Source organism: Amblyomma americanum, chromosome 1, assembly GCF_052857255.1.
Source record: "Amblyomma americanum isolate KBUSLIRL-KWMA chromosome 1, ASM5285725v1, whole genome shotgun sequence".
NCBI lineage: Eukaryota > Metazoa > Arthropoda > Arachnida > Ixodida > Ixodidae > Amblyomma > Amblyomma americanum.
The window spans coordinates 450,725,498-450,869,676 of record NC_135497.1 but is presented as its reverse complement, the minus strand read 5'-3'; the positions used below and the strand labels follow the sequence as shown (position 1 = coordinate 450,869,676).

At 47.4% G+C, this 144,179-nt stretch overlaps 2 non-coding genes and 1 pseudogene across 2 annotated transcripts; 1 reads left to right on the top strand and 2 right to left on the bottom strand.

Moving 5' to 3' along the window:
• Nucleotides 1–53,061: 53,061 nt before the first annotated feature.
• On the bottom strand, nt 53,062–53,134 carry TRNAR-CCU (transfer RNA arginine (anticodon CCU)). Its single transcript has one exon. It is a non-coding gene; the product is annotated as a tRNA-Arg (tRNA).
• Nucleotides 53,135–72,928: 19,794 nt separating this feature from the next.
• Nucleotides 72,929–136,619, top strand: LOC144125743 (uncharacterized; annotated as a pseudogene).
• On the bottom strand, nt 87,219–87,292 carry TRNAS-UGA (transfer RNA serine (anticodon UGA)). The gene has a single exon. It is a non-coding gene; the product is annotated as a tRNA-Ser (tRNA).
• Nucleotides 136,620–144,179: the final 7,560 nt, after the last annotated feature.

Below are 144,179 nucleotides of genomic sequence, written 5' to 3'. Positions count from 1 at the left end.
TATTGACACCCGTCAAACAGTGGGATCATTGGAGAAGGTATATTCGCGGGTTGCCGTCAGGCTGGTCGAGGAGGCGGTCGTCCTTCCTTGGTCGGAGCACATTTTGTACGCGTTTGTGCCTTCAGATGTAGAGAGCGGCGCCGTGGGAGTGCTTGAGCCGGTCGACTCTCTCAGCAATGGCCTGAAGGCAGCCGCGTGCCTCGTGACAGTTAATGACACCCACAGAGTGCCCCTACGGGTGGTTAACTGTAGCCAGCAGCCACTGAGCCTTCCCAAGAACAAAACATTGGCTTTCTTCACCTCTGCGATAGAGAAACGTGAGCCCACCGATACTGTACTCGCAACTGTAGAGCATGCTAGTCCTTCGGCTGCTCCAAAGGTGTCGTTCGATCTTTCTCACGTAAAATCCAGGGAGAGGGAGGCTCTGGCTGGTTTGCTGAACGACTACTCTGAGGTATTCGCCGCGTCCAACCTGGATTTGGGCTGCTGTGGCGTTATAAAGCACAGGATAGAAACCGGCACTTCATCGCCCGTTTACCAGCGTGCGTACAGGGTTCCTTACTCCCAACGTGAGGAGATGGAGCGGCAGGTGCAGGACCTGATTGATCGCGGCATTGTCGAACACTCAAAGTCACCCTGGGGAGCACCAGCACTATTGGTGGAAAAGCCAGATGGCTCGTATCGATTGGTAGTGGACTACCGCAAACTAAATGCCGTAACTCGCATCAATCCATACCCCATCCCCAATATACAGGAGACGCTTTCTCAGCTGGGCTCTGCCAGGTACTTCACGGTAGTGGACATGGCGGCGGGATTCTGGCAGATAGCAATGGATCCGGCAGATGCCGAGAAAACGGCATTCAACACGCCCTCAGGGCACTATGAATGGAAAAGAATGCCGATGGGTCTGGCCAACAGCCCTGCTGTCTGGCAGAGAACCGCTGATGTTATCCTGGCAGGTCTTCTGGGGAGGCTGTGCTTCGTGTATATGGATGACATTATCATATACAGTGACAGTTTTGAGAACCATTTGCGCGATATTGAGCAGGTTTTGGTGCGACTAAGAGGAGCGGGTCTCAAGCTGAAGCCCTCTAAGTGCCAATTCCTCAAAAACGAGGTGAAATACCTCGGGCACGTTGTTTCAGCTGACGGCGTGCGACCGGACCCTGAGAAACTAAGGTGTGTCTCGGATTTTCCATCCCCGACTAGCGTCCGCCAGGTCCGGCAGTTTCTCGGCCTGATCGGTTACTACCGAAGGCACATAGAGGAGTTCGCCAAGCTCGCTAAGCCGCTCACCGCCTTAACAGCCAAAAATGTCGCCTTTCGCTGGGACGAAAACGCGGAGAATGCTTTTGGGGCCCTGAAAAGAAAGCTAATGAGTGCACCGCTGTTGCGCCACCCGGATTTTAATTTGCCTTTCGTTATGGCCACAGATGCGTCAAAGTTCGCAGTTGGTGCCGTGCTATCTCAGGTTATCGAGGGCAAAGAACATCCCGTTGCTTTTGCTAGCCGACAGCTGAGCCCCACAGAGCAAAAGTACGGAGCTACGGAAAGGGAGTGCCTCGCCGTTGTCTGGGCAGTAAAGCACTTCAGATGCTACCTTTACGGCCGCAAATTCAAGCTAGTCACAGACTGCCATCCTCTGAAATGGGTGATGAGTGTCAGGGACCCTAGCTCGCGACTCGCTAGATGGAATCTACACCTGCAGGAATACTGCTTTGAAGTTGAGCACAAGTCAGGAAAGACGCATCTGAATGCTGATGCACTCAGCCGCACAGCTGCCGTGGCAGCTATAGATGAGTTTGTCCCCGTAGTCGACCCCGCCGAATTACGCACAGAGCAGTGCAAAGATCCTGACCTGAAGCGAATAATCGAAAGCTTAGAGGGCGCACCGTCTCACCCCGAACAGCTAGGTTATTTCATTGGCAAAGACGGCACCCTGTGTCGGCGCACGAGGCCAACCAGGAAAGGGAGACCAGAGAAAACCGCTTGGGAGAGAGTCGTCATACCTCGGTCGTGGACAGAAAGGGTTCTTCGCGCGTTTCACGATGCGCCATGCGCCGGTCATTTTGGCGTAGCGAAGACACGCAGGCGTGTGGAGCGTTTGTACTTTTGGAGTGGCATGCGACAGGATGTTAGAGACTACTGTGCGAAGTGTCATTCCTGTCTCGAAAGAAAAACACCCAAGGGACGAAGACCAGCTCCAATTCAGCCGTTCCCTGAGGTTTCGGCTCCCTTCGAGCGGACAGGTATGGACATAATGGGCCCATTGCCCACGACCACTTCCGGAAACAAGTACATTTTAGTATTTGTCGACCACCTTTCAAAATACGCGGAAGCGGTAGCACTCCCAGATCAGAAGGCAGACACGGTTGCAAGAGCATTTGTCGAACAGATCGTGCTCCGACATGGACCCCCGAGGCAACTCTTGACAGATCGGGGAACGAACTTCGTGTCGCAGCTAATGAGGAGAGTTTGCGAGCTGCTTAAGATCGCTAAGAAGCAGACAACACCGTACCATCCGGCTTGCAACGGCGCGGTGGAGCGACTGAACCAAACCGTGGCCGGGTTCCTGTCGCATTTTGTTTCGCGCGACCAGCGGGACTGGGACTTGTGGCTCCCGTATGCAATGTTTGCCTACAATTCCGCAGCACACGAGAGCACGGGCGAATCGCCATTCTTTCTTCTCTACGGCCGAGACCCGGACCAGCCTAGTGAAGTGCCAGAGGGCCCCCGTCGTGTCCCATACGCTTCACTGGACGACTATAAGGTTGAGCTAGAATCGCGCTTGCAAGTGGCGAGGGACATCGCAAAGGAGGCCTTAAAGAAAGCGGCGAAGCGCAGGAAGGAGGTGCACGATCGCAGTGCTAGAGACGCGCCGTTTAATGTGGGGGACAGCGTGTACATTGAAAACTGCCAAAGGCAGATTGGGCTAGCTCGTAAGTTCCAGACGAAGTGGAGAGGACCGTGCGAGGTTGTCGAGAAGCTTTCTCCGGTAAACTTCAGAGTCCGAGACGTGAACCGGCGCTTGATAAGGATACACGCAAATCGCCTCAAGTCGGCACCGGTTCAGTATTCACGAAATGAGGAAAGGGAAAGCGCGGATTTTGATGGGGACAGAAGTGAAGCGGAGCGCGCAGATAGTTCGCAAGAAACGCCCTCTCCTGCATTTGTTCGGCAGGCGCCAGAGGTGACGGCCGGAATGCCAGCGGATTTACTTCATGCATTGCTAGAAGAAGAAGCGCGCGAGGTTGCCGCGCAGATAACGCCAGGAGAGGCTCCTGCCACGAGCCCTCGCGAGTCCCAAAGCAGACAAAGGGTCACAGACTTACTTAGTATGACTCATGAAGGCCGATATCCGCTGCGAAATCGGAAAGCTAAGTCGGACTAATGGCGTAAACAGAGCGGAGTTGTGAACTGGTTAGAATTGTGTAATGCCGCAGCTCATAACATTGCTATGTGCTTATGTGTTAAGATATCGGAGTTGGTAGTTAAACCTTTCTGTCATTAAGTAACGCCTTCACAGGAGAGCATGCGGAGCGCGTGCAGAACCTGCCCTACTTCCTTTCGTTATCTATATTTGTGCCGTGATCGTGCTAGAAGTGGGAGCTCCTTTGTAACTGTGGTAAATTTATTTCGTCCAGTTTGGACTAGAAAGGAGAGGCTTGGGTGCTGAGTTTCATGTTTATCTGTAAAAGAAGATCAGTGCTGCCCCTGGAGACGCCAGTTATGACAGCGGAGGCATATGGTGTTGTGCAGTCGTGTTGAGTGCAGCGAAAAGTGTTTTGTCGGACGCACTGTGCGAGGCGATTCAGAAAGACAAGGGGAGCTGCGTGGACTCAAATGTTCGGAGAACATTCTTCTGGAGGGTGAGCGAGTGTGACATTCCTTGTGTGTGCTACGAGGTTCCGCGTTCGACGGCGCGGCGTAGACGGAGACCCAGATGACAGCGGCATCATCAATTACCCAGCCATGCTCTTTGAGAGTGACGACCAGAACCAAGGGGTTTAAGCCCAACCGGACCCAACCGGACCCGCCGCCGCCGCCGCGGGGAAACGGGCTTTATCCTCCCCAGTTGGCGTGGCGGTTCCAGGGGCGGCCCTCCCGAGCACATTCCAGGACAAGGGAACTGTCAGCGGGCCAGAGCGCGCCTTACCTTGAGGAGCGAGTGTCAGTTGATGGATGGAGAATGGAGGCCGGTGACCCGCGGGAACTGTCAGCGGGCCAGAGCGCGCCTTACCACAGCCGACGCTATGCGCTACCTGGAAGACAACCTTCTTTCCCTCGGACTCAACACGTGAGGGGGGCGAGACCATAAGTGCGGTGGTATGCTTGTGCGCCCAAGTGAAAGCCCTAGCCCCCCTCCTTCCCCTCCGGCGTGGGCGTCCTCACCCGAGGGAGTGTGGAGAAGAGGATATAAAAATCGACAAGCAGTACGGAAGCAGGACGCTCAGGACCACATCGTTCGCCAAGAGGGCCTTCAGCGCCGAAGCCCGACGGCGTGCAGCTTCTGCCAGCAACCGCTCGAGCCCAACTCCGGAGCCACTCCATCGCCCCCATGAAGTCGTCGGCACGTAAGCTCGGACGCCCCAGCCTCTGAATCTTAATCATGTATAATGATTGAATATATCTGTTTGTTTAAACTGAGCCATACGGTGTCTCTTTGCCTCTCCGTCCCGTGTGGACCTGCGCATTATGGGGGTCATCACAAGGGTATACAGGTAGTCTAAAAAAGCGCACAGTGAGGAAATTGAAAGTGTCAGCAACCCCGCCGCGGTGGCTCAGTGGTTAGGGCGCTCGACTACTGATCCGGAGTTCCCAGGTTCGAACCCGACCGCGGCGGCTGCGTTTTTATGGAGGAAAAACGCTAAGGCGCCCGTGTGCTGTGCGATGTCAGTGCACGTTAAAGATCCCCAGGTGGTCAAAATTATGCCGGAGCCCTCCACTACGGCACCTCTTCTTCCTTTCTTCTTTCACTCCCTCCTTTATCCCTTCCGTTACGGCGCGGTTCAGGTATCCAAAGATATATGAGACAGATACTGCGCCATTTCCTTTCCCCAAAAAACCAATTATTATTATTAGCAACTTCCTTATGGAATCCCCATAAAGGCCCCTCACCAGTGTATCTGTCGGTGCAAATAGGAAAGGCAAAATAGCACTGAGACGCCTAATGAACGCAGCAACTAAAAAACGGTGGTGTGACTATTTGAAAGCGAAAAAAAAAGCGAAACAAGCTGATGCACGAATAAATGAGGAAGACCGATTCCACCAGACTCTAGAGAAAGAAATAGGTTTGCGCGAGGCATGGGTTCCTATTGGGAACGCCATGCGAATGCACCAAATATTCTGCGCATCAACTGCACTTATTCCTTGCATAGTAGAGAACCTGCAACACATAGGCAATTTTTTTAAATAAAATGTTACAGACTTCAGCACCAGCAAACACTGACCGTTTCCTACCCGTCCAAGCCTGGGACTGTCACCTCATGGAGATTATCTGTGATTCCCAGTAGGCGCCACTGTTGCGAAATTGGAGAAGAGGAACCACTAGGTAGTGAAGAGGCCCGCAGACCCAGCTTATGCCACCATAATGACTTGGCGTTGTACCCTAATGGCCCAACCAAAACCTCTTGCAGTTATCTAGATTAAAAGATGCATCTGATACCTCGCAAAACTGTTCAGTCAAATGCAATGCCTCAAGCACTCTTTTGTCAGAACAAAAGAAGGCGATATCATCTGGGTAGGCTAAAATCTTAATTTTGACACTGCGCCAGGCACTCGGAAACCACGGATAGACGTGCAGGTATTAATACTGAGGCAAATGGTTTCAAGATATAGGGCAAACAACAAAGGCGATAACGAACAGCCTAGGCGAACAGATAATTTCAATGGAATAGGCTTGGTTAGCTCTTGGTTAACAATTAGCCTGGCATAGGACTCTTTATAGCATCACCTTATGCCCCTAAGCAAAACTCCAATTTTTGCATGCTCTAAGACCTAAAACAAGAAATCGTGACGCAAATGTCTTGGCAAGGTCAATCTGAATTAAAGCTACGTGTTCGATCTCATCTGATACTGTCTCCACTTCTGAACGTGCAATATGAGTATTGGTTTAGACGCTGCGGCCTCTGATACAGCAGGCCCGATGGGTGCCTATTAAGTGAGCGACAACTAGCTGCAGACGATTACAAAGAACCTTTTTCAAAAGTTTGTAATCTACATTACAGAGGGAAATTGGAAGATATCACTCAACTGTTTTCAACCGATTTGAATCTGTGCTTTTTGGAGTTAATGTATTATGCCCAGAATAGAAAGTGGGTAGCAAGAAACCAACACCGTAAGAAGCCTAAAAACCTCCATCAAGACAGGCGCTAGGCAAGATGAAAATGTTTTACAGACCTGGCTAGTAATGCCATCCGGCCCAGACGATTTCTGAGCCGTCAGGTCATAAAGGGCAAATTTATTTTCGTCTCAAGTGATAGGCCCCTCTACTACAATGCGCTGCTCTTCGTTAAGTCGGGTCAAGGCTTCAGATAAGTGACTGTAGTCTAATGTCACATTTGTGCCCGCACAACCAGCAAACAGCTTCCGAAAATAGTCAAAGAAAGCCTCAACAATACTAGGATCATCGCTGTATATGCAACCATTATTCTGAATTTCCGATTTTTCTTTATCGAGAGCAGTCTGAATTTCCGATTTTTCTTTATCGAGAGCAGTCTGCCTTTCATCACTCAGGGCCCGACGAGATGGTTGCTCAACCAGAAATCTAATTGTCCTAGGTTTTATCAAGGCCTATTTGTATCTTTCGGTTTCCAACTGCTGAAGCTCTGCTTTCACAGCAGTGATATTTTCTACGTAGGCACCTAGCTAATCCTCTCTAACTCATGAAGCGCTACGAAAGTACGGCAGAGCTCTCGAAGGTGATGTCGCTTCAAAAACGCGATTCTTCCTGAGGCTTAAATGGCAATGTTTTTGGCTCTTGTTTAGATAAGTTCCATTTTTACAAAACTGCGAGATCACCGCGTGACCACGTGTCCTTCAAGCAAGCACACAGAGCACGTTTGAAGATTTAATCTGAGAGCAGGCAGCTATTCAGCTTCCACAGGTCCCATCGAGGATGTAGTATGCGCCGACTCTACCTCCGTATCTGAAGAGACACCATGCAGTGATCACTGAAGAATATGGGCCGCACCCAGTAACCAAAAACGCTGGATAACATATCAGCTGAAAAGTAAATACTGTCAAGCCGAGCACGAGACGAGCACTGAAAATGAGTGATAATGAATGTTATGTAGCTGATCTTGCCCAGCATTCACCAGACGGTATTCGCATGTCAAATCAGTAAGTAAACCGCAGTAGGGTCATATCGCTTACTTAACACTGCTCGGTCTTCATCCCTACAAACACAACTGAAATCACCCAAAAGCATAATTTTACGATCCGTGGACAAATGGTCCACTAGTGACTGGAAAAACAGCCTTCTGTCACGCAGCTTTCAGGGGCATAAGCACAAACAATTCGCCACTATACACCCGAAATTGCGCGGTCACAGCAGATAAGTCGCCCGTCATCATTTGTTCTATACGACACGGCAGTAATCCTGAGTGTGTTGGCCAGGAATAGCATGCACCCACCTGATAAGCCTCTCGAGTGAATAACGATAACATTGCATTCTGACAAAAAGGCTGGACAGCAGCTTCAGTCTCCTCATCAGAAGACAGCTTGGTTTCCAGGATGGCTGCCACATTCACACCCCATTTGTTAAAAAGATGCCGCAACTGATGTTGCCTTCAACGATTACGCAAACCCGTATTGTTAAGAGTAGCGACCTGAAATGTTGTGATGTCCACCATTTTCGGTGCTTGTCTTATTGAAGGCCATCCCCTGTACTAGGGTGGCCGGCCTGCAAAATAGGCGGCCTGTAGGGCACACATCGCCCTTCGTTTTGAGGTCACCCTTCCCAATGCCACCCCACATTGTGCCTTCTGCACATCGCCATCGTTACACACCTCATCATCTGCAGGACGCCTCAAATGTTCGCTGTTGTCCATCGCCTCTTCTGAGAGAGCCAAGTCTTCGGCCCATGAAGCCGAGTGGACCCCGTCGCTCGCAACCACGCTGTTCGCCGACGGGGCACCGAACACACTAGAAGCTGACACATCAGGCGACATACTGCTGCACTCCGGCGACGAAGGGGCATCGCCGGCGCAGGAGGCATGTCGCACATTCATTTTCTGTAGCGCCTCTACTGACCCTACAGAAGAGGTGTTAAGCTCTCGTGATCGTTAGGGGACAGGTGGTTCCTGAGCAGCAAGCAGAGGACTCAAAGTAGCAGACCCTGGCAGACCCGGGTACGGTAGCTTTGGGTCTGGAGACGGGGAATCCTGTTTGTCCGTATTTCTAGTCGCACTCCTGCCGTTATGCGGTGCAGAAGCCTTTGGTCCATCTTCTCTTGGGAGCTCATGACTCAGTTCACCTGACGCTTCCACAACATCCGATACATCCATAATGTGCTCTCATACCACTTCATCCTCATGTGCCCAGTTGCTTTGGCGTAACCTGTCAGCATAACTGATAACAAAGTTGTCTACTGTGTGCCCGAAGCGTCGGCACTGGGTGCATCGAGGCGTACGGCATTGACGCCGTACATGTCTCACACGGTTACAACGAAGACACAGCGGAGGCCTGCCTGTGATCACAACTCTTGCTTGTACACCGTGAACGATGAGCGTGTCAGGAATTGTACTGGCTGAGAATCCGTCCCTAAGCGTGAGCGAGATTTCGCGGTTCGCTGTTTCCATGTTCTCCATTCCGGGGCACCGCCACTTCTCACACTCGCTGGTTTGTACAGTTCAAAAAGGCTCCAAAGCTTCCAGAATCCTCCGATGCTTCATTAAGTGCGGGAGCCATAGATGCTTAAGCTTCATGTTTTTTGTGTCCGGGTCAAACACGAAACATTTCAGACCTTTGACATTAAACTCTGCTTTGTCGATAAGCTTCTGTTTTGAGGAACTGCTCTCGAAGGTATCCAACCAAACGTGGCTCATTTGGTACTGACCAATAGAGATAATCTCGCGGAGGTCCATGATGTACGCGAGCGTATCTCGGAAGTCAGGAGCAGGGTGTGGGCGACCCTTGAGTTCAGCATGCAGAAAGACGGTGTTGAGCACAGCATTATCGGTAGGTAGTCGTGGCAGGACTACTTTGCACGAGTCCGTGGCAACTATAGTTGTCGGGAGACCGCGGTCAAAAGCAGATGCGCTGATTCTAGCTAGATGCATTTCACCACGCAGCCGCTCAGAACGGCTTCTTCTTCTCCACGAGGGCTTGTGGTATGTAGCATTCTAAAGAGCTTTCCATAATCAAACTAGTCTTTTGGTGTGCCTGACTGCATCGACTAAAATGGAAGAAAAGCCACTGTGGCTTGTGGTAGATTCCATTCTAAAGCCCTTTCTATAAACAGACCAGTCTTTTGCCGTGCGTTAGCTCATTGACTAAACTATATGCAAGGCCACTGTGGCTCGACCCCCCCCCCCCCGCGGTGGCTCAGTGGTTAGGACGGTCGGCTATTGATCCGGAGTTCCCGGGTTCGAACCCGACCGCGGAGAGAGCGTTTCGATGGAGGCGAAACGCTAAGACGCCTGTGTGCTGTGCGATCTGAGTGCACGTTAAAGATCCCCAGGTGGTCGAAATTATTCCGGAGACCACTACGGAGCCGTCAACTACGGCACCTCTTTCCTCCTTTCTTCTTTCACTCCCTCTTTTATCCCTTCCCTTGCTACGAAGCTGTCAACTACGGCACCTCTTTCCTCCTTACTTCTTTCACTCCCTCTTTTATCCCTTCTTTTACGGCGCGGTTCCAGTGTCTGCCCATATGTGAGACAGATACAGCGCCATTTCCTGACCACAAAAAGCAATTTTCATTTTCATTTCTTCGTGGCTTATGGTAGATTCGATTCTAAGTCTTTCGCTACTGAGGAAATATGAACGCATGGTGTGTACTGAAAGGAATTTAATTTTCACAAGATATAACAAAACCAGCGCATATTGCAACACATGAAATGGTAGCTTATTAGTTACACTTCCGAATGAATTGATTAGCAGAGTGGTGTGTGCAAAAATACTTGAACATTTATTAGTCAAATATGGCAAAAACACGGAAAAGTGTACAGAGAAAAACAAAATTACCGGCTGCACTATGCGCGATTTTGAACACAGGAAAATTGGAATATACAAAGCGCTTCAAATTTTTATAGCTGTCATACCTCCAAGTTTCGGCTCTGAGCAAAAATGATTGCACTTTCCACAGCTGGTCAAGTCAGCGGTTATCACTGAGGTGCCACTCTGAAAAGCAATCACGTGAAGATGTGAATCAGAGGTAGACTTGACAGCTGCTGGACATAAAGCTTTATCTTTGTCTATGTTTCGTTCCATCGCCAGGATTCTGGACAATGCGCCTCGAAAAACCGGTCGCGCAATCTCGCGACAGCCGGCAGCGCGACTGTGCGTAACTCAATGGCGATGAAAAATAAAAATTAATGCCTAGTCGCGCATAAAAGTTAGAGATTAGCTTTCTCGCCTATATGTTAAATGCTTCTTAAAGTTTCTTTAACAGAGTTTCATCAATGTAGATTACATATTGCGTTTATCATGCGCAATGAGCTACGATAGCATAGAGCCTATGGCGAGGTCCCGAAAAATACCCCACTTGACTTAACTTCATCGCTCACCAAAGCCCTAATTTAAATTACATCGACAAGCTTTCGGAGCTTCAGGTAGCGTAATGTGCTACATTAAAGGAACGGTAAAGTATTTTACATTTCAGTGGAGCAAACGATTTTCTGCGCTGTTTTTTTTTTTGACTATGAATCCCCCGCACTGCAAGAAACGCGTGGCGCCCTCTCTCGGTGTGTTGGCGTCACCACTTCGAGCACTTCTTCGTGCGTTCCCAGACACCCTTAGAGCGTGTGGGGGTAGCGGTCTCGGTCACAAAGGAGATGCCCTCGACTCAGCGTGGCAAGCTCAGCCTGAAACCAGCTACCAAGTGACAAGGGGTTGGTCGTTTGGTGCGCAGCTTTCGCCGGTCGCAAGCCAGAGAATGGGTGGGAGCCAAAGGTTCACAAAACAAAACAGGTTATACAGCTAAGACACGATACAGAGATTTCACAATCACTCGTACGAGCACACACAAACTGATTTACAAATACAATGCAACTCGTGCAAAGTAACAATGGAGAGACTACAATTTAACAAAATTCCTGCATCTAAAGAGCACTAACACACAGAGAGAGACAAATAATAAAAATAAAATTTGTTCACCGGGCACTGCGTCAGTCCGACGACTTGAGGACCACGATAGGGTCGATCCGCAAACTGGCGCACGTTGCCTCGCTGGTCCATCCGTGGCTGGTCGAGTGGTGTTCTCCCGGGAGTCGAGCGGGCGCGCTTCTCGGAAGCTTAAACGGCGGCTTGGGCTAACAGTCGGCGGTTGCAGCCCCTCATTTATAGGCGCGGACCGCGTCTGTTTGTTCTTCGCGCCAAGGCATGTGCGCACATGCACGCAGCTTCAACCGCGCAAACTCCTTCTCCTTCTTGCGCCGGGCGTGCGACCCCATTGGTCGAGCGCGGAAACCACCTTCTAGAAAAACCTAGGTTATTTGCGGCACGCTGAGTCATCGGTGCCGGAGCGAAGAGGGGGGGGGGGGGGCATCCTTCGTCGCGAAAGGTTACCCCCTTTCTGTCGACCACACCCAAAAACTGCTCCAACATTCGAGAAGAATCGACGCCACGCGCGGCCATGCCCCCCGTGGCGCCGCGCCGGCAAGCTGAGTGGAAAGTTACAACCCACGTTGTTTTTTTGTTTTATTTTACCGCTCGCGGGCTCGATTGCTTAGGCGCAGCGCCGGTTTTTTTCGAACATGCGCCGAATTTTGTGACAGTTGGCGAGGCGCACGTCAATGCTACAGTGGCCCTGCCACTGTGCCCCTGTTTTGGTAGGTTCCTCTGTGAGATTGAGCCGTGCCGTACGAGTGCGCACTTTTATCAAAAGTTACCCCATAGTTGTGAGGCTACGACCATAGGCTGCTACATAAAGTGCTTCAAGAAAGCGCGTGCCTACTATGAAGTGCATAGAGGAAATTATAAGGAGAGTCTTTTGCTTGACAGGTATATTTATTTAAACGCATACAGTGACCCCACGACACGGGCATAGGTCATAGTGGAATTGCGTGCGCATTAACAGTGCAAAGCAACTTCCAAGTACTTTAGTTCATGCAGTGAAATGCGTAATTCCCGGGCGCTCACAGAGTTCACTCACCCATACTTGTATAGGTTCTTGCACTGTGCATTGAAAATTTTAAAATCGTGTATTAATGACTACATTTTAACACTCCAGTTATTAGCCTCAATAGCAGACAGCTCTTTTAAAGTTTTTTCGATGTTGTGAAAGTGCAGCACGTACTCGTTGAAGTGACTGAGTGCTGCACTATAACAGGCAGCAAACCTGATGCTGCGTTTTATGGCAGTATGTGATTTGTCCAATGTAAAAATTAGTGTGGGGTAGTTCACATTTTTTTCTAGGTTGGTATAGTGCCTCTCACAATTCGATCTTTCATCGTCGATAAGGGCTTTATCATTGCTGTAACCGATGCTAGTTTCGGCAATTATGTCAACGGTGTACGTAAACTGTGAACTGCTAACAAACACTTCATAGAATGGCATGCTGGGAACTATTATGAAGAGTGGGCCATCAGTATTGCATGCTATTAACTACGCCGTTACCCAGAGCAGCAATCAGGAATCAAACCCCCGTTAAATATTATGATTTAAATTTGCTGAGAAATGAACAGAAGTTATTGTCCGATAACACGACGTTTCAAACCTTAGTGGTTATCTCCAGCGCGGCGGCTGGGCGCTCCATCCAGCCCACTTGTGCAATGTGCCGCTCGCACGAGCGATTAGCGACACGACGCTACGTGCGCGTGGCCCTGAATATGCAGTGAATTTGCCGTGTTGCGAATATGTGCAACATTATTTATAAGCACTGTCGCTAGAGTGGCGCGAACATATTTTTTTTTGCATATGGCGTGCAAACCTACCGTCGTTTTTGATTATTTTTTTCTGTCACTCTTCTGTGTACTTCTCGCTATCCTCTCTATTTGCCTTTATTTTCGCCGGTTGCAGTTCCGGTGTTTGAGAGATTAGATAGCAATCGCCGGGCCGGCAACATTTTTAGTTTCCTTTTTGTATTTTCGTCAGTTGTTGCCTCTGAAGCGATTAGTAAACTACTATTTCTTCAAGGTGTGGCTCAGGGAAGTTGCAGGGGCTTTATCAGCAAATAAAATGCGGGAGTAAGAACAGGAAGCTGTTTCCAGGGAACGATTAAGACTATCCGGCGACTTTTAAATGTGCCATAACTTGTTTCTACAGCCTACGACACCAAGCACTCGAAGAAAGGTATATATTGCATTATGGCCACACCTTAGGCATTATCTTTAGGATGATTGTCTTTGAAGGGGCAGGGGAGGCGTCCGATAATGGTAGCCGGCTTGTGTCTAGAGTGCATTCCTTCCTTTCAGAGAATACTGGCCATGGTTTCGCTGACACCTCCTACGTACGAGCTGCATACGCGATTTTGCCACCGGCGTATCCTTTGCATATAAGCATATACATTTGTTTTGTTGCATCCTTTTCGGTTTTGGATGATACATCGAGTGAAGAATCTTGGGTATCCATTTCTTAGAAATGTTTTCTTTTGATGATGATGAGTTTTAATAGTGCAATGGCAACCTCGCACCAAGCGCAATAGGATGAAGTGTTTTCTTCAACACAAGGTTAGGTGAAAGACCATTTTCCGAGCGCTTCAGCTCAAGGAAACCAAGCGCCAGGCTTCGAGAGAACTTGTGCCCATTGGAAACCAGTGGATAAACGGCGGCACTGGGGAAGGAATCACTCACCGTCCTCGAGCCGCATGCTTAAAGCTATATGCCATTGCTGTTGTCGCTTGTTTTTAAAATAAATACTCAAGAATTGGGAATCGTCTTAACCAAAACTTTCTTGAATTTCCCTCTACCCTTCGGGCAAAATTTTTGCCAGTGTTCCTTCCACAAAGACTACGAGAACAAGACACACGGCTCGCAGCATCAAACATTGAAGAAGTGGGAGAGGCGGTAACGCGAAGGGTCAAGGATGTGAGCAGGGGCTTAGGCAGGGCGAAATTCTTTTTCAAGAGGTACACGGGCACACGGTTGCAAATGTAAGGGGGAGGAAGAAAAGGACAATGGGGAGGGGTCTCCTGCTGTGCCTTTGTCTGCCTTTCTTTTTTTTCCTCCTTATATTCTTCCTCGAATCGTGGAGCGCAATCTGTGGTTGCTTATTGAATGTGCTGAGTTTCTGCCTCCTACGGTGTGAAGCATGACGTAGTCGGCGCCTCTGTGAAAACGGCCCGGAACGGTCATGGATGCACTTTAGTCTCCAGGCTGTCATAAAAAAAACACAACCGCTAATGTGCTAGTCCTGGCAAAGGGTCTCTCCAGAGGCTGACAAAAATCTGCCAGAAAGGACATCAGAGTTTCTGCTGAAGATCAGTTACATTCTTTAATCCCTTCCACTAACATAAGGAATTCTACCAGCATTGTTAAAAGCACAGTGCATCACACAGGTAAACAGTGGCACAAAAACAAATGTCGGATGATTTAGCGCGGCTTCGCCAAATGCAATTAGGAGCGCTAGCACTTCAGGTTTCAGTGCTGTTTAGGTGTTCGGTTCCTTTGCGCACGGATGCAGTTGATGAAGACGATAATATCCAAAACACAGCGCAAGAGACTGGTATTTTAGGACGCAGAATGTTCGGCTGCGGCGATGTTGCAGTTGTCTAATACAGTAACCAGCAAACTGATGTGTTCTCGCCGCCCCGGGTTCGAAACTCACACGCGGCCGTGAAACATTTCCGATTATTTTATTTCAGGTCAAGTAAATTACAGACATACAAACAGACCACTTCGAAATCCAAAATTGAACCCTCAATGCCACAATAAAAAATGCGACCCCGTTAGCCCGCTGTTGTTCTACTAGCGTGTGGAGGCAGCGATTCGTATCAATGCTCCGCTCGATGGAACAGCATCATCGAGTGGCCGTGGTTCTCATCTGCTCACTCACGGAAAAAGACGGCACACTGAAAGACTTTTCCTTAGAGCCTTTACTTCGATCCTTGTCATGCAACGTGAGTGCGCTGTGTTGTCATGGCCTGTCTACAGTACAAAATAAAGCCGACCATTGTGAATGGGCGAGACCCTTCTGCGGCCACGTAATTGGCGACAACTTCAAAAAGCACGTGTTTTCGCTTTGTGTGGCAAGAAATGAGTCGAATGAAGCAAACTGTCCATTTCACCAGAGATCATTTGGCGACGAAAGGGTTCGAGTACGGTGCATCGAGTATCCAACGCCACTATATCAAAGACAAAGGAACACCGCTAAGAAGAGCACAAAAATGAGGAGACTCGGTTAAAAAAACTTAACATTTTGACACATTTGCCTGTCTGGTTTGGTTGGGTTTGAAGACTTATAATAAACTGCACATCTCAGTCTCATCTGCACAACAAGCACAGGACTTGACAGAAAAAAGAACAACTCACGATATTCAAAGAACTCATCATGAAAGGCTACCCAAAAAACTTTATTCAAAAAGCCATTAGACGTCAAAAACACGACATTCGCCAAGAAATCAACGCACAAAGACCAACGCCACCACCAAAATACGTCACTCTACCTGATATGGGAGGTGTCAGTGAAACCATCGCCCGATTCCCAAAAAAGGGTGTCTCCAGGTTGCGCACAAGCCCACAGACACTGTTGCGCATTGCCAAGCTGTTCATAAAGACCGGCCGCGGAGAGAAGGAGCCCAAGGCATTGTCTACTAAATTCCTTGCACCGACTGCGACGCAAACCACATCGGCGAAACCAAAAACCCCAAAGAAAGAATTTGGCTACATAAAAACGACGTCCGCAACTACGCAAGAGATTGCAATCCTGTAGCCGAACATTCCGAGGACTCAGACCACAGATTCAACTTCGAAGAAACCAGCATCCTAGTAGCCGAAACAAATTACCACAAAAGGCTCCTTCTGGAATCCTAGCACATCCAAACCACCCCGTAAAATATCAACCGCACAAAAGGAAACCTGCTCCCAGTGTATGCCCAGGGACTTCAACGAGAAAAAGTCGTCATTGACAGCCGCCCCACAGTGCGACAACGTGACTAACAGCCTTATCCCCCTCACATCCTCCCCCTCTCCCACGCCTTTCGCATCACAGCTTTCGTTCCTTTGACCCCTTTCTCCCCTCCATACTTAGAGACGCTAGCTACTGCCCTCAGTCACCCCTAATGAAGGAGCCGAGTCGGCTTTGAAACGTTCGGTTAAAATTAAAGATTTTTGTTTGGAGATGTGCAGTTTATTATGAGACTCGCTTACCACTGCAGAACGGCAGATATCTTATTCCTTATTGCAATTTATTTTCAGATTTTCAGACTTTTAGTCGTGATGTCACTGTGCCCGTATACCTCTAAGTGGGGAAACGTGAGCGCGTGCACTGAGAATGCGGACAACACATTTTCAAAGACACATGATCTCATCTGCCTCGCGTCCCTGCAGCCTAAGGCACCCAAACACAAAGATTTATCGACAGGGTACTCCCGACGTGCAGCATTCATTTTCTCAGAAGCGAATGGACAACTTGTTGAATCGCCGACTTACAGGAAGGTTGTTTCCAACCAGCAACCCACGTTTGCAAACCGCGTTTTCGCTTCCTGCTCTGCTGACTGAAGGGGTTAGCATGAGGAGAGATGGTTTTCGGTTGGCAAACTGTAGATGACGCTCGATATTCAGCAAGTCTGCTCCAAGGGCCGTTTTTTTTGGTGCATGCGCCCAAGCTCGCCGCTCTTAACATACGACAGAACCGGTCTACGCATGCCCACTGCAGGAGACGCCGCCGAACCTCAGCGAGGCGCCGATATCTGTCCGTGTTAGACATCGGCGCCAGCTAACAATTGGCGCTCGCGCACGTGTTGGAAGCGGGGCCCGGTTTACGACAATAGGAGAACAGCTCTCGGTGACTTTTCTTCATGGCTTGAAGCTCTTCCAGGTTCACAGAACTTTTCTTCGCGGTTTAAGTTGTCCTTTCAGCGCTCCCTAACCTATTTTCTTCACGGCTCGAAATTCTTTCTGCCAGCAGAAAGAAGCACCAGAGTACAATGAAGTTTTTTCCTTCTCCTCCATCTGTTCGAGAGAGGAGCCAGCCAGTACCAAGAACATGAACTGCCAAACATGCCTCTGACGCCGTTCTGGTCTGCTCAGGGCCCTGTCACACTAGCCCGACACGCCGCCGACCCGACAAAGACACCAAAGATCAGCCAACCCGGTGAGCGGACCTTGTCTGTGGCAGGCCAAGCTGTCACACTAGGCCGACAACGACACCAACGCGTCCGACGACCAGATGTCTTCGTAGTGTGACATGCTTTGACGCCCGCGAAGCCGACAAAAAAAGTCTGCCGACCATGTCGTCGCGACATCGCTCGCCGAGCAAAAACATTCACCAGACACGAACACGATTCCGCTATAGTGCGGTTTGTTAACGTTCATAACAAGCTCTGGGGTAGATGAATGTCCAAAAAGGTATCATTACTGAGGATCGTTGGCCAATGCCAAGGTGCTACGTTTACTTCATGTTCGCACCAAGCTCTGGGATAGATGAATGTCCAAAAAGGTATCATTACTGAGGATCGTTGGCCAATGCCAAGGTGCTACGTTTACTTCATGTTCGCACCAAGCTCTGGGATAGATGAATGTCCAAAAAGGTATCATTACTGAGGATCGTTGGCCAATGCCAAGGTGCTACGTTTACTTCACGTTCGAACCAAAAAAGACAAAACAGCCATGCTATCAGAAAGGCCGCCTGCTAAATTCGAGCAACGACAGCATGCCTGCGCAACAGCCACGCTTTCGGCAACGACGCCGACTGCGGGAGCGCCAGGGCGACGAACTGCGCTGCTTCCCGGCTGCCGTACTCGCCGCTAAGCCTAGTTGGTTTCGCATCGATGCCGCAGCTCAGGGCACTTTGGAACTAGCCAGCGCCGTAATAAAGGAACTTCTCTAGTCACCCCTTTACTGCCAACCTGTCCCATAATAAAATAAAGTTATGCTCGATTTCCGCGGAGGCTTCAGCAGTGGATCTAGCAGACGTCAGGCGAGCCGCAGGAGGCAGCAGCCGCAGCAGCAGGCGGCTATAGGATAAAATTTGCTTGTATCTAATCCGAGCCAGCTCGCCGGCAGGCCAGCCTGGATTCCGTCCGCCTCCGTAATAAAAATCAGCTTGATTGTTTTTGACGTAAGCAATAAACGCTGAGACAGAAAAATGCGACAAATGTATAATTTCTGAGGATCAATGATCAACACCGAGTTGCTGGTAAAAGCAACAACTTTGATACGAGCAAAATTTCTCGCCAGAATCGCCTCGCAAGCTGCCGCTGGCCCGCCGTTGCGGTCCGGCTCGCCTGTCGCCCGCAGCGGTCCGATAGCTCCTCCGCCGAAGGTGTCGCGGAAGTTCACTACAATTTTAGTTTATGGTGCGATTATACTGTTAGCAGCAAAGAGATAGTAAGAGATATTATAGCGCAGGCTACTTGCGAAACGGCATCAGCTGCGCCAGGCAGCAGCCCAGATCGTCGCCTTGCGGGACCGCGGGCGGTGCAGTTGCCGAAAGCTCGCTAGTAGCGCAAGCATGCTTTGTCGCTGCTCGTGTATAGCAGGTGGTATTTCTGAAAATATGGCTATTTTGTCTTTTCTGGTGCGAACTTCAACACCAAGCCAAGCAGTAATCAGACCGCTGCGGGTGGCAAAGCGTACGTTTTGAGCTCTAATGCTTAAGCCGAACGGCGAAGTGATGCTTGCTGCTCCGTGTGTCCCTCCTTGCAGTGGGGCTGCGTTTCGTAAGCAGCGACCGGTGCAGCGCGCTGGCCGAGTTCTCGGGCATGGGTCGCCTACTTTACTTCTGTCGCGAGTGTCACACTGGGGAGTGCTTGTCAGCACCTCTGAAGGCAGCGAATTGCTCTGTTCTCCATAGCGTCGTGGGTATAGCAGTAGCTTCGCATTCCAGAGATTCCTACTTCGAATCCGCGTGGGCGGGAATTTATTTTTCTTGTTATTAGTTTGGCCTTAAATAACCTCTTCCGTCCTGTTTACCCGCGAGCGACTGAATTTATTTTTCGAGCCATGCCTTTCTGACCCAGCAAGAAGTGCCGCTCACGACTGGGCTGCACTCAACCTAGGTTCATAATCACGATTGTTAATCAGTTTGTTTTACTATGATGGAATTTATTTAAAAGAGTTGAAAATGAAGCGTCCCGGCCCATGAATTTCGCATAGCAGGAAATGACAAAAGAAGGGTGAGAACGAAAAAGGGCGAAGTCGGCGGGAGGTCTCGCACGTTGTCTCGCTAGTGTGACATGACAGTTGGCGGACCATCGGCCAACTGCCGTCTCGTGGGAGACCTGGCCCCGACGCCGACAGTCGGCCGACTGTTTTAGTGGGCGCAGTTAGACATAGAGGCAGACATCACGACGACATGGTTTTGGCAGACCAAATCGGCCGACTGTTGGCCTACTGTGACAGACCCATAATACTCGACCCACGTGGTCTCGGCCGGCCTTCACAGGGTGTATTGGCGCCTGAGAGGCTAGACAAGGACAGAATTCGCTTTAATAAAAATGGCTGTTGGGCAAACTAAGAGATGAGGGTTACAAAAGAAAAGCGGGAGACTTGTGTTCTCCTTGAGCAAGAACCTTAGGATGCGCGAGTACCAAATTTTTGCTTGCGAACTGAATATTTTCGAACCATTTTGAATATAGGCAAACAAAAATAAATGTTGCTGGTAACGACCGAAATGCGCTAACAGACGGGACAGAAAAGAACACATACACATGCGCCGGGGTCTGTGTTCTCTTCTGTACCGTTGGCGCTGTCCAGTCATTTGCATAAACATTCACCATCCAGCCCGACTTAGCCATCTTCATTGAACAAAATATCGACAGTCATAAAAAAGTTTCCCACAACAGAACCACGAAAGGAAATATGTATCAGACCATAACTTTACTTCACTCGTTATTGTGGTGGGCGAATACACTCGCTTGGTTTTACGGGGTTTAACGTCCCAAAGCGACTCAGGCTATGCTTGACGTCGTAGTGGAGAGCTCCGAATATTTTGGAGTATTTGGGATTCTTTCACGTGCACTGACATTGCACAGTACACAGGCCTCAAGAATTTCGTGTTTATCGAAATGCGACCAACGCATCCGGGATAGAAGCCTCGTTTTTCGGGCCAGCTGCCGAGCGCTACAACTACTCAGCTACCGCGGCGGCTCCGGGATGGTTTGAGTCATGGCAGCAATAAACTTTAATTTGTATAGCAGTGCTATGAAAACAACTCGTTGGATAAAATTACTCGGTTCAGTTTAAAATTTAAACAATCCCGTTCAAATAATGCCTACATCACAAAGCTCACGGAATGCTGAGCTACTGTTATGGACTGAATGTTGAGAAAGCCTTGTAAAGTGCTGAAATAAGTTCTTACTGGCGGAGCGACGTCAAATGGTGGTACCTGAATAGCACGACAAAACTCAAAAAACACGCCTCTGAAAATAAAGAGAACAAAATTGCGGTTGCAACGCGGACAGAACCATTCCCTCGACGCTCTCCACGACCCCTATCTATAATCGACCACCTCCGCGCCTGCGACAAAAGTGAAAAAGCAAACAGCGCAACTACGATGCCCAATTTCTTTATGGCTCACCTTCGAACTCCAATATCTATCACTTCCGGCATTCACTTTCTCGGGATTATTATCTATCCACTGACAGCGGCTCAATGTGCTGCCAGTTGTCATAGCCTCAGAAGGACGAAACTACATGTTTCCAAAACATCAGATTTAAAGAGAAAATTTATTTCAAAACGTACTTGTTGCATAGCTAGAGCTACTTCTGGGAATCCTAGCATTGAATGAGTGTCGAAAAATTCAGTCAGGCGTGACTGCGCGCAGGTATGAAACATACCCGTGTGGCGGCACGTCGCATGCGACTTTACACGTCAGGTGACAGGTGAGGTCCACCGAGACTACACATTTTGTACAGCGTCAAATCTAAGTGAGATTTTCGAGACACACCACATTAACGGTGTTGTGCATATCGCCAGCCACTTCACCGACCCAAGTAGATTCTTTTATAAAAACGAAAGCAAACGCCATTTGTCCAGGTTAAGTAGCAAGCGGTCACGTATGCCTTGCAATCAGGAAGTGAAATGTATAAGCTATGGTTTAGGTAAAGTTAAATTACTCTTTCTGTCTGAGGCAGGTGTGAATTCTAGTAGCTCGTTAGCTTTGAGAATGTTAATGTGGAACTCAGGCATAGAAGCTGTCGTGCTCGATAGAGAAAAGGATCAAATAAAGTTGGCTCAGCATTGCAGATAACGTCGGATTAACGAAATTCATCGAACAAATACACAGAACATAAAGAAAGCCGCCAAACGATTTCGTTAATATTGACATGAAGATCTTTTCAAATGTCAACAAAACATAGCAAATGGTTCGAAACTATTTTATGCTAAGCAATAATTCGAAACGCCTGGCGATGTCCAGGCTACAGATGATAAGAAAAATCTGCAGAGACTCTTTACATCCCCATCATTGCGAAAGCAAGGATTTGTGCTACGCAGAAGACGACAATTAGCGGGCAGTGCCACTAGAAGGATCGGATAGAAGTTGGCGAAGACGACGCTCTGCAATGTACAGAGCAAGAGTGCTGTGGAGTTTAACACGAGGCGTGTTCGGCTGTGGCGATAGCCTCAGTTGTAGCATCACAGGCTACAAGTTAGGACGTTTATGACAGAACAGACTTTCTATCGCACTGGTTTCAGCTCTTGAGGCCGTGTCTATCTTTGCCGCCCTTTTAGTTGTGTTGCCTTTTATGAAACTAGTGCTGTGCAGCCACTAGCTGAGTGCTTAGTAAATAATCTGTATATAGCCCCTTTCTCTACATGCATAACCTCGTGCAGTATGTGCCATGATGAAAGAAAAGCGGTGATCGTTATCCACGTAGTCTTGCGCAGCTGCCTTTGTTCGCGTCTCCGCGGGCTCTACTCCCATTCTTGGATATTTTTTATTTCCTTTTATTCCCATTTTTACTATGTTTGGGACAGAGTGGACAAATATCGGAAAGAGACGGTCTTTCTAGGCTCTGAACCTCCAGATTAGTGCTTTTGCACTTGTACATGCCGACGGAATAATTTTATACAGCCCAAAGGACAACTCAAACTAAGCATGCAATTGCAACAAAGTACCTTAATTCCCTGCTCCTTATGGGCGATAGTGTTATATATGCTGCATTCCTCGTTGATAGAATCTAGTTGTGACGAGGCTGAAAACGGGGAACCTGTGGTTGACCGAGAGCGAAGTTAACTAGTTTCTTTTCTAGTTGATCGATTCACGAATAACTTGTCACGTATGACGTAATCGAAACAAACTGATGATGTAGCCACGACATTTCTTTTTATTTTAAAGTTATCTAATTTAGCTACTAATGAGCGTAGTTCATTACGACGCGGTTGCGTCTGAGCCCTGCCAACCTGAATGTTTTCGGCGGAAAAAGGGAAGACAAATTATTACAGGTTTCAGTGTATTTCAGTTTCTTGCTGGATTGCTATGACTCAGAGAGTTCAAGAAAACTGTTACCAAGATGTAACATTATGTTGTATGTAATGTAATGTTGTATTATCACCTCTTAAGTGCACTTGGCTGTGACTGTTAGGGGCCTTCTCATCTGTGCATAATTTTGACCGAGAGCTTGTGCTCATGTTGATTCGTATCTGCTGAGCTGCTGTTTTTTGTAAATCGTCCCTGACTCCTACGTGTTTTATGGAAAAGCCTCTAATCTTTACGGCAGTCTTGCAATAAAGGAAGTTGGCGCTGCTTGTGTGTTGTCTATAGTCTTCACTGAAGCATGTCTCTCTACGGTGACGAAGCTATAGCACGCGAAGATAAAAATCTAGCATGTGTTCTAGAAATCTTCGAGGACAAGTGGTAATTCAGGAAGAGTTCTGTTGGGGTTCAACCCACAGATTTAAAAGCTTGACCTAAGTCTTACTTGGTTGTCTGGGCTAACTTAGTGAACTCACAAAAAAATTATTCGGTTGTCCTAAACGTCTTCCTGGAAATCAGCGTCGAAGGCGCAGCTAGGATGTCTGCTTCGGTACAAGGGAGGAAATTTTCTAATCTTTTTTTCCATTCTAAGAAAATAAGAATGGTTGGCTGGGGTGCACGAACATGTGCATAGAACTATACTGAGAGAAGTGTTAACAACTTATAAAACCATGCTAACATGGCCGAGAGGTGAGACCCCATCGCTTTGTTTTCCTGCGCTGACTGCGTCCCCGAGCTGACTTCTCGTGGAGGCAGGAAGCGTTTGGGACGCGTGAACAACGTACCCTCGAGATTGCTGGAATTCTTGCTCTGTGAAATCCGCATAGCAAAAGAAGAAAGGCTCCAGTGCATAACGAGGTACTTTTAAATGGGAGAACAGAGGTGGTGGAGGAATGTTTCCTAACCGGCTCCGTGGAGAAAGCACTTTTGCACATTCGGTTGCAAACCCTTGACGTCGCGTTGTTTAGACCGGTGGAAGGTCTTCCTGAAAGCACATATGCACTCGAAACCGCACTGAGCAATGTTCGAACAAGGATACAGACTTGTTATCTTGTTAGGTTAAGATTTATGCAAGAAAATGCGGCGTTTTAAAAAAAAAATTAAAGGAAAAGATTGGACACGTCACGTGTGTGTATACAGGTTGACTCATTCTCATGTGCAGGTGTGTAACAGAGTGGCTTCCTGGCTAACAAAATTGGAATTGTGTCGCCGTGCATGGAAGCGTGACTTTCTTGAAGACAACCGATTCATCAAGCATAAAATGTCTCTTTTTTATGAGGGCATGACCGAATGTCGGATCGAAATGGTCATGTTTCCTCGAGGTGTCAGCGTCGGAGAAAAACCGCGTCCCTGGTGCTGTTTGCGGCTGGGCGGGCAACCCAATTTATGCCGGCCTCGGTCAATCGAACACGATAATTCTTTTAGATAACTATGCTCGCATCTATACAGTTAGTGCAGCGGCGCCGAAATCAACTTTGCCACGTTACCAGAAGAACCACTGTCGCTGCTTTGGCAGGCCTTCTCGCTTAGCAGTGCTTGCCCCTCGTTGATGACATTTAGCTTTAGCATTGAGCGATACCGCACATTCATTTTTTGCTTTATATATCTCCAGCTGAGCGCCGACGCGTCGCGGCGCTCTCAGCCTCGCAAATTTTGTCGAAAAAAGCGTCCCAGTCTTAGAGAGTCCTGATATTTCATTAAGTTTTTTTAACAATGACCGTAATGAGCTTCCGAATACAATTTTAGCGCAGAAAATCATCGAGCTCCCACATTCAGCAGACTGAAGCGAAACCTTCAGATATTCCTTTGACAGTACTAAAAAAAAGTAAACGTTGCAACCAAGAGCGCAGAGAGGGATTGTGACCGACGCTGCCAAGAATGGGCATTCTTTGTTTCCGTACGCTTCATGCCACTGAGCCAGAGCCGTGGCATCCCGCGTTATGATAAGTGCTTGTTTGTAGCAGTTACCTATATCGTCGTCATCGTCATCTTACATCGCTTCGTTCCCTAGTTCGCAGGGGTCGTGCATTGAACGCGTACGAGTGATTATCGATAAATTAAGACTCGTTTTTGTCACCTACAGCAGTTTTTATGCAGCCGTAAAAAAAGGCGAGAAGCAGACCATTTCTTGTGTGCCGTGCATACTTGCAGTAGATTTAAGAGCGTTAGCTCCTACTCATCGCGTTTCTCGATTTCTTGGGAATTTCTTGGGAAGTCCGAGGAATTCAAGATGGCAGCCTCCTTAGTAAATCGAATTTGCAACCCATTTTGTGATTGACTTGCAACATCATGAATATATCGAATTGGTGATTGATTGCTTTTGTCAATTATAAATGCAAGATGTCAGATTTGTATTTCCTTTGGTGTCCCCTCACTTTAATCTCATTCATATCAATTCTAGTAAACCACACAGCTGAAGCGCCAACTCCAAGCGCTCTTCCTTGGGGTACACACTCAGCGTCGGCGCTCTTGGCGTACGCCAAAACCGGTCTGCGCATGCGCACTGCAGAAGACGCCAGCGAGCCTCGGCGAGGCGCCGATATCTGTCCGTGCTAGATATCAGCGTCAGCGCACGGGCGCTCGCGTACGCTTCGGAAGAGAAGCGTTTGCGGGTCGGTAGGCTGGAAACGCCGATTGGTCGATGGGATGCGTGTCTGCGTGACGTTTTTTTCGCTTCGCCCTCGTTCTCAACCGGATGTGGGGTCGCCGCTCCTCTCTCGGCCTGTCTTTTTATGATTTATGATTGCTTTCCAGATTACACGCGCGACTGATCCTTATAAGCTCTGCTGTGTTTCAATAAATGTTCAGTTGTCAGTACCGCCCTGTGTTGTCGCCTGCCTCTGTCCCGTCCTGTTTTGCGGTTTTGCTCTTCATGATGTCATACTAACTGGCCTACACCAAAGTCCTTCTAAGTTAAATGTCGCTAGAGGGCCTAGAGAATCGCTAGGGCCGGTCGGCCGTCCGCCGCGCGTGCGTGGTCCGCGAGCATTCCCTTCGTGAGCCTAGGCGGCGCCGCGCGCGTTTCGGGAGCGGTCCAGGTATGGCTTTTTTGCGTGGTGCGCTTGTCGGCGACAGCCAGCTGAAATTTCGGTACAGTTCTTGCTTTCACGACATTGCCACTACCCACGAAAGGCGCTGGTTCGCGAGAAATCGCCAGCGACATAAAGGTACGCATTTTATCTCAAATTTCGCTTTATGAAGTGCTGTACCACTTACCTACATGCCTTGCGCATTCCAGGACCTCGTTTTGCTGCTGCAGGAGCACGTGGCTAGTGTCATGCTGGTGTGCAAAGTTTTGCAACGCCATTACGAGGATCCACATAAGGTGCGGTTTCAGGACCGCTGGCGCCGCCAGCTGAACCACCGTCTGAGAGCCACGATGAAGCGCTTGTCGGGCGTGCACGTTCTCAACCCCGAGGTAAGGGTTGAACAACGTTTTCGCAAGTTTTCTCGTGCAGAACTCAACAAATTGCGGCGCTTGTAACGCAACTTTTTTGCAGCATCGTTTATTGGGTACTTCTGGCAAGCCGATGCTGTCCTTATTTGCCGCGGACCGATACCACGTGGCGAGAGGCCGGGCATCGACCCCAGTGCGCCTTTGTTCCTTTGCAGGGGCAAGTCCAGGGTAAAAGTGGCCACGATAATTCTGCCACTACAATCTGCCCTTTAGGATCGCTGTCAGCTGCAACGGTAAGTCCAGAAGTTCCGACTCGCGCATTGTGGAAATCGCGCCTGGCCTAAGTATCCAGCACTCACCCATTGCAGTGCAGCTTTGTTTACTTCCTTAGAGACTTCTCGCGCTTTGTCTAAATCGACGGCAGCCGTGAAAATTTACATATTAGACCTCGCTACAGCATTATACCAGCGCAGCGCGCCTTTGTTTCTTTGCGTTGGCAAGCGTTAGAAGCGCGCGCCGTCTCGCGCTTTGTCCAAGTCGGCTCTAAAACTCGCGCTAGGCCTCGTTGCCGCGTTGACAAAGTGCATGGCTTTGTTCCTTTCAATCGCAAGCCTCTGCCACTACAATCGGCGGCCTTAATTTTTATGATCGCTGTCAGCTTCAACATTAAGTCCAAAAAAAGTTATGACGATCGCGCGGTGTGGAAATTGGCGGTAGACACAAAGAACTCGTGCTTGTAGCTACAGTTTTACCCAGCTCCAGTGCGCCTTTGTTTATTTCCGTAGCGACTACTCACGCTTTGAGGAAATCGACGCCAGCCACAAAAATTTACATATTAGACCTCGCTACAGCATTAGCCCGGCGCAGCCCGCCTTCGTTTCTTTGTGTTCTAACTTGTTTGCAGCACACCTTTGTTTGCTCGTTACTTTTGTTCTTTTCAGTCGTTTCCTGAATCCGTCCAAAGAGCCGGGCTAGGTGAATGATAGTTCGCCGTCAGTGGAGCCACATGGCGATCGCACTGCATACAGCACGAATTTGGTCCCCGTGTTTTTCAAATAAAAACATCAGATGTCGAAGGTCATGGTCGTGTCCGAGGATTGCTTCGACAGCTGGGGCCAAACCATGGGGACCGCACACGCTGTGTCGTCGCTGCCAAGTGAAGAGGCACAAAATGGCTGTCGACCTAAATAAAGGCCCTTCTCGGGGCCGCCTCAGTGTTTCCTGGCAGATTACATGCTTTCCACCCTGCGCACGTGTCCTCCTCATTTCCAATTAAATAGGTCCTTCAAACCCTGCAGAAGGCTAGAATTAGGAACATCTAATATTAAGATGGTGCATGGTACTTGAGAAACAATAGCGGCTACTATGGCAAAGGTGAAGCAGGGCTGGAGTTACGCGCAAATAAAGAAAGGTTGGTGGTACCCAGATAAGCTGAAATGGTTTTGGACAGGACTCTTAGTTATTCGATATAGAAGACTCAAATAATGCATATTCAGCGTTTATCAAGGTTTTTGTAGAAATACACTCTAAGCACTTTACCTTCAAGAACATTAAGCAGTCTAAACGAACAAGAAAACCATGGATCACGCCAGAGCTCAAAAGAATGATAAAGCGCCAAAATAAGTTGTACCATGCCTTTTTAAATAATCGCTCTCTAGAATCTCTAATCTTTAAAAAAAACAAGAAATAAACTAAATACTGAGCTTAGGCATGCTAAGATTGTGTATCATCAAAAACTGTTCTCTGATGTTAGAAAGAAAAATTCAGATGCTGTTTGGAAAGTTGTAAATAACTTGTTACGTCGCAATACGAAAAATGCGCCAACTCAACGAATAATCTGTAAGGGCTCTGAATTATTCGGTCAGGCTCTTGCTGGCCATTTAAACAGCAATTTTTTAACTACCATTTACCTATGATGCATCTACATGAAGTTCCTTCATCTTGTAGCCCTTTCGAAAGCCTTTTCCTTGAGCCCAGCAATCAGACCGAAGTATGCACAACCTTTATGAATTTGAATAATAGCAAAGCCTTAGATATTGACAATATTCAGATAAAACCAGTCAAATGTGTACTATCTTTTATTGCACCTGTGCTTGCATACATCTTCAATTTGGTAATTGAAACGGGAGTTTACCCGGAAGAAATGAAGAAAGCAAGAGTGACAGTTGTGTTTGAAGGGGGAGATAAAGATGTAGTGTCGAATTATAGACCAATATCTGTGATTCCAGTCTTTTCAAAGGGCTTGGAAAAAGTAATCTTTTCCCGTCTAGTGAACTTTTTTAATGCGAAACAAATCCTGTCTGAGGCTCAATTTGGCTTCCGAAGGGGAAAGTCGACGGAAACAGCTTTTGTTATCACTTAAGGAATGTATTCTGCAAAACATTGAAGCAGGTATTCTCACTGTCGGAATCTTCATTGATTTTAGTAAGGCTTTCGATTCCCTAAACCATCAAATTTTAACTCATAAACTTTCTCAAAACGAAGGTCGTGGAACACCTTTAGACCTCATGAAATCATACCTGCAAAATCTAAAACAATCTGTCTATATCCACACCCATCAGTGTTCTTTTCTATCAGTACGAAATGGTGTGCCTCAAGGCAGCATTTTGGGCCCCATGCTTTTTAACATCTATATAAATGACATTGTGCATATTTATGACAAACCGAAATTATATACGCCGAAGATAGCAGTATACTTATCTCTGGTAACGACATAAACAAGTTAATTGAAGAGTGCAACGTAACCCTTACAAAACTAGAGAACTGGTCCTATTCTAATTGACTCCAAATAAACTCTACAAAGACGAAGGTAATAATTTTACGTGCAAGGAACAAGCCAGTCGAACTGCAACGCGCTCCTAAATACGCAGGTCAAGAAATTCAAATTGTTGACAGCCACAAAATCCTTCGAGTTACTTTCTCGTCGCATCTCAGCTGGGATCGGCATGCGGAAAATATTTGTAAACAGCTCTCTTCTGTAGCAGGTGTTCTATCACGATGTCTACGGCTCCTTCCCACTCACGTGAAAAATCAAATTTATCATGCGCTTTTCGTTTCCGTTTTGAATTATTGTAACTCTGTTTGGGCAACCACCACAAAAACAAATGTGATAAAAATACAGGTTCTGCAGAAGAAAATGATCCGCTACATTGCAAACCTTCCTTATCTCTTTCAGACGCAAACTGCTTTTAGAAAGTATAACATAATTCGTTTTGAACATATGTACGTTTTTCGCATTTTGAAGTTATTTTACCATTCTTCTTCTGCTTATAGATTTTTCTTAATACGTACTGCACATTTAAGGACAACTTTGACTCGACTCTACACCCGAAACACCAATCTCTGGTGCATTTTATATTTTCTAAATAATTATAAACTGCAAACGCTTGAACACAATTTAAGGACCACTGTTAATCAGTACAAAGTTTTGGCTAGTGTTAAACCAAGCGAGTTAAAAGTGAATTTTGTTGTTATATAGCCAGGTTGCATTTTATGTGCTTCTGTTGTCTGCCGGTGCCATGTATGCCTATTAAGTGTTTTTTTTCTCTATTTTTCTCGTGTCCTTTCTTTGTTTTCATGCGTCTGTCAACTATTGTAAACTATTGTTAGTGAACATACATGCTCATTGTTTTCATTGCATTGAATCTATATGTCACTTGCTTCGTTGTTTTGTGTGTTTGTTATAATCTATATATATTTGTAAACATTTTTTTTTCTTGCTTGAAGTGCGTTTGTCGTGTACTGCCATTTGAGAGGTGCTTGGGTTCAGTCAAGCTGCTTTTTAGTAGCTTATAGCCCTTGCATCTTTCTAGGATGTAACTTGTGTTCTTGAAAAAATAAAGTGAACTGAAATGAAATGAAATTGCATTTGGAAGAGAAAGACAATGTTTCATTTTGCAGTGTAAGCTTGCATCTCTAGAATGAAAATAGAACGTTGCCTCGCACCGCTTGGGCTTGTCGTTTGACCCCTCGTTGACCCCACAGAAAAAAGGACGCTTCTAGGAAACTATTTCCGGAATCTTTCCCCCGCTTCAGGTGGAGAGGGGGTTGATGTCCTCCCCTTTGTCAGGTTCGCCGCGAGACGCGACGCACCATGGACAAGACGACGAAAGGAAGCGGGCAAAGCTGCCTTTCCGAAATTTACCATGACCTACAGGTGCCTATAGTTGTGTTTGGATTCCAGGGAAGTAGCAGCCGACCTCTTAATCCTCCTCGTCCATTCCCACGGCGCTCCGCGTGCCATGTCGCCATGTGCGGTGAAAAGAGCAGTGTTCAGAGTTTAAATGAAACAAGTATGAAGCTATACAGTGAAGCCAATTACAGACAGCTAGAGGAATTTAAAGAGCATGCAGTGTGATGTTAGTTATCTCAGTCAAAATAATGCAGTAAACTATTATTTCGTTTTTTTTACCCAACAGATATGAAATGTCTGAAGATGAATCTGTGCCAAACACATTGGTGCATCAGTTGTGATGCCTGAAAAAAGTTTTACCAACATATAAATGCCCTTGTCGTGATAATGAGGAATACCGAAGAATTAAGCAAAATAAAAACATTTTTTTGTTCGGGCTCACATACCTGCTACAAATTTATGCGTAGCGATTTAAATGACTCTGTAGGAAGCTTTTCTGGTAAAAAGTACAGTATCGCAGAAAGGAGTCTTTAGGAAATGCACTGTGTAGAAATAGCCATACCAATCCTATGTCATCGTTCAATAAATGTAACAAATACCGTGCAAAGAAGCTTGCTGCATAGTGTAGTTGCAAGTTACTGCTTGCAGACCGTTCTGCAGTCACTGAACTGTGATTGTGTATGTGCTGCATGACAGTGCGTGGATTGCAGAGCAGTTAGCCAACACAGAGATGCTTGTTCCTATCGTTTACCACACATATAAACATCATCAATGAAACAGGATGCTATGTGTAACTTTTTGACACGTTCCTTTTTCACAGCCTCCAAAAATGTTTCCGCATAAATGAGCTAGCTTGGTTTTCAGCAATAAAACCACAGGACTGCTGTAACTTGCCACATTTTCAAATTGTGTGAAAATTATTGCATGTGAGGGGTCACAATCATATCTTGTTTCTTGAAGGTCTCGTTGATTTGTTGGCAATGCTTTGACAGCCATGACCAGCTTTCCGCATTCATGTGCGCAGGGTATGCCCATTACGTGCATGCCTTTCTACCTGTTAATGGCTTGCAATGCAAACAGACAAAAAAAACGGCCGTGGCTTAGCTTGGTTAAGCCTGGTGATTGCGAAGCAATAGTGTATTATTTTCGGATCAGCTGGTATTATGGCTGGTGGTAGTCTTGGGTTATGCTAGTGTTACGGCTTACAGTGAATCATCTAAGAGGAAGTCATCCGTCTATGCCGACAAACATTTCCCTCACCAGCGTGCCCATTACAAAATCTTCTAGTATCGATTGGCCGACGGTGCGGTAACACTCCATTTTCTCCGCGTCGTAAGATATGCCCACTCGGTGCTTGCAGTAGCGTTCTTTAAAGTACGGTAGCGTTACGCCGTAATAAATGTTGGGGTTATTGTCCCCGTCCAAAATGCGATACAGTTTGTTGTACGTCTCCTCGTCGTCTTCACGATGCATTAGCGGTAGCTTGTATGTTTCGGCCACGTTGTAGATGGCCAAGTTGTCTGCATAACACCCCCATCGTTCGTCGGTCATCTTAGGTTTGCCCCACTTGTGCATGTGCGTGTCCGGCGTGTCGCTGGTTTCCCCGGCTAAAGTCTCTTCTTTCCAGTCCGGGTAAGCCTTAAGCAATGTGGGAAACATGAGAGCACTCACCGGCGTAAGTTTGTCCCTATGCCACAACCGGTCACACACTGTACACGCATAGCCGAACGGGTTGTTAGTAAAGCGTCTGTTGAATTCACGCGTTGCCGTCTCAAACTCCTTTACTCTTCTCGCATGTTCTTCACGTCGTTCTACTGCAATGTGTCCTTCGGGTTGAGTCGGGCCAGCCTTGGTGAGAGATTTCTCCTGTCTTTTCTTCGAACGCTCTTGTCTCTGCTGGGGTGTTTCTTCCGCACGCTGTTTTCTTCGGTTTTCGTTTTCCTTCTCTCGAAACGCACGTTCCTTCTCAAGCCGCTGCTGCCGCTGTTCCGGGGTTTCTTGGACACGCCTCTGCCGTTTAGTCGCGTTCTGAACTAGTAGAAGGAGACTCACTGTCGGGCAAACTCATAATTTCTTCCTTTGCTTCTGCTGTTCTGCTGTTTCCACAGAGGAGGTTGCACGTTCTCGCCGAGCTGCATACTGGGCACGCCGCTTAGAAAGTCGTTCTCATTCTTCTTCCGTCTCCGTAGCTCGCCTGATGCTTCCTCTTTGCATTCTGCCGAGCTGCCTTGTTCGTAGGCACCATCATAACATCTGGCTGTACGACTGCCTTGGCGAGAGGAGCGGAGCTGTTTTATACAGCTGGTGTGACGTGACTCTGACCGTAGCGCCCCTGGTGAGAGGAGCGGGAGTTAAGCCGCCGTTGGTGGCTACCGCCTCGCCTCGTGACGGCGTGAGATGGGGCCCCGTTTTTACACAGTTGGTGTGACGTCACACCGACCGTAGCGCCCCTGGTGAGAGGAGCGGGAGTTAGGTCGCCGTTGGTGGCTACCGCCTCGCCTCGCGACGGCGTGAGATGGGGCCCCGTTTTTACACAGCTGGTGTGACGTCACTCTAGGTCACGTGGTGTGACGTCACGCAGCGAGGTCACGCTAAAGGTCAATGGTGCCTACCACCGCCTCGCCACGGAACGGGCTGAAGTGCGACCTAAAGTAGTATTGCTTCGCAATAAAAGCACAGAACACAAGTACAGATAGTGTTTGTAGTCTACACTCTTCTTCACCTCAGTAAATATGGCACATACCCACGCGGGGGGATCGCCCAAGGTACAGTGGAGATTGCCAATGAAGTATGTGCACGGGGGAAAAAAGACGTGAGGCGGCGGCGTAGAAGAATGAATCAAGATAAAAATAGAGAAATTAAGTAAAATTTAAGAAATATGAATTACCAGGAATAGAACCAAGCATTTTGGACATGAGAAAGAATTTTGTATACAGCTAACAAGGTAACCAATCAGCTGCACTTATGTAATCATGAAGCTAGCCACAAACAATGCTTAATGGGAATTCCTTGGCGCTCGCACCGAACTAGAGAAGAACTGGAAGAGACAGAGGGAGTCCTAACCTCGAAAGAGGGACCTCCAAATACTGCTTTCCTTGAACTGCGAACCGCCGGCAAGAGAGGAGAAAATGACCTAATGTTTCAACTTGCCCACATAAGACACAAGGGTTTGTCGCAGCGAACCCGCATTTGCGTAAGTACAAATTTAAGTGAATGATTCTGCATCGCAGAAGCGTCGACACCTCACAACGCCTTGATTTACACCACCGGACATTCCATGGGTACTGTAAGGGTTGAAAATCCACGGTATTGAGTAACGGATCACTCACGCTGGCTGAAATATTTGGAAAAGCTGGAAACGTGGAGTTTCCAACAGAATGAGGTGAGGGAGGGGATAGACTACAGGATGGCTGAGATCTAACCTTTTCAATAAATCGGGTACTTCGTTAAAATAGACACCAGAATGTCTGCAGGTAACCGGACAAAGCGGATCTCACGCACTGAGCACGGAACAAAAAACCTAAGCCACCGATTCAATAAAGATTTTCCGGAATTTTGGAGAGAGACTAGAACTGAAAGGTAGTCTGCAAGAATAAGAACCCGTGCTACTTGCCTGGGAAGTTTGAGAAAAACCAAACCAATAGCCAAAAACTCTACGAAGAATATAGGAGTATAACCAGGGATACGAACGGAACGGAATAACTCCAAGCCAGATCTTGCGAATATATCCCAATCGCCGTCTTCTCACAGCTGCCGGAGGCATCAGTGGAGAGAACAGTATGGTGAGGAAATTTCTGTAGGTGTTCAGAAAGACCGTTTAGGATATTTGCGGGCATATGTTTCGCATGGGACGTGTAAATATGGTCGTAATAGAAGACGGGGTCAGCCTGCGTATCAGCAACACGTGGCAAGGAGATCAGATTAACCTGGAGCGGAGCTTGCGTGAGCCTAACTTGCGGAAGCTGATAGCGTGGCCAGTGCCTCCCATGCCTACTGTCTTTTTCTCCCATGTATCATAACGGCATTCCGGCTCAACCCTTTCTCCATGCTTACACAGACATTTCTCATAATTAGCCTGAAAGCCGGCCGTAGTATGAAATTAGTTTAGGGAAAATTACCTCTTTAGTCGTTTTATCTGCTCAGCTTAGAAGTATGTGAAAGATACTTTGGCTATCAGTGATTTGCCCTTTCTTTCTCATAGCGTTTTTGCGAACTGAAGTGGTGAAATATATATTAACTTCTTCATTACATTTTGTGCCATCATAGCCGCAATAACAAAAATTGGGCACATAGGAAAGATCTGCAAGCATTATGTATTTGTCTTTAAACTCTGACATCATTATGGATGGAATCAATAAAAAGTAGAAGAAAAAGTATAGTGCAGCCCATATATGATTGAAAGTGAAAGACGAATGTTGTCGATATTGTTAGCCTATCAAAAAATGGACCATACCCACACTGGGCGATCGGCCAACAATCCGGTGGCTATTCATCTGTACTCAATTATTAAAAAGGAAAACCACGGGGGAACGCAACACTGGCGGATGTGCTGAATTTTAGGAACAAAACCGTGCAACAAGTAACAACAATATTCCTAAATCAGATTTTACATTGCATAATGAACCATGCTTGTGCCAAAGCAATGAGACATAAGTGAATCATTTAATTCCTTTCGTGACAGAAATGAGTTATGAGGTTTGTTGAAGAATTAAAAAAAGCGATTTTTGATGGCAGCCAGCATGGGTCATTTCAAGTTATAGCTCAAGGTTACAATCACATCTGATATAGATGACGAGAATGCTACGAAAGCAAGATAATTTGTTACTTTTTTATGAGAAATGCACAGGCATTTTCAAGGCTTGCTTCACAATTTGATTTCTGACTTACACAAAGGCATGCCTATAAATTATTCGTGTGTTACACCAGAACCAACACTACTTAAGTTGGTAAGTCATGTTCATTACCTGGGTGGCATTAGTAGCATATATATACTAATGCTGCTAAACTTATAGAACAAACAGCGGTTTTATGAAGACGTTAAGTAATACGTGATACTGTTGTGTCTATTACGTAATGAACTGTGCAGCAGTTTCAGTTTCTCTTCTCTTATTTTCAAATTCAGTTCTCTTACTTCCAGTTTCTCTTCTTCAGAGTTTCAGTTTCAGTCACATGCATGTTGCTTGACACCACGTATACGTGACGCAGGAAAAGTAGAGGGGGGGTGGGGTCGGAGGAAACTTGGCGTCAGCATGACATCGCTCGCTCCGGTGTGTCGTCCGATCTTGCATCTACAATACAAAAACGTGCCGACGAGGTAAACCTAGCATTACTATGAGTTTCAGGGGATTTTACGCCCCCTCGTACATTCCTGGAAACCCCGGGCCAGACACTGTTTTCTGCCTATTTAGAGGCGTCTGGCGCCTGAGTTTCCTGCATCCCGGCGCGCGGCGTCGGAGGTCAGTGTCGTTCCGGAACGCCTCCCGCCACGACCGCAATTTTAAAACGAAGGAGACATCAATTAAGTGAAGTTACGAAAGGCGAAGATGCGTCGAAGGCGCCTCCGCCCCACCTTCCGTCGCGGAGACAAAAAGAGGGCTCTTTCCTAGAAACTGTAAGAGAGAGGAGAGTAACAGAAAGAAATGGGGAACGAAGGCGCGAAATCGCCCAAGTGTGCGTTATTGCAATGGGTTACTGCCCTATTTGAAGCATCACGCTGTATTATCTGCAAAGCAGGAAAAAAGAAATGAAAAAATATATGAAAATACATAAAAAGTTGAGGGGGGAATAGGCAATATGCTTTGCTGTCACAACTGTTTTCTCTGGGCATGAGCAAGAAAGAATGACAGGGGGAGGAGAAGGGCGGCTTGTGGAAGCATGCACGCAAATTGGCATGACCTCAGGCGATGCAGTCGGGGTGCTGTGAGTTCCAGTAGGGCTAGGACTCTGACCTCTGAAGTGTGGTGAGAGTACCAGGGATCTCATTCATACCGGCTTGCACTGTATTAAACTTATATATAAAGTATGATTCTCTTTGCTCACGCTCACGGGTATTTTGGAAGCCGCTCTGTAGCAGCGTAACTTTTATTTTGTGAAATTCGTGACATTCCTGGGAAAGGTGTTTCGACAGCGGAAAGAGAGGAAGAGATCTGTTTTGCGCGCGGTGGTTGTTGAATCTAATTCGGAAGGAATTCTCGGTTTGGCCAATGTATTGCGTCTGACAATCGCCACACTCGAGCATGCATACTATGTTACTACTGTCACAGTTCAAGTTTTCGCGGATGGAGTGTTTGAAGTTAGAGTGTGTGCTTTGAGCTAGTGCGGTTTTCCGCATGTGCTGGAAAACTTGGCAGCGATTCTTCCTGCAAGGTAGACAAACCAAAGGCTTTCTCTTATTGAGAGTAGAGTAAACTACGTATTTCTGTATGTTTTTGGTAGTCTGTAGGTAACCCGTGGAACTGTTGGAAAAATTTTTGACAGTCGATCGTTTTGTTCGATTATGTTGAAATGTTTTGTTTAGATTTTGCTGACATTAGGAATGTTGTTTGCGAAGGTTAAGACGAAATTAGAGCGGTGTTCATTTGCGGATGCTGATGGGGGATCCCCAAACATTTCATTACGATCTTTTGCTTTCGCTTTCCTAAATGCTTCATCAATAATAGAGGCCGGATAGCATTGGTCCCTCAGAACCTCCCGCATACGGCTAGAATTTTCTTCGAAGTCTTCTGGTTGTGAGCAGATCCGTTTGAATATGATAGCTTGGAAATATGGAATTGAAGTTTTGCAGTGGCGTGGGGGGCAGCTCTTGTAATGAAGGTACTGTTGCCTATCCGTGGGCTTTCTATAGACACTGGTGATTAAGGCACCTTTCTCCATTCGAACTGAGACGTCCAAGAAATTAATTTTTCTGGTGGAGTAAGTGTGTGTGAAACAGAGGTTTGAATGTATGTTGTTAAATGCTTAAATAAACTGGATGCGTTGGTCCTCGGTTTTCGTCATACCATGAATATGTTCTCTAGGAAGCGTTTGTAAAAAGCCGGTTTTGTTGGGTATGAGCGGACAAACTCCGATTCAATGCTATGCATATATATGTCGGCATAGTTTGGCGCCATTTTCGTTCCCATAGCGGTTCCACTCGTTTGTAGGTAAAAGGAGTAGTTGAATTCAAAAAAGTGGAGCTTGAGGACAACATCAGTACGTGCAGCGATGGTACTTTGGCTGGGAGCATCAGCGTTTTTGTTTTCCATAGGAGGCGACTAGAGCTCGGATGCCATCATCATGCGGTATGTTGGTGTACAGAGACACTACATCAAGGGTAACTAAATATGCTATATGCAATGTTGAGAGACGCTTCATTTAGACAGATTTATTTTGAGTCGACGTTTCCAAAAGAGCCTATCCTTTCTCAAAACTGTAGTTACAGCGATCTTCCTCCCGTTCTTGAGGAGTTGTAATTGGCACACATGTCCAATAGAAAAGAGGTGCCACATGAAAAGAGCAACAGGCAATTGGGTGCTGGAAAGAAGATGGGCACAAAAGAAAAAATACTATAAAAGGGAGAAAGAGTAATAAATAGAAAAAGAAAAACGCGCTGTCGCACCCTGTCCACCGAGAAGCCGCTGGTAGCGGGCAGAAAAAAAAGAGAAAGAAAGAAAGGAAAACGAGAAGCGAGAGGGGAGAATAGGCGCCCCTCAAGGCAAAGCGGCGGCGAGTACAGAAATACTCGCGTGCCGCTGGCCAAAACGAGTAAACAAATAAACAGAATAAAACGCAACCTGGGCACGACACTTCCCTGGAGCCTCTTCGGCAGGAATAGTCAATGCGCAATCAGCGGTGCAGTTAGCTTAAGTAGAGACACGTGCACTGTGCATGCACACACAAACACAAAAAGAAAAATCAAAAAGGGGACAAAACATCCGAGTTTGGAAAAGTGTCTTGGGGGGTGGGGGGCAAACGTGAATGGCGGGAACATTTAGGCAAGGGTTCTTCACTTGCATCCCGCTCGGCAAAGTAGTCGAACTGGGTGGGGTTCTTCTTTTTCTGTGGTTGTAGGGAAGGATGAAAGTGGGAAGACACGGGCTTGTCTACTGGAGGAAGGTGGGGTGGAGGTAAAGATGCGCTTTTTTTATCCCGCGCACGCTGTCAAACAACGTGGGGAATTCCGAGAAACATCTAGGGGAAACGTGTCTGTCCCCAACCGGACATGACGTCATTAAACGTCACGTGACCACGACGTTACAGGTGTGACGTAACTTTTTTGACCAATCAGCGTTTCCAGCCTACCGACCCGCAAACGCTTGTTTCGGAAGAGGGGTCAGCTTTATAACAATGGGAGGATCACGGGGAGCTCGGTGACTCTTTTCTTCATGGCTTTAAGCTCTTCCAGGTTCCCCAAATTTTCTTCGCGGTTTAAGTTGTCCTTTAATCGCGCCACAACCCCTTCTCTTCACGGCTTGAAATTCTCTCCCTGGGCTCGAAAGGGGAAGCGAGCCAGCGCCAGGAACATGGAGATGCATGCCCCTTTTCGACGCGCGTTCCCGCGTACACCAAGAGCGCCTATGCTGGACGCGTACGCCCAGGAAGGGCGCTTGGAGTTTCCACTTAACGCTCGTTACTTTAACGTCTTCCAGACAGCGACGGGCCGGCATCTTTTTCGCCAGATGACAGCTCAATGTCAGACAAAGACGTCGCGGGTACGCAGCGTTAGCCGCGACCGGTCTTTTTTCCTTTACTTGCAACCCAGCCAAAGAAATGAGTAGGGGAGCCGCACAGTCTGTCTCCCTTGAACACGCTGGGTGAGAAAAGAAAAAAGAAGCAGAAATTCAAAGCCGCCCCCCTCCCTCCTCGAGACGCTGGCCGTGAGGGGAGGACACACGAAGTGGACAGTGCGCGAAGCTTATCGGCGTCTCTCTCCCAAACCAGGGAGGGAGAATGTAAGAGATGGAGGAGGCACTCAACTTCATGCGGCGCGTGGTGGCGGCTTTGTGAACTAGCGGAGCATGAACCAGAATCCTGGCCATGTCTGATAGCACAGCTTGCAGTTCCTTCTTCTTTCATTTTTTTTTCTGTCGCTGACGAATGAATTCTATGGGAGAATTGGGGCGGTGGACTTCTCTTTCATCCATACTCTAAGATTTCTTCAATTAGCTGCTTCCTGAAAGCCAGATGGCCAAATTTTTGCGTTTTGGGCAAACTCTGGAACATCAGGATAGATGAACTTGCATTGATGTGGTCCAAAAGCTAGGACAATTTCATGTCTTCCCAATATATGCAGCCGCCACTGAATCCTCCGTGTCCGCTACGTGCAGAAAAAGAAGCAAAACGAAAAACTGATTTCGGCAAATTTGGTCGCCCGCCGATATATGAGACAGATGCGGCGCCATTTCCTTTCCCGAAAAAAAACAACAAATATTTGGTCGCTAACTGAAGGCCAGAATAGATAATTCCTGTATTCCAATAGAGATATCGATGCGGCAGGACCACAATTCGCGTGTGTAATATGATTCCAATGAACTTCTGCATCTCCAACGGATTCACCTCTTCCCATGGGCCGTCACGCCGAGCGTCTGTTTTCCGGTCCAAAATCTTCATCCAAACCTATATGTGTTTTAGTACAGGGTCTTCATCTCCTCCGCCGCGAAGAACATCACGAAGTCGAGCGAATCTCCGAACCCTGCTCCGCAGCGATGTGCCGACATGGACAGCTGGCCGTATTTTCAGTTGACAAAACGCGACGCTGCCTTGAGCACTTGGAAAACTGTCTTGGTCATAAATCGCGAAGGCCCTGAAGCAAAAAAAAAAAAATAAACCCTTCTCATCAGTTACCAACCACATGCACTGCCGAAAACACAGAGCGAACGAAAACAAAACATGCGTGAGAATACACGCTGACTTTCAAGGCCCCTGAGTTGAAGTCTCACTGTCGGAACAGAAATCCGACGTTGGTATATCGTTGTCTGACTTATCGTCACGGATTTCGTCGCGAAGACCGCAACCGAGACCAGCCAAAGAGCTCGGTATCGGATTTCGTTTTCGAGGAGTGGGCGGTGACGCATGTCCATTGTTTACGGGCTGATGCTGCTGCGGCTGTTCAGTCTCATAGGGTGCCTCAATGCCAGCGCCGTGGTTGCATTGGCGCTGGCATTGAGGCCCCCTACAGTATCATTTTCACGGTGCCCCCTCACGTTCTGAACAGAAAACAAAAGCTGCTTTTATGAACTTGGTTTCATGGAAACATCCTAGATGGCGCAGCGTGTCCGCAAGCGCCGAAATGAGTTTTCGGCAGCTTTTTGAAAACGTTGTTCATTTATGCCCGGTCGCCTACATCGTGGTAGCGAAAGAGCTAAACCGTTTTCTATCAACACACCAGTCTTTTGGTGTGCGTTAGCACATTGACTAGGAGCAAGAAAGGAAGCAGCGACGCACTCCGCGGGAACCCTTGGCGGGAGTCGAACCCGCAATACTCGCGGTGAGGAGACCGATGCCTTCTCCATTAGGCCACAGGGCTTTCTGCAGTATAACTTGTTTCTATAATAAAGCAAGTCTTTTGGCGTGCTTAAGCGCATCGAGTAATGGTGTCTTCAGCAGAGCCGCACTATCTCCGTGCTGGTGCTCAGGAAGTAACGTCAAATACTACAAGAGCGGCACGTCCACGTGCACCCTAGCTGAACGTGCGAAACAATCGTAGAGTTCCGTTGCTATTTCTGCCATCTGTTCAGAGTGGCCACCAAGCCACTCACAGATCTAAGAGGCCATTCTTACGAGCCGCCGACACCAGCGACTGCAGTCAGCAATTTGTATAGTTAGAAACAACCAGTTCAGAAAGAGCACGCTGTCCGGGCATTCATAGAAACGGTGGAAAATGCGGGAACCACGAGCATGCTCGTTATATAATGCGATTGTGCTTGTGGAGGTTTGTCAGGCACAAGACCACTGAGTTATGCTTTCGGTTTTTATGCATGCGCTTTGGAGCAGCTAGAGTAAAATTAGTTGGTTTTTCGGGAAAGGAAATGGCGCTGTCTAGCATCTCGGCCTACACCTTAACCGAAGGAAGGGATAAAGTAGGGACTGAGAGAAGGAAGGAAGAGGTGCCGTAGTGGAGGGCTCTGGAAGAAATTATACCACCTGTTGATCTTTAATGTGCACAGACGTCGCACACGCTAAACGTTCGGCATCGGCAACGCTAAACGTTCCAAGAACATGCACTCTTAAAATGGTGAGAAACAGTATTCCTGGATACAGTGAAAAGCACTGCAAGGGAACAATAAGTGACACCAAGCTCGCATCTTCGTATCTTCGTATCTTCATAAAAATAGCAGAAGTCTGTCTGTCATAGGAACATGACACGAGCGCTCTGCAGAATGTGGCATTATGCTCAGCAGGAGGGCAAATACAACAGGGGACACTCCTCACAGATCTTTCATGGTAGCTGCACAGGCTAGGATGCTACCGTACCCAGTGCAGCAAGCTGTCCTGGAGTCCCCACCAGACAGGCGGCAAACCACAAGGGGCTTGCACTGCACTTCTGCGTCACAAACATCTTTGTGGTTCACTTAAGTGCAGGCCCCATTTCATCCTGAGGAGGTTAAAAACACTGAAAATGTGCCTGAAAAGCTTGCGCTGTCGTCGGTTTGGCAAGCCTGCATAGAAAAACAAAACAGGTGTTGGTCATTACTACTCAAAAGCTTAGTCAGTTGCTCTGCAACCACATGAATACACATGAAGTAACATTGAAAACATCCAATCCATAATAACCAGAGGAAACAGACAGCTGTTGAAACGTACTTTACACCACCAAGGTGCAGGCAGTGTGCACTTACATAAGCAGACAAAGGGAGATCCATTTTTATAGAAGAAGTGAAATTCAGCATGCAGTTTATTAAGGTAACAATGACATTTGAGCGAGTTCGTACAGCATCTTGGAAAAATGCAAAAAAAAGGACGGAGAGAGAATAGACACCATAAACAGTGTACTCGGGACTCGGTATACTTTATTTACAAAATACAGAATAAATACACACACCAACAAAAGGGAAGAAATCAGTAGGACACGTCTAGATGTGACAACTCACTTTCATGCAGAACAACTGATGCATCATTAACAGATCACTTGTACTGCATGAAAGGGAGTTTTCTTATCTAGACGCAGCTTCTTGATTACTTCTCCTTTGTTCTTTTGGTAATATGTGTTGAATTTATGTTTTGTGAATTGTCACGGATCTCTCCGGAGAACACTCGGACCGAAGGAAAAGACTAGGCGACGGGTGTACCCACACAAACGCACATTTAATACACCCTACGTGACTAACACACTAGAGCACAAAACTAACAAAACCAACACAACACACAAAGGCTATAAATACAGACAGCCCGGGCACACTGCTACCAGCGTCTACTACTAGCGTTCTACTACTAGCGGTCGGCGTTCGTGCTCACGGTTGGTTCGGTGCGGCTGCAGCGTTGTATGGATCCAGTAGGCGGTGTCGAGGAGCGTTCGCCGTGCTTGGGCTGGCGTCGCTGGTGGCATCGCTCGCTGTGTCGTACAAGCTCCCGGTCCAAGCGCCCATGGAGGTGATGCCGGTGTTGTTGGCGTTGGGTTACCACCCGGATGGGTGGCAACAGCGCTGGAGACACCCCTGGCTGTAGCAGGTGGTAGCGTCCTCTGTTGACTCCCCGGAACGGGCTCATGCACAGCAGGAGGTCCATGATGCGATGTCGTAGAATGCGAGCTCACCGGAGCAGTAGCCGGCATCGCTCTCTTCCAGCCGATGTGTCCCTGACCCGCCGGAGCCTCCGCTTCTCTGCTGTTCCCCCCAGTGCCTCGCTCTCACTCGCCCTTTTATAGCCTCGGTGTTAGTCCACGTAAGCCTTGTCGTCACCTTCTTCTCTTCCCCACCAATCATCTCTCTCCACCTCACCGAATGCCTCTCCACCAATCATCTCTTTCCACCTCAACGAATGCTTCTTGTTCCTCTTCTTTCTTCTTCGATTAATTCGCGTCGTCTTCTCCACACCTTTTTCCTTTAAAATTTAATTTAGGCTCCTTAATATATGTGACAAGGACCCCCTCACTCAAGAGTTTTTCTATGACAAACTGCTCACGTCACCCTCATCTCCAAGCCATCCAGCCAACGGACTATCTTCCGTGGCGAATCTGAACCAAGCACACACCACACCGCAGATGTCCAGCACACACCAACCGCACACCAATAACACAGCTCACCAAATTGCGTTTCCAAAACACTAACACACACTGCCGCTGTCCGCACAGAGTCCTTAATAAAGATGTTCGTGTCCACAACACACTCCCTTGCATAATTAAATAACACCAACAACAGCAACAAAAACAAGATAAATCCCAAAGATACATTAACGCAACAACAACAAGATACATGCCAGAGATACCTAGAGCTGTTCAGTTGGCTCCACTCATGAAGTCCTGTCCAACGTTATGCTCTTTCTTCATTGAAATTGGGGTTTATTAGTACCTTATCCCACCCCCACAGTGTCAATAGCCCCTCTTTGAAACGGTAGGTCGATGGCTGGCATCTTGTCCAGAGGTACGGGACCAACTCTTTCCTTCGGAACTGTGCGCTGGCAAACGTCACATGAGCGAACAAAGCGCTTAACGTCACTCTGAACACCCGGCCAAAAGAACTCCTCGGTGATCCTAGACACCGTTTTCTGAACACCCTTGTGTCCGGCCATAATGGCGTCATGTCCTAAGCGTAGCACGGTCTCTCGCATATCTCTTGGTAACACCAGCTGTTGGACACGCCTTCCTGAACTAAATATGCATTCCCTGTGCAAAAGACCATTTACCAATTGATACTCGAATGACGTCCGACTCTTCTTTCTTTTCACCTTTTCCCCGACTCTTTGGAAGCAGGTCTTCAGGTTCGGGTCTTCTTTTTGCCTAATTGCAATTTCGCCAGGTGTTACGCTCAGGCACATCGTAACAGGAGTGGAGAGCGGACGCTGCGTTGCTCGGGTTGTCGCTTGAGCTCTTGTCTCCACTGCAGACGAGGAGCTGACTGCACCCGTCTGAGCTGTCGCGGGCCTTTTCTCCTTTGGATGTTCTTCAACGTCGAGCATCCTCCACTCGGGATCGGGGTCTTCGACACCTCTTGCACCCGTTGTGTTCCCCAAGATGAGATCGTAGATGGGTTGGTCTACGCATTTTGCCACTACCTGCCCAGTATAATATGGCGTGGACACTAGAATCCTGGCTTCAGGAAGGTACCTTACTGTGCTGTCTACCAGAGTGACGGCCGACGCTTCTCCTGTAAAATCCTCGTCCTTCTCCAGGCTTCTACGAACCAAGACTCTGTTAGCTCCGCTGTCTCAAAGCACCATTATAGGACGGTCCCCTATTTGCCCAACCACCACCGGCATTGCAGCTTTCGACTTGGGTGTTCCACTCACTGCCTCATTTTCCAGCGGCGTTTGCTCTCCTTTCACCTGTGGAATTTCGGATGGCGTGAGAAGTTCTACCCTAGAGTCGACAACGCATGCAGCTCGGTCCTGCGTTCTGTATCAGCACTCATCCAGAGTAGGACCCCTCCTCTGACAACCTTGACACACAACCTGTTTTTTGGGCAGCACTACTAGTCCGACAGTCAGCTGCACGGTGTCCCACTTTGCCGCAGAGAAAACACCTTACTGGCGCCTTAGACGCACCGACATAAGCTCTTGGTTTTGCCGCATCTGTCTCTAGGACCGTTTGGGTTTCCTCCTTTGCCTTACTTAAATTTCTTAGCCCTTGAGCCTCGAGGAATTGGTCTGCAGTGTCGGCGAACTCTTTCAACGAACACAACTATCTTTCAGGAATAGCGCGAGCTTTGAGCTGCAACACGCTAAAAATTGCTCTGTGACCAGGTTGTCACGCAAACCTTCTAAACTCTTTTCTGTGACATATCAAGCCACCTATCAAGATAGGTGGATAGCCTGCAGGAAAACTGCTTAGCGGTTTCCGAATCCTCAGGTTTCTCGGTGCGAAATCTGTCGCGAAATCCCTCAGCCGTAAGCCTGAATTTTTGGAGGAGTGCCTTTTTGACTTTCTCGTAGTCCATGGAATCAGCCGCTGACATCCTTCCAAACAAATTCAGCGTCTCTCCGAGTAAACACATGCTCAATGCCGTGGCCCATTCACTGCGCTCCCAGCCTTGCCCCAAAGCTATCCGCTCTAATCGTTGCAGATATATGCATCCAAATCATCTCTCTTGTCATCAAATGGAGCCATAAACTTCCTTGGGCAAACTGTGGCCGGTCTAGGAGATTCTGTACCCGCTAAGGAACGCTGATCATTGTCCGTGATCTCCTCATATCGTCCCGCGACATGCGCCTGTTTCCACAAAATAAATTCCTTCTCCCGTTCTATCCTTCTTTTCTCCTGTTCTGCCTCGTGAGCTCTTCTCTCTGCCTCGCGAGCTCTTTTCTCTTCTCGATCTTCTGCTTCACGAGCGTCTGCGCGTGCTTGCGCCCTTTCATCTCTCTGACTATCTGCCTCCTCTTTCTTCCTTTTTCCCTCCTCGTCATAGAGACGCATCGCCACTTCCTTGTTTAACCCTAGCTTGAGCGCCAGTTCTAACGTTTTTGCCAAATCTATACTTTCTGCCGTCGAGAGTTCGGAAAAATCCTAGACAAAGCAAAAAAGAAAAAAGGAAATGAATCCTGGAACCGGCTCGCCACTTATCTTTGTCACGGATCTCTCCGGAGAACACTCGGACCGAAAGAATAGACTAGGCGACGGGTGTACCCACACAAATGCAGATTTAATACACCCTACGTGACACACACACTAGAGCACAAAACTAACAAAACTAACGCAGCACACAAAGGCTATAAATACACACGACCCGGGCACACTGCTACCAGCGTCTACTACTAGCGTTCTACTATTAGCGGTCGGCGTTCGTGCTCACGGATGGTTCGGTGCGGCTGCAGCATTGTATAAATCCAGTAGGCGGCGTCGAGGCGGCGTTCGCCGTGCTTGGTGTGGCGTCGCTGGCGGCGTCACTGGCTGTGTCGTACAAGCTCCCGGTCCAAGCGCCCGTGGAGGCGATGCCGGTGTTGTTGGCATTGGGGCACCACCCGGATGGGTGGCAACAGCGCTGGAGACAACCCTGGCCGTAGCAGGTGGTAGCGTCCTCTGTTGACTCCCCGGAACGGGCTCATACAAAGCAGGAAGTCCACGATGCGATGTCGTAGAACGGGAGCTCACCGGAGCAGTAGCCGGCGTCGCTCTCTTCCAGCCGATGTGTCCCTGACCCGCCGGAGCCTCCGCGTCTCTGCTGTTCCCCCCAGTGCCTCGCTCTCACTCGCCCTTTTATAGCCTCGGTGTTAGTCCACGTAAGCCTTGTCGTTCAGTAAAACACTCTCCGGGGCATGTTGGTTCATAGAGGGCATGTGGAGCAAAACTTCTGGAAACAAGTGTAATCTGCAAAAGTAAAGACACGATCGCACGCGAATTGATAGAAGCGCACAGAATATGTAAGAGTGAGAGTGCATGTGTTAGCACCCCGTCGATCGTGATGTATAAAAAAGAATGTCAGTTTTTAGATATGGCATAGTATCTGCGGATTCTCCTGTTCTTGTTATGCCATTCGAGTTTTCTACGCACGTGCTTTCAACTGTGATCCCCCCTATCTGTCTTTACCCCCCCCCCCCCCCCCCCCCTGTGGTTGATATATACGCGGTGGTTTATGAAGACAGTAAAGTGTTGCAAGTTAGCGCCTGTCCTGTCGGTTTCCTTCTTTGTGTCGTGTTATTGCGCTTTTATTCTTGTTAGCTATGAACCAACATGCCCCGGAGAGTGTTTTACTGAAGTACCTTTCTTCTACTGTGGGCCCTTTTATATGTAATCCTTCAAGTCTTCCAGATGCCTCCGTGGTAATCAGCCACATTGCTAGTACGACGTGCCGTGCAAGGGTTCTCGGATACTGCAACAAGAATGGACTTGTACCGCATGAAATCGCCGCATTATTTGGGTTCACCAGGCCTTCCCTTGGACATGTGAAAAGAATGTGCCGGATTCTACGTTCAGAGTTGTGGCGACAAGTTCGCCTGTACAGGGATAGGCTTCAATGCATCTGCATGGCCCGGGATCAACTGAGCATCGCCGTCGTAAAGCTACGCTCTATGAGAAAGCTCGCAGATCAGACCACAGAGTTTTTGTGGCGAAGGACGCTTCTTGCGTTACCAAAGAGAAGCAAGAAAACGCAAGGTGCCGGCACGGCGCTTCAAGTTCTAGGAGGAGCCTGCCTGCCGGAAGACATCGCTGGGATACTCAAGAAAGGTCCAAAGTACAGCCTAGAGCCCAAGATCTCGCAGCATGAGCTCCTCTCCGTGAATCGAAGTTTGGCCAACAAAGCCGATGAAGAGGACAAAGAAAGATGCCTCTTGGATGGGGTTGATAGCCTCATCAGGACCGTTCCCAACGCCGGACGCCGTCCTCGATCGCCAACGAAGCGTGTTGTGAATTTTTTCCGGAACAATGACCTTCGGCTCATGCAGGCCGACAAAGATGGAGGGTTCGTCGCCATGCCGGCGGGCATGTTCGGTGAAAAAGCGAATGAGGCCATTCGCCGAAATTTCAAGGCGACAAAACTGAAACCAGGGAAGGTAAAAAGTCAAGCCTTTTCTTTGTGTCAGGAGCTGGGTTTGATTAAGCTCGCAAACGGTGTTCGTGACTGCAAGAGTAATAATTTGGATGTATTTTTTACCGCCAAAACCCATAAAGAACTTGTCCCTTTTAGGTGCATAGTCAGTGAAAGAGGCACCTGGCAGAACCTGGTTAGCCGCTATCTTTTGAAACAGCTCAAAACCTTGGTAGTAGATGATCCGTTCTTTGTGAGGAACAGCCTTGATATTAGTGAATTTTTGAGTAACAACGAGTTCGTCGGATATATCTTTTCAGTTGACGTTGTTGATCTTTTTTACTCCGTTCCACAACCAGAATTGCTGGCGGCTGTTTCGCTCTGCATTGCGGAAAATGGCCCAATTGCCTTCCAAAATTCCGCAGGCATTTCAGTAGATAACTTCCTGACACTTTTAGAATTTTATTTGGGATCCACGACTGTCTCGTTCCAGGATCGGGTCTATTTGCAGAAGAAGGGAATATGTATTGGTTCGTGTGTGGCACCCGTACTGTGCAACATTTTTCTTGCGGGTATTGACAAAGCCTTGGCAGGTGCTTTTGTTGACGGCAGTGTTTTGAAGAGTTTTAGGTACGTTGACGACTTTTTAATTGTATTAAGGAAACAATCATCTTTGTCCTACCAGCGGGTCGTGGAAGAAGTTTTAGCTGATTTTAAAAATCACGCTGGAAGCTTAGATTTTACCTATGAGCTTCCGAAGGGAAATAGCTTGCAGTTTTTAGATACCGACATCACCATTACTGACGAAAGCGCATGCTGGAAGTATTGCCCCCGTGCCCGCAAGGAACTGTTGCCGTACGGATCTACGCATTCGAAAACGGTAAAGCGCGCCGTCGCCATGAGGTGCCTGGAATCCTCCCTAAAGAAGTCGTGTTGCCACAAAGCGCAGGAAAGCTTTTACGCCCAGATTCAGAAGCTAAAAAAGGCGGGCTTTCCACCTTCGGTTTTGAGCTCAGTCAGCGAAGCTTTACTAAAAAAGGTGAAGAAAGTACGAAAAGAAAAAAGAGACGAAAGTGGAACCTCAGAAAAGAAACTTAGACCAGTTGTGATCCCTTATTCGCATAAAGTTGCACATAATCTTAAGCATGTTGCTTCCAAGTACAAGATGCCAGTGTTTTTTTCTGCTCGCAGGAAACTCGCCGCATTGTGCCGAATGACTAACCCGGATAAGGACAAGAATAAAGTTTGCCAAACGAAACATGCTAATCCTTTTGTAGATTGTGCGGTTGGAGTTGTGTATAGCATCCCACTGACGTGTGGTAAAACTTACATCGGCCAAACGGGGCGATGTATTAATGACCGTTTGAGAGAACACAGTCTGTCATTAAAGAATGGGACCGGGTCAAATATACCGATTCACTGTAAGGATTGCTGGAAAGAAGAAGGAAGAAAGAGGGCATGTGGAGCAAAACTTCTGGAAACAAGTGTAATCTGCAAAAGTAAAGTCACGATCGCACGCGAATTGATAGAAGCGCACAGAATATGTAAGAGTGGGAGTGCATGTGTTAGCACCCCGTCGATCGTGATGTATAAAAAAGAATGTCAGTTTTTAGATATGGCATAGTATCTGCGGAATCTCCTGTTCTTGTTATGCCATTCGAGTTTTCTACGCACGTGCTTTCAACTGTGATTCCCCCTGTCTGTCTTTACCCCCCCCCCCCCCCCCCCCTGTGGTTGATATATACGCGGTGGTTTATGAAGACAGTAAAGTGTTGCAAGTTAGCGCCTGTCCTGTCGGTTTCCTCCTTCTTTGTGTCGTGTTATTGCGCTTTTATTCTTGTTAGTAAGCCTTGTCGTCGTCTTCTCTTCCCCACCAATCATCTCTCTCCACCTCACCGAATGCTTCTCCACCAATCATCTCTCTCCACCTCAACGAATGCTTCTTCTTCCTCTTTATTCTTCGGTTAATTCGCTTCTTCTTCACACCCTTTTACTTTAAAATTTAATTTAGGCTCCTTAATATATGTGACATGAATAAAGGATCAGTTGCGAGCACAGAGCTTGTGGTGTCTGTTCTTTGTACGTCCTTCGTCTTTGACGCTGTTTTATCTAAGATGCATTTTATTAATGCCGCCTAATGAAGGCATTTATTTTTCTCGCACTGCCATTATAAACTAATACCCTGAGTTCCAGCAAGTACGCATGGCAGAAGTACTGCAATTTGATTTGGAGAAGCTTTAAATGCTGCATAAACACGCAAGTGGCGACCGCTACACATAAAAATAAAGACTGACAGGACCATTGTTCAGTGCATATCTCAGATCGCTCACATTCTCTTCTTTCGTCGTTTTTACTGCATCAGCAGCCATGCAAAGCACGTCCAGATTAGATGGCTGTTGAAAGAGGAGGCCTGGATTGGAGGTGTCTGCATCGTCGCTGCTTGATGCCTTGTCTTGGTCACCAAATGTTTGAGATGTGGCTGAGGTGCGGCTAAGGCTGATGATGCTTTAGCCCTCCTCTGGTGCAACCTGAGAGCATATGTGACACTTACAAGATTAAAATATTTCACCTATCGCTCCTTCTTATGAACTTTACAAAATGCAAATTACCAGCTGCATTGAAATGCTGCACACTAGTGGAACATAGAACTTCACACAGTAGTATGATCAGTACATTTTTATGGGACGATTACGCTGCAAAAAACACGTCCGGTAACATTCGTATATTTAAAGCCTGTTCGTCGCATCGACGTGGCTGACCCTGCATGTATCCGAGAATATGGTTGGATAATTTCCCGGCTGCGCTGAGGTTGCGCTCTTTTCCTCATTGACGAAATGCCTAGAGCAAATCCTCGTCTCATTGTTCGGCACCCACTTATAACCGTCGGCTTGACTGAAAAAAAAGACAAGCACGCTCGCACCGCCACGTTCAGACTGCCACGCTACGGGGTTAAACGGCACACTCTGCCGTGCGTTTGTCTAATTTTTCGTTCCATGTGAAGGTGCATGCACGATGACTTTTTCGCGTACAACCAACACGTAAACAACGCTAACACCCCGGTGCGCCATGGGAGCGCTCGAAAAAGTGCGAAACGGCAGTAGCAAGTACGATCTCAGAAGTGCAGTGTTAGAAATGTAGTGCTCGCATACATTAAAACGAACTGAATGCGGCGAGATGCCCGAGATTCAAATGGTTTGCAAGTCACCACATGCACACCTACGCACGCACAAGGTTCAAACATCAATTCTCACAAGCGTCAGAGGCTAAAGCGCGACACAACGTTTGCGATTAGAAAGTAAGGCTGTTGGTGGGAAGCTACTAAATGTACGCAGGTAGATTTAACGTACCACACTTTAAACGAACGTTAAGATTAACGCTAAATATGGCAAATGACTTACTTGATTCTCCGCACTGCCATGATCCACTTCTCTCGACGGTCTCTTTCGTACGGCCTACCTGGGATACTGTACAAATTAATGCCAAGCTGCCCTTCGCGGCAATGGTAATCCTTACCGCAGTAGTACCGACGGTTGCTTTTTCTTTTCACAATTTTTGTGCCGAGGCCACCACCACTACTACTGCTGCTTGCCATCGTAATTGCGACTGGAGGCGTGCAGCGAAGCGCGGCGCTTCCTCTCCGCCTACCAGGAGTTTCGTCCGAGCTGCAATAGATGGCGCAGGGCTCGTGAGCAAACGTCACTGTGTGGAGCCTATAGCCGAGCAAAGCCATTGCCAATTTTTTTTCATTCATTTTGTGTATTTTTCACTGTGCTCTGATGACTTCTGTTGAATGTGACATCACACCGTGTTTTTGACACAATTTTTTTACACTTTTGACAATAAAATAATTAACAAATTAATCTACTGTCATCAAACTTAGATTCTAGGTTTATTTTTTCCTCCTCTATGTGATGAAACCATTCGTTTTCTCCTACTTGTTTTATTTCGCGAGTTATTTTACTTTGCTGCGAAGACTTCCGGTGGATGTGACGTCCCACTTTTTCCGTCGCTGTATCGACGTCCGCGCTATTTTGAAGCAATTTTATCATTTTTGGCTATAAAAGATAGACCTAATTACTCGACATATATTAGGATTGGTTTATAGAGTCATTTTTTCTCCTCTATTTGAGGCAACCATTCTTTTTCTCCTATTATTATTTCCCACTAAACGAAGCGTCAAGGAAGGACGCACAGACACGATCCTGGCCGCGAGCATGAGCCATTAAAGGATTTTGCTCTAATAGAAACAAGGCCTACCTGGCTACTGGTAAATTTAATTCTAAAACACCTACTAGAAAGAGACCAGTCTTTTGGAGTGCGACAGCGCGTTGACGAAAATAGAAGGAAGGCAACAGTGGCTTGCAGTAGATTTCATTCTAAAGCGATTTCTATAACTAGACCAGGCTTTTGGCGTGCGTTAGTGCATTGACTAAATAGAAGCAAGGCCACTTGCATTGACCTGCCATGATGGCTCAGTGGTTAGGGCGCCGGGCTACTGATCCGGAGTTCCCGGGCTCAAACCCTACCGCGGCGGCTGAGTTTCGATGGAGGTGAAACGCTAAAACGCCCTTAATTGTGATGTGCGATGTCAGTGCGAGTTAAAGATCACCACGTGGCAGAAATTATTCCGGAGCCCTCCATTTCGGCACCTCTTGCTTCTTTGAATCCCTCCTTCATTCCTTATTTTATGCTCGGTTCAGGTGTCCGCCGATGTGTGAGACAGATACCGCGCCATTTACTTTCCAAATAAAAAACAATATTCATTTCACTGTGGCTTTTGCTAGATTTCACTTATAAATAATTGATTTTTGGTGAAAGGAAATGGCGCAGTATCTGTCTCATATATCGTTGGACACCTGAACCGCGCCGTAAGAAAAGGGATTAAGGAGGGAGTGAAAGAAGAAAGGAAGAAGGAGGTCCCGTAGTGGAGGGCTCCGGAATAATTTCGACCACCTGGGGATCTTTAACGTGCACTGACATCGCACAGCACACGGGCGCCTTAGCCTTTTTCCTCCATAAAAACGCAGCCGCTGCGGTCGGGTTCGAACCCGGGAACTCCGGATCATTAGTCGAGCGCCCTAACCACTGAGCCACCGCGGCGCTTAAACCGCTTTCTATAAACAGAGCATTCTTTTGGCGTGCCTTAGCACATTATAGTTCAGGGGCAAAAAATGAAGCAGCGACGTACGCAAGCTGCCAACCCTCGGCGGGATTCGAACCCGCAATCCCCGGTTTAGGAGACCGATGCCTTATCCGTTAGGCCACGAGGGCTTGTGGCCTTTAGCGTTCTGAAGTCCTTCCTATAATCACACTAGTCTTTTAGTGTGCATTACTGCATCGAATAAAATAGAAGCAAGACCACTGTGGCTTGAGGTAGATTCCATTCTAAAGCCCTTTCTATAGGCAGACGAGTCTTTTGGCGTGCGTTAGCGCATTGACTATACTAGACGGAATGCAAATGGGGCTTGACCCGCCGCGGTTCCTCAGTGGTTAGGACGCTCGGCTACTGATCCTGTGTTCTCGGGCTTGAACCCAACCGTGGTAGCAGCGTTTCGATGGAGGCGAAACGCTATCACGCTGGTGCTGTGCGATCTGAGTGCATGTTAAAGATCCCCAGGTGGTCGAAATTATTTCCAGAGACCTTCACTACGGCACTTCGTTTCTTCTTTCACTCCCCCCTCACTCCCGGTTCTGGTGTCCGCCATTATGTGAGGCAGATACTGCGCCATTTCCTTCCAACAAATGCAATTTATTTTCATTTCACCGTGGCTTGTGCTAGATCCCATTCTAAGTCTTTCGCTACCGAGGAAAAATGGACGATTTGTAGTGTACTGAATAATTTCTTTTCACAAAAAGTAAAAAAACCAGCGCATTTTGCAATGCATGAAATTGTAGCTTATTCGCTATGCTGAATGAAACGAACAGCTGAGTCGTTTGTGCAAAAATACTTGCACATTTATTAGTCAGATGTGACAAAAATACGGAAAAGTATATCGAAAAAAAAATAAATTACCGGCTGCACTGAGCGCGATCTTGATTACAGGAAAACAGGAATATACAAAGCGGTTCACATGTTTATAGCTGCCATTCCTCCAAGTTTCGGCTCCGAGGAAAAATTATTGCACTTTCTACATCTGGTCAAGTCAGCCGTCTTCACTGTGGTGCCACTGTGAAAAGCAATCACGTGAAGATGTGAATCAGAGGTAGACTTGACAGGTGTTGGACGTAACGTTTGATCTTTGTCTTTGTTTTGTTCTCTGATAGCAGCGCTTGGAGTTCCTTAACTTTTCTTTTTTTTCTGTCACTGACGAATGGATTCTATGGGAGGATTGGGGGCACGGACTTCTTCTTCATCCATATACTAAGGTTTGTTCAATGAGCTCATTCCTGAAAGCCAGCTGACCGATTTTGGCGTTTTGGGCAAGCTTTGAAGCATCAGGATCGATGAACTTCCATTCATGTGGTTCAAAAGCAAGGACACTTTCATGTCTTGCCAATTGATGCCGCCGCCCCTGAATCCTCTGTGTCCGCTACGTTCAGAAAAACAAGGAAAGTGAAAAATTGATTTCGGCAAATTTTCTTTGCTAACTGAAGGCCAGAATAGATGATTCCTGTATTCCAATAGAGATATAGATGCGGCAGGTCGACAATCGCTGTGTGTAGTATGATTCCAATGATCTTCAGCATCTCCAACGGATTCACCTCTCCCGATGAGCCGTCACGCCCAGCGTCTGTTTGCTTGTCCAAAATCTTCATCCAAACTTATTAGTGTTTTAGTAAAGAGTCTTCATCATCTCCACCGTGAAGAACTACAGAAGTAGTCGCGGGGTCTAGCGAATCTCCAAACCCCGCTCCGCAGCGACGCGCGGACATGGACACCTGTCTGTCGTCTCGGTTGAAGAAATGCGACGAAACCTTGATAATTCGCAAACTTTCTTGGGCATATGTTTTGGAGGCCCTGAAGCAAAAAATAAACCCCTCTCATCAGTTACAAACCGCATGCACTGCTGAAAACACAGAGCAAACGAAAACAAAACTTACGTGCGAATACACGCTGACGATCAAGGCCCCTGAGACGAAGTCACGTTGTCGGAACAGAAATCCGACGTTTGTATGTCGTTGTCTGACTTATCACCCCTGCTTTCATCGCAAAAGCCGGAACCGACACCAGCCAGAGAGCTCAGTGTAGGATTTGCATTTCGAGGAGCAGGCGGCGACGCGGATGCAAAGTTCACGGGCTGACGCTGCTGCCGCTGTTCACTCTCATTTTTCACGGCGCCCCCTCACGCTCTAAACTGAAAACAAAAGCTGCAATTATGAATATGGTTTTATAAAAATACGTAGATGGCGCAGCGTGTCTGCAGGCTTTGAAATCAATCTTCGGTGGCTTTTTGAAAACGCAGGTAATTTATGCCCGGTCGCCTACGGGGTTGTAAGCGAAAGAGCTGAAACGCTTTCTATCAGCACACCAGTCTTCGGCGAGGAAAAAGAAAGGAGCGCCGCACACCGCGGCAACCCTCGGCGGGACTCAAACCCGCAATCCCCGGTTTAGGAGACAGGTGCCTTATCCATTAGGCCACGAGGGCTTTTTTTTTCTTTATTGCATGGAAGAACTTCTGTAGAAAGGAGGAAACTTCAATCAGACTAGTTCGCGTCTCAAGTTACCGGGCTGATTAATATGAGCCCCCCATAGCCCTAACTCACCACTGCATTCCCATCAAAACATCAAAATTCAGGGAGGCACACACAAGCATCTAGGCACGGCAGCCAGCTTGGAGGTTCGTCGCGAGCAGCATATACACTCCTCACCAACGCACACTGTTCCCGAAACACAGATTTGGACGATCTTGGTGGCTCGGCATGTCTGTCCATCATACGGCTTTTCCAAAGACTGAATAGTCCCATCAACACAAACACGTCATAAGGCACAACAGAGTTTTTGTCAACAGGCAGAAATCTAATAGTGTATGGTGTAATTTCAATGTCCTTCTTAAGAGTTCGTTGTAGTATGTCCCAAAAGAACATGGCATCACGGCACAGGATGAAGCAATGATCAATTGTCTCAGGCACGTTACACAGACGACAATTCACATTCCAGGGTACAAACATCCCCTTGTCATTAAGAAATGTCTTGACAGGCAGCGTCGCTGTGTGTAGTTTGAAAAAGAACGTTTTAGCGGCTGCCTGAATGCACATCCGCCTAACACGCTTTAGAACACTGATGTCCAAAGACCCCAGATAAGGCTGCCGATACAATGGTGTAGGGAACAAAGACTCAGTGAGAGCCTGGGTCATCTGCTTTCTCGAGAGGCTATACAGGTAATCTAAAGAGAAGCGCACAGTGAGAAAATTGAAAGTGTCAGCAACCTCCTTAAGAAATCCCCATAAAGTCCCCTCACGAGCCTGCACAGTCGGTGCGAATAAGTAAGGCAAATGAAAACTAAGCCGCCTAATGAGCACAGCTACCAGAAACGGGTCGATTGCCGATTTGAAAAAAGAAAAAACGGGAAACGAGTTGATGCACGAACAGGTGAACAAGGCCCACTCCACCACCCTCTAAGGGAAGGAGCAAGTTGTCACGCCTCATCGGCTCCCATTGAGAGCGCCAAACGAATGCTGCAAACATTCTATGTATTGCTTGCACCTTCCTCCTCGCACAATGCAGGACTTGAAGGACATACGCGAGCTTTGCAAACAAAAAATGTTACAGACCTGTGCCTTCGCAAACACTGAGAGTTCCCTACCCATCCAAGCCTGTGTTTGCCGCCGTAGAGTTACAGTTTGTGAATCCCAGTAGGCTGTACTGTTGCGAACTTGGTGCAGCGGAACGCCTAGGTACTCAAGAGGGCTACAGTTCCAGCATATACCACCGAAGTGGCTTGGCCTAGTTCCCCAATGACCCAACCAAAAGCCTTTGGATTTCTCTAAATTAAGAGCCGCGCCTGATACATCGCAGAACTGTTTAGTCAAGTTTAGAGCCTCGAGTACACTCTTTTTGTCAGAACAAAAGAGGGCGACATCATCAGCGTAAGCTAAAAGTTTAACTTCACATTGAGCCAGAGAGAAACCGCGGATAGCTGCGCTGTTAATTATACTGAGACAGAGGGGTTACAGATATAGGGCAAACAACAATGGAGACAGTGGACATCCTTGACGAACAGATGCTTCTAGTGATGCTTCTAGGCCACGAGGGCTTGTGGTGGTTTGCATTTTAACGCGCTTTCTATAATTAATTTCTTTTGGCATGCGTTAGCGCATCGACTAAGGGTGTCTTCGGCTGAGCGGCACTGCCTCCGTGCCGCTGCTCAGTAAGTGACGTCAAGTAATACATGAGTGGCACGTCCACGTGCACTCTAGACGAGCGTGCGAAACATTCGCAGAGTGCCGTTCCTATTTCTGCCGTCGATTCACCGTGGCCTTCTAGACACTCGGAAATCTACGAGGCCATTCATACAAAGAGCGACACCAACGACTGCAGTCAGCAATTTGTATAGTTAGCAACAACCTCTTCAGAAACAGCGCGCTGGCCTGGAGCTCATAGAAACGGTGGGAAATTAGGGAACCACGAGCACGCTCTTTATATACTGCGATTGTGTTTGCGCAGGTTTATCAGACACAACTCCATGGCGTTATGCTTGCGGTTTTGATGCATACGCTTTAGAGCAGCTAGAGTAAAAATAGTTGGTTTTTGGGTAAAGGAACTGGCGCTGTCTCGCATCTCGACCTACACCTGAACCGAGGGAATGAATAAAAGAGGGACTGGGAAAAGAAAGGAAGAAAGAGGTGCCGTAGTGGAGGGCTCCGGAAGAATTCTACCACGTGTGGATTTTTAACGTGCACTCACATCGCACACCACACGGGCGCCTTTGCGTTTCGCTTCCATCGAAACGCGGCCGCTGCGGTCGGATTCGAACTCTGGTACCCCCAGTAGCTAGAGTAACATCCGAAAATATCTGCCTACGATTCTAAATGTAATCTCAGCTCCCACATTGTCGCTTTATTGATATATATTTTAACCTGTGCTCATATTGACAAAAAGTACGACGTCATAAAGTGCAGGCATGCCGGATGATCCGCATCTGCCGTTCGCTGCACTAAATATAGACAATTTATTTTCTCGTGAGGAAAAGGAGGATGGCTTGCCTGCCGGTGGCTGCGTGATTGCAGCGCGAATAAATGCATTGTTTCCGTTACAATATTCAACATTTCTTTAAAATATTCCCTCTTGTAATGTTTCGTCGGTTTTTTCTCTTAGTCGATGCTTCCTATCGGCCACTGTGTAGTGAAATTATCTAAGCCAACAGCGTGGTCGGCCCGCAACGTCTGCTAGCTCGCGCTGCACGACGGGATTGCACCGCGCTCCATCGTCGGTCTCCACGTCGGCTCGCACTCGTGCCGCGATCTTCCCAGCCGAACGTACGGCACTGCACGAGTCGCATCCAGCCAAATGTGGGGCACCGCACGAGTGCATGGAAAACTCCACGAGTGCCATCGGCTGAATGCACAATAAACAGAAGCAAGGCCACTGTGGCTTGCCGCCCAGTATGAGCGGCTCTCACTCACACACGCTGGCCGAGCGGTACTGCAGCAAGTTGGGATCTCCCCGCCGAGATCGGCCCCAAGTTACGCTGAACTTACATCGGAATATCGCCTAAATCTCCGCATTCCTCCCATTCCCAAACGGATGCACCCGGAACACCACGCCGAGAGACGGGCCGACCGGGCTCGTCAGTTCGAGAAACGCTTCAGCGGACGTCCGGACGTCACGTATACGGACGCCTCTTACCATCCATCGAGGCCAGCGATGGTGGCGGTAGCTCTCGCCCCTCACCGCAGCTGGTACACAGGCTGCAGCATTCGCAATGCAGAAACAGTCACCGCAGCTGAGGAGGTTGCCATTGCGCTCGCGCTAGCCGACCCTAATACCAAAGTCGTCATCAGTGACTCTCAACAGGCTATTCGCAATTACGATGCTGGCCGTATCTCTTGCCAGGCGTTACACATTCTACGTTCTACAGCACCCTCTTCCACATCTCGCTTACTTCTTTGGGCTCCAGCCCACGAGTCGCTCAGCGGAAACGCCCAGGCACACACTCTCGCTCGAGATCTCAGCTGCCGAGCCGAGAGTATGATCAGTCACCCTGCTTCCGCGGACACTAATATCCCACGCGCTTCACTATCTCTACTCACCACTTACACGGACATACTCCAGCACTACAGACTCCAAAGGTGCACATATCCTCCCGCACACCGCGATCTAACAAGGCGCGAGGCCGTCCAATGGCGCAAACTACAAACTGGCAGCTTCCCACACCCCCTCTTATACAGCAGGATCTTTCCGGAACAGATAGCCCCCATGTGTAAACACTGCTCAACTCCGGCCACACTCATACACATGGTGTGGACTTGTCCACATTACAACAGAGACAACGCAAACACCCCAGAGACGTGGGAGTCTCTCCTGTGTACTTCCAAGCCAGCAGACCAACGCTGGCTTATCCAGCGCGCGGTGGAGGCCGCGGCATCCCAAAGGATCCCCGCCGACCTCCTCTAAGTCAGCGCAACCGGTCCTTTGACTGGTCGCCTGTTTTTGGGCGCAATAAAAGAGTTTACCTACCTACCACTGTGGCTTGTGATAAATTTCGTTGTAAAGCGCTTTCTATCAACAGACCTGTCTTTTGACATGCGTTATCGTATTGATTAAAAATTTTGGAGGGCGCTTTTACGATCTAATCAGCGTGAGGCGAAAGCCTTTACGCGCGAAATTGGCTGCTTTGCGTGAGGCGAAAGCCATTACGCGCGAAATTGGCTGCTACTGTTGCTGCCTCTTGACTTATCATTAAAGACGAGGCATTTGTTTATGATTCTTTGATTTTTTATTCGGCACAACCACTTGACGCTGGAAGTTTGAAGTTGAAATAATAAATCCGGCGTTTTTTAAAGCGAAAGCTTTACTAGCCGCAAGATGAGCCGTTTCGCGTGATTCCTGGAGTGCAGTGCTGCGGACGCGCGAGGAGCAGTGAGGACACACGGCGCATTTCTCTCTCTCACTCCCTTGACGCAACTGCTCATGCGCCTCTAGTAACACCGAGTCATAGGTGTCTCGCCGCTGCGCACCGCATCTCACACTTTCCAAACACATCCAACACGTGGAATGGAGCAACACGGACGAGACACTAGGCAGTGACCACTGCATCATTAACACACTTATTCACACGCGGCCCCTCAAAAAGCTCCTCGCACAAGCTCGACTCCCAGACTGGCAGGGTTTCAGAAAGGCCCTGCCCTCAGCCAACCTGATTAAAGATGAATACGATCAGTGGGCCCAAACACTTATGACAACACTCAAGCAACACGAAACACAGATACAGACCACGGAAGACTGCCCGGCAGTGGACAACCATCTATTACATATCTGGGAAGCCCACCGCAGCCTAACCAAGCGTTGGAAATGACAGAAACATAACAGAATACTAAAGAAGCGAATCCTAGATCTCACTCACAAAGCAGCTCAGTATGCCTCGCAGCTTGCTGACGTGAACTGGATAGATCGCTGTAATACGGCTGCCAGACAGATGTCCGCAAAGAACACTTGGAGGCTTTTCCGCAGCCTTATAGACCCCGCGCAGACCCGAGGCGAAACACAGCGCCTATTACAACGAGCACTCCATAATTTCAAGGGCAGCAAAACACAACTTGCAGAGACACTTAGGGACAAGTCTCTCTGCTGCAAACAGGACCCTCGCGGTCAGGAGTATCTTTATGCAGGCAAAGATAATCCTGAGTTGGACCAACCGTTCCGATTATTTGATATCAAGGCAGCCCTGACCAAAATGAGGAGAGGCACTGCGCCTGGACGGGGCAAGGTCACAGTTAAACTGCTGGCCAATCTCCCTGACCAGGCGTATGAGGCCCTTCTGAAATACATCAACACTATATGGAAGGGCGAGAACCCGCTCCCCCTTGATTGGAAAACAGCCCTAGTAACCTTCATCCCCAAGGTGGGAAAGGAAATCAACACAGACAACTTGAGGCCTATCTCGCTCACCTCGTGTGTGGGCAAGCTGATGGAAACCATGGTGCGGGATAGGCTCTCCGAATACTTGGAGCAACGAAACACATTTCCAGACACTATGTTCGGCTTTCGCCCACATAAGTCGGCACAGGACGTACTCCTCCAGCTCAACAGACACATAATACAACCAGTCGAACACCCACACAATGACAAGGTCGTCCTGGCCTTGGACTTGAAAGGAGCCTTCGACATCATCAAACACAGCGTCATACTGAGACACCTCAATGAAACCGACTGTGGCGGCAACACTTTCAACTATATCAAAGACTTCCTGACCAGTCGAGCCGCACTAATCAGAATCCAAGAGGAAGAATTTGGTCTGTATCAGATGGGTACGCGGGGGACACCACAAGGCGCGGTGCTATCCCTCCTACCCTTTAATTTGGCGATGCTCTATCTCCCGGACCCGTTGAATGGTATTGAAGGCATACGGCATGTGCTGTATGCCGATTATATCACGATCTGGACCACAGAGGGAAACTTAGGGCGCATGGAGGAATGCGTGGAAACAGCCGTGCACGTAGTGGATTGCTATGCAGGGCACTGTGGTCTCCAATGCACACCCAACAAGTCTGAATTTGTGCACCTAAGGGCATCCCCTAAGGACACTACCCAAATACATCTCTCCTTAACAAGTGGCCTCATACACGAGGTCAAAGAGATTCGAATACTCGGGCTCTTCATCCATAACCAAAGAAGAGTACACAACATTGCACAAACTCCGCAAAGTTGGAGACCAAGTAGGCCGTATGGTTCATCGCGTCTCCAACAAGACAGGGGGTTTGCGAAGCAGGAATGCCGTGCGGCTGGCCCATGCTTTCGTAATCAGCCGAATCCTCTATTCGGTCCCTTATCTACCCTTGCGGACACGACGAAGACAAAGTGGAGGTAATACTCCGCAAAATGATGAAGAGCGCACTTGACCTTCCTGTGTCCTCCTCCAATGCGAGACTTCTTGCATTGGGAGTGGTGAACACTTGTCAGGAACTCAAGGAAGCCCATCTCAAAAATCAATACGCGAGGCTAGCCCAAACGAAATCGGGTCGGCACTTGCTAGCCCGCCTTCACATCCAACATGATTTTCACATTCAGGAGCGGGTCCGAGTGCCCGAACTCTGGAGACGCGCAGTCGGAGTTCGACCCCTCCCCACTAAGATGGACAAGGAGGATCATAGTGGTCGTCGTCAGGCTAGGGCAGAAGCTTTAGCGCACCACTATGGCAACAAACATGGTGTCTTTTACGTAGATGTTGTTGTTGTTGTTGTTGTTGACCTCACACAATGGCACATACCCACAAGGGGGATTGGCCATAACCAGGCGGTGACTATTGAAATGACCAGTTGCATGTGGCAAGCATGGGATGACCTACCAAAATTTGGAGCGCACAGTTTGCGTAGCCGAGGTGGTTGCAGGAGGTTAGGGGTGTTGCCAGCTGAAGAGGTTCCCATCGCCCTAGCTGCTTCTGATTCAAAATCCAAACACATAATAACAGACTCGCGTTCGGCATGTCGCAATTATGAGGCTGGCTGGATAACTCCACTAGCTGAACGAATACTAAGGAACTGCAGCCGGGATATCGATCCTAGACCCCGCTGCCTGGTTTGGACTCCGGGCCATCAGGGCCTAGTAGGAAACGAAGCTGCAAACGCGGCGGCCCGAGCACTCATTCATCGGGAGTTCCCATTGGCTCCTGAGCACCTGGAACCTGAAGGTAGCTACTTACTCTCTTTCAAAGCTATCACATCCTATTATAAGGATAGGCATCGCCTCTACCCGGCCCCTGCAAAGGGACTGGGGAAAGCAAACGAACGCGTTCTACTCCGATTATTCACAAACACAATGCTGTGCCCGGCAGTACTAAAACACTTCGATCCCGCGTTCACTGGCAAGTGCAAACACTGTGGGGAGGTGGCTGACACCTACCACATGGTTTGGTTTTGCCAGCGCAACTCAGCTCTCTCCCCCCAATCCAACCCTACCAGAAAGGAATGGGAGGCGGCCCTGCATGGCTGTTCGGACCTTCAGTCCCAAAAGGCTTTGGTCAAGAGGGCTAAGTTGGCGGCTTCGACCAATGGGGTCCCGGAATAAGGACTCCACCCATTGCGGGGCTCTTTAAAGAGCCTCACTTCTTTCTTAATTAAAGGCTTTTCACCACCACCACCGCCGCGCCTTTCCTCAAAATGCAACTTTAAATTTTCAGTTTTCACTTTCATCTTTCCACCCGCCGCGGTGGTTCGGTGGTTAGTGCTATCGGCTACTGATCCGGAGTTCCCGAGTTCGAACCAGAGTGCGGCGGCTGCGTTTTATGGAGGCAAAACGCTAAGGTGCCTGTGTGCTGTGCGAAGTCAGTGTACGTAAAGATCGCCAGGTGGTCGAAATTAGTCCGGAGCCCTTCACTGCGGCACCTCTATTCCTTTCTTTTTTCACTCCTTCATTTAGAGAAGACGAAGTTGTTCTGTATCAGAATGCTGCCTTCACGTCTGTGCAGTTTTTTATGTAATTTGTGCAATAATCAGGGAGGCGCCGCTTCTTTTTTGCCACGGCGATGGAAGTGAAGGAAGCGCCTGTACCGCCAGAGTGCCTCGAGCAGCCATGGCACTGTTGTGTACTTGGTGCCAAGTAAAGACTCCTCGTCCTCAGCCGACGACGGTTTCATACCGGTTGTTGGCAAGAAGGTCAAGCGCAGACCGCGTAGACAAGCCGAATCGTCCTCATCGAGCACGTCAACGGTGTCCTCATCAAGAACGCCAACGGTCATCACGGCGCGATGTTCCTCAGCGCATACAGCCTTGTTTGTGCCGTTGAACTCAACGGACAACTTGAACCTACTGAACAGGCAAGCCATCTCTACTTATCTGGAGAGCCTTGTACCGGGAGGCATAAAAGATGTCAGAATCAACCCGTTCCAAAACGTCATCGCCATTGATGTGGTGGAGCGAAGTTCACTAGAGAATTTAACCGCAATCACAAAACTCGGCAACATCAGTGTACGCGCCCTTATTCTCCAGGACAGCGGCACTACGGCTGGCGTAATCTACAACGTCGATATCGCCATCTGTGATGCAGATTTACCCATGTTGATCAAGCCGGAAACCGACGGCATTTCCATCATTCAAGTTCGACGGTTAGGCAGATCTCCATGCATCAAGCTGACCTTCAAGGGTGACTGCATACCATCGTATGTAAAGGTTGGGCACTTTCGTCATCCAGTTCGACCTTTTGTGCCTAAGCCACTTCAATGCAGGAAGTGCATGAAGATCGGCCACGTGAGCGGCGTCTGCATCAACTTCATCGTGTGCCCACGATGCTCCGAGTCACACAGCGGTGATGTTTGCCGCGCGACTACCTTGAAGTGCGCCAACTGCCACGGCCCTCATGACTATTCCTCGAAAGACTGCCCCCGTCTAAAGACCGAGCGGGCGGTACTGAAGCAAATGGTGCGTGACCATTCTACGCACAAACAAGCCGCCGCGAAGGTGCGACGACGTCGTTCGCGCCGCCGAAGGTCGTCAAAGAAAGCAGTCACATTTGACAATAATGCCGCAAACCCAACTGCAGCTTGTCTGCCTCCACCAAAAACCGTACCAAATCAATGGAGCCCGGCGCTTGGTGAGGCTGGACCTGCTGCCTCAGATGCAACTTGGCCACCACTGCCAAAGCCTTCTACGCCTACTGCGTCAGGGATGTTGGCGCACTCAGGGCAGTGTGCAGCGCCTACGACTGATCCAGCCAACAGGCACGATCAAGGCCATGGACCAGATATGCAAGTGATTGCAATGCTCAGGACACTAATGAATGCCATGCGTGCTCTGCTTTCCAGCCTACACACGCCAGCAGCACAAAGCGCACTTCAAGTGCTGGACGCGCTACATCCAGTTCTTGCGGCTCTACAGTAGACGGCATCATGGCTCCTTCGGACCTGTCTTTTTAAAAGAAAGTCAAGCAAGCCTTCATTTTCCAATGGAATGCTCGTGGGCTCCAGTCCCGGATTTCCGATTTACGGCACTACGTCTACGAGAATCACTTCCCCATTCTTGTGATTTGTGAAGCGAAGACCCCGGCAATTTTGCGAAAATTCGGTTACGAGGCATTTTCATCACCCACGTGCAACAGATCCAGCAAACTCATCGTCTACATTCGACGTGAACTTACATATGTGCAACATTCAGTTCCTCCGAACGAAGACAATCAGTACGTTTGCCTGACAGTGAAGAGCCGTGACCTGACGTTTACGCTACTGGCGGTGTACTTGGCGCCATCAAGTCGTTTCGACGCCAGAAAGTTGAGTGGTTTGATGGCAGCTACACCTGCTCCGTGGGTTATTATGGGTGACTTCAATGCTCATCACACCATGTTGGGAGGCGTTAGGATGGACGTTAGGGGAAGACAGCTTTTGTCCTTCGCCTCTGACCATGACCTCCAGTGCCTGGATGACGGAAGCCCGACCTATATACGAGGGGTGACTTATAGGAGCTGCTTGGACTTGACTTTCGTTTCAAAGTGCCTTAACAACAGCGTCCGCTGGTTTTCGGATGTAGAAACCCATGGCAGCGACCATATCCCAACCTATCTGATAATTACCGGCCATTCCACATTTTCCCCAGCAATGTGTAGGCAGCGCATTGACTGGACAGTATTTAAATTACTTATGGAGTCTGCTTGCACAAAGGGCTTCCCTACCGGTCATGAAAAAAAAATTAAGGAGGCCATAGAACACGCCACCTGCCCCTTTAACCTTGTCGCCAACTACACCGATTTTGATTTTGAATTGCCGCGACAGCGATCACAACGACGCAGGGCAGAGCGCAGATACCGACGCACAAAGTCGCGCCTTGACCTAAGAGATGCTAGGCGCATACAGAAGAAGATTCAACGCAGAATTCAGGCACTGCAAACACAACGGTGGGGGATATGTTGCCAAACACTTTATCCACGGAAGCCTTTGTCACGCGTTTGGAGTGTCATTCGGGGTCTTCGCACGTTCCCCCAACAGCGCTACCCGTTCAAATCCGTAGCGCTCCACGAAAGGCGCATTGCGGTTGAGGTAGCTGAAGAATTCTGCGCAAGAATAACAGGCCCTCCGAATCCAGGCCCAACGCTGCACTGCAACAAAGTTCCACCCTCTCGGTATTCTCGGATGGATGCACTATTCTCCATGGAAGAACTTGATGCTGCGCTGGCTTCTTGTAGAAGGTCAATATCACCAGGGCCCGATGGTGCGACGTACTCCGCACATGCCAACCTTGGCCAAGAAGCTCGACGGGCTATTTTGGAGACTTATAACAACTCATGGACTGCTGGCATAGTTCCTCATGATTGGAAGACCAGTCGTCTGGTTCCACTTCTTAAGCCGGGGAAATCACCGCTCGACCTTTCATCATACCGTCCAATTGCACTCGCCAGCTGCGTCGGCAAAGTCATGGAAAGAATGCTGCTCACACGCGTGGAATGGTACTTGGAGCGGTATCAGATTTATCCAACCTTCATGTCTGGGTTCCGACGGGCCCGCTCTTCTATCGACAACGTGTTTGACCTTGTAACGTCGGTGCACCACAGCAAAAGTTTGAAAAGATTGACCATGGCATTGTTTTTGGATATCAAGGGCGCGTACGACAACGTAATGCACAAGGCAATTTGGGACGCAATGGAAGCTGCTGAGATCGGAGGCCGCACGTTAAGCTGGATACGCAGCTATTTATCAGAGAGGTCGTTTTTTGTCCTGACTGCGGACGGACCAACGTCCTTACACCGAAATTCGCGCGGAGTCCCTCAGGGTGGAGTGCTGAGCCCAGTTCTCTTCAACCTTGCTCTTATCGGCCTGGTCGACGTATTGCCACAATCTGCTCAGATCTCGGTATATGCAGACATCTGTATTTGGGCATCAGGGTGTGACCCGTCCTCAAGTTCTTGCAAGACTTCAAAAAGCGGCATCGATATTAACATCTTATCTTCGCTTGCAGGGCCTGAACATTTCGGCCGAAACGTGTTCACTTGTGGCGTTCACACGCAAAATAATGTCACGTTACACCATTCGTATCAATGGCGAAGCCATTCCCTATGAGAGAAGCCACAGATTCCTTGGTGTTGTCATCGACAGGAACCTCTCGTGGAGTCCACATATCTACGACATGAGAAAGAGACTAATTTCTATTGTCCACGTGCTCTCCTTCCTCGGGGGAATGTCCTGGGGCGCATCAGTGCGCTCGATGCTACAACTGTACCGTTCCCTATTTCTGGGCTACATGCTGTACAGTCTTCCGATATTCAGTTCCATTAGAAAAACAAATATCAAGACTCTTCAAAGTGTGCAAGTGCAAGATCTCCGTATCTGTCTTGGACTGCCTAAATGTGCATCAACCGCAGCAACTGTTCTTGTAGCCCGGGAACATCCTGTTACTACATACATTGCTGTTGACACCATGAGAACACATATTCGGCACCTCACACGGGTTCCCTGTCCTCACCTCGCAACACTCCCAATAATTAGGCCGCATACTGCATTCGCCAAAGTCATTGAAGCCCATCGCGCATATCTTCCATCGCAGTTCACCCTTACGGAGTCTTCATGAACCTCGGGTTCACCTCTATATTCCTGGCATTACAAAGAAAGCTGGTGTATCAATGCCCGCTCTCAAACTGACATTGAATCACCTGCATGCTTACCACAGTCACTGCATATATATTTACACAGATGTATCAGTTCACTCGACCAGTTCTGCGGGATCGGTGGTCGTACCGGCGAGATCCATCTTCATGAAAGTGAAGACGACCCATCCAACATCTTCAACTGGTGCGGAACTCGCAGCCTTACGGGCTGCGGTAGAGTTCATCAGTCAAGAACCTCCACATGACTGGACGGTTTTCACCGACTCTAAAGCAGCCCTTCAAGCCCTGCAATCTGCGCTACACCGCGGGTTGTAGGAGCAACTTGTTGCCGAGATCCGTCTACTGTACCACGGCACCGTTTCCAAAGGTCATGACATCATTTTTCAATGGCTGCCAGGACACTGTGGTATTAACGGTAATCACCAGGCCGATGCCGCTGCGCGTTCTGCTCACAACGACGGACTTCCAGTGAGGATCCCAATATCGAGACCTGACGCTGCGTGTGGGCTTCGCCATTTGGCGCTGGAGCTCACACTTTCAGCGTGGAACACGGGAGAGTTTTGCAACCTCCGCCTCAAGGCACTGGACCCTGAACTGCGCCTTCGTCTTCCACGTAACTTAGAACGTCGCGACGCAACACTGTTATGCCTTTTATGGATCGGTGTTGCATTTACCAATTACTATGCTTTCCGGATGGGGATGGCTGACAGCCCTGCCTGTGAGAGCTGTGGTTGCGAGGAGACCATCGCTCATCTTCTCTGTGAGTGCCCTGCATTTGCGAGTGCAAGACATACACTGTGTTGTGCCCTGGACCGCCTCGATCCTCGCCGATTAACAGAGCAAAATATCCTCGGTCCGTGGCCACAGCAGTCGACTGCCCTCAAGGCATACAAGGCACTCTTTGCCTACTTGAGAGCGACTGGATTGAGTGACAAATTGAGACAGCGTTCTGCGTGTGTGTGTTATGCCTTTTTCCCTTCTCTCTTCCTCCTTTTAGTCCCCAAATCCCTCTTCCCCAGTGCAGGGTAGCCAACCGGAACCCCTTTCTGTTTAACATCCCTGTCTTTCCCTCCTCCTCTTTATCTATCTATCCCTCCTTTATCCCTTCCTTGACGGCGCGGTTTAGGTGTTCAACGGTATATTGGACAGATACTGCGCCATTCCCTTTTACCAAAACCAGTTATAATTATAAATTCTTTCCCTCCCTCCTTTATCCCTTCATTTAAGGCGCGTTTCGGGTGTCCACCAAGATATGCGATACAGTTACCATACTTTCTGCGCTCGCTGCGCCATCTGGCATGATATCGCACCACGGGGCTTGCCGCTGCCGCCATTTGGTATGATGTCACACCACGTTCCTCGTCGTTGCGCTCCCCTCCGCTCGCTTCGCCAGCTGCGTCGCATGCTTGATAACATGTCGGAGGATTTAAAAGGAGAGCTCGCATGCGCCGAAACCACAGTTGTGTCGTCATTAATGCGACAACATAGCTAGACAACCAGACTAACATGGACTTGAAATCAAGATTAACCAAGGCTAATCATGTTATGCCTGTGCTTTCGCTACGTATATCCTGGCAAAGCCAAGCTATGCCACTGCCAATTTTTTTCGTCCATTTTATGTATTTTTCACTGTGCTGTGATCACTTCTTTTGGATGTAATGTCACTCGTTTCTTCGCGCAATATTTTGACATTTTTGACTATAAAATAATTAAATCATTAAAGTCATCAAACTTGGCTTCTAGGTTCATTTTATCCTTCCCTATATAATGAAACCATTCTTTTCCTCCTATTTTTTCACTTTGCGAGATTTTTTCACTTTGCTGTGACGACTTTCGGTGGTTGTGACGTCACACCGTCTTCGTCGCTATATCGGCGTCCGCGTTATTTCGACGCAATTTGGCATTTTTGGCTATATAATAAACAAATTACTATACACTGATTGAACTTGGTTTCTAGGGTCATTTTTTCCTGCTGTATTTTAAGCGACCGTTCTTGTCATATCTTTATCAGTTCCTACTAAATGAAGCATCACGGACGGACGCACAGACACTATCATTGAGGGAGCATGAAAAATTAAAGGCTTTTGCCTTAATAGAAGAAAGACCTGTGTGGCTTGTGATAAATTTCATTCTAAAGTGCCTTCTATAAAGAGAAAAGTCTTATGGAGTGCGATAGCGCATTGACGAAAATAGAAGCAAGGCCACTGTGGCTTTCAATAGATTCCAGTCTAAAGCGATTTGCATAATGAGACCAGCCTTTTGACATGCGTTGATGCATTGACTACAATAGAATAAACGCCAATATGGCTTGTAGAAGATTGCATTCTAAAGCGTTTTCTATGACCAGACCAAGGTGTTGGCTTGCTTTAATGCATTGACTATATTAGAAGCAAGGCCATTTTGTATTGACTTGCCGCGCTGGCTAAGTGGTTACGGCGGTCGGCTGCTGGCCCGTAAGACGCGGGTTCGATCCCGGCCGCGGCGGTCGAATTTCGATGCAGGCGAAATGCAGGCCCGTGTACTGTGCGATGTCAGTGCACGTTAAAGAACCCCAGTTGGTCGAGATTTCCGGAACCCTTCACTACGGCCTATCATAGCCTGAGTCGCTTTGGGAAGTTAAGCCCCCATAAACTATAAACCATCCTTTATTCCTTATTTTACGGCGCGGTTCAGGTGTCCGCCGATCTGTGAGACAGATACTGCGTCATTTCCTTTAGAAAATAATAATAATTGGTTTGGGCGTAAAGGAAATGGCGCAGTATCTGGCTCGTATATCGGCGGACACCTGAGCCGCGCTTAAGAGAATGAATAAAGAAGGAAGTGAAAGAAGTAAGAAAGAGGTGTGTAGTGGAAGGCTATGGAATAATTTCGACCACCTGGGGATCTTTAACGTGCACTGACATCGCCCAGCACAAAAACGCCTTAGCCTTCTGCCTCCATAAAAGCGCAGCCGCAGCGGTCGGGTTCGAACGAAAAAAATAATTTTCATTTCACTGTGGCCTGTGCTAGATATCATTTTAAAGCGCTTTCTATAAACACAGCAGCCGTTTGGCATGCTTTAGCACATTAGCTAAAACTGGAGCAATACATGAAGCAGCGATGAACACCAATGCCAACCCTCGGCGGGGTTCGAAACCGTTCCCCTGTTATGGAGACCGAAACCTAATCCGCTAGGCCACGAGGGATTTTGGTATGTAGCATTCTAAATTCCTTCCTATAATCAAACTAGTCTTTAGGTGTGCGTTACTGTATCGACTAAAATAGAAGCAAGGCCTCTGTGGCTTGAGCAAGATTTCATTCTAAAAGCCCTTTCTAAAAACAGACGAGTCTTTTGGCGTGCGTTAGCGCATTGACTATACTAGACGCAAGGCAACTGTGGCTTGACCCGCCGCGGTGGCTAAGTGGTTAGGACGCTCGACTACTAATCCTGTGTTCCCGGATTCAAACCCAACCGTGGGGGCAGAGCTTCGATGGAGATGAAACGCTATCGGCTGGTGCTGTGCGATCTGAGTGCACGTTAAAGATCCCCAGGTGGTCGAAATTACTTCCGGAGACTTCCACTACGGCACTTCGTTTCTTTCACTGCCTCTCGCACTCTTTGTTCAGCCCATATGTGAGAAAGATACTGCGCCATTGCCTTCCCACAAAAAGCAATTTATTTTCATTTCACCGTGGCTTGTGGTAGATTCTATTCTGTCTTTCGCTGCCGAAGAATTATGGACGATTTGGATTGTACTGAAAGAAATTTATTTTTCAAAAAAGTAACAAAAGCAGCGCATATTACAACAGAGATAATTGTAGATTATTATTTGCACTTCTCAATGAAACGAGCGGTAGAGTCGTGTGTACAAAAATACTTGCACATTTATTAGTCAGCTGCTGCAAAAACACGGAAAAGTATACACAAAAAAAACAAATTTACCGGCTGCACTAAGCGCGATCTTGATTAGAGGAAAACGGGAATATACAAAGCGGTTAACATGTCTATAGCTGTCATTCTTCTATATTTCGGCTCTGACTTAAAATGATTGCACTTTCTACAGCTGGTCAAGTCAGCAGTCTTCACTGTGGTGCCACTGTGAAAAGCAATCACTTGAAGATATGAATCAGAGGTAAAATTGTCAGGTGCTAGACATAACGTTTGATCTTTTTCTGCGTTTCGTTCTCTGATATCAGAGCTTGCAGTTCCTTCTATTCTCATTTTTTTTCTGTCGCTTACGAATGGATTCTATGGGGGATTGGGGGCGTGGACTTCTTCTTCATCCATATGCTAAGATTTGTCAATAAGCTCCTTCATGAAAGCCAGCTGACCAATTTTGGCGCTTTGGGCCAGCTCTAGAACATCAAGATCGTTGAACTTGCATTGATGTGGTTCCAAAGCCAGGACACTTTCATGTCTTGCCAATAGATCCCGCCGCCACTGACTCCTTCGTGTCCGCTACCTGCAGAAAAACCAGCAATGCGGAAAACTGATTTCGGCAAATTTTGTTTGCTAACTGAAGGCCAGAATGGATGATTCCTGTATTCAAATAGAGATATAGATGCGGCAGGTCGACAATCGCTGTGTGTAGTATGATTTCAGTGAACTTCAGCATCTCCAACGGATTCCCCTCTTCCGATGAGCCGTCACGCCGAGCGTCTGTTTGCTTGTCCAGAAGCTTCATGCAAACTTATCAGTGTTTTAGTACAGAGTCTTCATCATCTCTGCCGTGAAGAAAAACAAGAAGTGGTCGCGGGGTCTAGAGAATCTCCTAACCTCGCTCAGCAGCGATGAGCCGACATGGACACCTGTCTGTCGTCTCGGTTGAAAAAATGCGACGCGACCTGGAGTATTTGGCAAGCTGTCTTGGCTATATGTTTTGAAGGCCCTGAAGCAAAAAAATAAACCCCTCTCATCAGTTACAATCCGCATGCACTGCAGAAAACACAGACCCAACGAAAACAAAACTTACGTGCGAATACACGCTGGCGTTCAAGGCCCCTGAGACGAAGTCTCGCTGTCGGAACAGAAATCCGACGTTTGTATGTTGTTCTCTGACTTATCACTCCCGCATTCATCGAAAAAACCGGAACCGACACCAGCCAGAGAGCTCGGTGTCGGATATAGAGGAGACCGCTAGGGCGCTGGCAAGTGAGAACGCGCTTCGCATCGGCTCTTAACAGGCACGGCGATTTCGTCCAGATTTCAACCCACGCAGTGCCCATCTCTTCACTGCACCGTCCGTAAATGTGAGCGCTACCATCTATTCAAATTTGGTGGCGGTCGGTCACCCCTAAGTGGGCCCACGGGCCGAAAAACGGCCCTTTGCTGATCAGCTGGCGCAATAGGCCTCGGGCTACTGTGCGCTAATCCTAAGCCGCTCGACCTCCCCTACAACGACAGCATGGAGGTCCACTTGATCGGAGAGACAATCAACCCGAAGGACTACGATAGCAGGGACTGGAACTATATTGTGAGCTTACCCGCCCGTCAGAAAGGAGCACCGAAAATCCAGGACCAGGAGAACGCCACCACCAGCTCACGACCTGATGATTCTGTACACCAAGCAACCCAGCTGCGCGCGATGCGTCTCGCGGCGCAAAGGTCGCAACGCCAGCCGCGGTTGCCTGGGGATGCCTACAAGATAGTGTTTCGGTCAAACGGAGGACTTGACTAAAACGACCTTCAACCGCGCCAGATTCGCCTGGCCCTGATAACTGCAGCCAAGGGCCTCCAAGTCCCGGAAGTCACCAACTTGCATATCCAACCCATAAACAAGACCTGCATGGTGAGTATCCCGCATCAAGCCGACGCGCTACTCCTGGTCGCCAAAAAACAAATCTCAATTCGAACCCAAGCCTACACCGTCACTGCCTACATCGCCGCCCCCCCCCCCCGGACGGTGCAGTAAGAAGAGTAATCACTAACGCCTACTGGGTAGAAACCCCAACACAGATTCTTGAAGACCTCATCACGGGCAACCCTGGCGTCCCCATCATTGATGCACGCCGCATGGGACAGACCCGTTCGATCCTCATCACCGTCCTGCGGGTCCGGTGCCCCGAACCATCTCCTACGGAGGCGGACTCCACAACTGCACTTTATATAGAGGACACCTGGATGCTTGCATAAACTATAGAAAACCAGGGCATCGCGCGGATGTGTGTACCCTTCAGCGCACGCACAACTGTTCAGGATGCGGTATCCCGCACCCCCGAGAGGACACTCCGGCATCCACCCCAGCCTTCATACTCTTTGGAGGCGCCCACATAACCGGTACTAAAGGTTGCAAAGCAAGGGGACGGCGCTCACCGCAACCGCACATTTCCCGCACACCGGAGCGAGACGCGGACCGCGCCAGCGTTCGTCGCTCTAGCAAGTCTCGCTCATCGTCTCGTCGCTGCCAGGACCAACAACCTCCACAACTTTCCTGGGCAGACAAAGTAGCAGGCAACAGGCTCAAAGCTACTAGCAAGCCCTCAACCCCCCCTCCCCCCCGCCCACACAGGTGGACCTCCGTGACCGGGAGCTACAGGCCCTGCGAGAGGAGGTGAGTCGTCTTACCTCCCTCACCAAGACCCCCACCTCTACCCCTCTACCACTTCCGCCAATAGTCTCTCCCACGCAACCCACGCTGCTACCTCAAACACCCACTGAAAGCATGGAACAATCGGACTCCCAAACCCCCCCCCCTCACCCCCACCCAAGAAAAAACGCACAACAGAGCAACCACCCGTCACCCAAACTGACCTTCAATTCCTAGAGGCTCGCACGGACGCTAAACTCACCGGAATGAGCGCGCGTCTAGAGGCAAAATTTAATCACCTCGTCGACCACCTGTCCCAATGCTTCGAGCAATAAATTGAAGCGGCATTTACGCGCGTGGTGCATACCCTTTAGATGAGCCTCGCACGGTACGACACCCGCCTCCAAACAATAGAGCAGACCCTTCTCTCGCTGCACCTACCCAATCCCCCATCAATCCCACCCACCTACCCCACAGAACCCCCTACCCAAGCTTGAGTATGGCGGGGCGATCACCTAATTCCTTATCAATTCTGCAATGGAACTGCCGCCATTTCCGGGGCAAGCGCGCACCCCTCCAACTCCTCCTCCTCACACTTCCCACGCCCCACATCCTCCTCCTTCAGGACAAACATGCCTCTGCAACACTTCCCAGCTACACATCCGCTCACTCGGACGCAACGAATACACCCACGGCTTCCACACTCATACATCACTCCTTTACACACCAAACGCATCAGATCACCTCCGAGACGCCTTGAGTGATTACAGAAATCATACCAGATGCGCACTCCGCACTATTTGTTTTTATTGCAAGTATATATCACACACTGTCTCATCCGATGGCTTCATTGGAAACGCTACTGCGCGATTTCCATCGCATTGCAGGCAATCATCCATTGATTATCGGAGGGGACTTCAACAGTCAGTATACTGACTGGCGCTACCACACAACCACGGGACGAGGAAGGCGACTCTGGTCCTTGGTACAACAGCTCCGCCTAACAATACACAACTTTAGCACTCCCACGAGAATTGGCAACAGTGTCAGCGCAGACACCAGCCCGGACTTGACACTGAGCCGCAACCTTGCGGGTATTACGTGGAACACAACACATCACACATTAGGGAGCGATCATTACATCATCTCCGTTACAGTACCGTACAAACAAAGAACGACCCTTCATCTAACACACAAACTCACCAACTGGGATGCGGTCCGCGCCGCACGGGCGGCCCTTCCTGATGCCCCCATTACAGACATCGACCAGTGGGTGGCATCACTCATGAACGATGTCTCCGCACAAACTCGAAAGCTTGACACAACACCAGATACGCCCACCCTCGACACTCACCTGGCCCACCTATGGGAGGCCCACCATAGAATCCTAGAGCGCTGGAAAGGGAAAAGCTCAATCAGACCCTTAAAAAGCGGCTAGCTGCAGTGCAAACACAAATTACTGAGCACTCTGATGATCTCTGCCGATCCAACTGGGGACAGATTTGCGACAGTATGGCAGACAATCTGTCCTCCAAACGCAGTTGGCAACTCCTCCGTCCCTTAATTGACCCCACGCAATCCAAAACAGCCACATAACACCACGTCACACGCTTTATACACAGGACCGACCTTTTTTCCAGTCGCACTCATCGACATACTTAGGAACACACATACAACTCCCGGTACCTCAAACCCCCTGCCCCCTATGCCGGCACCCCGAATGCCAATCTCGACGCGCAGATTACGGAAGCAGAAGTCATAGCGGCCATCCTGACTCTCCGCTCTAACTCCACTCCAGGAGTTTACCGTATCTGATATAGCCTGCTCCGAAATTTGGACGATTAGTCGATTGCCCAGCTCACGGGGTACTTCAACACCTGCTGGCAGGAAGGCACCCTTCCGCAATCCTGGCGTCACGCCAAAATCTTATTCATACCCAAACCCCTTACACCTGCAAATCTTCGTCCCATCTCACTAACATCATGTCTGGGCAAGCTTTTGGAGCATGTCGCACTCACTCGACTCACCAAAAACACGACGGAGCAATATCTCTATCCGCACAGCGTGGTGGGCTTCCGTCCCCACCTGTCGGCCAAGGACGCCATGCTCCAGCTCACACAGGATATTTTTGACCCCTCATACTGGGCCACACAAAAGCTGTCCTCGCCTTCGATCTCTCCAAGGCTTTTGATCGCGTAGACCCTAAAGCGATCATGGCGCCGCTCTCGCCCTTGAATATAGGTGAATGTATATACACCTATATTCAAGCATTCCTTACTAACCGCAAGGCCGAAATTCACTTTGGTTGAGGTTGAGGTGTTGAATGCTGCAGGTGGGGTTAGCCTTGCTTTATCTGCCGGCAATTGCTCCACCGCAGCGTCTCTTCGACATTAACAATGCCGCATCTACCCCGCTAAGCGCACAGTCTCTTATAATAGCACACATTCTCTCCCGCAGTCACCATCTATGCACACAATCAATCCACACAGTTCACATCACAGTCCACTCTGGAAGTCACCATATTTGCACATATTCACACACAGTAGAACATAGGCCATTGTAGTGCCACACTCCATACACACATTCACTGACAGTATAAAGTAGTCCTCTCCGGAAGACACCACCTACGCACACATGCAATCACAGTAGGCCTTAGTCCGTTCCTGCTGTCACCATTTAAAAACAAGATCCATGTTCTGCAGAAATGTTAAAAGAAGGCGTGCAGCCTCCCTTCTGCATGTCTGGTTTCCACTCGGGTCGACAATGTCCTGCAATGTGCTGTGACGGGATCCTGTCTTCTTGAAGGAAGCGAACGTCACATGCCTTACCGCGTTGTACTCTGGGCAGTACATAATATAATGTTCGATATCCCCGCACACACCACATAAAGAGGAGAGCGGAGACGATGCTATGCCGGTCTTATGCATCCATGCAGGAGTGCGAGCAGAGGCCGTGCGTATTCGATGTAGAATGGTCGCCTGAGATCTTCTCAGTCCCTTGGTCACACATGGCTTGTGGGACGCACTTCACAGGGTACTGAACTGATCGAGCACCGTTTTCCTGCAGAGATGTTTCCCATCTTGAGGTACTTTTTTTGATGGAATCCTTGAGAGAGTTTTCTGGGCGAGACTCTGCCACTTCATTACCATTGACTCTTTTGTGAGAGGGCACCCACTGGAAATGTAGAGTAAAGCTTCTGCTGTACAGATTCTGCACCAAGCGCAGAGAGCTTAGAGACAAGGTGTCAGAAGGGAATCCGCGCTCTAACCTCTGAAGGGCAGATTTTGAATCCGTTAGGATGACAAGAGGTTGAGCCGGACAAGACCCTAACTTCCGTAAAGCCGCCTCAATAGCAACACTTTCAGCCGTTGTGGAGGATACGACAGCAGTACAGCGTACGGACCACTTACAGTCCAAAGAAGGAATGTAAAAAGCCGCTGTGCTAGCTTGTTTGACCTTGTCCACAGAACCATCCGTGAAAATTTAAAGATTGCAGGCATACTCTGTTTCCAAGTATTCCAGTACAAGCGAGCGCGTTGCTGCCAAAGGAGAGCTGCGTTTGCGCTCACATGGGGAATTGTGACCTTAAAGTCGAGGGCCCGAAAAGACCAGGGGGGTTTCAACCGTTTCCTTTGCCTTCGGACATTAATGCCTGAAGAACTAAGAGTATTTAGTGCAGAGCCGCTGGAGAAGGAATCGCCCAGCTACCGTCTCTCCTAAGCGGTCAAGATGCAATAATAGTCTCTGAGAAGCGATAAGGCTAAGGGGTTTCGATAGGGACTCATGAAGTACTGCCTTATTCGCAGCCGCCCGGAGAACTCCAATGACTCTACTTAGGCCCTTTCTGTGGACAACTTCGAGACGCTCAAGTTGTGATGCCGAGGGGGAAATTAAAGGTAATTGATACATTATCCAGCTGACCACCAGCGCTTCATGAAGTTTGACAATTGAAGACTGGTTTCCCCATTGCTCACGTGCAATTCTACGGATCACATTGAGACGAGAAGATACAGATGAAACAATCGCGTCTACAGCTTTTCGCCACTGCAGACGGGAGTCAATAATGACGCCCAGGAAACGCGCGTGGTTGAATTGACAGATTCAAGAGTGACCAAGGTCTATCTTCAACCGCGCTTGACGTCTTCCTACACCTGGAAACAGAATAAAGCCGGATTAGTCCAGTGACAGAGACAATCCCACACCTTGAATGTAAGCTTGTGCCGAAAGTATACCCTGTCGAGCTATCAGGGCTAATCGCTTGTGTTGGTAGCCAGTAATCCAAATACAGATGTCGTCAGCATAAAGTGACATACGCGCTTGCCTGCAACTTTTTTCAACGCATCGGGTAGGCCAGCCATTACGGCGTTAAAGAGCGTGGGGGGAAGAACACTTCCTTGAGGCACACCTCGTGATAGAAACCTTGTGGTGCTTAATGTACTCCCTAACCGTACACGAACCGCGCGATCACTTATAAACTTGTAAATGAATCTTAACATATGGCCCTTTATGCCCATGCCTTGCAAACTATTTAGAATTGAGCTCTGAAGCACGCTGTCGTAAGCTTTCGCACCATCAAGAAAAATGGCTAAGGTGGAAAGGCCGAAAGCTCTCTGGTGTTCAATGCTACTGATCAAGTCTAAGACGCTATCTTGGGCACTAAGACCTCGGCGGAATCCTGTCATACATGATGGCAGTGCCTTGCTGTCCTCAAGCCACCATGATAAGCGTTCATTTAACAGCTTCTCCATCAACTTAGCTCCACAGGAGGTCAATGACACAGTGCGATACGAGGCAAGGTCTTTCATGTCTTTACCAGGCTTCAGTACTGGAACTACATGTGCCACATTCCATGATGAAGGAACATCGCCAGTCACCCAAACTCGATTGATGAAGTTGAGGAGCTCCTTTCTGAGTTGCAAGGGCAGATTATTCAGCATTTGATTGGTGATGCCGTCGGGACCTGGTGAACACCGGCGCCGCAGGCCACTGAGCGCAGTCTGAAGCTCACGAAGCGTGAACGGGACGTCCATGATAGATCTGGAGGAAGCAGGTGGTGTATATATATCTTTTCCAGAATCAGCGCGTACGATTGCGTCTGCAAATTCCTCTTCCAAGCACGCAATAGGTTTTTCTTTGCGTATTGCAAGAGCTTCAAAAGGCTTAAAAGGGCGAGATTCTCCAGCAAGGCTGCCAATAACTCGCCATATTCTCGTTATCGGTGAGAACACAGTCAAACTAGCACAGAATGAGGCCCATTGCGACCTGTACAGCTTGTTCGTGTGCCGTCTAATAGCAGAATTCAGCCTATTGAAGGTCGTCTTCAGTTGCCTGTCGTCCTTCGTCCGCACGAGTTGGCGCTCCGCCCTTCTTCTCGCTGCGCAAAGGTTCCTCAGTTTTAAATCCGGGGCCGGAAAATGATCAGGTAACTTGACCGCCGTAGTTGCTGCTAGCTTACTAGAAAGCATTTTGTCAACAACATCACCAGAAACACGTTCTAGGTGCTTTCTGTACCTGTCCCAGTTGACCACGTTGCTAATTTTACGACCAATCATAAGAAAGTCGGCAGCAACCACAAAAATCGGATAGTGATCACTTCCCATGCGGTCAGGCGCTGTTGACCAACTCATGCGGACGTCAGGTGAATGCAGTGTCAGGTCTATAGCTGTCGCCGAGGCTGGAGGCCGGAAAAAAGTGGGGCTTCCGTCATTGGCAACACACAGGTCCAAACTGTCAATAACCTCTACAAGTTTGCGTCCACGGGAATCCGTGTTCCTGTCACCCCAAACGGCATGATGTGCATTGAAATCACCGCAGATGATTCTAGGTGCTGGGAAGCGGTCGCACAGCGGCTGTAGAAACAAATCTAATGCTACCTTCTTCCACGGAGACACGTACACGGATGCAATAGAAAGGGTTCGAGAGCCGAGCTGTATTCTAACAGCCGCTACCTCAATGTCATCCGTGCAAAGATCGGCAACGCGCAGAGAAACATGTGGAATTTCTCTTCTTATGTAAAGCGCAGCACTTCCTGCAGGAAATTAGGTTATGCTGCAGTTTTTATGGGAGACATATCTAGTGAAACATCTCCCTCTTGGCAGGCCAGCTTCTGACAGGGCCAATACTAGAACAGAAGTCTCTTACAAGAATAGTTTTAGTTCAGCTAACCGACTTAAAATCACAGCGCAGTTCCACTGCAATATAAAAGGCACTTTTCGGTGTATATAAGATCCACGAGGTTTAGCCCATTCGTTTTAGTTCGCAAGGAAGTTTGCTGCGAAGGTGGAAATTAGGGACTCAAAAGAAAGCACCAGCTGTAGGAAGTTCTTCAGGTTACCAGGCGCCATCGCTGGAACATGTGAGCGCAGGGCCCCAAACAAAACATGAAGAAGGTCAGACATACCTTGATTTTTGACCTCCTTATTTTGCGCAACGCACTCACTTACAACATCGACAAAAGATGCCGACGGGAATACACTCTTGGCCGCAGTAGCTGGTTTTTTTGTCACTTGTGCATATGAGGGTCCCCCTTGCCGTGGAGTCTGTCTGTAATCCGGCCGCTCAGGAACATGGACACTTTTTGCTGGAGGTCGAACAGTCGACTCGCGCGCACTGGGCCTTGGCGTCTTGCTGGACTCAGGTCTCTTAGGGACATTGTTGGGCAACGCAACATCAGACTCCAATACTGGGAACTCGTCTAATCCTGGGACAGGCGTCTCAGTCGGTGGGGTATTTGGACCAGCAATAAAGGACATCCGACGGTGCAGAGCACTCACACGGAAGGGGCAGCCTCCGAAACTCGCTGGATGATCGCCACCGCAATTGGCGCAAGCAAAATCTGCCCTGCAGGTTTTAAAGTCGTGGTCGCCTCCACACGGCTTGCAGCGTCGATCCTTTGTGCAAACTTTGGCCACGTGCCCAAACTGTTGGCATCTAAAACACCGTGGAGGAGCTTCAGTGAAATCTGCAACTGCGTGTTTTGTGAATCCCAGATCAATTTTTTCGGGGCGCTCAGAGCTGGGAGCGAATGTCAACACGAGAGAGTTGGTAGGTTTCGCAGCCCATTCTTTTCCTGGAGACTCCGCACGACGCACAAATCGTTTCACGTGCAGCACACCTTGTGGTTTCAGATAATCAAGTAGGTCGCGTTCTGAATACCACTTTGGTACCCCCTTAATAACACAGGTGTTCTTCATGTAGGAATGGGGCAACCGCACGTTAACTTTGATGCCAAAAATCTGGGAGCTCTGCAGGAGCTTGTCAACCTGCTCTTTCGTCAAGACATAAAGCTGAAGAGCCCCGTGCATGGTGAACCGACTTCGAATCGGAGCTGATCCCAGCAGTGATTGAATGGCCGCGAAAAGTAACATGGGATGCTTCTCTCTTAAATCAACACCCTTTTCTGTGGGCTCAACCACTACCGGGATCCCTTCAGTATGTTGCCTGCGATGACTCACCAACTTGAAGCCCTCGTTGTCCACGTCAGCCATATCGGCCACTGACTCGTCACTGTGCACGATCGTTGACTCAGCCCCACTAAGCGATGAGGTCTCGCTGGACGGGTGGTGGAGTCCATGTTCTGGTCGCTCCACAGCCTGGGAAGCCATGGCCGCCTCTTCCGAGCCAGCCTCCTTTGAATGGCGTGGTCCCTTTAGGCTTGCCGGCGCCGGAGCAGCCGTACTCTTCCCGTAGGGACAGTACCGCTTTGAAGATGCTGCAGTCCTCGAAAATTCAAATAAAGCTAGGCAATGTAGGAAAAATTAGCTAAATAAACATAGCTGAGGCGACAGGCGATCGAACAACGTCTTCCTCACTTTGGTCCCCACACATCCCGCCCATAACCCTTAGTGGGGTTGCACCTTCCAGGGATCTGTTCTCTCCCCCTTCCTCTTCAATGTCACACTCATCCACCTTGCCCGCAAACTACAAACTATCCCTGACCTTCGGCATGCACTCTATGCTGATGATATCACTCTATCGACCACCCTTGGCAGTGATGGAGACATAGAGAATACTCTGCAGTCGGCAGCTACCCTCACACAAACACATGCGCGGAGTATTGGACTCTCATGCTCTTCGTAGAAGTCGGAGCTCCTCATACTCCGCCCCACAACCCGAAACTGCCCCACAGCCTCCATAACCGTGAAACTAGAAAACCGGTACATCCCGGAGGTACACACTCTCCGGGTACTGGGCCTCCACATCCAGGTCAACGGGAAAAACACTCTCACCATCCAAACTCTCAAGCAGACGGCGGTGTCGATATCCCACCTAATCCGCCGAGTTTCTGGACACCACCGGGGCATGAAGGAGCATGACCTATGTCGTCTCATTCATGCCTTCGTAATGAGCAGCTTTCTCTTCACGCTCCCCTACCTGAAACTACAGGCCACAGAAATCTCCAATCTGGATGCCATGATTCGAACAGCATTTAAGACAGCACTACACCTACCCCTAAATACCTCAACTAAAAAACTCCTCCAGCTAGGCCCACACAACACGATAGGTGAGGTTATCGAGACCCACCGACAGACACAATACATACATCTCGCGAGAACCGCCACCGGCAGACACATCCTTCACACCCTCGGCATCAGGATACCAGCCACGGATCCCACACAGCTCCCGGTCCCCCTGAGCATTCACCGCGAACTACTTATTAAACCTCTCCCTGAAAACATGCACCCCACCTACCACGAACCCCGCCGCAGAGCTCGAGCACGGGCGCTCCACCAAAACTATGGCATGGAACCGGATGCCGTTTGGGTGGATGCCGCATGCAAAGGCGAGGACGCGGTTGTAGCCATCACGAACCCCTCCCTACAACCGATTGCTACCCTTCACATATCCCCCACTGCCACTTAGGAGGAGGCTGAAGAGGCCGCTATTGCCCTAGCCATCACGCGCACGCAGGCCCGGTATATACTATTGGACTCTAAAACTGCCATACTAAATTTCGCCCGCGGGAGAGTTCACGTCCATGCATTTCGCACATTGCACTCTCGCCGCACACCCGCCCCGCCACATGGAGCTCATATGGGTGCCTGTCCACTACGGGAATCCCGGAAACGAGGCTGCCAACGCTTTAGCACGAGGTTCTCTCAACCGGGCACCGGCGGCCTCCGATCTGAGATTCTCACGGGAGCGCATGCATTCCTTCAGTGATCTGACGCAGGCCTGCAAAGCCGAGCGCCGGCTGTACCCCCCACCCCATCCCTCCCTCGACAATTATCATCAGGCAATTTGGAGGCCGCTCCAAACACGCACCTTACCCTCCTCTTATATACGCTCGCGCTATCACCAAGTGCACACAAACCCCTCCTGTACCCTCTGCCACCACCCCAATGCCACTCTCGATCATATCTTTTTCCTCTGCCCGGCGGATCTCCCCCCGCGGGGCCTGGAGCACCTTACCACTTTGGAGGCTTGGGAGACCCTACTGCGCTCCGAGGACCCGGCCAAGCAAGCAATCGCCACAGGCTGGGCTGCCAGCGTAGTATAGTTTACACCACCACCTTTCGGATGCCGATTTTGAGAAGCGGGCGGCGACGCGGACGCAAAGTTCACGAGCTGACGCTGCTGCCACTGTTCAGTCTCATTTTCACGGCGCCCCCTCTCGTTCTAAACTAAAACAAGAGGTGCAATTATGAACTTGGTTTTATAGAAACTACCTAGTTGGCGCAGCGTGTCTGCAAGCGCAGACATCAATTTTCGGTCGCTTTTTCAAAACGTAGGTAATTTATGCCCGGTCCCTACGGCGCGGCAGCGAAAGAGCTAAAGCGCTTCTTATCAACACATCAGTCTTTTAGCGTGCGTCAGCACAAAAAAAAAAACGCACAGGAAAAACGAAAGCAGCGGCGCACACCGCGGCAACCCTTGGCGGGACTCCAACCCGCAATCGCCGGTTCAGGAGACCGATATGCCTTATCCAATAGGCCACGAAGGCTAGTGGTTATTTGCATTATAATGTGCTTTCTATTATCAAACTACAGTATTTTCCATTCAATTTAATCCCAACGTCAGAATATTTATTCCCAGTGCCATTCAATTTATTCCAGGTGCCACAGAAATTAATCCAAGCACCAAAGCTTTTATTCCAAACGCCAGCAAATCCTCATGCATTGTCGCAGTGGACCCCTCAAACTTAAAACGCGGTCTACAAATCCCAGACGCTTTATCGATGAGTTGTTACTGACGAAGCATTAGACACCCAATGAGCAACTAATAATAACAACTTCTTTTAATCATAACAAAGAAGGGCGGGTATATATGCCACCCACCACATCAACCAATGTACAGGGTGAGCGCGAAGCTTATTGCTGATATGCATCGGCGGTGTCCTGCAACTCGCATCTTCATGTCACACCTTTGTTATCCTGATAAAATGTGCGACTCACTCTAAGATTATGACTTGGTCAAACTTCCTGTGATCAGCCGATAGTCCACTCGCATGGCTTCGCATCACTTGCAACCTGACGTCCCACATTCTCAACCAAAGTTATGATAGTTGGAACGAAACGTTGTGTCGAATGTAATGACGCTATCACTTCGACACACCTTTAGCTAGCACATTCACTGTTTTCCTACGAGACACTAACAAACTGCAAAAAGATGTACAATTCTTCCCGTGACTTTTAGCAAAGGGGAGGCTCTTTCGCAACCCAGCATTGGTATCGGACTTCCCTGGACAATACGGCTATCATTTGCACACAGGTGTTTCGTTGAGTAAATTCTCCGGTCTCACGCGACTCGCAGTATCATGCATCACATCAAGTCGCTATTGCAATGTTATCGCTATCGCTAACTCCATACGCTTTCGCTGCGTCATTACAAGTTGTGAAGTCACAAGGAGTGACTTTCATCATGTCGGGACGTCATGGAAACCCTGCAGTGATGGGTGTCAAACCAATCGGTTTTCCCTGTATAATAAGACTGTAGGGATCATACGTGTTAGCCAAGTTATCATTCGGCTTCATGTGACTTTCAGTATCATCAATGACGACACGTCACTTTCTCAACCCTATGAAGTTGGGTATCAAACGAATCGGTCTTTCTAGCCAAATAATGTTGTCGTGAAGATAATTCATTTTCGCCGAGTCATCATCCGAGGTAACGTGACTTGGAGGATTGTAAATCACAACATCTCACTTTGACAACCCTATGAAGTTGGGTATTAAACCGATCGGTTTTTCTAGCGTAATAAGGCTGTCGTGAAGATGATACATTTTCGGCGAGTCATCACCAGGGGTCACGTGAAATGCAGTATTATGCATCTCGACAATTCTCTTGTCATTGGTTTGACACCCATCACTGCAGGATTGCCATAACGTTCCGTCATGATGAAAGTCGCTCCTTGTAACGTCACAACTTTTAATGACGCAGCGAAAGCGTTTAGAGTTAGCGATAGCGATAACATTCCTATAGCGACTTGATGTGATGCATGATACTGCAAGTCGAGTCAGACCGGAGAGTGAATTCAACGAAATAGCTGTGTGCAAAGGATAGCCGTACTGTTGAGGGAAATCCCATAGCAATGTTGTTGGGCCGCGAAAGTGCCTCCCTTTTGCTGAAAATCACGTGACTTGATAAGTCTGGAAGAATTGCACATCTTTGTGAAGTTTATTAGTGTCATGTAGGAACCGACTGAATGTGCTAGCTAAAGGTGTGTCGAAGTGATAGCGCCATTACATTCGACAAAACATTTCGTTCCATACCCCTCAAGACTTTGGTTTAGAATGTGGGACGTCAGGTTGCAAGTGACGCGAAGTCATGTGAGTGGGCTATCGGCTGATTACAGGGAGTTGATCTTAGTCATATCCTTAGAGTGAGTCGCTCATCTTATCAGGATAACAAAGGTGTGAAATGAAGATGCGAGTTGCAGGACACCGCCGATGCATATCTGCAATATGCATCGCGCTCACCCTGTACTTCGGTTGATGTGGTGGGTGGCATATGTACCCGGCCCTAATTCGTTAAGATTAAAAAAACTTGTTATCATTGTTTGCTCATTGGGTCTCTAATGCTTCGTCAGTAACAACTCATCGATAACGCGTCTGGGATTTGTAGATCGCGTTTTAATTTTTACCGGTCCAGTGTGAGAATTCATGACAATTAAATTCGCTGACGTTTAAATTAAATGCTTTTACGCTTGGATTAATTTCTGTGGCACGTGAATTAAATTAAATGGCGCTCATATTAAACATTCTGGCGTTTCGAATAAATTGAGCGGGAAATACTGTAGTCTTATGGCGTGCCCTAGCGCATCGACTAAGGGTGTCTGCGGCTGAGCCGCACTGCCTCCGTGCCGCTGCTCAGGAAGTGACGTCAAGTACTACACGAGTGACACGTCCGCGTGCACTCCAGCCGAACGTGCGAAACATTCGCAGAGTGCCGTTGCTATTTCTGCTATCAATTCACCGTGGCCTTCTATACACTCGCAAATCCAAGAGGCCATTCATACAAAGAGCGACGCCAACGACTGCAGTCAGCAAATTGTATAGTTAGAAACAACCTGTTCAGAAACAGCGCGCTGGCCCGGCGTTCATAGAAACGGTGGAAAATGAGCGAACCATGAGCACGCTCTTTATATACTGCGATTGTGCTTGTGCAGGATTTTCAGACAAAACACCATGGCGTTATGCTTGCGGTTTTGATGCATACGCTTTAGAGCAGCTAGAGTAAAAATAGTTGGTTTTTGGGTAAAGGAAATGGCACTGTCTCGCATCTCGGTCGAAACCTGAACTGAGGAAATGAATAAAGGAGGGACTGGGAGAAGCAATGAATAAAGGTGCCGTAGTAGAGGGTTCCGGAAGAATTTCTACCTGTGGATCTTTACCGTGCACTGACAATGCACACCACACGGGCTCCTGTGCGTTTTGCCTCCATCGAAACGCGGCCGCCGCGGTCGGGTTCGAACTCTGGTACCCCGAGCAGATAAAGTAACATTCGAAATATCTGCCGATTCTCAATCAAATCTCAGCTCCCACATTGTCGCTTTATTGATATATATACATATATACTTATGAAGGGAGGGAACAGCCACCGAAGCCAAGGTGCATAGGGGAATGTTTAATTTTTTTTTAATGTTTAGTACTCCTCAGTGGGATAATAATACTTCGATTAATCTATCGCTTAAAGAATATTACTTATAAAGCAGCAGAAAAAACAACCATGCCGCCGGTGGGATCCGAACCCACGACCTCCGAATATCACATCCGGTGCTCTTACCAACTGAGCTACGGCGACGGCTGTCCAATCTGCTGCTGTCGTCGGTATTTATGTTTATTGGGTGTAAGTGAACCTTAAGAGTGTTCACCAGCGCCACCCTCGCACGTAGTGGTGGACGTAGCACGTCCTGCATTACCGCAAGTGTGACGTGGAACGTCATCTAACGGCGAGGGCGGAAACTGTGCGAGAGCCTTCTTATGCTCCCTATGGCATCAAGACTGCCAGAACCGAGACCATCGTTAAGCTATTAGCAGACAAAGTTAAGGAAATGAGGGGCTCGTTTGATAAACTTATGAAGGGAGCCAACAGCCACAGAAGCTAAGGAGCATAGGGGAATGTTTAATTTTTTTAATGTTTAGTACTGCTCAGTGGGATAATAATACTTCGATTATTCTATCACTTAAAGAAAATTACTTATAAAGCAGCAGAAAAAACAACCATGCCACCGGTGGGATCCGAACCCACGACCTCCGAATATCGCGTCCGGTGCTCTTAACAACTGAGCTACGGCGACGGCTGTTCAATCTGCTTCTGTCATGGGTATTTATGTTTATTGGGTGTAAGCGAACCTTCAGAGTGTTCACCAGCGCCACCCTCATCCGTAGCGGCGGACGTACCACGTCCTGTATTACCGCGAGTGTGACGTGGAACGTCATCTAACGGCGAGGGCGGAAACGGTGCGAGAACCCTCTTATTCTCCCTATGGCATCAAGACTGCCAGAACCAAGACCCTCGTTAAGCTATTAGCAGACAAAGTTAAGGAAATGAGGGGCTCGTTTGATAAACTTATGAAGGGAGCCAACAGCCACCGAAGCTAAGGTGCATTGGGGAATGTTTAATTTTTTTTAATGTTTAGTACTGCTCAGTGGGATAATAATACTTCGATTAATCTATCGCTTTAAGAAAATTACTTATAAAGCAGCAGAAAAAACAACCATGCCACCGGTGGGATCCGCACCCACGACCTCCGAATATCGCGTCCGGTGCTCTTACCAACTGAGCTACAGCGACGGCTGCTCAATCTGCTGCTGTCGTGGGTATTTATGTTTATTGGGTGTAAGCGAACCTTGAGAGTGTTCACCAGCGCCACCCTCGTCCATAGCTGCGGACGTAGCACGTCCTGTATTAACGCGAGTGTGACCTGGAACGTCATCTAACGGCGAGGGCGGGAACTGTGCGAGAGCCCTCTTATGCTACCTATGGCATCAAGACTGTCAGAACCGAGACCCTCGTTAAGCCATTAGCAGAGAAAGTTAAGGAAATGAGGGGCTCGTTTGATAAACTTTTGAAGCGGCCAACAGCCACCGAAGCCAAGGTGCATAGGGGAATGTTTATTATTTTTTTAATGTTTAGTACTGCTCAGTGGGATAATAATACTTCAATTAATCTATCGGTTAAAAAAAATTACTTATAAAGCAGCAGAAAAGACAACCATGCCGCCGGTGGGATCCGAACCCACGACCTCCGAATATCGCGTACGGTGCTCTTACCAACTGAGCTACGGCGACGGCTGTCCAATCTGCTGCTGTCGTGCTAGAGGGAGTGGCCAACGATGACATTCGGATGGCTTTTACTGCGGTCGGGCAGGTAACCGAAGTTACTCGGGAACGGTGGCGCGTCCAAGGCATCCAAGACAACGGATCTACAACACGAACTGTGCTCTTAAAACTGAAACCCGGTTTGAAGGTCGACGATCTGCCTCACCAGCTACGTGTAGCCGATGAGTTGGCCCTTGTTGTGTCGGCCGGGCGAACGATGCAGTGCTTGCGCTGTCATGGCACGGGCCACGTTCGACGAGAGTTCAAAGTGCCCCGGTGTTCGAAATACAGGCGTTACGGCCACGCCGACAGCGACTGCGTCAGAACATACGTATTGGCAACCGGGCTGGCAATGGGAGTCGACACGACAGAGCATATTATGGACGTCACCGAGACAGAAGAAGCGGCAAAGGAAACTGACGTGACGGCCAAGTCAGCGGTAACAACGGAGTCTTCTGGGCGCCCGAGCGGCGTCGAAACACGTCCAGCGGAAGAGGGAAGGCACCGGAGATGGTAGTTCCTGCTCGAACAAATGAGGGGTCGTCCAGTGACGGGACCAGCCTGCCGGCTAATAATGTCGACCAGCCACCGACCAGCGAGGAACAGATGTACCAGAGTGGCGCCCGTGTGATGAATGTCGCCACCCCAGCCAGGCGACCTAATCCCTAGACCGACAACGAAAAATACCATCCCGCAGCTGCAGGCGTTGAGGAGGTGCCAGCAAAAAGAGCCCAGTACAGGCGATCCACACTCACGCCAACGCCCAACCTTTCGGCAGGCAAGCCAGTCGCTGAGATGGCGCCCCCACCGACGCCTCTGCAAAACCAGGCATCCGCGCCTGAAGGCTCCGGTCGTGGCAACGGCGTCTAGCTTCGTGCTAGACGAGAGAGGTAAGCACAGTGCTCTCGGCGTCTTCACACGTTTTAAATATGGCTTCTGCACCCTCCCTGACTTTTGCAATTGCTTAATGTCAGAGGTTTGGCCGCTAAGAGGAAGCAGAGCCAAGTGCACCGCATTTTAACAGATCATAGCCTTGATCTGCTTGCTATTCAAGAGACGAAATTTGAAGGGGAACAAGATACCGAGAGCATCGTGCAACGTTTCATGTAAAGATGTTATGCGGTCGTCAGCCATGCCATCGGCACATCTGCCGGATGCATTGTGTTTATAAGAAAGCTGCCTAGCCTCGAGGTGCAGGCGTACACATCGTGCCCTTCGGGTCGTTGTGTAGTAGTGGATTTTGCTTTTGCCTGCTCTGTATGGCGCCTAATTTGCGTTTACGCACCTAACGTGGGTGAGGATAGGGTTGGTTTTTGAGAGCATTCAGCAGTTCTTAAGCACAGAAAAACACCTCGTTTTGTTGGGGGATTTTAATTCCGTCTTGAGCGCGACTGGCAAAACCTGCACGCGGTCCGGCCTCGATGAATGTATCGAACCTCTGCTTCGCTTGATCGATGTTTTCATTAGAGGACGTGACTGAGTGAGTGCTATACAAGCGCGGCATGATGTTCACGCACTTCTAGCGGAGTAGCCATGCCAGACTTGTTCGAATATATGTATCGGTCGACCTATCGCCAACGTGTCACAGCTATGATATTGTACCTGCACCTTTCTCGGACCACTGCTTGGTGAAATGTATTATAGGCGAGATGCAACGTAAAAACTTCAGTGGGACCTCAGGAAATTCAACAATAAGCTTCTGAAAAATGAAATTTTGACTGGGTTTGTAGCACAGGAAAATAATAAAATAACAGTTGATGGCAACCGCCTAGTTGGAGAAGAATGGGAAATTAGCAAACTTCATATAAAAGTGTATGCAATAGAAAGGGCCAGCTGCATACGTTTTCAAGAAATTTTTATCGAGGCACATTTGATCTCCTTACTGGACAATTTGTGAGCTCAGGAATGCAAGACACCGGGTGTTTTAAGTGAAGACGTCAGAAAAACCAAACAAAAGCTAGAAACGATAGAGGAAGAGCGATATAGCGGTGCACTTGTGCGTGCGAGAGTTGAGCAATTCACCGCAAGCGAAACTCCCACAAAACGGGCGTTAGGAATGGAAATGGCACACGCTCTGCGAACCCATGTTGCGAATGTTAAAGGTGGCGGTGCCATTGCTTCTGACGATGACAGCATAGCAAAGGATTTTTTTTTATCACTATCAAGCGCTTTTCGCTTCGAGGCATGTTGACATGGAAAGATTTAAGAAGATCTTTTTAGGGGCCATGCCACGTATTGATGACGCAGAGAGAATAAGATTAGAGCTACCAATTAGCGAACAAGAAGTGGAACGGGCTATCGATAATTTAAACTCTGGAAAGTCGCCGGGGCCTAATAGCCTGAGCACGGCTTTTTTTAAAGCTTTCCAGAAGGAACTAGCGCCACTCCTGTCAGTGGTATTTAATGAAGCGTATGAGTTGCATTCTTTGCCTGCATCATAGTCATCGAACCATACTGTGCTCATACCAAAAACCGAACAGACAGAAAAACTCAGACAGGTAACATCTTGCGAGACCAATAGCCCTCACGGATGTAGACTACAAAAAGTTTTTCATGAAGGTTCTCGCAGGCAGGCTACAGACCGTAATGCATAAAATAGTCGGGTCTCACCAAACATGCGGGATCAAAGGGCGTTCCATTGTTGAAAATATTCACAAGGTAGGTGCGTGCTTGAGTTCTGTGTCGCAATATGTGCTCGGGTCGCAGTCATTCAGAATGACCTTGAGAAGGCGTTTGATTGTGGGCACACGAATTATTGTTTTGCATTCTAGATTACATTAACGTTGATTCTGTTGTCAGATAGGGTGTGGCCTTGGCTTACCGTAACTGCACTACGAGGTTAATAGTAAACAAGACTTTGGGCGCCCCCATTAGCGTGCAGTGATCGGTACGCCAGGGCTGTCCCCTCAGCCCCTTGCTGTTTTGTATTTATATAGAAACCCTCTGCCTAAACATTATAGGAAATGAGGCTATTCATTGTTGTCGTGTACAGGCATCAGAAGTGAAGCTCTTAGCATACGCAGATGACGTTGCTGTTTTCTGTGTTAACCAAGATAGTGTAAGCAGAACAATCGAAGCAGTAAAGGGTTTAAATGAGGTCACCGGAAGTCTGGTGAAATGGGGCAAGTGCCTGGGATTCTGGCACAAAGAATGGCCGTAAACTCCAGCTGTTTTCACCAGCTTTTCTTGGGTGGCAACACCCGAGAAATATCTATGTATTTTACTTGAATTTCATCAGGATACTGAGCCTTTTTGGAAAACTCGTGTTGAAGAAACGCGTGAGAAAGCCGACAAATGGAGAGGTGCTCATTTGTCTGTATTTTCAAGAGGAACTGTGTGCAATTTGTTTTTGATAAGCAAGCTCTGGTACGTGATGCAAGTACTCCACTGCTCACGGCTAAATGTGAAAAACCTGCACCGTATTTTCGTGGTCTTTATATGGGCCTCACAATGGGAGAGGTGCAGCCGGACAAATTTGTTCGGGAGCGTCAAGGTAGGGGGACTTGGTCTGGGGCAGTTGTTCGTACGACAGATAGTAAACAGATTTTTGTTTCTCCGGAACGTTAAAGATCCTTTTTTACGCACCGTATGCCAAATCAGGCTCGGGCGTGCTGTGCCATATTTCATTGTTGGAGCGGAGGTCATGACTGGAGGTATTTTTGGCTTTCTTAAAGAGGTTGTGTTTAGCATCACACTTTTGACGGCGAGATTTTCAACAAATTATTTATGTGGTGTTCAGCGGAAAACTCTGTAAAAAGATATATGTGACTTTTTATTTCCAGAAACCATGTACAGGGAAATATGCTCCGGAGGCCCAGACAAAGATGTCCTGAAACGGGTAAAAAAATGCAGGTGCTAGCGGGAACAAAAAAATTCTTGTTCAAGCTTCACACCGGCAATCTGTCTGTAAAATCTTTCCAAGAAAAAAGGGGGCTTTACCTAACTTGGGCATCCAACTGCCTTATATGTAAACAACCAGAAACATTTGATCACGTTTTCCTGCACTGTAGGGAAGTGGTATATTTTTGGGATGTCCTTCAGGGGACTATCAAAAAAGAAGTACACTGTAAAAAATTTCGTACTTATAACGTAGACTATGTAGGTTTTAAAAATGGAATCACTCCTGCTTTGAATGAAACGTGGGGAATGACCGTATATTCAGTCCAGTATTGAAGGAAACGTCCGTGTTCCTCCGTAGTCGTTGCAGAGAAAAATACTAAACATTCAATTTTAGGGATCAAAGCTTAACACGAGAGGACGGTTGACCCCATCGACTATGTGTGCCACCAAACACACTAATAAATTGCTTAAAGGCAGCAAAAACAGAAGATGCTTATGATGTAACGCCACTTTTACACGAAGAACCGTTGGCCCGCGGACTATAGGCGGCACATGATGTCCCATTTTTAATTTTTCTGGATTACTATTAGCCAACAATGTCCGCAAACTAGCATGGCTAATGACCGTGAGCACGGCTAATGCGATTAACACAATGTGCAAAGCTGAAGAGCCGAGGAAGGGTGATACCGCACTACGTTGCTTCAAGGTTGAGTGATTGGTACAAATTGTGAGCAACGTTAAATAACAAAGGTCTTAATTTGCTATAATGTTAAAAGCTGACGTGATGAAAAAATGTTTTCGCTACGTTGCTAGCCAAATCATAGAGTAATATTTAATAAAAATGTTACTGCAACATTTGCTTTCTGTGAGAAATGCTGCGTAATGAGGTCAACTGTTAGAAAACATGTAGACACAGACAATGGTTGGGCAACTTCTCCAAAGTGAAATTGAACACGAGCTGAAAGTACATTGCAAACATGATGAAAGTGCACAAGTTGAAAGCCGGCTTTCCATCTGCCGTTTGGTAAGGAAACGAACCATTGAGAAAACCAAAAGCTTGGGCAAAGAAATCTGTGAATGCAGTGCAATGTAGCAGTTACATCTTTGCTACACTACCATCAATCGAAAACGCCAACTCCTTCATGGATAAAAAAAGCACAGACACAAGAAAATATTCCTCATTGCAATGTTTAATGTAGTAGGTACCTATTGCCGCTCATTCATGCCTGCTCTTCCTGCAAATAAATGAAATGCCGCCAAAAAGCAGCGAGCAGCCACACAACCAAATATTCCTCATTGCAATGTTTAATTTAGTAGGTACCTATTGCCGCTCATTCATGCCTGCTCTTCCTGCAGATAAATGAAACGCCGCCAAAAAGCAGCGAGCAGCCATAATTGCTGCAGTGACAAGGAGGATGTGCACCATCGATGCTGTTCCTCCATCCTGAGTAGGAAATAATAGCAGTTTTTTCTGGAAATACTCTGAAAGCACGAATTTTCTATCCACCGTATACTTAGCTTGCACTGACACGAACCATTGTGTACTCGGCAGCTTTGACAAACAAGGGGGCCAGCCGACAGGCACAGAAGACGGTAGAACCTTGCTAACTTGCAAAAGATCAATGCTCAGAAAGAAAAAGCTGACGAAAAATGAGGAATTCCTTACTTTAACTATATTTTATATGGTACTATGAACGTAGCTAAGATATGGCATGAACATTTTTTTCTGTTCACTTACAAACTCTCTAGAATGTGCTAGCATACTACTGTGATGTAAATAATGAAACATGCCAGCACTGTACAATATGCTGTAACACTTATGAAATACTCCCCCTACAAGGCTACCGCATGCCTCTTACATGCGGTAAAGTTGATATCTGCCAAACTAGCTAGTCTGCAAGATGAGACACCAAGCCTCTGACATCTAGCGATGTGTACCTCCCATGTAATTAGAGTGATTAGAGATGCTCATTTTTGATGGCATTTCAGTTGCTGGGTATCGAAGGACCAGATATGAAGGGGAACAACTAGATACCAACTTTTTAAGCACATCACAGCAAGCAATGTGCCTTAGCTATCCTTCTGTCCAAAAATGAGTTTCATTTTGTATGTTCTGTGTTCACATAACTGCTTGCGTGTGCACATTTTGGCTTGCTGGGAGGTGCTTTCCTGTGTTAAACTACAGTTTTAACTCTGGCCTCAGTCCTCTGCGCCTTTTTTATTTTTGCTAGTGTTCACCTTATGTCGCATACAAACTCACGCAGATCTTCACTTTTCTACGTTTCCAACTGTCACATCTCTGGCTTCGTCCTGTCCACTACTGCATCCGATGCCTTCAAGTCTGCTGTGTATATTCATTTTAATTAATCTGCCTACACATGTATTTATGCTAGCCACTCACTCTTCTCCTCGATGCCAATCGGCCCTGTGAGTAAATGAGTGAAATGTAGTCCTATCTAGGTCTGAGCAATCACACATTATGTTGAGTTTATTTTACCATGTTGACCAGTAGAGAGTGGAGGGAAAACAGCTGCTAAGTGGAGCTCGACATGCCTCTCGCCCCTAGACTGGAAAGCAGCAGACACCAAGGCATACGTAATCACTAACGACAACAGAACATGACAAGTGTGAAGTAATTCAGTAACGTTCCTCGCATTTACCACAGTGCATACTCGCTGCTCAGTAATTTATTACCTCATGATACATTCTGCAAGTAGAGTGTACAATGCTGTGTTTTGTTTGAACATGGCACCACGGTACAATGAGAATCATTAACCTTGTGCCAACACAACATCAAATAAACTTCAGCCAATAAATGCATTGCTTACAGTGCCACCACGGCACATGTCTAGAAAATAAGCTCAAAATATTAGTGACATTAAATTTGTGCAGACGGTAATTCCCCCCACCCCCTCCCTCAAAAAAATGAAAAAGGGTGCTCTTCCGACGGTACGTTTATACGATGCGGCTGTAATATTTGCGACAGTTCAACTACGTGTGAAATTCAGATATAAATATTTAGCGCCAAAGCATTCGGTTGAACGTGAGGCGCCAGGGCGCAGGCAAACAGTAATCGTCTTTAGGTATCCACTGGTGCCACGCCCTGAGGGGCGCTTCTCGGCGAATACCATTCATGGCCACGTTCACATCCAACAAGCTTGTCACAAACATCACACAGGTGATGATGCAGCATCGTGATGCAGCAGCAGTTCATCATTGCTGTTGGCCAGTGCTGAATTTTTTGGCGTGGTAAACGGAATCATACACCGTAACGCGCGTCGACTGTTACTCGCCAGATTCTTGCAGTCCCACGAAGGAGAGCAGCTTTTCCGTCGCCTTCAAGTATCCTCTTGCGTGCAGGGCTACTGGCATTGTAACGCACGTTCTGCATGACCGTTTTACTACGCACCGATGCCGCACGGGACAGCAAGCGGTTGTATGTACACTCCAATGCAGCGTTCGGGCCACACACACACACACACACATACTAAAGACACAACGCGCAGGACGCACGCAGCGAACACGGAAGAACAAAACCCATTCCAAAGCGCCTGTTCATTCAACTCCCCACTGCTCTAACTGCGCACATGTTTCCTACTGCGGGCTCGGCTAGCGCTTCGACTTCGCCATGGCTAGCCATGGCCAAGCTGCTCTGCCGCTGGTTGTAATAACGTTCATGCAACGAAGAAAAAACCTAATATATCAGACCATTCAGGTTGTCAGCTAAAAAAGCTACCGTAAAATTAAATATATCTTATATGTTTTTGCCGTTGTGCGCCTTTGCGACATTAGCGACGTGAGCATGAACGCTAATACACGAATGGCGCTATGAATTTCCGTGCAGCTCTGTAAATTGCAAATTGCGTGGCTGCGCCGCTAACTTGTAGACATGCTTGCAAAGGTAGTCGGTGCGAACAGTTGGATGTTTAATCGCCTGAAATTGCTCAAGGAAAGTCAGCGGCACTGCATTTTTATTTTTTCTGTGCATTGCGAGTGACTTTGGCGGCAGCCACTCGGCCACGTCTCCGGTTTGGCGAACTTGTGAGAACGTGAGCCTTTTGTTCTCAAATTTTGAAAGCGGTTTTTTGTTTGCATTGTAACACTGCGACTCGTCACATGTTATGTTCACGATAACATCAGTACAACGTGCATGCGCTTTCTGTCTCTATTTGAAGTAACATTGGTCGATCAGCGTACACTTTTGGATTCAATTAAGCAAAAACTGTCCATGTTGGTACTGCGTGTCGAATGTGTTTTGAGATGATTCTGGGCAGGATATGCTCTTCTGATAATTTGTGTACTACCAGATATAATCTAGAGATTTGAAACAATTTATCACACTGGAACAACGTTGGAAAACTCTTGTGTTCATGCATCTGCTGTCCTTAAACTTGACTTTTCGGCAATCATTCGCATGGCTCCTTTGGATCTGGACAATTGACTACTGTTGCTAGGGGTGCCTGGTAGCAGAGCTCCTGGCGACGCCCAGTGGGTCATCTGTTTGCCCAAGTGCCGAGTACCAAAGGTACCATTCCTGACTTTTTTCCCAGTCCGTTAACCTCATATTCCTTCCAAAGTTTACAGTATGTAATCAGGTACTAAAAAAATGGGTTACTTCTGCATATTTCAGAACAGTTCAGAGAAATGCACATGTAGCATCAGTATTCTCTTGGTAGATTTTCTGAGACCTGGATTTATTTCTTCTAGGACAGTGGGAAGCAGTAGGTCAACTGTACACAAATTTATTTTTCTCTGGTGCAAAGTAAAGAGCGCATACATCATAAGACAAGTCTCTAGTGTGTTTCATTCTCACTGCATTTGGCCAAACCATAATATGAAATGCTGTATTTTTATACCCTAGTTTCCTTTACTTTGAGAAGTAGGTATTGACAGTGAACAGCAAGGCAACTCTACTCGCTGACGATTTTGTCTTCAGCAGCAAAACGAAATACCTTACCCCATGTGTTATATCGACAGACTCAAAACTGCGATGGACAACTGCGTCCACAGTTGCTATCACCTCTCAAGTTCATGCGCTCGTAAGACACATAATAACTCTGGATTGCCATTTACATAGCCTTGCTCATTGCAGTTGCCGATAAACACCTCATAAGTGGTACTATTATGCACTCTTTTCTTTAGCACTATGTATGAGCTTCTGTTCTCGCGCTTTCTACAAATAATGCATGCAGTTTTGAAGTGCGAAAAGGGAATTTACGTTTAACTAAATTGTCATGTCAGTATGTTACAGCCAAATTGTACATTGATGTCAGTGCTGGCGGTTTCTTTTCATTATTTTAGGAGAATGTTATAATTTCACCTATAGCAAATAATAGCCCTCACTAATTAGCTGTTTTTGTCATATCCAGTATTTTGATATGCTAAGCCACCACAGCATGATTCTGAAACGTGGTCAGAACTAAAGGCACTGAGTCTTTCGTGCCACTAAAAAATGTGCTTTATACCCCTGTCACGCGGCATTCCTCGAAGACCTTTCCAGTAAAGGCACCATTTTTCACCAAAGGAGCGAAAGCTTAAAGGAGCAGCGATGCAGCTACACGGTGCAGCCCGAAGGTGAAAGTCGTTCAAGCTTAGCACCCGCAGCTATACTCAAGGTGGCTGAAGTGAGTGTTTTAAAACTAAAGTGGTGTATTCTGTTCATTCGTTGAGATTTGACAATTTTTTTTATTCTGAATGCTTCCTTAAAATTACTGCAACAGCTACTCTCATCAGCAGGAGCAGGTTTTGTAGGTGTATTGCCTTGGCCACCAAGGGCGCTCGTGTTGCCGCAACACTCTCACTGTCTTGAAATTTGAACATAAAACATAAACACCTGTACAAAAACCGAAGCCAGACTCAACTTTCGTATTCGAAAAAAATGTTTTCGAACATTATTAGCTGTATCTATTTTTTTATTGCTTTTACTTTTTGGCTTTGGACGGCACTGCGATCACAGGTTCTCGAAGGCCGCGCCTTCGGGCTCTGAAGTTCTCGGTTGAGCGCCTTCGCCTCCAAGGCCCTTAGCGGCAAAGGCGCAACATTTGTACCGGGTAGCTGCGCTCCTTACGCCTTTGGATATGATTCTCAAAGGCCTTTGCGGTGCCCGTGTGGCAGGGGTATTAGTGTGGTATGGCTGCTTGAACACCTGTCCCTGGTATCTCACAAACTGAATAAGGGAGGGAAAAGCCTCAGGGTGCTTGCCGACGTTTCGACAAGAGGATTTGTCTTTGTCTGGCAAAGCGTTCATCATTGGTGGGGTTTAAATAAGGTTCTCACTTCGAGGAGAAAGGCCTGTTGTGTGGGACGAGGGTGCGATGTGGGAAGGGCGTTACGATGGGGAGCGTGAATCTTGACCAGGCATGATGGCTGCTAAAGAAGATTAGCCGGTTGACCTGCAAAACTGTGAAAAGAAAAGGCTAATTCAGTACAAAGGAATCTCGGGGTATGAAGCGTGGAGAGATAGTGGGCTTGAAAGGCTTTATGTCCAGCCGCAACAGGTCGCTTGGTATGGCTGGCTGCCTTTTCCTGAAAAACTAGGATAAAGGAATTAAGCAGCATGGCAGAATAAAATACCAGGGGGGGGAGGGGGCAAAATAATTTGAACGAAAAAGAGAAAATGAGGGCAGGTTCGGAGAAAAGGCAAAAAGAAGGGGGGGAGTGTGGGAGCCAAGGTTCCGAGAAGTGATGTCAGGAGGTGCAGGGCATAAGGTTAAAGTATAACGATAAAATAAAGAAAGCAGGAAAGGAGGGGGAAATCAAGGGTTGAGAAACCTCTAACCATGTGCAAGGCCTTTTCAAATAATTACGCCAATTCCGGAATGTACAGAGCTGGCCACTTTTAGTGCAAACATGTGAGCGCATGGCCGCACTCTTTAGAGGCCTACTGCGTGCGGCGCAGCCACTCATCGCTGCAAAATTGCGCAGGAGGAGATGCACCTGGATGTGGTGCTTCGTGTCATCTGTACGGCAATGTCAGACGCAGTGGCCCAAAGAGCACAGCCATGTGCTCGCGTGTTCGCACTAAGAGTGGACAACCCTGTACTTGAGAGATTCTAAGTTTCCTCTCTATATGCTGATCCCAGACGAAAACAAGTCGTCTTGTCGAAACGTTGGCAAGCACCCTGAGATTGTTCCTTCCCTTGTTCACTTTATGTCAAGAAACCATCTGCCTACTCTCTTGCTACCATGCACTCCACATCTTGTACGGTTATCTTTGCATGTATACACCAGTGATAAATCATGAAGGAAATCAAGGGATTTGTATTTGTATTGCTTAACACTTACTGTAAAGCTAAATCATGAGGGTATAGTTGAAAATGTGCTACGGGGGCTTGGTTGTGTGTCGTGACTGGTTTCGGTTTATCAGGGCTACTTGACAGCCACCATGAAACGCAGGCTTTTGAAAAGGCGTTCCTCAAATAAGAGAGCGTTTCCACTGTTACAATGGAAATGTTATTGCTGAAACTTCAATCATTGCAGGCCAGGGATTGATTGGTATTTTTCAAATAACTAGCGTGAAGTTCAAAACCCGCAGAAGGAACTATGTAACTTGTTTCCTGCCATAGAAGCCCAGTATTTATTTGTCAGTTTCAGCAAGCAGAGGTCTGTTTCATGGCACATACTTTCCACTACCTTGCGTGAAAATTGTGCAGTACAGGCCCATCATAAAACTCGGGACATAGTATACAAATTGCTTCTATGCAACTACTTTGGCGCTAGAGCATGCATAGCATGGTCTTAAAGTCAGATTCTTTTCATTTGCAACTGGTTCATAAAAGGCCTATTCTGGCAAAAGGTATTTAGCAAAATTCTGAATGCTTCTAAGGATAACTTTAGTTCATTCAGGAAAATGTATATTGACAATATCTCGTAAAGGCATGATTGTTCATATTAGCACTTGTTACCTCACAGTATTTAGTTTTGTGCCTCCAGCATCACTGACTTGCTTCATATGTTAAATAGAGTAGTAAAATGCTCGCTGTTAGTTTAAACCACAGATCATGATGGGGTTGTGCACTTTTTGTTGTGTTGCATGAATTATACTTATGTATGAAACAATTTCTTTCAGCTGCACACTTCACATGATTCAAATTCCACCAGAAGAAAGGCTGCAACACAACATTGCTCACTAGCTGTTGCTTTCCCAGCACATAACATGCCATACGAGCACATAGCAGGTAAGATATGAAGAAAAACAGTGCATGTATATGTTCCGCTCACACAATTTGTGTACTACCAATACTATAATACGATTAACTGATGTCATGTAAGAGAGAGCACACAAATCATTTTTTGTATATATTGCAGCATGGTAATTTCAAGTTTTAAACTGGCCATTGAAACCACCTATTGTATCACCGCTAGATACCCGATGGCACTGGGGATCGAACTCCGCACCTCCCGCTTGCGAGGCAGATGCTCAGACCACTAGGCCACTCCTGCGGTCCCCCAATGATGTTGCTTATACCAGGTGCTGTTAAAGCCCCTGTATGTATGTTTAATGCATTTTAGAAAGCCATTCACTTCCAAAGTACCATGTCATCTTTATAGCAAAACCACAGTTCATCTAGCTAGGCAAACCTGCTGCATAGAAGCCAGCAGAAGGGATGCACGTACATGCTTCGTTAGGAAAACATAAAAATCAAGCAGAGCCCGCCTTTCATGGTGCATTATAGCCTGATTTTGAGCAATGATCAAGATGGGCAGATGGTCATTTCATTGAACACTCGCATGATACATTCGTAGAATCGAAAAGACAAGTATTATTGCAAAATATTGAATCAGTGTTTATTCTTAGAGAAAACATATCATGAAAAATGTGTTGGAATATTTATGGTGCACCTTGTATGGTGAAAGGGGCTCCCAATTTGTGAAAAGCTCAATTTTGGAATAACGACAGTGTTTAGGCTACTTGGGTAACCATGTTTAATTATTGGATGCTCTCAAAAAGACACTGTGTGGAAATCTTTCTGTATCCTTGTCTTTTTGAGCGCTTTCATGATCTAAACTTAATTTTGCAAGAGAGCAAGGAAAACAGATATTTAAATTCTGATAATTGTGGATAAAAGATCATGTCTCATTGTGTTGCTTAAAGTGTACATGGTATCGCTATTGCTTTATTGCAGCACTTCCGTCGTGGCATTGCATTGCAGCCTCTTGATTTTGTTTATATAATAGGCGGTCTTATTTGCATTCGATTGCAACACTTTAGGAGTTACTACAGAGTTGTGTGGTAGCGAACTCTCAGATTAACGGTTTACATTATTATGCCAGCATAACTTGCTAAGTGTTTCACTGCAGTCTTGTTACTAGGACAGCCTCTTGAAAGTATTCAGCCTGGTGGTCATTGAGGGTTACTGTTCACATATCAAAATGCCGGATCAGCTGTATACTCTTTACAGCTACCAGAACTAAGGTACATTTCATGACATGCTGGCTGACGAGTGCTGTAGCACCAGACTGGGGATTTGGATGAAACATTTTTCAAATGTGTGCTCGGTATCACACTGTTTTGTTCCAGTTGTGGAGAGGTTTTGTTTTCATAGTTGTTCTGACAAACATTCAAATTTTGGGCAATATGTTGTTGCCTTTATCTTGTGTTCTCTTTGTTGTTGAGGTTTAGTTTTTGTGGCACAAGCACTCCACTCTATTACTTTTCAGTATAATTTAAAATTTGTAGGGCACGCCATGAAGAATAAATCTTCTACTTGAATAATCTCCATGTGTTTAAGTTCTTCATTGTTGCTATAGAAACTAAATTGAGACAGCTTGTATTTTAGCTCTGGTTAGAATTTCTAGGAGAGCCTCAGTAACATAATCACATGACCAACACAAACTTGGTATTATTGTTTGTGCAATGAAAAACAGTTTTAAAATATTTATTAGCAGCTGTCAGTCTGGGACTAGCCTAAAATGTTTTATGCTCTATGTAGCTCTTCTCTGAGGCAGGATTAATTCATCTGCACCTGCAGCCTGATACCGCCACGATATCAATTCTTGGGTGAACATATATGACTTTTTTCGCTGAGCAAACTTGCATCTTTTTGAAGCATGGAACTTGAGCTGATTCTTAACAGATCTAGTGTAGTGAATTTCGTTATCCTCATCGCTTAGTTTACATTCACCTCAGGACAATGGCCTCTTCCAGTTTTATTATCTGTGTCTTGCACCAGCTGTATGCCACACTATCCTCAGAAATCTCCTAATCTTATCTAGTGAGCTTATAATCAGCTATCTCCTGCTATGCGCAAGCTGTTTCCTGGTGTGGTGATCGGCTTATCTGGAATGATATGCTTGGGACATTGGTCTCTGATCTCTTAGAAAACATAGCGCAAAAAGGACACGGACGACACAGAAGTGGACAGGACAGGCGCTAACTTGCAACTTTATATTTCGAAAAGCCACCACGTCTAATATATAGGAGCCGATCACCAGCATCAAGCGATGAGCATGCGCAAAGAAGAGCACAATCAGGATTGCAGCGTGTGAAAAATAAGCAAAAATTACGATAAAATAACAAAATGAAAACACGGTGCCGGGGGAACACTGAAAGAAAAGAGACATCGTGAACCGAAACTTACTGCAAAAAGCGCTTTACAAGCTTGCCAATGTTAAGAACCAAACAGATAACGCGGCAAAAAGGGAGATAAACAGATCGACTAAAAGATGAGGGGGAGTGTACAAGGCTCCCCACTGAGACAAGCACGTGGTGAAGAAAGACAGAATGACAATGGGGAAACAACATTGATGGGTCATGGCAATGGAAGTAAAAGATAGCAGAAATTTAGGCCAAAAACAGATAAGGGCTGTGATACTATACATAATCAAATGAAAAAAATATTGAAAAAGTTTGAAACTAGGAAACAATGAAAATATATGTATATGAAAAATACAGAAAGACCTAAACAGAAAAAGGATAAAACTAGAAGTATAAAAACACGAGTGTAGAGGGCTCCACGCTAAAACAACGAGGGGGGGGGGGGCAAATATGAGAAATGAAATAACAACTGAAGTAAAAGTCAATAATATGCCAAGGAATAGTAGCAGCAGGAAAAACCCAAAGGAAAAGCGGAACCGTTCCAGTTCACAACACCATAAATATTTTTGACACATGGTTCACACCTACAGATAGCCATCAAGGAATTCAACTTCACTGTCCAGTAATTGAATAGAAGGTGCGCTGACGCACTTTTTCCCAGCTTTTCTTATAAAATACGCCTCCATGACTTCACGCTCCGTTTTTCCTTTAGCTGATTTTAAGAATTCTGTTTTATCTATTTTTGGATAGCATCCACTCTTTTGCTCTGTGTCACATGCTTTGCAATGGTCGGCCAGGTTACTTCCTGATTTGTTGCGTAGACCTTGAGTAGACGAAATTAACTTGTGCTAAGGCACTCTTCGGCCACAGATGCCCTTGTGCCATTAAAATCCATCAAATTCATTATGTTGCCCTACGATACTATTGGTGATTGATTCTCTGCATTGTATGCTCTGACCAGATCCATTTTCTTCTTTTAATTTCTGCCAGAATATTAAGAACTTCCCTGCTCATCCTTGTTTTGGTTTCACTTGGTCAGTTATGCTAATAATTATTATAATCACTTTATTTAAAACATATTTTGGGCTATATGGCATCACGTTTGCCACTCTGCAAAATGATATATATGGTTGGTCTTGTATGTCTTTACTTTTGTGGTAATATTTATTTTGTGCTCACTGTCTAAACAAGCTTATTTGCCTATCATATCCTAATCTCTTCCATACCTATCTTCTTTCCCCTGGCTCTTTCTCATTTCAGTCATTCCTCCTCTTTCCTATACACCTGCCATTGGTCACAAGGCGGCTGTGGGAACGACAGTCAGCAATGGGCCCTTTTTTTCATGGAACCTGCACTGCTACTATTAACACTAATAGTATAGTATCAGTGTTTTTGTGATACTGCATTTATTGTTATTTATGAAGTAATTGGCTAAGGCATTGGTAGCAGTGTTCGATATTACAATATATCGTGCATATATCTTGCTAGCAATATATCAGTGTGTTCACTATTACACTACCCTCTATTTATTTCAGTTCAGTTATTTGGCTATAGATATATTGTGCTTCTTTCCTAGTTTAGTCCACTCAAACTAAAACTTTGCTCTTTGTGTCGCAGGTAGAATCTACAATGAATGCTGCTCTGTGTCTTGTAAGCAGGAGGCAGTGTTAAATGAAGCCATGAACTTTCCTTAGAATTGAAAAGCCTTTGCCGTATTATGCGCTGAACCATGAGTGTGAAGAGGAAAATGTCATGTTTTGGATTTCTGCAGAGGTGAGTTATCGTGGTGAATCTACCAGCGGGAAATACAGGGACGAGAAAGGAGACAAGATAGGCGCTGACTCACGACTAAAGTTTATTGACGTGAACAGGGAATATATAAAAAGCCAAGCAACATCATAAACCACGCAGTTACAAATAAGCATACAGGACAACATGAGTCAAAAATCGCCCTCAACATTTCCCTGATCGAGATAGTGCAACTCATTGCGTGTTAACACGGTAGACAAAACACTCACATATTCGTCACGCAGTCAAAAGATGTGTCTAGCCTCGATAATCTCCCATTTAATCTATGAATTTACTGCCAAAATGTGTGTTGCGGAAAGGAAAGGGTTGCAGCCTTCACATCCCGTGCAGTGTACAGCAGAGTTACCCCAACCACCTAGCCAAGCCCCTACCCTCTTGTGTTGCTGTAGTCTTACATTCATACACCTTCCAGTTGCACCTACGTAAACCAGACCACAAGATAATATTATCGGACACCACATTCACTTTACAAGGTACATATACATTTCACTCTACACGTGTACTTTCCTCGAGCCACATTCACAGAATTATTCTTAAACTTTTACATATTATAGTCAGCTTAATAGGGGCCGAGAAAGCCACTTATACATCATACCTTCTGGTCACATTTTTCAAATTGTGTGTCAATCTATGTACATACGGTAACACAACTGGTCTTTTGGCATCTCGCTGGCTGGCCCCAGCCTGATTGTGCCGGTCACCGCGAAACTGTCTCAGCTTCTTTAACAATTTATCATATGCTCTTGCAGTAACAAGGTTGGCAAATCCTGCGTTTGTTAACCTTAAAATCTGCTCTTGGAGAATAGTCGTCATGCTGTGAAAGCATAATTTCATCCAATTCTGAGCCCACGCTAGAAAGTGCAATGCTATCTTTCACTAGCTTGTAATGGTCGACATGTAGCCAGGTAGAAGCTTAACACTCGCCAGCACACATGAAGTGTGCAGAACATCGAGGTAAGGTCCAGAAACCACAGCTCTTTTTCTTGGGACATTTGCTCCAAGGTAAACCTGAGATAAAGGCCTTGCTCCCTAAACAACTTGAGAATATGTACAGGTCCCGAACTATCACAACCTTTATAAAAGACCAGAAAATCATCGACGTAGCAAAAGATTTTTCCCCCAGCTCATGCACGTTCTGGAGAATTATTCTATGCAGCCTTCTCAAGAAAATATCGCTTAGCACAAGGCCAACCTTCAAACCACTACATATTCGAGACTTTAGAACACTTACCGCACTGCGCTGCTCTACAAACATGCTCTTCAAATAAATGCTATTCAATAACATGCTCTTCAGATAAATTTCAGAAAAGGGTTCATGCAAAATTGTCTCTGGTTATTTGCAAAAGCATCTGTCTACTTCGCGTCTTGAAGATGTATTTCTTGTACTCAATTCGCAGTGTGGTTGAGTATCTTAAGAATGACAATCCAGCGGATTGTCTTGTGATTAGTGTCGATGTAGAACTATTTTATTCCATTCCGTATGAAGATCTCGTGAAAAGCTTATGAACGTGTATATCGGAGCAGAACGATGAGCTTGTGTTTACTAACGGGTGTGTAACATAAGCCTTTTTTGGCACTTGCCTCCTTTTATTTGAAGTGAAGAGCATGTTTGTGGAGTATGGCAGTGCGGCATATGTTCAAAAGTCTGCTATATGTATCGATTCGAAGGTTGCCCCTGTGCTAAGCAATATTCGCTTATGCAGGGTGGATGGAATGATTGCCAAGAATTTGCATGGGCTGGGGGGAAATCTTTCGCTACGTCTATGATTTTCTGGTCTTTTACAAAGGTTGCGATAGTGTGGGGCCTATACATATTGTGAAGTTGTTTAAGGAGCAAGGCCTTTGTCTTAAGTTTACCTTGAAGAAAATGCTCCAACAAAAAGTGCTGCGGTTTCTGAACCTCACCTTGATATTCTGTCCACGCCATGTGTGCTAGCGATATTCACCCAGGAGTGTTAAGCAGCTACTTGACTATTGGTCGAACGATTCTAAGCTAGTGAAAGATAGCATTGCATCATCAAGTCTAGGCTCGGTATTGGTGAATCCATGCTTTCACAGTGTGACAACTGGTTTCTAAGAGAAGATTTTAAGGCTAATGCAAGCATGATTTCCCAACCATGTTATAGCAGGAGCATGCGATAGATTGTTAACGCTGAGCATATAAGATTGGGCAAGTTGGTCAGACATGCTAAAGATAAGAATGGCGCAGCATCAAGTAACGAGTACAGCAGGAGAGCGCTCCCACGCACAAGTGCCAACCTTGGAGCGGATACAGAATCCAAGGGCGCGTACTTGACATTCAACGTTGGCAGCCAAGGATCGGGCTCGTTCAGTCTTTAGCGTTCAAATACGTGTTTCCTCATTTACTTGACTGTCAGCGCTGAATGTCAAGCACGCGCTCTTGGATTCTGTATCTGCTCCAGGGTTGTCACTTTTGCGTGGGTGTGCTGTCCTGCTGTCTTCGTTACTTGATGCTACGCCATTCTTCCCTTTAGCATGTTAAAGCTGAAACCCCTTCGCAGGGACTGGCACGATCAGGCCGGGGCCAGCCAGTGAGATGCCAAAAGACTGAATGTGCTACTGTACATACATAGATTGTTGCGAAATTTGAAAACTGGCCAGAAGGTATGACGTAAAAATGGTGTTGTCGGCCCCTAAGTTGTGTACAATCTGTAAAATTGTGAATAATTTTGTGAATTTCGTTACGGAAAAGCACGTGTGTCGAGTGAAACGTGGCAACATATATGTGCCTTGCAAAATGTGTGTGGTGTGTCGGATCATGGCCAGGATTCTGGTTCATCCGCTCCTAGTTCACAACGCCGCCACCACGGGCCGCATGAAGTTGAGCTCCTCCTCCTTCTCTTACATTCTTCCTCCCGGTTTGAGAGAGAGACGCTAGTAAGCTTCGCCCATTGTCCGCTTTGTGTGTCCTCCCCTCAAGCCAAGCTCCTCGGGAGGGGGGCACCCTTCGCGTTTCTGTTTTTTTTTCCACCCAGCGTGTTCGAAACGGGCTGACTGTGCGGCTCCCCTAGTCTGTTCCCTTACTGCCGTGCAAGAAAAGAAAGAAGTCGGGTTGGGGTTAAAGCGGTGTACACGCCCCGTCTTTGTCCGACTTTGAGGGGCCATTTGTCAAAAACTACTGGCGGTATATATGCACATCTCACAAGATATGGCTAAACGTTCCAGAATTGTGCCAAGGCCCAGCTATCACTCAGTGAGTCCAGAGCATAATGCGTTGAATAGAATTTTTTTAGCGCTGCACCCAACTTCTCCCCGTGGGACGGTCTGTGTCTTCATGGTAAATGGTGTTTTGCTGTACAGAAAATCTGATGACTGGTGACAGAACAGAACTAGCGGCCGTATAAGCATCAGTAAGAACCTTGTGTTGCGCATTTGTTTACACGTCAGTGTTTTTATTTTTTCGAAAGAGGTTGCAGTTATAACATGACTCACCATAATTGTGAAGTTTTTTCGCAAGGGGGAAAAAAATTACGGACAACAATTAAGTCTACTGACGAGCTGTGAAGGAGAAAGCTTGCAGCGTGGTGTTCGGCTACGGCGATGGCGTGCTGCTCTAATGCAATGGCCAGCCAAGCTGATCAGTTCACGCCGCCCGATTGGAAGATGATGAAGGCGACGATACCCAAACCCAGCTCGAGCCCCTGTGCTTCCTTTTTTCGAGTTGAGTTGAGTTGTCGACAGAAGGACGAAAGGAAAAGCACGGGCTTGCTTACTGGCTCAATGCGGAGCCACGCCCAGCTGCCTGCGTGCTGATAGTAGGAGGTGAAAGATGGAAGTAAAGAGACAGAAGAAAAGCGCGCGCAATAGCCCGTAGGCCACGGGCCAATCCCGGAGGCAGTGCAATACCGGGCTGACCTGTGCCAGAGTGCGTTACGCCAAGCACTCCGCCATACTTTCAAAAATAGGCGTAACTCCCAAGCCTCAAGGACCCATATGATATATTAAGCCAGGTATGTGAATGGCATCCCCCTTCGAAAGCGGACCGGGGATTGAGCCACACCCGAATACTCGATCCTGTGCTTCCTTGCTATCGCTCCCCTTTATATTTCTCCTCGATATCATTTCCCTTTCTCCTCCGCCGGCTGCAGCTCGGGTGGTTAAGATATTAGATAGCAATTGCCACGGCCGGCAACATTATTTTCCTTCACTTTTGATGCGAAAGCTTCAGTATGCTACCTCGTAACGATTTCGCGGTGCTTACGGTTTTGACCTTCAAGTGGGCCAGAGGTCAGTCCTCTCACGGCGTGGTTCGAGCGTCCACCGATATATGTGAGACAGTTACTGCGCCATTTCCTTTCCTCAAAACCAATTTTAGAAACTAACCTTGAAAGTAAAAATTGAAAATTGGTTTTTTGAGAAAGGAAATGGCGCAGTATCTGTCTTTCATATCGGCTGACACCTGAACCGTGCCGTAAAGGGAAAATTGAGGGAGTGAAAAAAAAAGAAGAAAAAGGTGCAGTAGTGGAGGGTTCTGGAATAATTTAGACCACCTGGGGATGTTTAGCGTGCACTGACATCGCGCCCTATCCACTGAGCCAATGCGGCGGGTTCCCTTCGTGGGTGCGGAACCCACTTCGGAAAGTATTTTATTTACGAAACTTAATTTTTCTTTTTCTGATTAGGTCACGTGGTTTTTCCAAACCTCTGGGGAGGACAACGCCTGATTTTCCTCCTTATGAGCTGCTATGCTTTCGCAAAAATGAAAATATGCTGCCTTCTACTTACGAACGGCGCTGATCATTTTACCTAGGCTGCTTGCACACAACATGTGTTTCCTGCATTTATACACAAGTATGGTGACAGGTTGCTCAGCGTACAAATTATTGAATAATACCATTTAAACGTGTAACCATTTTCGGGATGCGCTTGTATAGGAATTGTACCTGCATGCACGTGACTTTCTGGCGCCCTAGTTCACTGCCTTTTTCTGCATGTGTGTGTGTGTGTGTGTGTTGGGCTGAGTGTGTGGGTGTGCGCGCGCGCGCCACGGTAGAGTCCATTGCATGCAGTGGCGCAAAAACGCGGAGCACCCACTTGGCTTCTCGCAAGTTTCGCTTGGTTAGGAGGGCGAGGGCCGGCTCAGGATGTTAAGCTTTTAAGTTCCATGGCTGATCACCGGCCTGTCTTATGACGTAGGGATAATGTAAACAGGAAATTCGAGAATGTAACATGCAACCAGATCACTCGGATTTTTTTTTCATCACATTACTCCGCATGAACATGTCCAGATATCGAGAACCACACGCTCGAGACAACACAGGCTTTTTGCGCGCGTGGTTTTCTTCCACTGGCCTTGAGGAAACGCGCGCGCCCATTTTCATACGACAGTAATTCATGTCCCCATAAAAAAAGACATGCTATGCTTGATGAATCGTTTATCTTCAAGACAGTCACGTTTCCATGCCCGCCCCCCAAGTCGCCACGTGCTCGTCGGCCATGGCGGCCTCGTCGACGGCGACGTGCGCAAGCAGTCATATCGGAAAAGAGCGGGCTCTCTGCGCACCTATTCGCTCGCGTCAGCCGCCGCCTCATCAACCGTCGTCGGACGACGTGCGAAAATTATCTGGTAGGTCCACATTGGTGGCGGCGCTCACCATCGGGTGAAAATCGCCGGCCACACGCCGTAAAAACGCCTCATGCATCCCGGCATTAAACGCTGTGGCTGAGCGGGGTTAAGATACTAGATTACGATACCTGGTGACATGACCAAGCGCCGTCACATGTCCGAGATGGGAGGTGCACTAGCGGGTGGCTGTTGGCTGGTTATACGGTCGAGTGCTCATTGCTCGCCGGGCTAAATGTTACGTCATGAGACCATGCGAAATAGCCTGAAATTTCGAATACAAAATATGCAGAGGACACCAAGCCGGAGAAAAGACCTGTTAATGCTATAGCATCATACCAACAAGGCGGAGCTAAGTGTTCCCCAAATTTCTTAATTTCAGCGCGATTTCTTTTCTTTGTTCAAAAGTACTGCTCATAGTGCTGCCGCAATGAGGAGTTGTGTAGTCAAGTCATCAATGTTGTACTTTGCGATCGTCATGGAACGCTTGGATTTTGATGTAGGCGAAATGCTAGTGGTCCGTGTACTGTTCGATTTCAGTGCATGTTAAAGAACCTCAGCTGGTCGAAATTTCCGGAGTCTTTCACTACGGCGTTCCTCATAGCCTGAGTCGCTTTGGGACGATAAACCATAAACCAAAACGCATGGAAATATTATACGGCTTATGGAAAAGCGTGATGAAGGAGATTCCACAATTATGTTTGGGTGTGACATAACTATGAGGGATGGGAAAGCAAGCATTGCTTTTTCACGTTGTAAGAACTCGCTCAGCGGCAGCTGGAGCTGTGATGCGCCAAACATACCTTTTCACGTATTTGAAAGCACTGCCTGACAAATGTTTCAAAGACGATTAGAGATCATATAACGGCAGCAATGCGTCCCACCCGGTCCTCTTCGTTCCTTCTGTTGTATTTCGTAACTGTTCTAAATTGGGATCCAAGTGGAGACATATCACTTATGTTAAAGCTGAAATTTACTAACGTACCCTGACGCCCGGATCTACATGACGTTACTCACCAGCATGGTGACGTGATTCGATTACGACCGACGCTGAATACCCCCGGGAATTCGGTCCCCTCGCCGTCAACTGTGAATGCTGAGGCGGCCGCAGATAGAACATGCCATCGCAAATGAGAATCTCCAAAAGGAGGCCATATTAGGTTCAGGAGTGAAGCTGAAAATAGCGAAAATTAAATGTAACAATGCGTACATTCAGTTTAACTTCTTCAGCCTACCGAATTTCCTAACCTGTTGAGTGTTTTGCTCAATTCTTTGTTCCTGTCCTTTTGTGCAAGTTGCAAAAAAAAATAACGGTGGTTTAGCTTTGGTTAAACCTGGAGTGACGCGATAGCTACAGCTGCCCGAGTGGAACTTGGTCACGTGACCAAACACGTGACCAACAACGTGATCAGCCGCACCACGTGACCAACCACGTGACAGGGTGGCGGCGCATCTACAGGGTGTCAACGCAGCCACAGGGTGGCGGTGACGCCACCACCACGGCGCCGCCACGTTGAAGGCTCGAAATGCTGCCGTAATAATCGCTACAAAAACTCGTACAAAAAATCAAAGCGGCAGTTTACTTGACATGACAGAGTACATTTATTATCGCATCACATCATGGCGCAGAAAAAGTCTAAACGATACATTTCGACAGTTTGCTAGAAATACACAATGCACTTATGCACAGAACCAGCTTGAGAAAGTGTCGGTAGTAAATATTAAGTATGGCAAAACTTTACACTTTCTACATAGACGTGTACCACTTGCAACCGCCACACTTCACTAGGCTGGTTGTGAGGAAAGGAGAGGTGCAACATTCGCGCTACAATGAGGTCAGCCACATGAACCGCGCCGTTTCGCAGGGAACATAGGCAGCCAGAGGTGCACTGCGAAGGCATTTCAAGCGTGCACTGCAGTAATTATAAAACACAATTGGCCTAATCTTGATGAAACCCAAAAAACACAAAACAACACAGCGTGGCGCGACACAAAAATATAAACATATCATACATGAATACAGATACAGCGTGTAAATATTGCACATCAAGGAAGATTATCACAAATATGGCGAAGAACGAAGAACATTTACTGCACATATAAGTCGCCACAAGCACAAACAACGCATTTCACTCTCGTTTAGTCGTACCAGCGAGAATGCGAGTTTTAGCATTGAGTGAAGAGACATAGTAAACCGTTCAAGCTGCAAGTGTGCACATACTGCACTACAAAAAATTTTGATGAATATTTCATTAAAAAAGTAAGAAATGATAAAAACTGAGGCATACAGACTTGTGGAACATCGCGAGCAGGCAATTGCTAATTGCAGGCAATTTTTGCTAATAGAAGTCAAGTCGACTGCCGAAAACATCGTTTTTCTCTTTCTTTGCGAAGCATTTCACGCAGTTTGGGAACTGATTTTACTTTCGTTGAAATGCCAGCAGCTTTCAATTCGGTCCGCAGTTCAACCGCGTCCATATCCTCGATGCAAGCGGGAGGTGTATCCTCGCGCTCCATTTCAGGAGCGCTTCGAGCCCTATTTGTGCGACTCTCTTCAATCATACCCTCAACCCAGTATGAACGATCGTGTTTTTTGTACGCTCGACTTGTTGTTACGTGCGCGCTATTCTCAAGGCGTTTTGCCAGCTTCAGCGCATCGGCGGCCGCATTCCATTTATTGGATCTTGCATGATGCAAATGCTTCAGAATATCATTCTTTTTCTCAATGCCTTCGCTCGAAAACCACCCCAAATACTTGAATTTTTTATGCTTATTTGAGGCATGACAGACAAGAATATGCATATATGGCGTCATTCTTTCAGCCCCGTAACCCTTATGCCCTCGTTCTCCAAGTTCTAAGTACGTTTTATGGAATTTGGCTATTTCTTGCTCGATGCTTTCGCCGGTCGTGTTATGTTCAAAATGATTAAAAATGCGACTAAGCATTTTCCAAAGTGAGATGATTTTTTTTTTCTGTTTCCAGGCTGAGTTTTCCAGTGAGCCTCTCTGGCAGCATTTCGAGCAGGCGCTCGCAGGAGTCTCCTTGAATACAGGTGAAATTTTTTCCTTTTCTTTCGTACTGCCACAGTTCAAATTTTACACCACAGCTATTAATTGCCTGCACAATTGCTTCCACGTGAGTGCTCTTGGTGTTTAAGTTCGTAACTTTATCGCGGTTGTCTTTGTCCATTGCTTCGACAATCAATCCATCAACCAGGCGATTAACGACTCTAATGCGCATGTGTAAAATGTCTGGAACCACAAATGCAGGTTCAATGTTGAATAGGGGAACGACTTTCATTCCGAATTCTTCAACAATGCCGTCCTCCCTCATGTTTTTTAGAGTGCGCAGAAGAGGCGGCTTATTACACTCCTCTGTGTTTGCCCCAGCTCTGCTTCGTTCCTTTAAATTAATACGACAGAAAGGACATGGGTGCCTAGAAGACGCTGACTGCAATCCTTGAACCATGAGCAAGAATTTTAGATCTGAGCCCAGACAGACTATGACGGGAACTTCCTGTCCTTCCAAGCTGACACTGCCCCTTTTCACAACACTGTTAACTTCGTCTATCAAATCCTTCAAACTTTCTCTAATCTGAAAATAGTTTTCAGAGACTTCGACGACTGCGAGCAGGCGATGTAAGGTATGGCTCTGCAGCCTCCGGCTGCTGTCAATCAGGAGAAAAGATAGAGTTGTCCAGCTTGTTCGTGTGCTGACTACACAGCCATCTCCTTCTATTTTGACCAAAATTGGCTGCGACCTGAGCTGTTCTCCTGTCATACCTCTATTCACTGCGTACTCCGCAACGGCAGTTTCAAGTTCGTGCACAAAAGACACCTGAGCGCCAGCTGCTTCTCTTAGGGCTTTAAACACAGCAGTGCTTTCGTCTAGTTTTTGCCTGTATGAATTGATGACACGGAGCGAGGGTAAATTAGGGACAGCTGAAGACATTTTTTCCCAAAAAACATTGCTTACAAAGTGGTTGTCTAAGAGCGCGGTGATTGCACGGACGCTTTTCTTCTCGGGGGAAGAAAGATCCTGATAGTCAGTTTTACCATTACTGCGGTATTCTTTTTTGATTCCTCGCTCCACGGAGATTCCGTCAATGTCAGAAAAAGTAATTTTGTGCAGTAGCCCTCGAAGGTCTTCTACAACCAACTGGCATAAGTCCAAGCCATAGCTTTCCAAAATTTCTTCTAGCCCTTGAACTATCACGCTGCCTACAGAATGCAGCTTTCTTCTATCGATGCTTTTCGAACCTTCCCCGACCCTTTTTCCGCAGTTGTTGAGCAAGCGGCAGTTTTTTGCCTGTGATGACAGGCTTTTGTTTTCTTTTTGCAGCTGAAGGCATTTTGCCTCAAAATCCTGAATGGACTTACGCAGTTCAGAAAGAGACCGTTCTGATACACCCTCCATTCGCTTCACTTCTTTTTGTAAAGCTTGAATAATGATGTCCTTAATACTGTTATTTGAATTTAGAACAGAACTTTCCTTATCGAAGGGAATTTTTACATGGCGCTCTTTTTTAAGGAACCCCTCTTTTGCTCGGCCATTAATTTTTCTGTACTGAGTATCTACCGAGGAGCAGAGGCTTCTAAATCTTGTCTCTACTGCAACCTTTAAACTCTTTGGGATGGACATGCCAAGTGGAATAAAAGATGTTATTGTCTCAAAATAAGATTTCTCCAAAACCGTTTTGTTGCTAAAGATTTCCAGAACTGTCTTATTTGTCAATGTAAATGAAATTGCACATTCATAAATCTCTAAGCGCAAAGCTCCCGAACTCATTTTTAAGAAATTCTAAACAACACAAATTGAAATGCAAGAATCAATACTATATCGAAAAAAAAAACAGAGTTCCAAAACGTTTGCTGGCAACATATATGTGAAAGGCGGAAGGCTCACTATTTCTCTGGGTTAGGTTCTGCATGCAACAACCTTCGACACAAAGAACATTTGCAGACTTTCCACAAGGTAGCCATTTGGAAAGAGCTTGCAAGCTTTCTGTCGTGTCACAGCAGCCTTCACACGCACTGGGAACTCAATTGCCACTACACTGCCAAGTTTCGTTTCTCGAGTATGCCACCCAAAGGGAAGATTCAGCTTTGAAAAGTCTGACTCATTGCAAACATTCCAACCCCTTTCGAGCGGCCTTCCTTTCTTACTGAAAACCCATCTAAAGATGTCCAGGTCTATGTTCACCTTGACAAGCCCGCTGGATCGACGGCTGTTGGAAAGTTTCTTTTGCACAGCGTAAATTAATTCCTCAGCAGCAGCTTCCAGTCGTTGTGGCGATGGCTTGCTTGGGTGCTTAAATTCCCGGAGACAGGCGCCGTTCAGATTTTTTCTTGGTTCAACGGAGCAATGCCACTTGGAATATCCTTTCCAATTTATAAGGTATCCCTTCTCTGTAAAAAAAAATGGCATGGTGAAACATTTAGCGCAAGAAAACTCACACACGCCGAGGAACGACAAAACGAAGCACAAGTGAACCAAAGAAAAGACAAAGGAAAGATATGTCACTACGAAATGAAGAGCCAATGAACTTGAATGGTAATTTATGCAAATGTTAACATATCCATTTGTGACGAAATGAGTGCCTTAGAGGACTTAAGTTACTGGGGATTGAAGGATTTGCTCAAAATCTTGACCGCGTTATCTACCTTACTGGACTCAGGCTGCCCGCTTAGCGCGAAAAAAATATATTTATGAAAAATGCTTTGTCTCTGGCATCATCACTAAGTTTGGAAGTCGAGTGTTCAAAACTGGCGGTAGTAGTAGTAGTAGTAGAAAACATTTATTCATAGAAAGGTAGGATAAAGAGGCGGGAAAAAACAGATTTTGGGTGGAGTCCTTATTTCAGGACCGCAATGTCCACCGCAGTTGCTCTTGCTTGGGATATCAGGCTACGCTGGGTCACCAAATCGGAGCTGAGCAGGGCAGACTCCCACTGTTCCTCGGATTGATGTTTGTCTAGTTCGGGGGGCTTGCTACCGGAGCAGCCCCATGTTACATGGTATGTTGTTGGAATTCCGCCACACCAGGGGCAGACTCCGTCGTATCTATCGGGAAACATGATATGGTATTTGTGTAGGTTTGGGAAGGTGTTCGTCTGTAGTGTCGCCAGCCCCTCGCCTCTGCCGCCGTTAGCTTCGAGTGTGGTGGGGGATAGACTTGCCTTTGCGTTCGGAGAAGGAGGAGGCGTTCGCCGTACATAGAGGGAAGAGGGGTGACGTCGGGGAGGTTAGTCGCTCGGTTGGTGTATCTCGAGCTAGACTGTCCGCGGCCTCGTTTCCCTCGAGCCCCTCGTGCCCAGGAGCCCAAGTGATTTGGTGCTTGCATGTGGAATTTTTAACGTGGGGGGTAGTCAGAATGGGAGCGATGGAGTGTGGAAGTCTGCCAGTGAGGAAGAGCCGACACGCCGACTGGGAGTCTGTAACAATTTTTAGTCCGTTTCGCGTGGTATCGCCGTGCTGGATGGCGAGACCGATTGCGGCCGTTTCTGCTACTGTGGGAGAGCAGTTGCGTAGAGAGGCGCTGGCGATTTCCTTGAAGTTGGTGTCCAAAACTACCGCCACCGCGTTCGTGGAATTGGGGTACATGGCTGCGTCGACGTATACAGCATTTCGTGCCTGTCGGTGTGTGCGGCGCAGGTAGTCCACTCGCGCCTTTCGTCGTCCCTTTTGTGAGTCCGAGTAAAAACTGGCGGTATACCAATTGCGGAGACATTTTGTTATAGGAAGTCTCCCTGACTGCCGCGCTTTGGGGCCTCCTACTGTGCAATTTTACCAATTTCTCTAACACATTTTAGTCAATGAAAACCTAAAAACCTAAAGAAAACGTGATCAAGACACCTCTTAAGTTTATATTCCTCGCAGCTTATTTATATGCAAGGTAACATTTTTTCAAACATCAATAAACAAATGCAAAAGAAAAAGGTTTGAATTTTTCTGGGCTCTCTTATACAGATAACAGCAGTAACACATACCAGGTGTTACAGAGAAGACTAAGTCATCATCAAAATTAAGCTTTCTCGGATTAGCTCAGCTAACAAAGCGAAAGTCGTCGGCGTTCATTGTGTTCATTGGTGTTGGCGTTGACAACTTTCTTGGTGATTTAGTGGAAAGGAAGGGCGCATATAACTGGCCACCTGTGTAAGTGGGCGCCTCAATAGCGCTTTGAGGTACGTGATGGTGGTGAGAGAAAGATGTGGGCTGCATGCATTAGCGCTGACAACGTTGTGGCAGACACGCGGCACTGCAGCAATAGGCCGCAGCCTGACCAACCTATCGCGATCAGCCATTAATTCAAATGCCACCTGCCAGGGTGGCATGTTGGGCGCACTGCTCATCCAGTGTGCGGAACGCACTCAACGCTACAGACGCTAAGCCGCGTGTGCTTGCACGATACATCACAGCTCTCGCTCTCTAACAAGGTTCAGCAGTAGTTGAGCAACAGCTAATATTTTTTTATCCAGCTGATACTCGGCTAGATAACGTGGTCAGGCAGCAGCCGCTGCACGGCTGTGGTGGAGCCCCTGCGCAGAGACGGCGAAGACTAGGCTTGGCGGCGCGGCGAAGTCACTTGCTGGGTTGCTATGGCAGCGGCGCAGCAAGGACGTTCAAGATCAAACGTGAGGTGACGGCGAAATCGCTCCGACGAAAGCAGGAAAAGCTTTCGCTTTTAAAATATGGATTTTGCGGCATAGTATACCAGTGCCCGCAAACTGTAGCTAACCGGTAGTTACCCAGTAGTTAACAGGCAGTAAACCGGGAGGAAGCTGGTTTACTAATTCTGATATTAACTTTTAACTATTAGTTAGGCGCCTAGTTGCAGTTAGAGGTAGGTTACTAATATCCGTATCAGTTTTTAGAATTTCGAAAACGCGATTACCCTCATCGCAGTGGCTCGACAAAATTTGGCTACATCATGCGATGGCTCAGTGGTTAAGGTGCTCATCTGCTGAGCCGGAGTACCCGGGTTGGCACTCAACCGCAGCGGCTGCGCTTCTATGGAGGCGAAACGCAAAAGGCACCCATGCGCTGTGCAATATCACAGCACTTTGAAGATCCCTAGTTGGTCGAAATTATTCTGGAGCCCTCCACAACGACACCTATTTGTTCCTTTCTTCTTTAACTCCCTCCTTCATCTCTTCCCTTACGGCGCAATTCGGGTGCCCGCCGAGATAGGCGGGACAGTTAGTGTGTCATTTCCTCTCCTCAAAAGCCAATTTTCAAGAACCAGTTAGCGCCAAAATACATGCGCTTTCGAAAGCATGCAAGCAAAGAAACCTTTCCAGTGCGCGTAACTTGTCGAAACAGCCAAATTTTGTCGATCCATATGGCCAAAGGTAACCATGTTTTGGAAATTCTAAAAACTTATATGGCTATTACTAACTACCGGCTACAAATCCAAAATTACTACTAAGCGCCTAACTGCAATTGTTAAAAGTTAATTATTAAAATCTAGTTAACCAGCTGAATAGTTAAAACGATTCACCGGAAACAATTCACACTGGTAATACTGTGCCGTAAAAGCCATATTTTAAAGCCAAAACGCATATTTTTGAAACGTCTTCCAGGTAACACCTGGTATTCAGAGTCGCTCAGCTAATGCTAAGGAAAGCTTGAAGAAACAAATGCGCGCGCTGCAAATATTCTGCACTTGCAAGGTTTAGGTTGTCATCTGTTCTATCCAAACATATTGTTGTGCGCTTATTTTTATTCCTCGAGATAGGAAACCGAACCAGCTGCAGGTTTTTTTTTATGTGTCAAATCTTGCCGCTTCACTCCTCTGTCAGTAGGTATGCTATACCGTTTTACATCGCCCACGAGCGATTCCTCTTTAATTCGCTCGCCTTGCATGCTTTGCATCATGTCTACTTGTGAATGACAACGTATCCGGTAACACTGGCATGCGTACATTAGTAAATAAAGTCCTCACATGGTCTACATTTATGTTGAAAATGTTGAGCTAAAGTTATGAATAACAAGAGAGATAGCGCTACTTGTTAATTACGTACTTCAGAAATATTATGTCCAGCAGAAGGCGCCTGCTGTATTTCTGCATTATTCGGGCCTTTGCATGTTATCTCTTTAAGCTTCGCTAAATTATCTGCAGTGCCTTGCATATCCTTTGGAATAGTAATACATTTGCTCCGACGTCTCCCTGTACTGCTTTTTTCTGGCCAAATGTTGTAATTTTACCTAATAAAATATGAGAGCACTACGTAAACCGCAATTAGCACCATGTAAGCAAGGGCCTTAAGCTGTTTGCATGCTATAAACATGAACGACCGGTCGTTGTGTACATTTTTTATGGTCGTTGTTTTATGAGGGTTTAACGCCCCAAACCGACTCAGGCTATGAGAGACGCCGTAGTGAAGGGCTTGGGAAATTTCGACCACCTGGGGTTCTTTAACATGCATCGACAACGCATAGTACACGGGGCTCTCGAATTTCACCTGCATCTAAATTCGACCGCCGAGGCCGGGATCGAACCCGCATCTTTCGGGCCAGCAGTCGAGCGCCATAACCACTCAGCCACCGCGGCGGCGTGTCACGTGTCGCATGTGCAATGTTGAATGCTAACTGTGATGGGTGGCAATTCTATGTAGTAGTAGTAGCGGTGATTTTATCCAAATAATAAAAAGAAAAGAAGGGAAAGATTTTTCCTGCTGCGAGCACCTGAGCTGGGGCAGCGCAAATAAAGGGATATCAGGCAGATTAGAGAAATGAAATAACTATAGCCATAAACTATAGGAGGGAGAGTGGTCAGGAACTATGTACAAGTATTATCTTTACAAATTCGCAGTTATATGTCAGAAAAAAAACGAAGAAATTTTGAGGACACTGAAGACTGCTTGTGAAATCATGGAATGCGAAAGAATTAATGTTTAATCGTGGCCCTCATGGATAGCTCCAAACGAAGACGCGTCCTTTGTTTGTTCTTGTTCCCAGATCATTACCCGCCGCGGTGGCTCAGTGGTTAGGGCGCTCGACTACTGAGTCGGAGTTCCCGGGTTCGAACCCGACCGCGGCGGCTGCGTTTTTATGGAGGAAAAACGCTAAGGCGCCCGTGTGCTGTGCGATGTCAGCGCACGTTAAAGATCCCCAGGTGGTCGAAATTATTCCGGAGCCCTCCACTACGGCACCTCTTTCTTCCTTTCTTCTTTCACTCCCCCCTTTATCCCTTCCCTTACGGCGTGGTTCAGGTGTCCGCCGATATGCGAGACAGATACTGCGCCATTTCCTTTCCCCAAAACATCAAAGCGTGCTTGTGGCCTCGAGCGCGTTTGGTTCGCAACCTAGTGGTTGTGTCGAATTCTGCCTAAGCCTTTTATCTTCTTTAATCGAAACGATGACCCCACACTGAATTTCCGTGACAATCCTTCCACACAAACCAAATCCACAGTCATTGCACACGCATGTAAGCTCTACGCTTGTCATGCTGTAGGAATTAAAAAAAAGTTACCAACAAGCTCTATAGACCGCCCTGAATTGTGTAATCAGGACATGCAAACAAACACAAAACGTAACATGGACCGAGGTGCTTAAAGAAATGGCTTGGGAAGGTTGTTACTTACCGTTTTGGCAATGACTCTCTCGACCAGGTGGTACATCAAAACTTCAGCAGAAGAAAGTCAATGGACGCAGGGAACTGGCTAACCAGATGCAGCTGATGACAGACAGTAGCGAGACAGCCAGGTCCTGAGGAGCTTAAAGGATGCGGGAGACGAGGGCAAGGTGTATGGGGGGCGATGGCGGTTACATGGAACTGGCTAAGGGAAAATCTTCCTTCATTGGCACCGCCGAAGATGCAAGGGATCTAAATCTAGCTCAGAACGATCTCCCATGGCTCCGGACCCTGGTTTTAAAGACCTAGAAACCCGGCCCACCTCTTGCATCGCCCAATCAACAGCAAACTAACCCATCATTGGTTTACAAACTTCATGGCACGCCCTCCAATTTCGGCAAGGTTCAAACCCTCTCCCTGAAATACACAGCACATCTAAATTGCTATAAGAAAATGTAATTCCGGGAATGAACCCTCGAAATGCTTGGGCCAACAGGTTTACGTGCCACGCCCCATTCTTCCACAGTATTACTCAAACTCTCTCCCTTAAAAAGTAAAAAGAGAAACATATGAAAACACATCAAAACATTCCCATGCGGCTCCCAGCTTTACGCCAATTACCGATATTCAACCGATCGCTACCGCTGCGAGTAGTAGACTACTCGTCTTCGGGACGACTGTTGACAGGCGTCCCCGCAAAATCTGGAAAGAGGCGCCAGCCTGTCGTTGCTGCCTCTGAACACGCTTCAGCGTTTCGTTAAGCAGGCCCGCTTCTCGGGACCCGTTGGTATGCCCCATCCTCTGACTTCGACGCCGTCGCGGCTTAGACGCGGCGTCTGCTTGCCGCGTCCGCGCTGACCATGCGCTATGCTACGCTATCACTGCGGTGGTTTCCTTAGACGGGCGAAGGGGGGCGGGCGGTTTCGGGAAAACGTCTTGGCTCCTTTCCTCTGGCTCGGTCTTTGCCTTCGCCGGTCTACGCCCGCTTGCCTCGCCATGCACGCTTCCTGCTGACGGGGATTAACAGGGAAATCGCCGCATCTCGGCGCCGGGCTGTCGACAAATCCTCGGATGGTTCGAACCTCGGCTTTTTAAGCCCTCGTGTTGAAGACATCCGGGTCAGTGGCTGCAAACCATGGATGTAAGAAGCGGGAAGTGTCCCCAGGGAGCGATTAACATTCTTCCCTGTCTGTTGGATGTGCCACGACTCAAGTAGAAGCCTCCTGTGCGGGTTAGCTTCGGTTTCCAGTACTACATTAGTGCCGTCAACGTCCATTCGGTGGTCGCATGCCTCGCAGTGTTCGGCCGCAGCACTGCGGTCACGGTTCATTTGTCGGACGTCCGCTTTGTGTTGCCTCGTCACGGCGCGGGGCTGGGCGCGCAGGCGCTCTGCCGAATGCCTAGGATGTGCCCATCGAGTTGGGGCTTAAGGAAAACATTTCCAACGCGCTGCCTTTTTCAGTGAGTGAGCAGGTGAGAGCCACGGCCACTCGGTGATGCGGTTTCATCGAGTGGCCGCATTGGTACCAACCGTTGCCTCCACAAGCTGGTAGAACAGCGGGCTAACGGGGTCGCATTTTTCATTGCAGCACTGAGGCTTCAATTTTGGATTTCGACGTGGCCTCTTTGTATGTCTGAAATTTACTTGACCTGAAATAAAATAATCGAAAATGTTTTACGGCCGCGAGTGAGTTTCGAACCCGAGGCGGCGAAAACGCATACGTTTTGCTGGTTACTGCGTTAAGCGTGGCCCGCATGGAGCGTTTTTCCGGGCGATCCACCGGCGTCGGCGGCAGCGGAGCGCTTTTTTGCCGCCGTCGACTGCCACACCGCCGCAGCCGAACATTCTGCGTCATAAAATACCAGTCTCCTGCGCTGTATTTTGGATATCGTCGTCTTCATCAGCTGCATCTATGCGCAACGGAACCGAACACTGAAACAGCACTGAAAACCGAAGTGCTAGCACTCCTAGTTGCAACTGGCGTAACCACGCTAACTCGTCCGAAATTGATTTTGGTGGCACTGTCTACCTGTGCCATGCGCTGTGCTTTTAACAAGGCTGGTGGAATTCCTTAGTTTGGCGGAAGGCAGTAAAGAATCTTCTGCAGAAATTCTGATGTCTTTTTTGGAAGATTTTTGTCTGCGTGTGGAGAAACCCTTTGCCAGGACTGACACATTAGCGGTTGTAAGTTTTTTTTTTGTGACAGCCTGGAGGCAAGAGTGCGTCCATGACCTTTCCGGGCCGTTTTCGCAGAGGCGCCGACTATGTCGTGCAGCAAGTGCTTCGCACCATAGGGAACAGAAACATAGCGCATCCAAAAAGCAACCATGGACTGCGCTCTACGATTCGAGGAAAAGTAAAAGGAGAAAAAACTAGAAAGGCAGGCAAAGGCACAGCAGCAGGAGACCCCTCCCCACTGTCCTTTTCTTCCTCCCTCTTACCACCCTGCTACCGGCTCCCCGTGTAGCTCTTGAAAAAGAATTTCTCCGTACCTATGCACCTGCTCAAATCATCCTTGGCCCTTTCCGTTACCGCCTCTCCACGTTCTTCATCCGTTTGATGCTGCGTGTTGTGCGTCTTGTTCCCGTAGCTTTTTTGGGAGGAACAGTGCTGAAAATTGTGCCCTAAGGGTAGGGTGGAATTCAAGCAAGTTTTGGTTAAGACGATTCCCAATTCTTGCATATTTGTTTCAAAATCAGCGACAACAGCAATGACACATCGCTTTGAGAATGCGGCTCGAGGACGGTGTGTGATTCGCTCCGCAGTGTCGCCGTGTAACCACTGATTTCCAATGGGTAGAAGTTTTCTCGAAGCCTGGCGCTTGGTTTCTTTGAGTTGAAGTGCTCGGAAAATGGTCTTCCACCTAACATTGTGTTGAAGAAAACACTTCAACCCATTGCGCTTGGTGCGAGATTGCCAGTGCGCCATTAAAACTCATCATAAGCAAAAGAAAACATTTCTAGGCAATGGATACCCAAGATTCTTCACTCGATGTATCATCTAAAACTGAAAAGGATGCAACGCAAACAACTCGATATGCTTATACTAAGGACACGCTGGTGGCAAAAACGCGTATGCAGTTAGTACGTAAAGGGTGTCTGCGAAACCTTGGCCAGTGTTCTCAGAAAGGAAGGGATGCAAACTACACACAAGCCGGACATCATTATAGGAGGCCTCCTGTGCCACTTCAAAGACAGTCATCCCACCCCAAAAAAGGCCTAGAGGCGCCAACTCGAATGGCCCTTCCTGGGCGTACGCGCTCAGCGTCCGCGCTCTTAAGCCCCAACTCGATGCACACATCATAGGCGTACGGCGGAGCGCCTACGCGCCCAGCGCCGCGCCGTGCCAAGCGTCGAAAAAAGTCATACACCTCCATGCTCCCTGTGCTGGGGCGTTCTCCCTCTCGAGCCGACCGAAGGAATTTCAAGCGTGAAGTAAGGGGATTTGGGGGGCGCTGAAAGGACAACTTAAACCGCGAAGAAACGTTCCAGGAACCTGGGATAGGTTCAAGCCATAAAGAAAAGAGTCCCCGAGAGCCCCCGCCGTCCTCCTATTGTTGTAAACCGGACCCCGCTTCCGACGCGCGCGCAAGCGCGCGCGCTCAGGCGCGGATATCTGACATGGACAGATACCTGCCCCTGCTCGCGCCTGCGCGCGCGTCGCGCTTTGCGCATGCGCAGACAGGATCCAGCGTACGCCCGTGCGCGTAGGCGCTCCGCTGGTACGCGTAGGATGTGTCCATCGAGTTGGGGCTTTAGCGTAAGCCGAAACCGGTCTGCGCATGCGCACTGCAGGAGACGCCAGCAAGCCTAGGTGAGGCGTAAGATGTCGGCATCAGCGCGCGGGCGCTCGTGTACGCGTTGGAAGGGGGGTCCGGTTTATAACAATGGAAGGATCGCCGGGCTCTCGGTGGCTCTTTTCTTCATGGCTTGAAGCTATTTCAGGTTCCCCGAACTTTTCTTCGCGGTTTAAGTTGTTCTTTCATCGCCCCCCAACCCCTTCTCTCCACGGCTTGAAATTCTCTCCGTCTGCTCGACAGGGGAAGGGAGCCAGCACCAGGAACATGGAGATGCATGGCACATTTAAAAGTCGCTGGATCGTTCCGTGGAAACGGCTCCCTCTTCTAACTCCCGCGGTTTGTGCGCTTAAAAAGCCGCGCTAACTCCCCGGGAGTCACACATCCAAGAAGTAGTAGTTTGCCAACAGATTCAGAGGCAACAACAACTGACGAGAATACAAAAAGGAAGCTAAAAATGTTGCCGGCCCAGCGATTGCTATCTAATCCCTCAAGCACCGGAACTGCAACCGGTGGAATTAAAAGCAAAGAGAGAGGATAGCGAAAAGTAGATAGGAGAGCGGCAGAAAAAAAAAACGAGGGTAGGTTGGAACTTATGCAAAAAAAAAATTATGTTCGCGCCACTCGTGCGAAAGTGCTTATGGGTATTGTTGCACATATTCGCAACACAGTAAATTCACTGCATATTCAGGGCCGCGAGCATGTAGCGTCCTGTCGCTAATGAATCGCGCTAGCGGCGCATTGCACAAACGGGTTGGGTGGAGCGCCGAGTCACCGTACTGGAGAAAACCAGTAATCTTTTAAACATCGTGTTATCCGACAATAACTTCTGTTCATTTCTTAGTATACTTAAATTATAATCAAGAACATTTAACTAGAGTTTGACTCTTGATTGCTGCTCTGGGTAACGGCGTAGTTACTGGCTTGCCGAACTGATGGCACACTCTTCAGAATAGTTCCCAGCATGCCACTCTATGAATTCTTCGTTAGCGGTTCATCCTTCATGTACATCTTTGACAGAATTGCCGAAACTAGCATCGATTACAGCAATGGCAAACCCCTTCTCGACGGCGAACGATCGAATCGTGAGAAGCACTTTACCAACCTAGACAAAAATGTGAACTACCACACTACTAACTGTCACATTGGACAAATAACCTACTGGCATAAAACGCAGCATCAGGTTTGCCGCCTCTTATGTGCAACACATGCAACATTCACTTCAACGCATCCTTGCTGCACTTGCACCACATCGACAAAAGATTGGAAGAGCTTTCTGCTATTGAGGCTAATAACATGAGTGTTGAAATGTAGACATTAAGACACGATTTTACAATTTTGAATGCACAGTGCAAGAACCATATACAAGTATCGGTGAGTGAGCTCTAAGTATGAGCGTCCGGGAATTACAAATTTCACTGCTTGAACGAAAGTACCTAGAAGCTTCATTGCTTTGCACTGTAATTGCGTACGCAATTCCACTATCACCTATGCCGGTGTGGTCACTGTACGCGCTTAATGAAAAATGTACCTGTCAAGCAAAAGAGTCTTCTTATAATTTCCTCTATATACCTCATAGAAGGCACACGCTTTCTTGTAGCATTTTATGTAGCAGCCCATGGCCATAGCCTCCCTCCGATGAGGGCACTTTTGATAAAACTGCGTATTCGTACGGCAGGCTCAACCTCCCAAAGCAACCTACCAAAGCAGGGACACTGTAGCAGGGCACGGCCGGAATCGAGCCGCCTCCGCTACTCGAGCCCGGCCGCGAGCAGGGACGTGTGCCTTTCCAACGCACCAAGAGAGGGCGCCACACGTTTCATGAAAAAGCTGATGATGCATGATCAATAGTGAAATAGCGCAGGAAGACTTTTACGCCATTGAAATGTAAAATACCTTATACTTCCTTAAAGGTAGGACATTACCCTACGTGAACCTGCTAGAGCTTATCGATATATTTTAAAATAGGGCTGTAGTGAGCGATAAATTGAATAATAATAATAATTGGTTTTTTGGGGAAAGGAAATGGCGCAGTATCTGTCTCATATATCGTTGGACACCTGAACCGCGCCGTAAGGGAAGGGATAAAGGAGGGAGTGAAAGAAGAAAGGAAGAATAGGTGCCGTAGTGGAGGGCTCCGGAATAATTTCGACCACCTGGGGATCTTTAACGTGCACTGACATCGCACAGCACACGGGCGCCTTAACGTTTTTCCTCCATAAAAACGCAGCCGCCGCGGTCGGGTTCGAACCATAAATTGAAGTCAAGTGGGGTATTTTTCAGGACCTCGCCATAGGCTCCATGCTGTCATAGATCATTGCTCATGGCAAACGCAATATGTAAGCTAAATCGATGAAACTCGACTAAATGAAACTTTAAGATGCATTTAACATCTAGGCGAGAGAGCTAATTTCTAACTGTTATGCGCGACGAAATATCAATTTTTATTTTTCGTCGCCATTGAGTTACGCGCCGCCGCGCCGCCGGCTGTCGCGAGATGGCGCGACCGGTTTTTCGAGGCGCATGGTCTAGAATCCTGGGGATGATCATTATCATGCGGTTGGATTTATGTTGTTGAAACTGGAATGTGTATCAATGTAAGACTACAGGAGCACAAGAGGTATTTGGATATTATATTGGTAGGGGTTGTAACTTATCTGCATGTTGCAAGGGATGTGGAGGCTGCTAGCCATTCCTTTCGGCAACATGCATTTTGGCACTACATTCAGAGCAGATTAACCAGAAAATTATCGAGGCTAGACACATCTTACGACTCGGTGACGAATGTGTGAGTGTGCTGCCCATAGCGTTAACACGCGGCGGGTTGGACTGTCTCGATGTGAGGAATTTAAGGGAAATATTTTACTTATGTTCTGATGTAGCTTATGTGTAATTGTGTAGTTTGTGGTGTTTGGCTTTTATATATACTCCCTGTTCACATAAATAAACTTCAGTTGTGATTCAGTGCCTGTTTTGTTTCTTTTATCTTCCCTGTCTCGTGCTGATAGATTCAAGTACTTGCAGAGTAGATTCAATGAATTGTGTACTTGCAGAGGCTTGTGAAAAAAACTAGAGTAGTTTTCTTTCCTTTATGCAGAATGGAAGGTTGAAATTTTTTTACTTAAATGTTTGCAGCATGCAATTCCATTCGGAAAGGTAAAACCCGCTTTATTGTACATTTTGTGTGCAATGGTGAAGATGGCTGCATGCAACTGAAAACATTCGTCCAGATTACCTAGCTAGCGTCCTTCTTCCTTGTGCCACATTTTCTGAAATATTTTGTCTGATTTATTTCAATCAGAATTTTTAAGAACATAGTTCCACCGAATTTGATCATATATGACATAATTCAAAGCGTGATGATCATTGGTATTTTTTAGTGTGGGGCAGTACAATGAGAAATATATAGTAAAATTAAATTGACCAGTCTAACATAAACAAAACTACTCTTTTTTTAGAGGACACTTTTGCTACCGAAGTATTGGAGTGACATGGCATGATGAAGACGTGGACAGTGTGGCACGAGCACTTGCGTACAGTGCTTCAGGCAATTGGTGAGTGCCTTGGTGCTGTGCTTCTGCATATATAGCCGAATTATGTTTTTAATCTAAGAGTGTATCTGAAAACTTAAGCAAAAATTGAGTAGTATTTAGATATCCTTGCACCAGATACCACTGTGAGAATTGGTTATTAATGATGTGTCTTAATAATGATTATTAATGATGTGAATATAGTAAGCATGGCTTTCGAGCTGAGTGCCTCAGATGTATGAAAAAAATGGCCACTGGGCTGCTCCATGACACGTGGAGCAGCCCAGTGTAGCTCATTCAGGCTTCATAGAGTGAAGAATGAAGGCAGTAAATAATTTAAGAGTAGAAAACAGCACAAACCACAGGACCAGGAAGCTGACAGAACACACCGACTCTGATGACACTCTTTGCATGAAGGGTGTTATAAAGTGGCCTGTCATGTAATGAAAGATGGAGGTCGCACAGGACGGGTGTTAAATATGAGTTGATGCAGAAACCTTCTGTCATTACGTAGTACTCACTGTAGAACTCGAGCAAGAAGTGAAGGTAACAGCTGAGCATAGCCAGACTCTTGTGCTTTCCTCCGCAAGCAATCTGGAATTGCACTTGGAAATCTTTTATGCTTTCGCTTGACATATATATCATTGCTACATGTGGCGAGGAAAAGTACATACCCTTGATGTCAAGTGACAGTGCACTCACAGGGCCGGTAACAGCTCACTGAAGTGTTGTGATATATCTACAGGGCACCTCATAAGAAATTCTTAGGCATCAGGACACAGAGCCCTTGCAGAAATTCTCTCAAAGTTTGTTGCCACGTGGACCTCTTCGTAATCAATGACCCTAAAAGGCGAGCCTTCCTTTAGTGTCACAAAAAAAAGGCTAGGACATCGGTCTTTTTGCTTCTCCATTATTACCAAAATGTTTGCTAGCGAGATCTTTCGCAGAGATAGAATTATTTCACAAAATTTCAAGAAGGATACTGAAGCTGCGTTAAGCAGTACCAGTAAAAAACGTATTACAGCTGTTCAAGAAGCAGAAAGACTTATGCCTTCATCCTCCTTTTGCATCATACACATGAGGACACTTCGTCTTTCTGGGTCATCATTTTGAAAAGATTCACATCGCAACGGCCTTTGGTTAAATTTCTGCAAAGAGCCCTTTTTGAAAACTTGAGCGTCCGTTCCTCGTGAGGCACGCTGCAGAGATATTATAATTCCTTAGTGAGCTGCAACCGGTACGTGTGACTGCATTTTTACTGACATCAGATATTAGTACATTTCCTTGCACATGCTGAGATAATAGAAACTATGAGTGAAAACATGCGGTTTGGGGGAAGTGCGCTTCCTGGGGCCGTATTCTAAGTTTGTGTCATAATAAAAAGCGTCATAATCTGCCGCAACGGGCACACCTGATTGGTCGAAACGCCGGTAGCGGAAGTGGCGGTTCGGATGCAGCGAAGAGGGTCGAAGACACCAGATGGTGACGTCAAAAATATAGCCCATAGTGTACGCAGCAGATGCTCGACAGCCAAAATGGCGGCGCGCTCTGAAGTAGAGCCTGTCGCTTCGAAGTGAACTCATCGATGTTACTTCGTTTTTCGGCCCGGGAACTGGATATAAACTGGGTGCGGGACTTTCGCTTCGTCTTGTCTTGTCTATAACAAATTCGATGGACGATGAATTCGGCAAGCGTCCGGGCTTTTTCAGATGTTACCAGTGTTCCTTGCTCGCTAAGTTGTGCATTGAGTACTATGTACAGAAAGGCACCTGCATTGAATTGTATCTGGCGCCCATTCTGAGCTACTTTCTATTTGCACAAAATGATAGACAACCGTAAAGACTCATGCTCACAGTGGCGCCTGGGAAAGCGCATTTTGTCTGCTTTTTTCTGGACCTGTGGTTTTTACTGTTTACTGTTATGAGAAATGAAGTTTGGGCAATAAATTTATAACGGGTTGGTTCTCAGTGAATGGCTTTTGCAAGCTTCTACGAATGCCGATTGTTCAATAGCGTATGGTTTAAATGTATTTGTGGAATTTATATTTGGTGTTGTGTGACTAGTAAATCAGGATTTTTTTATGCTTTTCAGATGGATCCGACAGCAATGTGCAGATGTACAATGTGTGTAGTTTGCCATGAAAATAAAACGCATGTACTTGTACTCACCCAAACACTTACCACTCTTTCATTCTAAGCAGCATTCTTTGTACATATGCAATACATGATATCCGTAAAGGAAAGCCTTGTACATAATACTTATTTCTTCGGCACCTGGACGGCTATATCTGCAGTGAACATTGTGGGCAGAAGCTGTACGAAGACGCATGTTCATGTACTACAGAAAGTACATAATTACAATACAGAATTTCCGCTCCAGATGAAATGAGTTCCGAGTGAACAGAGGACGTACGCATATACATTGCGGAAACTCCAATAAGAATAAAGCAGAAGCATTCGTTGTGAAAAAACGATTTCGGTTTCGTGCATAGCATGACGTAACTTTCCGTTACCAAGAATGTGACAGTCGCCATACGGAGTCTCTGTTTCCGATATTTAGTCCGTACCTCATGTTGCGGAAAACCCTCCGGCAACGCATTACCAGCGGGTTTCTCTGTACTGCGGAACATTTTTTTTATAGTGTACCATTGCATCCGTATGGAACCCAATTCCTGCCTGCAGCAAAAGAAAATGGAAAAATATTTGTTCAGTAATGCTCGCGGGCCAGCATTACATATGGCTTTCCCGAATGGCAGGCTTTCATTGTGACCCGGATGCGCGGCCTGCGCGATTGTATTTTCGTGAGACCATACACAAGTATATCGAGGTGCTGAAAACGCAAGCATCTCCCCCGAGCGGCTGGCAAAGCTCGAACGTTTGACGGAACTCAGGGAATTTTAAACTGACAAGACCTGCCCTCTGGGGTTTAAAGGCCACTGTTTTGTAGTTTGTGTTCCTACCCTTGTATGTGTTTGTTGTACTCAGTCAAATCCCGGCAATAAAGAAAAAAAAGCGGTGGCTCAGTGGTTCGGGACGCTCGGCTACTGATCAGGAGTTCCCGGATTCGAACCCAACCGCGGTGAAATCGTTTCGATGGAGGCGAAACGCTATGACGCTGGTGCTGTGCAATTTGAGTGCACGTTAAGGATCCCCAGGTGGTCGAAATTATCCCGGAGAGCTCCACTACGGCACTTCCTTTCTTCTATCACTTCCTCCCTTATTCCGTCCCTTACGGCGCGGTTCAGATTTGCGGCCTTATGTGAGACAGATACTGCGCATTTCCTTCCCCACAATAAGCAATTTTATTTTCATTTCACCGTGGCCTGTGGTAGATTCCATTTTAAGTCTTCCGCTACCGAGGAAATAAGGAAAATTTGGAGTGTATTGAAAGAAATTTATTTTCACAAGAAGTAACAAAACGAGCACATATTGCAACGCAAGAAATTGTAGCTTATTTGCTACATTTCTGAATGAAACAGCAGAATCGTGTGTGCAAAAATACTTGAACATTTATTAGTCAAATGTTGCAAAAAGAAGGAAAAGTATAGAGAAAACAACAATATTACCGGCTTCACTAAGCCCGATATTGAATAGAGGAAAACTGGAATATACAAAGCGATTCACAAGTTTATAGCTGTCATGCCTCCAAGTTGCGGCTCTGAGGAAAAATGATTGCACTTTCCGCAGCTGGTCAAGTCAGCGGCCATCACTGTGGTGCCACTGAGAAAAGCAATAACGTGAAGATGTGAATGAGAGGTAGGCTTGACAGGTGCTGGGCATAACGTTATCTCTGTCTATGTTTTGTTCTCTGATAGCAGAGCTTGCAGTTCCTTCTTTTCTCCAATGTTTTTCTCTCGCTGACGAATGGATTCTATGGGAGGACTGGGGGCGTGAACATCTCCTTCATCTATACTCCAAAATTTGTTCATTGAGCTGCTGCCTGAAAGCCAGCTGACCAAATCTTGCGTTTTGGGCAAGCTCTTGAACATCAGGATCGATGAACTAGCATTAATGTGGTTCAAAATCCAGAACACTTTCATGTCTTGCCAATAGATGCAGCCGCCACTGAATCCTGTCTGCTATGCGCCGAAAAACAAGCAAAGCGAAAAACTGATTTCGTCAAATTTTATTTGCTAATTGAAGGCCAGAATAGATTATTCCTGTATTTCAATAGAAATATAGATGCGGCAGGTCGACAATTCCCGTGAGTATTATGATTCTAATGAGCTTCAGCATCTCCAACGGATTCACTTCCCATGAGCCGTCACGCCGAGCGTCTGTTTGCTTGTCCAAAACATTCATCAAAACATTATTGTTTTAGTACAGAGTCTTCATCATCTCCGCCATGAAGAACAACAAGAAGTAGTCGAGGGTTCGAGCCAATCTCTGAACCCAGCTCCGCAGCGATACGCCGACATGGACACTTGCCCGTAGTCTCGGATGAAAAAACGTGGCGCGACCTTAAGCATTTGGCGAACTGTCTTGGCCATAAGTTGTGAAGGCCCTGAAGGAAAAAAATAAACAACTCTCATCAGTGGCAAACCGCATGCACTGATGAAAACACAGAGCGAACGAAAACAAACTTACGTGCGAATACACGCTGACGTTCTAGGCCCCTGAGACGAAGTCTCGCTGTCGGAACAGAAATCCGACGACGTTTGTATATCGTTGTCGGACTTATAACGGGTGTTTTCGTCGAAAAAACCGGAAGCGACACCATCCAATGAACTCGGTGTAAGATTTATATTTTTAGGAGCGGACGGCGACGCGGGCGCCATGTCGACAGGCTGAAACTGCTGCAGCTGTCCAGTCCCATTTTCACGGCGCCCCCTCACGTTCTAAACTGAAAACAAAAACTAATTATGAACATAATTTCCTCGATACGACATATATGTCGCAGCGTGACCGAAAGCGCCGAAGTGAATTTTCTGCGGCTTTTTAAATCTTTGGTAATTTTTGCCAGGTCGCCTACGGCGCGGTAGATAAAGAGCTAAAGCGCTTTCTCTCGACACACATGGCTTTTGGCGTGCGTTAGCACAACAAAAAAGAAAGGACACAGGAAAAACGAAACAGAGAAGCACATCGCGGCAAACCTCAGCGGGACTCGATCCCGCAATCCCCGGTTTAGGAGACCGGTGCATTATCCATTAGGCCACGAGGGCTTGTGGTAGTTTGCATTTTAACGTGCTTTCTATAATTATTTCTTTTGGCGTGCGTTAGCGCACCGGCTAAAGATGTCTTCAGCTTAGCCGCACTTACTCCGCGCCGGCGCTCAGTAAGTGACGTCAAATCCTACACGAGTGGCACGTCCACGTGCACCCCAGCCAAACGTGGAAACATTCGCAGAGTGCCGTTGCTAATAGACCATATGCGAAATGCGTAGCGCCATCTCCTTCACAAGTTGAGAGTTAGGTCCGCCATCTTGGTAACGGCGAGGAAGCAGCATAACCGCCATTACTCTATGGGAAGCGGATACTGTATGTGCAAGGCCCGCGCGGCTTCACAAGTCGCAGATCGATCCACATCGTATAGCGAAAATGCCGACGCACTGATGTGTCCCCTGGTGTAAACAGCGAGGACCCAAGGATCCAGGCGGTAACAAGGTGCGTGGTATTTACTTTAACAGCCTTGTTAATTCGTGCCCGAGAGGTAGGAAAACATCGGACGTACCCGGTACCCCTTAATTATAGTCTCGGTGAAAAAACGATAACCTCGAGTTGACTACAAATGAGAATACCGGTTAGAAAAATACAGTGTTGTACCTTACCGATGTTAGTGCAAGTTGTGAAAGGCTTCCTTTCCTTCTGGCGTCAACCCCGCGGTGTGCCCGTGTTATCTGCATGTACAGCAGCACTTTTTTTTTACCCAACAGCCGTGTCGTTAGAGAAAATTCCGATGCTGTGAATGTGCAAATGCTGTAAATACTAGGGACATGGTTTTCGCTCTTGTAAGCTCGTGGTCACAAGGGCGTGCATTAATGGCGAGCTTTGCTCAGGTACAGGTTAACAATCTCGCCGCGATTTAGATGCCGGATAGTGCGGATAAAGCGGTGGACGCACATTCTCGCGCCCGTGGCACACGGGTACTTACGATCGTGATCAATTATCGCTCTTACGCGTTCCAACTAACCGAACCGCACTGAGTTTGCCGAGCTTTAGCGCACAACACGATCGCCTACAATTGTGGCCTATCGTAATTTGTTTAATAATCCGCATCGCGAAAAATCGCGATCGAAAGTTCCCGCTGGACAAATAGGCATATTGACCACAACAGCCTCGTAACATACACTTGCACCGTTGCGGTTCAGCTATGTTTATTATCAGGCTGAGTATTTTTAAATGTCGCGCGCTGGTCAAAATATTCATGTATAGCAAATATAGGTTACCGATGAATTATTTGTTGATACAGGTTGTAATTACATGTACAACTCTTGAAACTTGCAGGTTTCTTATCATCGCTTCCCAAGAGATGCCACATTATACAAAAAGTGGATCATCGCCATCAAGCGCGACGAAGGGAAATACTTCAAGGTGACAAAATGCACAAGAGTGTGTTCAAGGCATTTTCTGCCATCAGACTTTATTCCTGGTGTATCATGCAGCAACAACTTACTGCGACAAACAGCCTGCCCCAGTGTGTTCAACTTTGGCAAAAGGCAACAGCTTCGCAAATCACCCAAGAAGCGAACATTGAGCGCCTGTCCACAAGCACATCAGATTTCAGATCCAGCTGAGTCTCAAGCACTGACTGTAGAAGACAGTGCTGCAGAATTTTTTGGTGACCAGTCTACTGATCGATCGTCTGCAGCAGCTCTAGAGTCCGAAGCACCAGAAATAGAGGGAGACACCGCCAGCTGTTCAGCTGCTTCTGGTGCAACCTCTTTATTAGGTAGTGGCGAGCCTATCAGTCAAGTGGAACGCCTCGAGGGTGGGGTTGCCGCACAGGCAATTTAAATAGACTTAAATATGAATGTGACGTCCTCAAGGAGCAGCTGATCCGGACGAAGAAAGAGTTGCAGTTTTCACTCCAAGAAAATCGCCGCCTCACTGCACGCCTTGAAGAAAATGAAATTAGAACAAGCTTTGGCATTGACCGTTTTAAACACTGAAATGAGGATTTCCTTGCTTACACAGGAATACCGACATACCAGCACTTCCTGGCATTGATGGCCTACGTCGACCCCGGAAAGAATGGGAGTAATGTTTTGAGGAATGCTGGTATCAAAGCCAGCGGAGGCCGACGGCGGAAGCTGAAGGCAGAAAATGAACTGTTCCTCGTACTTTTAAGGCTTCGTCTCGGCGTGTTCCAGCATGACCTGGCACACAGATTTGGGATCACTCAGTCAACAGTGTCCCATATATGTGTGTTATGGATTAACTTCATGTACTTAAGACTCTGCAAACTACCACTCTGGGTATCAAGAGCTGTAATGTTCGCAACAATGCCTGCAGCATTCAGCGTGTATCCAACAAGGATTATTTTGGATGCAACAGAGATAAAGTGTGAGGTGCCCTCCTCACTGTTTCTCCAGTCGAGCTCCTACTCTACTTACAAGACTTCAAATACCTCTAAAGGCCTCATTTGTGCTTTACCAAACGGCTTAGTGAGCTTTGTGTCAGAGCTGTACACAGGTTCTACCTCAGGCACGGAAGCCGCACTGAAAAGTGGATTTATGAACCTCAAGTTTGACAAAAATGATTCTGTCATGGCGGACAAGGTGTTCTTGATTGATGACTTTTTGGCAAGTAAAAATTTTAAGCTGAACATTCCACCATTTCTGCACAGGAATGCTCTCTCTGAACAGCAAGTCAGAGAAACTAAGGAGATTTCATTGAGAATCCATGTAGAAAGGAGAACAAGAAAGGTAAAATCATTTCATATATTTGATCAGCCAATCCCACTTACACTGGCTCTCATAATCAATCAAATCTTTACTGTGGCTGCTATTCTCACAAACTTTCAAAGCCCTTTGAGCAAACCTTCACAACCAAGCAGGCAACCGCTGGCACCTCCAACATAGCTAATGAATGAATAACTTAAACGATGACCTCTATTCACTGCCTCAAACCATGCAGCAAGATAACACAGGAGCAGAAACTTCCCTCACCCCCACAATCAGAGGGCACAAGGACTAGAGTATTACGTCTCAGATTCTGTGCAATCTTGTGCGAAAAACAAGTGTAATAAAGGGAAACTAGAGTGATGCACTAAACTGTGCTGTACTTATAGGTCACACTCATGAAAGCGACCACTTGGCACCTAGATGAATGACCAAAATTTGCTCCTCAAAAAGGGCTGGTGCCATCATGGCGATAGGAATTTCGGTTCATATTGTGTGGGAAGCGGCCACTAAATGCAGACTTGCAGACTATGCAGGCGTGCCTGTTTTAATACGTTTGCATTGTACCATAAATGTTACTGCATATATATAGCGTTGCCGGGCATTTGTCAGCTGCAATGATCTATGTCAACAAACAGTTTCTGAACTGTGATGACCATATGTACCTGTTGCACTGCGTGCCTTGTAACGGAGCGCAGACCTCGTCAAGACTTGTTTGGCTTTTTGTCTGCGTTTTCCTCAGTATCCCTAATACTGAAAAAAATTTGATTGATTGATTGTGATGAAATTTCAAGTAATCAATAAGTGAGCATCTTTCCCATTTCTTCCCTGCTCCCCTTCAGCACAATATGCTTCACAAACCAGCCCAAAAATCAACCGTTTTATTCTATATCACAAAGCCTGCTTTCAACTAGAGCTAGTTTTTGAAGGTGCAATTTGCTGCTGATCTCGTTAAACTCAAAAATAGCTGTCATGTGTCTTTATTTTATTTATTCAGGAAATGCAAAAATATAGAATGGGTGATGAAATGAAAAGATAAGGTATGGCCAGGAATACAAAGGAAGCCATTGTATAGCACAGAAGTCTTATATATAAAAGATCACTAGCTGCAAAAAGTGCAGATCACTACAATGAAGAAAAACGAGTGTTCAAACCACAGATGAATGCAATCTCAGAATTATACGACAGCAGTGTTGTGAGCAGCAAAGTAAGGCACAGCAGTACTGAAAAAGAACTAATCAAACTGTGCCTTAACATTATCCCACTTCACTTGATCAAAATAAATGCGCTCCATAGCCATCCACTTCTCAGAAAAGACTACAAAGTTTGCCCATTTGCATTCTGTGACAGCCATCTGTGCTAAAACTGGGTAAAAATGTTTATCATCTCTCTTGAGCTGAGGTGTACTATCAACAAATGCAAGACAAGTTTTTGCTGGTTAGTGTTAGCTTCACTGTCCTTCAAAGAGTAGGGCCATTTTATCTCCACAGCACCATAGGTGCCTTCTTCCGAGTCCAAAACCAACCTATCTGGGCTTGCACCTAGCCATGGAAAGACAGGGTGCACAGCAAGGCCACAATATTGCAAGGTCACGTTGTGTTCTGGAGCTCTCATTGTAGCGGCATACCGCTCTGCTGCAAGAGCCTCATTTTTTCCCATACTGTAGAGCCCGTACCCGGGACAGATCCTTTGGGTCCAAGAGATTCCTTAAACCTTTCTTTGCCCATTCTTTCCGCCTCATGATCTTGTCAAAGGTAGATGCTGTGAGGCGGTGTCGTCGTGCCGAGTGCCACTTGTCGCTCAGGGCCTGCTGCTTGGTGTTTGCTTCTAGCTCCTGGGCTTCTTCAGGACCAAGCTGAAGGTGCTAGGAAAGAAAAACGATATTATGTATTTCTCGCAAGTCTTCACTTTATTGCATTTCAGCAGTTCTCAATAATGCTTCTTGGTGCACATCCAGTCGTTTTCGACTTTTGCTAGTAAAAGTGCATCAGATGACACTAATGTGAGCATGGAAAATGTTGATCGATTCAGTGACCAAACTGAAATTTTCACAATTCACTGCAAGCCAGTCCTCTTTCATGCCTTTTGTCAGCCGCCGCACAGCTGTTTGTGTTGTTATATCATGCTTCAGAGTTAGTTCAGATTTTTGGCCTATTCTATGAAGTGTTAACAAGACACCACCTTACACTAGGCCATCTACAAGGGGTGGAGCAGGAGAAATAAATCACCCGCTGTCGCAGGCATCATAATCACTGTGCACCATTTGGCTGCGACAATGGCAACAGGAAGTTCGAACTGGTGGCTTTGCAAACATGAGGCAAGGAATAGAAAGTTCGAGCTGTTGGGTGTGCAAACATGCGGCATGCTTCACGGCTTAGTATTCTCAAACACTTCATTCTGAGAGAAAACAGGAGCCATGAAGTAGGGTGGTGGTGGGGGGATGGTCACCTTGGCTGTAAATGGAAAGTACAAGTCCGCAACCAGAGAGAAGAAAAGTGCTGCTTCATTATAAAAATTAAGTTCACTTTTACCACTAATTGCTATTTTTGTGAATTATTAAGCTACAGAGCCTTTACCAAAGGGCTGACTGCATGGCTTAACATGGCTATCACTGTGGTTGGTAAATGAGCATATTAAAATTCCTGTCACCACGCTGGTTCTTTACCCTGTACGACTGCCCCTGGCACTCGTCAAAAGTAATATGGCAGCTAGGTGAGCTCTGACTGATGCTCATTACTTTCAATGCACATTATGTGAATGAGAAATTGCACCAATAAAAAAACGGAAACTCAACAGAAAAAGAGCAAGAACACGCTGCTGGCTGTTGAATCAGTCAATAAAGTGAGCAGTTTTAGCTGTGCACATAGGAGGCGAGAAAAGTACTCGTTCCCTAAACCAGTTCATGAGATAAAGAGCACTTTATGCCCAGTGATTAAGAGCAGCAGGTCTAAATATATAGTATAGCCAGACATGCATGCTTTGAACACTATCATAGCAGACGGCCATCGCCAGACTAAATGGCCTTGCAGCCTGGGTGGTGCTATCACAGCCAGTGAACTTTGTGAGATTACACTTCAAACCGTTTAGCACGATCAGCAGCAACACTTCCCAAGACCTGGCGTGTAGATGGTGTGTAAGTGCCAGCAAGGCCTCGTCAATGAATGTCAAATGTTTACCCAAACATGGTGCTCAATATGTGCTCTTACTCACTCAGACCTGAATGTAAATAGACAGCATGCACTAATGGCACAGTTAGGAAAGCAGAAGCATTTGAACAAGAATGCTTACTGTCAATTGTAAAAAGAAGTCGCTATATGCTGGAAAAACACTTTTGCTACCATAAACACATGGCAAACCTGCTAAAGCACCCGTTAAATGCAGTGAACGAAAGCAGCAAATATTGTGCTAGTCATCAGAATTTGTTGTTCATCAGCTGTGAAGACAGAAGGAAATGTGTGCGGCACTGCAGCAGTAAACAGCTCCAGTCGTGGGACAGCACAATTGGTGCCTGCACCAGAGGCTATGGTGGATGATATTCAGGTCTTAAAATCGTGTGGACTGTCCGACTGCTGGTATGTCAGTGGAGAGCCTACTGGAGCAAGGCCTGCCTTTGTCTTTACCAGAGGAACCTGCACGTCCCGCAAAACAGCGGCAATAGGAAGGTCACCCAGTGTCTCCAGCTGAGCACCAAGTGACTGGATTGCGGCTACTTGGCTAGCTTCATCTTGGTAGTCCAGGCTTGTACCTGAAAGGCGAGCAGTCACTGGCAACTGCGCATCGCCTTCTCGTGGGGCTCGCCAGTCCACGTCGAGAACACATGCAGGCTTGATGCCTTTATGTCTTGTGCGTCTCCACTGCTGAGGCTGCTCCATGCAGGCAAGCTCTTGTGGTGGCTCTGCAAATCCGTGCTCCTTCAATAGGGCTAGCAGGCATACTGCTGCAAGGACGTGATTGCAGGCTCCACTCTTTCCTGCTGGGCATTCGCAGGCAGTGGTGCGAGGCATGCCGGTGGTAATGTGAAAAGACATCTGCACATTGTAGGGACGGCCACTTTTCTTCTGACTGCGGAAACGTGTGCAATGCATGTGGACGATACCAAGTCTGAGGAGAAAATCGAAAACAGTGCTGTGGTGCTCATGAAGCTCAAGACTTTTCCTGTAAGAATGGTATGTGCATTTATGGGAGAGTGCCCAAGAACCGAGACATCTCAATGCACATAAGATACAACTCTCGCATAAAGACCTTACGACCGTTGTTTGTTTCATGATTAAAACTGCAATGAAAAATTGGCTCTAGCAATCAATGATTGCTGGTCTGGTAACAATTACTTGTTTCTTTATCAGTAACGTTACCACTCGAAAAACCACGAGATGAAACTAAAAATCAAATCCTGGGGTTTTGCATACCGAAACCACCATATCATTATAAGGCACACTGTAGTGAAGTGCTCCAAATTAATTTAGACTACCGGGGGTTGTTTAACATGCCCTAGAACGCAAGTACATGTACAGTAAAAGGGCGTTTTTGCATTTCGCTTCTATTGAAAACAAACCGCCGCGAATGAGACTCAATCCCCCAATCTCGCACTTAGCAGCAGAGGGCCTTAGCTTACTAAGCCACTGCGGTGGTTGAGAGAAAACTGCAAGACCCGAATTGCAAAGCAATATGCACCGCTCTGGGCACGCCGCCATTCGATTGCGTCGGTACGTCTGTTTCGCAAAATGTTTCTGCGACCATTCGGCGTCCGCCTCTTCAACATATAGAAACCGGTCGCATCTTAACATAACGTTACTCGCGCTTGATGCTTCCGCCCACAAACGCTCTTTGAAACGAAGAAAAAGACGCTCCCACTATTCGGTTGCGACGAAACTTCCATATCAAGTGAGCGAGTTACGACTTTGGGTATGCACGTAATGGAAGAGTACAGAGCACCTGGGCAACGCTGGCATCGGACACCGTTCGCAGAGTATGTGTACAGCAAAACGTTTGCTTACCCCGAGTCACATGTGTTCGTGCGAAGCGATGACGGCGAACAGTAGGCCTCGATGGCAAAGCTGTATGCCTTCTTGCGTTGACGGGCAGAGGGGCCTTTTTGGTCGCAAAACCGTTCCAATGTGCGCTCCGAAATATGCGGAACGACGGTCAAGTTCGTCGTCCAACCTGAGCTGCTCAGACTCGGAAAGCATAGCAGCTGATACGTGAAGAGAGGTCTTGCCATCGTATGAAACTTTCGCTCAAATACAAATAGACCTCAATACGGCGAACACGCTGGCACAGGCTGGCAGCTGAACTGGCTCTAAAGTCGCGGCAACAACGATGGCGACCAGACTTTCGGTGCCCAGTGTTGGCAGATGACCAAGCAGTTTTGCATATGGTCTATTCTTCCATCTGTCACCGTGGTCTCCGAGGCCCTGGTATCTCTAAGAGGCCATTCTTACGAGCGGCCGATGTGAACGACTAGTCAGCAATTTGTTAGCAACAACCTGTTCAGAAACAGCGCGCTGGCCCGGCGTTCATAAAAACGGTAAGAAATGCGGTAACCACGAGCATGCTCGTTAAATACTGCGACTGTGCTAGTGCATGTTTGCCAGACACAACACCACAGCATAATGCTTGCGGTTTAGGTGCATATGCTTTAGAGCAGCTACAGTAAAAATAGTTGGTTTTTGTGGAAACGAAATGGCGCTGTCTCGCATCTAGCCTGACACCTAAACCGAGGGAAGGGATATAGGAGGGATTGAGAGAAGAAAGTAAGAGGTGCCGTAGTGAAGGGCTCCGGAAGAATTTCTACCACCTGTGGATCTTCAACGGGCATTGATATCGCACACCACACGGGCGCATTTGCGTTTCGCCTCCATCGAAACGCGGCCGCCGCGGTCGGGTTCGAACTCTGGTTCCCCGAGCAGCTACAGCAACTTCCGAAAATATCTGCCGACGATTCTCAATCCAATCTCAGCTCCCATATTGTAAATTTATTGATATATCTTTTAACCGGTCCTCACGTTGACAAAAAGTACGACGTCATAAAGTGCTGGCATGCCAGATGATCAGCATCTGCATTCGCTGCAATAAAAATATAGAATTTATTTTCTCTTACGCAAAAACAGCATGGCTCGCCGGCTGGTGGCTGCGTGATTTCAGTGTGAATAAATGCATTGCAGCCACTACAATATTCAACATTTCTTTAAAATATGCCCACTTGTGATGCATCGTCTGTTTTTTCTCTTCGTAGATGCTTGCTATCAGCCACTGTGTAGTGAAATTGTCTGCGCCAACAGCGACGTCTTCTAGCTGGCGCTGCACGACGGGATTGCACCGCGCTCCACCGTGTCTCCACGGTGGCACGCACTCGTGCCGAATTCGTCCCAGCCGAACGCACGGCACTCCACGCGTAGCATCCAGCCGAATGTGGGGCACCACACGAGTGCGTAGAAAACTCCACGAGTGCTATCAGCTTAATACACCATAAAAAAGAAGCAAGCCCATTATGGCTTGTAGTAGATTCCAGTCTAAATTACTTTCTATCAACAGACCAGTCTTTTGACGTGGGTTAGCGCATTGATTAAAAAATTCGGAAGGCGCTTTGACGATCTAATCACCGTGAGACGAAAGCCATTCCACGCTACTTTGGCTGCTCCTGTAGCTGCCTCTGTGACTTATCTTTAAAGGCGAGGCATTTGTTTATGACTCTGATTTTTATTTGACACAACTTGAGGCTGGACGTTTGAGGTTGAAATACAAAATCTGGCGTTTTTAAAGGGAAAGCGTTACTGGCCGCAGGTTAAGCAGTTTCGCGTGACTCCTGGAGAGCCGTGCTGCGCACGCGCGAGGATCAGTGACGACACACGGCGCATTTCTCTCTCTCGCTCCCTAGACACAACAGCTCATGCGCCTCTAGTAACACCGAGTCACAGGTGTCCCACCGCTGCGCAGCGCCGCGCCTTTCCTCCAAATGCAACTTTCAATTTTCAGTTTTCTCTTTCATCTTTCCACCCCCGCGGTGGCTCAGTGGTGAGAACACTCGGCTACTGATCCGGTGTTCCCGGGGTTGGAACCCAACTGCGGCGGCTGCGTTTTTATGGCGGCAAAACGCTATGGCGCCTGTGTTCTGTGCGATGCAAGTGCACGTTAAAGATCCCCAGCTGGTCGAAATTAGTCCGGAACGCTCCACTGCGGCACCTCGCTCTTCCTTTCCTGTTTCACTCCCACCTTTATCTCTTCCCTTACGGCGCGGTTCAGGTGTTCCACGATATATTGGACAGATACTGCGCTATTTCCTTTAAAAAACAATTATAATTATAAAATCTTTCCCGCCCTCCTTTATCCCTTCTTTTTCGGCGCATTTCGTGTATCCACCGAGAGTTCTTCGCCGCTAGGGGGCCCGAGTGAGCGGACGCGTCTCGCATCGATTCCGCCCATTTCTGGCTCCTGTGCCCAACTAAATCTTCCCAAGGACCCATCAAGACCCTCAACGGATCTAGGAAGGTACACGGGCCCTGACCGTTATCATCTTTTAGATGTGCCCGATGATTCACAAGGACTGACAAGCGAAAACATCTCCGCCTGCTGTGCCGCTGCGTTAAGCCTCGCCTCATCGAGGCGAGCCTCGCCGGCGCGCTGCGTTCCTCAGCGGCAGCGCGCCTACCCTCAACAGCCATGTAGCTGCAAGCGTAGAGGGAAGACCTTCGTCCCACTGAGTGTACCCCGATACTCCGCGCGTACAAGGGTGAAATCTCAAGCGCGGAAACGCTGACCATATCTCATCAAGCAGCGTCTGTTCCACCTAAGCATACGGCGCCCGCGTCCGCTACCCCTGCGACATTCAAGCCTCAACAAGAACAGCTGCGCGCGACGC